General features: G+C 41.0%; 5 protein-coding genes and 1 long non-coding RNA gene across 7 annotated transcripts; 5 read left to right on the top strand and 1 right to left on the bottom strand.

Moving 5' to 3' along the window:
- Positions 1 to 257: 257 nt before the first annotated feature.
- LOC145456676 (uncharacterized) lies at positions 258 to 18,102 on the top strand. Its single transcript, XM_080334774.1, has 6 exons — positions 258 to 456; positions 6,028 to 6,275; positions 9,797 to 10,060; positions 10,125 to 10,499; positions 11,794 to 11,943; positions 17,308 to 18,102. The coding sequence occupies exons 1-6, from the start codon at positions 402 to 404 to the stop codon at positions 17,950 to 17,952; spliced, it is 1,737 nt and encodes a 578-aa protein (XP_080190900.1). The 5' UTR covers positions 258 to 401; the 3' UTR covers positions 17,953 to 18,102.
- A 12,023-nt stretch (positions 18,103 to 30,125) lies between these two features.
- LOC145457393 (uncharacterized) lies at positions 30,126 to 35,903 on the top strand. Its single transcript, XM_080335594.1, has one exon. It carries the CDS (start codon positions 31,356 to 31,358, stop codon positions 33,036 to 33,038), a length of 1,683 nt encoding a protein of 560 aa, XP_080191720.1. The 5' UTR covers positions 30,126 to 31,355; the 3' UTR covers positions 33,039 to 35,903.
- A 17,982-nt stretch (positions 35,904 to 53,885) lies between these two features.
- On the bottom strand, positions 53,886 to 55,105 carry LOC145457970 (uncharacterized). 2 transcript variants are annotated; one of them, XR_013921034.1, is made up of 2 exons: positions 54,984 to 55,105; positions 53,886 to 54,086 (listed from the first exon to the last, which is right to left on the bottom strand). It is a non-coding gene; the product is annotated as an uncharacterized LOC145457970 (long non-coding RNA). The 2 variants fall into 2 exon arrangements; XR_013921033.1 differs by having other exon boundaries at positions 54,957 to 55,037.
- Positions 55,106 to 55,215: 110 nt separating this feature from the next.
- Positions 55,216 to 81,663, top strand: LOC145457969 (protocadherin-9-like). Its single transcript, XM_080336252.1, has 12 exons — positions 55,216 to 56,187; positions 57,489 to 57,964; positions 58,609 to 58,831; positions 60,062 to 60,316; positions 64,269 to 64,518; positions 69,057 to 69,622; positions 70,462 to 70,650; positions 72,259 to 72,388; positions 72,476 to 72,570; positions 75,413 to 75,677; positions 78,049 to 78,159; positions 78,966 to 81,663. Exons 1-12 carry the CDS (start codon positions 55,360 to 55,362, stop codon positions 79,784 to 79,786), a joined length of 4,209 nt encoding a protein of 1,402 aa, XP_080192378.1. The 5' UTR covers positions 55,216 to 55,359; the 3' UTR covers positions 79,787 to 81,663.
- Positions 81,664 to 86,185: 4,522 nt separating this feature from the next.
- LOC145457131 (choline/ethanolamine transporter flvcr2a-like) lies at positions 86,186 to 116,608 on the top strand. Its single transcript, XM_080335302.1, has 4 exons — positions 86,186 to 86,536; positions 91,338 to 91,993; positions 93,242 to 93,638; positions 116,350 to 116,608. Exons 1-4 carry the CDS (start codon positions 86,211 to 86,213, stop codon positions 116,387 to 116,389), a joined length of 1,419 nt encoding a protein of 472 aa, XP_080191428.1. The 5' UTR covers positions 86,186 to 86,210; the 3' UTR covers positions 116,390 to 116,608.
- Positions 103,363 to 116,608, top strand: LOC145457132 (choline/ethanolamine transporter flvcr2a-like). The gene is made up of 4 exons (XM_080335303.1): positions 103,363 to 103,743; positions 109,909 to 110,570; positions 112,361 to 112,757; positions 116,339 to 116,608. The coding sequence occupies exons 2-4, from the start codon at positions 110,102 to 110,104 to the stop codon at positions 116,499 to 116,501; spliced, it is 1,029 nt and encodes a 342-aa protein (XP_080191429.1). The 5' UTR covers positions 103,363 to 103,743; positions 109,909 to 110,101; the 3' UTR covers positions 116,502 to 116,608.
- Positions 116,609 to 121,896: the final 5,288 nt, after the last annotated feature.

Raw genomic sequence — 121,896 nt, 5'->3', positions numbered from 1 at the left:
AGATAACTCCTCTCTCGACAACGCGAAGGTGTAATGCCGAGCGCAAAATGTAATTGACGTGATTCGATCCGTTCAAAACTCAAAGCGTAAAAACCAAAGATAAGTGGAGTCAGGAATTCGTTTTGTAGCCATATTTATGCTGCAGTTATCCATATATGCGGTGACTCCAGCAATCTCACGTTAAGCTTACATTTCGGTAGGGTATCTCAGGCCGAGTTGAGGATTTACCAGCGATGTAGCGTGATCCTGTAATATATCTTTTAATCGTCTTAGCAGGTCTTCAGCTTACCGTAAGATACATAAGACTTAATAGAGGAGGTAGCGATCAACGCGTAGTTGTGAAAGAGGGCTAAAATGCAGGCGCTGTCGATTGACATTCTCTGAATCTGGTGCTACAAACCATGTTTGTTTACATCGTTGCCATCGCAATTATCTTGCCTACGGATATAGTAGCAGGTATGGTGAGTTTTATAAACTGTGATACGCAAGAATGACTTGAAGCCTAGTAATCGATTGGCAAGCTCGCAACAGATGACATCATAATGTTTTGAATAGTTGAAAGAAATTGCTATCGCCTGTTCCCATATTGTGCAGAGTGCAGTCTGCAGTGCGTAGCATACAGATTATTTATTAGTAGGTCATTAAGCTCATGGGCGCCGACTTTTATTTTTGCATGGGGAGGCGGCAGGCGCGTAGCCAGGGGGTTGCCGAAACCCCCTCCCTTTGAAACGCTAAACCACGTCCTTTTGAAATGACCAGTCTGACGCTAATATTTAGTTGCAACTCAACAAGTCGAATTATCAGTGTTACGCGGGCCGCGACCAATTAGCGAATTTCGTCTCACGACGCGATCGCCCGGCGCCCGCTGATATGATTGCGAAATTATGTCATTTGTTGCCGCGCGCTCGGCATTCGTCGCTGTACTGAGCAGTAACGCGGTGCGACAATTCTAGAACACGAAATACAGACAAGAATTATGATTACAGACGCGCGCGGTCAATCAGTAATTAATAATTATCCCTTACCGCCAACACAATGGGTTTTTACTTAGTATTGAGTAACTCGCACCGCGACAATTGGTTGCTGTTGCTGAATAAAACATCGATTTTGACTGCATTGCTGCATTTCCCGATTTACGTTCGCAAAGCATAATTGGATTAATATTATTGGCACTGGAATAAATTCCAACTAGTAGGTACATACAATTAAACACTGTTCAACTTTGCGCTCCGAGAATATTTATCACAAAAACGGTTCACAATATACTTCAAACGCAGCTTGCGGCCCTCATCAATGCAAATGATGCACTTTAATTTGTAGAAGGTGAACTGAACGTATATTGGTCGTCGAATCGCGATAGGAGGTGGTGTTTCTCAGAGCGCGCGATGAAATCTACGTTTCTGACGATGAGGTCGAATTTGTACATCTAATGAGGATCGTTAGTTTGCTGAAACCAGCCTCAGTACCAGGGCATGGTATGGTATGGTATGGAACGAAATTTCGGTATGGAATATGGAAAAGTGCAAGTATGGTATGGTATGGAAATTTCCCAAGTATGGTATGAAACGTGTTTTCCATACTTCCATACTTTTTCCATACTTTGAGCGTTTTGCCAGAACCATGACAATTATCCTACTTTCGATTTGTGAAATTGATTGCATACCACAGAAAATCGCTCACTGTCTATGTTCATATCTCAAATTGTGATTCATGACTCACCCATCACGGTCGACATCTATTTGGAGACAATAAAGTTTCGCGACACGCATATGCATGAAAATAATATAATTGATAATTTTTCCAATTTAAATATCATAAAAATGAATAATAATCGACCGCTGTCGCGTTACAATTGCATTTCGCTTATCGTAACTTCCACTACGTAAATAACCAATAGAGTTTTAAAATCGTAGAGTCTGACAATGTAGAAGTTACATGATAATTTTTATCAATTTGTAGAACTTGGAAATAATTTTCTGTGCTTTGGGAGGATGATCACTCACGCAATATCTATTTGACAAAACCATCATTGTAATTCAAAAATATGTAGCTTGTCTTGGAGCAACGTTACGATCTGCCGGCCTACAACACACATTGTAACTTCATGAAATCTGGTTATTTCGGATATAATGAACAGCGGACACCTTGATGTTGGCTAATGAAGATAATGAATGTGACCCACAGATTAGCGGGGGAAATGGACATTTGATCAGCTGTCGCAAAATGATTGTAGTGATGTAAAATTATGTCTAAAGATATATTCTAATGCATGAGTTTCTAACCGATGGGGAATACCCCAATTGTAGGGAATTTAGGGGCTTCTGGCTGGGAATAGACTCACTTGGAAAACATATTCTTTACATTATTAACTTCGTTTATTAAACATCTGTATGAAATGCCGATCGTATATATCTCTAATATTTCTTCACTCGTTTGCAATTCAGCAATTCGTATTATTACTCATCAGTGCCTCCAATTAACGATAATCGATTGCGATCTCTCTCATATAGGTTGTTATTAGGGATGGTGTGAACGTGAGGCTCACGTTCGCGTTCAGTGTGTGTGAACCTATGATATTTAGAGGTTCACGTTCACAAACGAACATTGGTAGGTTCTGCACTGTGAACTTTTTTCATATATTACACTTTTCACTTCAATATAACATTTTTGGTTGAAATTTACTGCGTTTCAACTGCACGCCATCACTCTATGCAGGGCGCTGGCAGCATAAAAAATCAACACTAAACCAGCATGCACCTTGACATTCTCAAAATTTTTAATTGCTTTGTTATAAACGTTTGCTCGAAATATCTAGCTTTCCTATTGTGGATATGTAGTGACTCACCGATGTGAGCTTGACTCGCAATAACACAAACATCAAGAGCGAAATACACGACATGTAGTCAGCGAATGAAGCTTATTCAACCAATCATTGAGATTGATATCGCTGTCTTATGTAAAAAATCTTGCAGGCGTACGGAGTCAATCAATTGACTTCATATTTTTACTGTATCATTAAAACCAAATCCGTGCGATTGGGGTGTTAGCTACTGCTGTATAACTTGTTTTTGGGGTAATATCGGTAGCATTCTGCTCAACATCAACGTAGCAATACTCAGACGCCGAATGCACTGTCCGGTCTGGCCTATACCGTTAAGACGTCAGCCTATATATTGCCTTGCAAGTCCTCGCCAAAATTGTTGGCAAAGCGAAAGAAAATATTGAATATTATATCATTTGATTGCCCCGGTTAATACATTTGGCGACGTTTAAAACGTCAATATGTACTTCAGCATTGTGGCAATATGTGGCCCGAGTCCTCGCTATATCGTGTATAATATAAGCTATCACTTCACTGAAATTTAGGTTTGGAATTGGCAATATGACGTCACGTGACGTCATGAGGTTCACGTTCGCGTTCACACAGAACCTTTCAAAAAGGTTCGCGTTCACACGAACCTGAACCTTTCAGAGGCTCACACCATCCCTATAGTTGTTATTCATTCCTATGCGAAATGGTGTGACGGAAATCATCTGATTCGTTAAAATAATAGCATATGTATATGAATAATTGAATATGTATTCACGAGAGATTATGGAATCGTTAATTGATAGCATAGCCGGACTCGTTACTGATGAAATGACATATTTCGTTCTGCTCGAGTTATAGTAGCGTGCAACAATGTAGGTTATGGCGGCTTATATCTACCCTACGCATAAGTTCGTCAACACCAGGAAGTTCATCTGACCCATGCAATATATTCGGCATTTACACATGTAAATTGATGCTACCTTGGTACATTTGGAAAAATTTCAAACCCTTCCCATTTTCTGTCGGCGTGTACGGTTACCAGTTCACTGCTCATTAATTTTATTGCGTGCTGTTCCATTCTGGGGGTCTTAACTTCCACCAATAGCAAGTCTTTACAAAAGAAAGTCCTACCTAATTGTATTGGAGGAGCAATTTTAAAGTGTAGGCTATAAAGGTTGGGAACCTATCTTATAAGTTGACAACAACTTTGTTTTATGTAATTCTGTAGATGTGGTTACTGCTAGCAGTGCGTTGCCACACTAGATTTACATGCCGTGAGTAGGGCTGGGCAAAATCGAGTACCTGAGTGATTCGATTCTGAATCATGTATTACGCTTCGAGTCGAGTCGAGTGTTCGAGTATCACTCATTATGATGTCACAACAGAGTGCAATATGTCAAAGTTCAAATATGTACCTTTTATGCTACCACAAAGAACATATAATGCCTGTTATCCGTCATATTAAAGGTACTTTGGTATTTTTTCGACCATACCGATTTCATTGCACATCTTGACAATGTTGTGGGATGATCATGACTTCGGAAATGTGTTATTTTCAGTAACGTTCGTAGCTTTGTACTATGTCCCGTATGCTGCGACACAGCCAATCAAGGTTTCAAGGCTTCCTCAGTGGAAATAGTATCAAAACTATAATTCTCGTTAATTAATTAACTGTAAGTGGCGAGGAGCGTATAATTTCAGTACTCGAAAAAATCGTCGTTTACTACTCGACTCGAATAATTAAAATTAATACTCGATTCAGATTCGAGTACTCGATTCATTGTGCCCAGCCCTAGCCGTGAGTTTCTGCTGTGATTTCCAACTAATCCCGTATGTATAGGCGTATATTACACGTTCCTACATCACTGACGACATATGAGATAAAGAAACTGGGGATATCATAGGTGCATCCAAAATAATTAAAATAGAAACGCCGGAATATTTCCACACATAAAAAATAGAATATCACTTGAGAGATTGATCAAGTTGCGAAAGTATGGAAAAAGTATCAAATATGGTATGAGAGAATGTTGCTATGGTATAGAAAATTGTCAAGTATGGTATGGAACGATTGGGCGGGTATGGAGTATGGAAGATTACCATTCCATTCCATACCATACCATGCCCTGCTCAGTACGCTGTGCGAAATGAATAGTAGTGATTAATTTTATCGTACTCTACAATCGGCTGGCAAGGTTGCAGTGAGCTGATAACGAAATTGCAGACATGCCGCAAACCAATTGCAGGGTGTGCTAGTCATACCTAAATACCCAGATTCGGCAATGGCGATGAGCACAATTTGTTCAGACGCGGGAATAAGTTTTAATTAAAAGATACACAAACACAAACAATATTACACTCATAGATTGTTAATATTTGGCGAAAGTGTTTCTGCGGACGGTAGCAGGCCTACATGCGGACGCGCTAAATCAAACCGCCGCCGATAGTGCACAATGCACAATTGCACAATGCACATTGCACATGCACATGAGATATCGATGACCCATTTCGCACACAAATGATTCTCGCTAATTTGCAGTACGCAGCATCGATAATGCGAATTAGTGAATTGGCATTTCAAAAGGACGGGGTTTCTAGTTATAAATGAGAAACTCCCTGGCTACGCACCTCGGGTTTTAATGCCGACAACGCGCTGGTTGATATCAGCCCGGGACCTATCGCCAACGTAGGCCCCGATCAGCCAGTCAAATTTGATCGTAAAATGATGCGCTTTTAATTATCCACGTGTTATTACAGTAAGAGCATATGGGAGATTGCCGCGATCTTATCAATAGAAATACATATTCCAAAGGTTTGAAATTCGATTTGCGATATGGTTGCGCTCGATAGAGTCCGTCCAGCAATGAAGTTTATTGGAACATAGAAGGTTCCCGTTCAAACTAATTTAATAAATTCAGAATTTGCGCCACTGAGAAGCTCGTGTTGCATCAATATTTGACAACGTAATTCAACTCCGTGTACTGCACATTGCGCAGTATTATTAACAAATCAAACACTGACAAGTGACACCGAGGGAATACGAGTGTATATGAAACAGACAAGAATTAGTAGCCTATACAGATGATAGTAAACGGGAAAGCGCGGTAGGATATTAATTAATACTTTTATTGACTGAGGATGGAAACCTTACGAGTGTGAAAGCTCAACCCCATGCATTGTTAGTTAGAAAACTGAATCCGCAATCTTTGCTTCAGAAAACACGACAGCGATCTCAAATGCTACCACGGTGACAATAGCCACGAATGAAACCACCACGATTGGGGCACCGACAGCCACGACGACAGCGAACTTTTTAAACACGACAGCAGTTGCGAATATCACAGGAAATGCTACCGTGGAAGACTCCAGCAACGTTACCGAACCAACAACTACTACGTCGTCAACGGCTAGCACAGCGCTAACAACGACTGGCGGTACGACAGCCGAATCCACGACACTTGCGGTATGAAATAATTTAGCGATGAGTGGAATAAAAATTGGTAAATCCAAGTCCAAATTAAAGGCCGAGACCCAAAGTCTAATTCCTAATCCAGTTTCGCATCAATCGTAATTCAAAGTCCTAATTCTAACCAAAGTCATTTATACATACAATATATTGATCATTCCTGCGAAGCATGGGCCCCGTTACGTTACTTATAGTAACGGCAAGGTTAGTTGATATACTAGTTGTAGAGGTCGTCAGTAACGAAGTACTTCTACATCCCAGAGTACCCCAGTAGGTTTGGACTGCCTCCACCACATACTCAAGTAAAGTGGTGTACGTGTTGTTAAGACTATACTTCCACTTATATTTGAACAGTTGTTCGGGCAAAACTACATACTTATAAGTTATAAGAATGCGGATTTCGAAGAGTAGAAAGTAGTTTGGGGATAAGTTTGCTTCCTCACGAGTGAAATCGACGCAATAACCACGTGAATTAGTATCTGGATCACGGTAGACCAGTATTTTTGTCGAGGATTCTACCTATTTGGTGCGTTATTGCTCATTACCAGGGCGGTTTTTTTTTTACCTAAAAAAAAGAAAATTTTGACCTAAAAAATTAAAATTTTGACTTTTTTTGACCTAAAATAACTGAGTTTTGACCAAATTTTGACCTAACGTATGCAAATTAGGTGTTTTCCCACATAATGTTAAAATTGTACCACTTATCTTCATTTCTGGTTGGAACTGACTCTCCTAACGAAGTAGTTTGGCCTGAAAAAACGTTTTTGGCTTAGAAACAGGCAACTTTTGACATGGCAAAAACAATATTTTAACGAGATATGGCCCTATGAAGAATTCCAGTGGTTACAATATGTATTATGGTAAAAATACCTAAAATATTTTGTAGTATAACGAGAGATACTTTCCTACATTCTTGGGTAGAAAGTTCACGTCCTTACTAAGAAGCTTGTCAAGAACGCTCAACAGCAGGAGTTGTTGGCTGACAACACTCAAGTTGTGCGTACACTGCTGCTGCTGGTGACACACCGTGTTGCTTCATTCTGACAACGTTGTCTACATCACAATTTTTCATCATGCGCTTCTTAATGTAAGAATGATGCAATGCACAAGAAGTCTTTCTTCATTTAGGATATTGCGGTACGTTGACCATAACACCATGTCAACCTATTATTTGTTTTATTTGACCGTTTATGATTCACAATGGGCAGACGATTAGCCGTTTACAACGGTAGGCCTATAAAATAATCTAAAAGCGGTAAAATATCAAATTATAAGTTCACGGACAGTGCAAAATCTACAATACCAACAAAATGATGACGTCAAATTTATTTTGACTTAATGAAAAATTTGTCAAAATTTTGACCTAACGCTACAATTTTGACAAAATTTTGACAAATTTTGACATGTCAAAAAAAAACCGCCCTACTCATTACTCATTTTGCGTCAATCGGGAAGATACATCTTGTAATTTCGAAAGTAGCCACCTCCAATCAACTGCTAAAAGAATACGATCTCTGCTTTTTGAAACTACATTTTTCAGTACTTTTTATACCGCTTGCTTCCTACTTTTACATGAATAGCTTTGATATCTCTTGGAAATTGCTACATCTACTTGTACCAGAGTTTTAATTCACTGGGCTACTTCTACTTTATCAACAAAACTTTGACTCAATCTGACTAGTTGTAGAATTTGAACACGTCTTAGACGGTAAATGGGTAAAATACATTGATGCATCTAAATTGATTATTAATCTCTGGTGTACTAAGTCTAGCGCACGCTGTAGGCGTAACCGTAATAATTTTATCGTGCAACAAATTGCCAAGATCGCGACATCATGAACGCAAAGGAAGATATTGCGGCGGCTTGATAATAAGGTCTATAAATCAAGCCCTCTTCTGGACACACAATAACGACAGAACACTAGGGCTGGGCAAAATCAAGTACCTGAGTGATTCGATTCTGAATCACGTAATATGCTTCGAATCGAGTCGAGTAATCGAGTATCACTCGTTATGACGTCATAACAGAATGTAATATATCAAAGCTCAAATATGTACCTTTTATGCGATCTCAAAGAAGATAATGCCTGATATCCATCACATTAATGATACTTTGGTATTTTTTCGACCATACCGATTTCATTTCACTTAGTGACAATGTTGTGGGATGATCATGACTTTGGAAATGTGCTATTCCCAGTAACGTTCGTAGCTTTGTACTACATGTTTCGTATCGTACCATACGAAACATGTGGTACAAATCTACGAACGTTACTGGGAATAGCACATCAGTATCGAAACTATAATTCTCGTTGATAAATTAACTTTCAGTGGCGAGAAAATTATAATTTCAGTACTCGAAAAAATCGTCTCTTACTAATCGACTCGAATCATTAAAATTAATACTCGATTCAGATTCGAGTACTCGAATCATTGTGCCCAGCCCTACAGAACACACTGAAAACTATCGCTAAAAGGGGTATAGATGCTGGATGAGAATATACAGAAGTAGTAAACACATGTAAATGACGTAAAACGGAAGTATTTCTAGACGATGATCGGATTGATCACGCCTGTTCTTGTGTTTTACAACATACTGGGCAAAATACGAGGGTTTTTGATAGACTTTTCCCCCTTCATAATATATTATTCGTTAGATGGCGGTAACGATGTGCCAATAACTATATATTTTCATACCAAAGTCGGCTACGTCGTTGTTCCAAGCCTATTCTACATTATTCCTGTCAGTATGAATACTACTTACTGGCAATACAATATGTGGCCCATGATGGATTCAAGCATGTGTAACATCTGCTCTCAGCTATAATGCTACTCAACATTTTTTTGAATAAATAAAAGAATGCTGGCTGTGTTGTTGATATTAATATGCCAGACGGCAGTTATGGGTATGTCCAAGCTGTTTTGTATACGATTCCTCTGCTTATGGAATTATAACTAGGGTTGGGCAAAATCGAGTACCTGAGTGATTCGATTCTGAATCACGTATTACGCTTCGAGTCGAGCATTGAGTATCACTCATTATGACGTCACAAAAGAATGCATTATGTCAAAGTTCCAATATGAACCTTTTATGCCACCACAAAGAACACAATGCCTGTTATTCATCACATTAAAGATAGCCTACTTCGGTATTTTTTCGACCATACCGATTTCATTGCACTTCTTGACAATGTGGTGGGATGATCATGACTTCGGAAATGTGTTATTTCCAGTATCGTTCGTAGAGACGGCCAATCAATGTTCCAAGGATTCCCCAGTGGAAAATAGTATCAAAACTATAATTCTCGTCAGATTCGAGTACTCGAATCATTGTGCCTAGCCCTAATTATTACCAGATCGAATACGGAAATAGAAATGGAATCCATTAGAATTTGATAAAAGATTGGTAGTGATGGCGTGGCTAGTATATGAAGTGGTCTGCAATGTGTTGTACGTAGGCCCATTCAGATATCAACTCTTTTTCTAAATTGCACTAAGTTTTTCTAAATTACTTATAGACAACATTGCAAATCACCGAAACAACAACAACAGCAGCAACAGAAGCCTCAACAACAACAACAGACTCGACTACCGCGTCTACGACTGTAGCAGCTCCGCTATTGGTTACTGACATAGTCAAGCAAAACTGGTCTTCAATTGTGTCAGCGACAAACTTCACCAGTACTGTTTTGTCGGACGACAACGTAGCCGGGTTCAACGAGACGGATTTCCTGGAAGCAGTCATACAGTATTACATCACAACCAACGCGACAATACTCCAGGTGAACGACATCCGTTGTGCTGTCCGTGAACTTCAACATTACTAACAAATCTACATGTTGCTAGGATTTTCTCGAAGACAACCGTATCGATGTAGTAGCAAGTGCAATCTTGGACAATATCACAGACGTTTTAGACTCAAGCATACGGCAAAGGTTCACGAGCGCGCTCTCACTGCAAGGGTTTCTGGCGTCCATGTATTGGATGAAAGATTACGTATTGTCCGATAACGGAGATACTATGACTTCATACGTTGAAGCGTATAACATGAACAAGTCTGGTGACGCAGGCAACGCGTCGATGAGCGATTTCGTGGAATTTATTCTTGCAAACGCTTCGGGAAGCGAAATGTTCGATGGCGTGTGTGCTGCAGCCAGCAGTTTGGGGGTTACGGAATCAACGTGCACCGCGCAGCCTACACCAACAGTAAAAGCTATTGAGGTATGTAGATATGCGTTTACACCTACATGTCGCACATTTAAATTTGATAATATCATATTTATCTACAACGCCATATCGGGCGTAATTTTGTCGAAAACGGCACCTACCAACTGTACGGACCAGACACATCCAACATAGCCAAATCTCAAATTACTTTGATACGCATACAACCCTTAAACGAAGATTAGAAGTAAGAACTTTATCATAAGCACAGAACAGAAAAGAATAGTTTGCTAAGCAGTCGATTGTCCGCTGCTATATGCGCAACCAATTGCGTTAGAGGAGTGTTGCATTGTCTGGAAGAATTGTCTCCATGTCCAAATGCAAAATGGCTACAATTGGTGCCATAATTATGATATCAATGTATTAGGAAATTTGGTCAATTTGGGTTTACATCAAACATTTCCCCTCATGCTTATTCCAGGCTCGAAACATGATTTCCTGATGACTGCAACGGAAATATATATAGGTTACAAGACATCTCATCAAGAGAATGTACTTGTTACTGCGACAATGTTTTATTTTGGTGGTCGACAGAAGCAAGAACTAAGCATAGGCACCCATGTTTCTTTACGCGATTCTGTTCCACGTGTCACATTCTCGTTGGCTCAAACCTGTTAAAAAATAAAATGTTTTCACCAAAAAGTGTGTTACAGAACACGGAGCACATTTTCAGCGCAGAATCAATTTGGCGCGGAAACCCCTATTAACAGCATTCAAAAGCGTTGGTATCACACTATAGATTACTAACCTACAATTACTAACCTATAGTAATCTATAATCACACTATGATTATTTTTTACGAATTGACACGCTCAGCTTCACATAGTTTCGTTGAATATGCCATTGGTTCCGCAATACGTTCACTTACACATGTATCGTTTGATTTTTAGGCAAGGATATCACGATATAGGTCTACTACCACTATCAACCAGATAAATTTCGTACCGTCCACTCACAAAGCTGCGCAGTGTGTGCACCTTGTAACGTGGGCTCGGTAGCTTTTCGTTATTCCTTCCCGGTCTTGCGAGAATTCAATGAAATGAATTATTCATATATAATTCGTGGGCCTACCCTTGTTAGCGCCCGATATACGAATCCAATGATAAGTCTTTTATAACGTGTTTCAATCATTCAAAAGGAGGCACACTCTACAGTGGAACAGTGATATGCGTCGCCTACGAATCGCATCTCACATGGGCATTGGGCACCGTGCATATATAGAGATGACGTGTTTAATAAGCTTATATAATCTGTTGGCGTTAACGTACAAATTTCGGTTGAATTTCTGCAGAAATTTACGAGTTCGTGGCCGGAAATTGCGTCGTATAATTTCACGAATATCGCGGACGCCAGAAGGGCGGAGCTGGCAGCTATCACTTCTGACAACATGACCGATGCCCTGGCTACTTACGTGTCGGGTATGCCAGATGAAGATATTAGGGTAAGGCTGCGGTACTGCGGTTTTCGCTATTTAAAATGAGAATGTGGCACTGTGCGCATTAACAGACTTGGACAACAAGATAATTCTAGTTGTCTTTAGACTAATTAAAGCGAAATGGCGGTCATCTAATTCTAATTTAATTTAATAAATGTTTCTTTGCTCTAATTCTAATTCTAATCTTAGTTCTGGTTTTACTGAAAATGCTAAATGGGAACTGTAGTGTAGTACAAAAGGAGCCAAGCTTGCTGTACAGACATTGCCCATTTTCATGCTTATGAGTTGGAACTCTGATTTCATATGAACTAAACTTATTCAATTTTCAAGTTTTCGCAAATTTTGTACTTCTAATTCTAATCTAATTTGGATAAAACTATATGTGTATGGTAGTGGTTCTTAACCTTTTCTCCTGCACCGCCCGAAAATTGACTAGGTCTGGTACCCCCCCCCCCAAAAAAAAAGGAAATTAAGGGCAGTAGTAAAAACACGGGGTGAGTGTTTTCCATGTTTACCCAATTTACCTCTGCAACTGGCGATATACGGGGACGTTAATTGTATTTTGTTTTGTTTTTTTGCTTTCTATGACTATAGTAACTCAACTGAGATAGTGGTAGCGATCTTTGCTCACATCGAATGTACTGCTGCACCCAGTTAATAACTTTAACATGAATGTGTTCCAAACAAAGCAACCCATATTATATAACGTTCATGTGCGGTTACGGGTCACATCACAACACTAAACGTTATCATCCTTTATGATGCGATGACGAAATATTCCGAAGATTTAATTTTGTGTCTCTCAAATACAAATATATTTGGTTAATCACTTTGACTAATAAGCTTCAAAGCATCTTTAATGTACAAAAGGCCCTCTCACTCTCAAAAGTGGTACGGTGCATTTTTATTCGATTTCGATAACCTGTGCGCTGCGGGATAAAATACCAAGTTCGAAACATTTTGAGGAAAATAACCCAAGCTAGCGGGAGTATTTTAACGGTGAATCTAAAAGTACGCGCAATTAATTTTACATGAATATATAATAAACCACTGCATTCATGGAAACATGTTGCAAACGTTGCGGGCATATATATCGCGCACGGCGCGACGAAAAATTTCGAAGATTTGACAGATTTCATCAAATGTTAATTTGCAATGAGAACTCCGGGATATATAGCACTATTGTTCTACTACCGGTATATAATTATATGCCCTACTTCACCCTCTACTGCGACGCCATTTTTCTTCAGCGCGTCTTACCGCCCCACGAGCCTGGCGCCTTCCATATCGCCCCCTGGGCGTTTCCGCCCCCTTCAAAATCCAAATAGCCCCTTGGGGGCGCTGGCGCCCACGTGAAGAATCATCAATGGTGTATAGCTATAACTGTAATTCTAATTTAGCTAAAAAACGCTGAAAATTTTCTGGTTGCACACGAAACTCCGGCTGCTGTTTTGGCTCGCGACGCGATTTCATATTCTGCGTGCACAATGATATGCAGTGGCTAAACTTTCCAAGTCATGCGGTTGTTCGAAACCACTTCAAACCAATGGTATTTGTACGGGTTGGTTTTCGTAACTGAAGAGTAATAGGTTTCTTTCAAATATCTCGCCGTAATAACGAAACTTTCATCGAAGCGTGCAAAGTATACCTTGATTCGGAGAAGAAATATACTTCCATTTTTACTTAACTGTTTTTCTATGCAAAAATACTTACTTTATGCACTGTGGATTTTGTAAAGTGAAAAGTAGTTCGAGTTTATGTTTACATCGATTATATGAGTGAACTTGTCGTATCCCAGTAACTGAATATTATTTTACCAAAATTGCACTATCTGTTATGTCAAGTCATTATGCGGTATAGTCGCAACGACGCATCTTGCAATTCCGGAAGTAATTCTACTTTCTTAAGCTGTTGAAAAGCATATTCATATTGAAATGAACCCGGAGATTTTCGGCTGACACTCGTCAGGGTTAATCGTCAGCAACTTAGAGAATTGGAAAGAACATTGTATATCAACAATCGTGTCGCAAATATGACGTCATCAACATGAAATTTCGAATAATAGGGGCGAAGAGAGCGCTTACGCTCAATGTACCATTTTAGATGGTACAAAAACTCCTTCTGTTGGCTAAAAGTCTGGGTTTGCGTATTTTGATAACAGTCGACTCCGAGTCGTTTAGCACAAACAAAATTATCCAACAAATGTTTGCCAATGGCAGCAATTGCTGAAATTGCTTACTTCGGCATTTTTCATACCTTCATTTGCTATTTCCAATTGAGGTATAGTTTTAACATGTCAATCTCAAATGCATGTCTTGAATAGGGATACTTCTATTGGTAATTGAGTCGAAGTTTGAGACGTCACTTCTACTTGAGTGGAAACGCTGGCTACTTTGACCACGACTGCCTAGTGACTACTGGATCAATCTCAAACGCTGCACATTATACAGGAAGCAAAGAAAGAAAATACCTACAGGTCCAGATACCTGAGTCCAATTCATTCACTAACGTTCATAATAATTATTATCCAGATCGCTAGCGTGGTACCGGTGTGTGAAATTCCCCAAAAGCGATACTCAATGATCGGTCGCGTGACTGTTTATTGAAACTGTTCACAAAGGCTACACGCTACAGAATACATATTTGCCGAGTACATAATAATAACCCGCTTACGCACAACGAACGCAATCTTATCCTTTTGTCTGGCACCATCGTACCCAAGCTTTCTAAATCCGACTCTCAAAGTATTACAACACTGAACCTTTTTTCCAACCAGTGTATTCACAATCACAGGGTGAATTCCCGTGTGTATATTACTCAGTTATAAATAACAATATTCTATAATACATTTGATGGAGCGACAATAATCCAACATGAAGATATTCATTTTTGCGCCCTACAGTTTTTTAGGAAAAACTACTGACTTTTTGTACTTTTAATTCGTAAAGTATAGCAAGTAGTTTCGGGATGTGTCTGCATCGCTTTTATGACTGCAATTGTCGTAACTATACTTGACGAAATAGCCCCTATAGCACAAGTAGCTGTACATATTTAGTCATCAGAGGTGGCCAATGGTCATGTCTCCTTCAAGTATTCGACTTGGACGCCCTCACGTCATTTTGTTCTTTACGTCACGCATCACAACATTTTGTAAATTGCAATGGCCATCACAAATTTTCATCCTTTCTACACCGATGGGCCTGTGTTGGACTTCATTTAAATTTCACGATATTGATTCATGTGTTGTCAGCCTGCTGATATTCAGAGTTTGTGTACTGGCCTGCAACTCAAAATGTTGCCGGTCAATGGGTTGCATGGCTGCATGGGGAATATTAAACATACATAGCTAATAGCTTATTAGCTTGTGTTGTTGAAATTACCTGTCGTCCAGCTAAAGTGGTATTCAAATACAGCATCTATAAATATATTATTGCTTTGTGACGTTTCTGCGGTATTGACCTTTTGCATTCATATCGGAACCAAGTGGTTACTTCCTAAAGCCGGTTGCTAAATTTATGACTCATAGTTCGTTTACTTTTAACGCTCAGCATTAATAAACTTTACGAACAATATCGGTGCTGAAATTACCAACCGGATTTTCTTTGGTTCTGGAACGTGAGCCCGGAGGCGGCGCAGGGTCCGGATTACATCCGCATTTCAGGTTCAGTGAACGGAATCGCTGAAAATTGTGATCACCAATAGACACTTCTAATGCAGAACCTCTTTCATTTTCTCTCCCGATAACCTTAAATTAGCACGACCGATCCCACAAGCACGTGACGTTTACTGATAAGTGATAATAATCCATCCATGAACTACCTACCTAAACCAACGTCTGAAATCATTACTAAGAGGTGTGTTGTGAAAAGGTTTGTTTGTTCCAAGTTCAGGGCAATGAATTTACAAGAGGCATGATCTTTTCTAATAATAAACATGAATATGCGGGTAAATAAGCTGCTTATTACACCATATTATAGCCTGTTTTAATAGGTCATGAGTCATGACAATTGACCATATACATGTATTTGTACGGTGTATTTTTAATTTTTCCACTTTATTCCAACGTATGGGTCCTGGCTGAAGTATGGATATTTGTCATGCTTTCAATAAAATCCGCAACAATTTACGTTATCGCCTCGGTGACATTCGTTCCGAAATCCGTACCAAGGAAAATCATGTTTTAGTGTGGAATTGTAGAACATCAATCGACGCAGTGCCTTGTCATGACATTGAATTAAAATTGAAACGTTAACTTCATTGCATCAAAAATAACTAAAAGAAGTTAACGCTGCATATGTGTTGTCACCCATATTCCAGATTCTGTCAGAATACAAATTTATTCCAAAAACATTAATATAGTCGACTGGATAGTGTCTGACGCCATCAATCATCTGGTAAATGCGATCATAGACGTAGTCAGGCTTAAAATTTTGGAGCGGAGGCTAATTTTTAAATGATAACGTGACGTCATGAGTATCTATTGTGACGTATTAGGAAATGAATGGTGTCATCGCGCACAAATCAAAAATTTGGAGGGGCCTTCGTGCCGCTTGACCACTGGCTACGTCACTGAATGCCCTGTCACCCCAATCGATATTGATATTCATCATGTTCGGTATATTTGTCGGAGAATGAATTACCATTCCGCTTATTAGGCACGAATAGCCCGATTCAAACCCTGCATCGTATATCCATTACTTTGATGCGGATCAATAGGCATACGTTTATGTCGAAATTGATATAATGTGGGCAAACATATATTTTCCACCCGCAATAGTCATCTTTCCGCCGTACCACTGGGTCCAAAAGTGGGCGATATTGCCTATAGTGGAGCGATTTTGAGAGAAAGTGGACAAATACTGCGAGGGGGGCGATAGTGGCGAACATATTTGAACGCCCTTTAATTAACCGTTTGGATTCGTGCTAAGTTCAATTTATACACGATGAATGTTAATATGAAAGCTGCTCAATGCTTGACTAATCCTAGTCAGTAAGAGGTGAAAAGGATCAAATCCTGGAAATCTGCTTCAAATTACGCCAATTTAGCTTGTTAACGAATTCACTATCTTCGCATAGCAACGCGTCTTTGAAATGCATCCAAAACTACTTTTCACTTGACAATTAAGTGCCCAACCTGTTGAAGTAGAAGTATAGTCTAAAACAAAAATATTTGAGTAAATAAAAGTAGTACATATAAACCTTACTCTTACTTACTAAAAGTAGAAGTACGTCGTTATTGATGACCAGTGGCATTTAGGAAGGCGACAAAGATATACCGGTCTTAGCAATCAGAACCACTGATCTATACTCTGTATGCAATTATGTTTAACATCAAGTTACACGGTAAAAAGCATACATTGGTTTTCATAGACACTTCTGGCAGCTAACGCCACAGCGTACGCGTCTAATCAGCTTCGTGTCAGCGGCAACTCCATATCTGACTCACTGGGATCAAACGCCGTCACAATACTCGGAAACAACGAAACAACGCAAGACGTGTATTTCCTCTACCTGAATTTCATGGTCGGGTTAACATCGTCAACTGAACAATTTGCCACCTTGCTGGATACGTACTCGGAGAGTAATAGTACGAATGGCAGTCGCAGAAAAAGGTCTGTTACATGTGACCGTAGCAGCATCGATCCAGACGGACTGGTGTGCCATATGGTGACAGTGACGGCTCGTAACGTTACCTATCTGGCTGAGACTGTGTGCAACGAATTTGAGGACCCTGCTGCTTGTACCGCAACGTTTGTTATCGATGACACGACCGCTACCTCGTCACGTCTCTCTATCGGGGCTATTGTAGGCATAGCAATCGGCGGCTTTTTTGGGTTGGTTATTCTTATCATTTTGTGTTACGTTATATGGCGCAGATGCTGCAAGAGTCAGGCTAAAGTGAATCCGCAAAACGACAGGCATTCAAACGGAAGCGATATCGAACTGCATGAGAACAGGGATAACGGCAGACAGCCTAATGGTACAGCCACGAGAAGGATATCATCCAATTCGTGATTTGAAATTAACTCCTTGCTTTCCATATCAGGCTTGTTGAATGCTATACGGTGATAATGGTTACTGTGATGCTACCCTAGTATTCTTATGAGGTCACATTGGGTCGTGTCTTTTCTAAAATGCGTTTTAAATCAAATGTTCCAGAATGTTACCACGAAACCACATTATATGTTTGTCATTTGGATGTTTGCTTCATTTCCAAACCTATACAATGTGTTTCATAATAAGGGATGGTCGAAATCAAACACTGCCAGTTCTACATCATAAAGATTACGTGGCATTTTTCGACCTATTTCATTGTAATTTATGAAAACGCTGTGTGTCAATCACGACTTCACAGATATGTCATTTCCACTAATGTTCGTGGCCTTGTGCTATCAATTTCATATACTGCGATAAGGCGAATCGAGGTATACAGCCTTTCACATCGGTGGAAAAATTGTCGAAACTATAATTCTCGTTGATAAAGTAGCTCTTAATGGCGTGGAGCGTATAATTTCAGCACACACAAAACAATCATATGCTCCCTTTGTTGTAGTCGTGATGCGGCGTTGCCGCGGTGGCCTTGCGTGTCCGTTGTTGTATATTCTTTGACCACCTACGTCACATTGCATACAACAATTAAATGACGTTTTCGCATCTGTGAATAACTACCCTTTGTTCTATTTTTACTGAAAACGGCGTCTTCACTTTTGTACCTTCTCAGTGCCGATATCACAGTCGAATTCTTGCTAATCCATGGTCGTCGAAAGGTTGTGATGTCGCAAGTGAACATTCAACAATTGTGCGACATTTGTTGTGTTGAAGAATTGTTCACGCGGAAGTATTCACTCTCAGAAATCTGTTCATTTGATAGAAATGTGCTGGATATTACAAGCATTTTGTCATTTACTCAGCGTTGCTTCACGGGCCTTTACGTTCGATCCCTTGTACTACAACCAACCCCAACTTATACATTGTTATCAGCTTTTGTGGTTCGGTATTTTGAATATTTGGAGTGGTTTTGTTGCTGTATAATTCCAATACATAAGCATGCACGAACATACATAATGCTTAATGCTGTTTGGCCCATTGAAATGTGGATATGCCTCAAGCTACTGCCACCAACTTGCTAGCGTAATTTGGGAATCATCGAGAGGTTATTTGCATGTGGAGATGCTCTAGCATTCTATATCCCCATTCTCCTATAATACACATCCGGTGAATTTTCTTTGTCCTAGGCCTATATGTTACGCAATTGCAGTGAGAGAGAACTACCTTCTCTGCCAAGCTTTGTTTTGTTGCTATATCTTTCCTATCATCATGTTACGTTTTTGAACTGAAGGCATTGTTAATAAAACGAACTACGCAGCGGTGCTTTCGGAGTAGGTAATAAGAATCAAGGGCCGATTTAGTATTTGTACAACAAATATTATGATGATGATCTTGTCGTGATGTTAACAAACAAATCGGCTGGCAAAGAAACTTGAGACTGACATCAGCAGTGGCGAGTTGTTTTGTTCTTCAACTATTCTGTAACTTCCTTGTTACTCATAGTTCATTACTGTACAAAATATTTGTACGCAATCACATCACGGGGAGTCTACGTTTTTAATGAACATCTCACTCGTCTTTGGATTACGTTAGTAGAGCTGAAGCGTCATTCGGTCTCTGATATTTGAATACGACACCGCGCCTAATACGCAACGTAGGCTACTACGCGAGTCATTCTGATGCAGTCATTTCTGAAATTATTGGTCACAATCACAACGCACAATACTTTGTATATTTATTTAGATTATATGACTAATTGAACATAATAATGACATTCATATCTCATCAAGAGCATAGTCAACAATACAATAACACACCATAACATTGATCAAGATGCTTCACTCAAATCTGATTCGCAATATAAAGAATTTGCACTGATCTGAGACTCCCTGCTTACAGTCACTGAGTGACCAGAATACCTGCATTGAGTCTGGCATCTGATCCATGTATAAGATATATGCTCTTAGTCTATACTGGGTCGGAGATAACTTATCACCCTTTTCTGCCACAAAACCTGGTCCTATTGGCCCCGAGATTGCCATGAGCGGCCAAGGTCGGTCACATGGGATTACGAAGCAAATATAATAATTAAGAAACAGGCACATCAAGCATATAATATTTGATTTCGCGCTTTCATTTTACTACATAAAATGTACATTGGACGGCGGTATTATCCTCCTCGTACTCGTCCCACCATGTTAATAATGCTCCCGTCGACGATATTGCACCCCAAGTTCACCATGACTCCACTGGCCAGTGGCTTCCCGTTGCATATCAACTGCTGCTGCGAAGCGACTAAGCCAGTTTCTCCTTGCAGACGAGATTTGAAATTTTCGACGGTTTCCGTGTGGGAGATATCCATGGACAGGTTCTTGTGGTTAGGCGTAGTCACAGTGACTTGAACTCTCTTCATACTTAGCTTCAGCGTTGCCCCATTTTTGATGGAGTGATGCATCAGCTTCCCGCCCTGTATTTGTTTCGCGCCAAAGGACAGTTCGATCAGGTCCACCCGTAACCCAGTCTCCTTGTGTATTTTTGCTTTCAGTTGGTCGACTTGCTCATTCCAGTCGACCGAAAAAATGTTCGATTGCCCGGGCTGAATTTCAACCGTTACATTGATACGGGAGTTGTTGTCGGTGACCATATGGATAGTGTCGCCTTCTTTGACATCGTATTGGGACACTGTGTTGTCGTCGTTATCCATTGGTTTCTTTTGGAAAAGCAGCTTGATCTGGTCGCTGCCGACTTGCTGGGATATCGCTAACTTTTGTTTCACATCACCGACTTTGTCGCCTTGACGTACCTCGAATTGAAATGTTTGCCCGTTCAGGGTCTTGACGTATATCTTCATTTTGATTCGTGGCTGATGCTGTTGCTTGAATATTATTCTGTTTCTCTGTTATATTTTGCACGGTCCTCGTCGAAGAGCGGTTTCTGAAATCTGTCTGACGGCACCCGCAGAAGGGCGCTGTTTTTATACTGCGGCGAAGAAAAAAATCACACGGGAATTCACCTCGTGAATATTTTGGTGTCCTGATCCAAGCTTGGATGATGTAATGCTGCTGGCGTTAGGTTCTGAAATATTCTTTGGCTATCTAGGTTAAGATGGTGCAATGCAAGGAGAGAAGATGGTGTTGGCTATATCGACCAGCGCTAGGCAAGCTTGGTGAAATCATATTGAATTATGCACATGGCGGACATACGAGAGAGATGCCAAGATTTTCGACGTAAAAAGTGGGTGGCCCTAAGCAGAGATCTAGACACACCTCCTTTGCCATCTCTTATGAAATCATGTACCTTCGAGATGAGGCCTCACACTTTTGCATTCTATGTAAAATTCAGGATATGCTTATTAAAGGTTAGAGGCTAGGGACCAAGGTCAGAGGAAACCTCAACCGTTCTCGATGCAAATGTCCTGTGTGACCTATTTTTATACCGCCATAATGGTTTCATTTCATAACATTACACGTGAGATTCGACTAAACCTAGCGGCGCATTCGCCAATACTGAGTTCAGCAACTCTTGAATGCGGCCGAAAGCGTTCCGAAGCTTGTATGATATAATGTTAAGGGAGTTTTGTTCATTCAATCCACAACTCAAAAAGACAAGAGAGCGTTTACAACGTATAGGCGTGTGAATATTATGTTCTGTGCAATGCGTAATATTTGTTGTGTATGGTTGTATGGTATGTTTGAAAATCACACAAAAGACCAATCAATGCTGTCATTGATCAATGAGCATCACTCTTGGGGAATACCCCGTACTGGTACTATGCTACCTGTAATAGTGAATATAATTTATTCTCGACCCCCGTTGGTGAGCGAATTAATTACATGGATATTGGATATGGTAGCTAACTATACACATTCGATTTTATTGTAAAAACTCATCACTAGCATGATCCGCGGCATCCGCCTGTCATTGTGAGTCCGTTTCTGTAGATAGATATGGAATATGGATAGATTAATGATAGTGCCACCTAGCGAATACGTATGTGTAGAACCAGAACATAATCAGTAATCACTATATCCGATATAGGCTTCATAACATACTGATATCGAAATTCGGGTATGTCGGCAATTCAGGTCTGAGCGTTTTTGTACTTTCGAAATAAATAGTAGGAATATTTACATCGAAAACAATAGATATGTAGGTGCATAATGCGATGTGCGTAAACTGCGTACGCTTGATGTGTGCGTGGTTTACTAACAAAAATTGTTTCGACTCTACCTGCGTGTGACACATCTTATCAAATCTACTCTGAATATTCTATATTTATGCGGCTACGTGGCTTGAGGAGTACAAGAGCTACGTAAGAGCAGCCATGATTCATGTGACCACGTCAAGACCCAGAGTGTGATTAATACCATGAGCAATGAACATAAGCATTGGGCAGTGATAACATCAACTCATCGTGACTTGTGTTGGCAATTTCGCTGTTTTGGCCCTAGATTTAGCGACTTTTCATGCGGCTACATCAGTGGTTCTCAAACTGTGGTGCTTGTCCGCGAGACCTTTCCAAGTGGTACGCAAAAAGTTTGACATTTTATATTTTATTTGGTCTATATGATTTGTTATCCTTTGCAGTAGATATACACGATGTAACTATCGAATGCAAACATTCGAACAATGTAACAATTACTTCGGGTGTACAACAATTTTACGTTAATATACTTGCGTCACCACAAAGAAAGCCAAGCAACTTGTGAGATTCGATAGTTAGGCGGATAGCGCAAACAGACTATAATTTGTCAGCATGGTGAGGATGGGGAGAATCAGTTTTCACCATGTCGAAACGAAATCCCTGCCTCGACAGGAGAGTGTGGGCAAGGGCCCTAATCGCCGGCAATTTCCGTTCCGGGACACACAAAGACACATAGAGTAGGCTGATACACGCGACTCCGCAAAGTGCGCTTCCAAAATGATTGACGTCCAGAAAAACGACGCATGTATTCCGAAGCCTTCGATATAGATTTTCGGGTGCTTAAATGGCTGGCGCCTAATGATCTGTTCCTGTGATCAGACGCCTTCAACATAAATGTGTTCGACACAGGAAAATATCGCCACCACCACCAGTTAAAAAGTGCTGATATGAAATCGCACGAGTCTGATCAAAGAAGTTTTTTAATTTGGTTTGGTATGTATTAGCGATTCCAATCTTAATAGTAGCGTCAATCTTTACCAGAGGTTACTAAATAACCGTGCTTTAACGGAGTAATTAATAAGAATGGATACCACTTGCTCGTATACACGCACCGATATTATTGATCAAATTATTTCATTTATTCCAAAATATTTACGCTCCGCGCGACTATAGGCCCGAAATTCACACTGATTGTTCGTCAGTGTCAGCGATTTGGGCTCGTCCTTTAAACGATCGCCTAATACAAGTAATAGTTGGCAAGTGGGAGCTTCCATGGGGTATGTGTATGTGTGTGTGCGTGCGTCTAAGAATTGTATGTATAAAAGGGTAGTGATGAAAATGTGCAATGGAAGGATGTACAGTTCTGTGAGGTGCTCCCACGGGGGAGCTGCATAAACTAATTACAAACTGCCCCCCTCCCCACAAAAAAAAAAGTTTTTTCTGGCTACGTGGGTACAGCCCTGCGCGTGAGCGATGTTTTGAATTGTGGCAGCATTCTCCGCAAGTCATGGAGTGTAACAGCAATAAATGACAACTGTCCCACCCGGCCCACACCATTTAGAAATTCATAAATAGTCTTGCCGTGTGCTATGAACATATAGTTCAAGATGTATAATTAAGTGCTCCCTGAATGTTCGATGACACCACTTATATCAGTCTTACCGGTAAATCTGATGATTAAAACGTAGTTGCAGGGTTGTAACCAAGTCACAAGTCAATCTCTCTTTTATAGTTTTGACTCGAATCAAGACGAGTCATTTTCACTTCACCACCGAGTCAAGTCCGAGTCCAAGTCAGTGAGCAGAGGGTCGAGTCCAAGTCATAGTATTATGACTTGAGTCCGAGTCCAAGTCATTGCGTTGACTGCTCAGTTTTCAGTTAAAATCTTGTTCAATCCACTTTGAAGAGCTTCTTGGAGGTACAGAGCTTCAATATACAATTGAGTACTACATTCATACGGAAATAAACCCGAATATTTTCTGACACTTGACCCAATTTTTATAACTCTGTTCGGTAATATCGAACGGTTCGCATTTATAATATACATTTTTCTCTCACTTTTACCAGTTTCTATAGTCTCATTTTCAAGTACCACTACAAATGTACGAACTACCAATAGTGTGGTTACTTAACTATTCTTCGAAATTACAATGAAATGTCGGTCTTAGCCGCCTGAGTCTCGAGTCATGCGCAATGACTTGAGCCCAAGTCGATTCATTACATAGATTGACTGGAGTTGAGTCCTTTCTGTGTTTTGAGAAATTGACTCGAGTCAAGTCAAGTCATCAGAAAATCGCAACTCGAGTCATTACAATCATGCGTATTTGCAATATGCACGTAACAATAAGGAATCAATTTCATTCATTAACCATGAAAAATTTGAAAATTGTTGACGCCCGATATTTCCACAATCATATATTATCACATTACTTTATGTCTGTGAGTGGAATGCATGTACAAAAACCATAACCTAGGTAATACGGTCGCCCCAGATGTTGTGTTACTCATCCAATAAGGACCCAAGGCCATCGTTGTTACCTATTTTTACTTATCTTTAAGCGGGGTGCTCATTAACGTCATCGAGTTTTTCGCCCCTCCCAAATATTTTTTCTGGCTACGCCCTTGCAGTTGTGCTTCTGAATATATTGGTTGACGAAACACAAGGTATGGTGTTGCATTGCTTTATGTGTTAGTGTGGTCACGCAAAATGATAAAGGAGTGTTCGTTATGCGTAGGCGGGTTAGTATTGTACACTCTGCAAACATGTTTGCTGTAGCGTGTAGACTTTGTAAGCAGTTTCAATAGGAAGTCACGCGATCGATCATTGAGTATCGCTCCTGGGGAATTACATGGGTACTACGCCATCCATAAGGAGATCGATTCGTATTAAAGCGTTGTTCGTTAGTGAATTAATTACGCTTATGTATTAACTAGTCCTGCAATTTTTTTCATTGCTGCCTGAATACTGTGCAACATTGGAGAGTGGATTTACATCTCGTTAGCAGATCTGGTCAAAGTGGTCAGCATCGGTCCTCAAGTAGAAGTAGATGTCGTAAAGTTCCACTCAATTGCAAAACATGTCAACGCCACTTTAATTGGAAGTAGAAAATGAAGGTATGAAAAGTAGGCTATTCAATAAAGTATTTTCAGAAAGTAGATCTGGTCGAATCATCGCATACTTTTAGCAGCTAATCCCGGGTTGTTACTTCCGGAATTGGAGATACGTCATCGGAATATGTATATATCCTTGGTCTTCGCGACTGACGCATAATGACTAATGACATTACAAACAGCTGCAATTTTGGAACATATATTCAGTCACCGTGGTAAAGGTAGTATTTCTTCGGTTGTTATGACATATTGCACTCATAAAATTGATCTAAACCTATCCCCAAAGTCCCTTCAACGTTGCTAATACAATGAGGAAAAACCAAGCAGATTTGACTAAACCAAACAGTTAAGTAGAAGTAGAAGTTGAATTAGTCTATACTCAGCAGTACGTGGTAAGTTTAACATTCTCCCTCGATATGCGAACCGCAATTATTTAAATGTTCCCCCGTTTTTCATGCACCCGTACTGCCGATTTTTGGCTCGGCTCACCTTCACGCTGGGCTGAATAGCAGTGAGGTTAGCGATGAGGAGCCCAGATAAACCTTCGACACATAGAAGTTAGGCAGAACTGGGGTTTGAACTGGTGTCGTGGCTATGACGGCTTAACCAACAGCGTCACTCGCTTCCCGCAGTTAGATATTGTCGAATATTTCAAAATCGAAAATGTCGACGCCGACAACACAAAATGATCTCGCGCGATGCGTATTTGACACTGCTGATTTAGACCATGGGGAATTCATGATGTGGCCGGTAGACCAAATACGCCCTGCTGGGAAATATTATGCTACCCGTCAAAAATATCGTAATAGCCGATAGTATACATTAGTAAAATGGTACATTACAGTGTAATGGTCGTATATTCATTTTAGAAAGTATTGATAACAAAACAGGTTTATTTTCAAATCCACTGACGAATTCGGTATTATTCAAATGATATAATACGGACAGTAGTTTCTCACATGGAGAGCATTAATCAAAAATACAACGAAAATACCATACCATTGATAAAATCGCCCCACAAAGATCTGACTAGTAAAATAACAATACTATGAACACTTTTACGGACTTAATTAATATCAAATCCGAAATATTTCTTTGGCTTATGTCATAGTGCCAGTATATATAACAGTATCAATCCGCGGGGTTTAAGGGGCTAAGCAACCCACAGAACTGTGAAATCAGTCATACAGCCTAATGAAGCAATCTTTCTGAAATTTGGACACAAGGTTCTCTGTTGTACATTTGAGCCAAATTCCTCTGGCCAATAATTGAAACGGGTCGTGGCAGAACATAAAGGGAATGGATATCTGGAGCAGTTTTCACAAGTATTATCGTGTATGTTTAGAACACCGCACGATGTAGACCTATAGGCCTATTATATACATAAAATAATCGATTTAAAAGGGAGGAATTAGACAATATGGAGGTAATCGAAGCATATGAGAGATTTGAGAGCAGAAATTCACTTCATTACTGCAAAAGCACACATCGAATAGAGAATTTCAGGTATTATCCTCCTCTGAGTCGTGCGACCATGTAAATAGTATCTCCGTTGGTAATGTCATTGTCCGCCATCCGCTCGATGTGCACTTGCTTTCCATTACATATCAAGCGATATTGCGATGGGGTAACATGTAGGCGAGACATGAAACTTTCGATGGTTTCGGTGTGGGTGATGTCCATGGACAGGCTCTTCTGGTCAATCGTAATCACAGTGACTTGAATTCTCTTCATACTTAGCTTCGGTCTTGACCCATTTTTGACGGAGTGATGCATCAGCTTTCCGCGCTCTATCTGATTTACGCCAAGGAACAGTTCGATCAGGTCCGCACGAAACCCAGCCTCCTTGTGTATTCTTGCTTTTAGCTGGTCGATTCGCTCATTACAGTCGACTGTGAAAACTCTCGACTGTCCTCCTTGAACATCTACCATTACCTTGATTAGCGAATTGCAGTCGGTGACCATAAAAATACAGTCGCCTTCCTTGACATCGTAAGAAGACACTGTGTTGTTATCATCATCCATCGGATTGTTTTGGAACATTAGCTTGATCTGGTCGCTGCCCACATGCTGAGATATAGCTAATTTTTGCTTCATATCCCCGACCGTGTCTCCTTGACGTACCTCAAAATTAAACTCGTGATCGTTCATGGCTTGAATGTTTACCTTCATTCCGATTCCCGACTAATGCTACTGCTTGAATACGATAGCCGGTTTCTCAAATCTGTTTCATGGCACTCGCCTAAAACCGCTATTGCATTGCTACATTGTAGGGAAGCAAATGACATGGAAATCCACCTTATGATTATGTTGGTGTCATGCATACCCTCATCATATACCCTCCAGCTGGGACCTTACATGCTCTGTAAAATCCAGAATATACATATTAAAAGTTATGGGGAAGGTCTCGACAAGATAGACTTTGCGATGCGTAGGCGTGTAAATATTATGCTATGTGCAACACTCATGCATGCGTGGCGTGTTAGAAAGTCACAAGACCTATCATTGATTAATGATTAATAATGAGCATTTTGAGCATGGCTCTTGGGAATACCCGTCCTGGTGCTATGATCGCGTTTAAGTGAATATGTCCTTATTCTCGAGCCATTGACTAGGAAATTAATTACATGGATATAATAGCTAACTATACATAAATCGATTTTATTGTAAAAATCTCATTCATACCATTACGCGTCGTAATATGTACTAATTCTTTTCTTATCTTTGCGAGTCCTTTATGAGTAAATAGATCCCGTATAGTGCCAATTAGTGAATGCGTCTGGGTAGAACATGATCACCATATCGTATATACGAAATTACCGAGTAGATTGGCTGCCCAGTGCCCATGCTCGCGTTCGCGCATTTTGTTCTGTACTTCCGAAATGCGATAGCAGCGAATATTTTGGTACCCGAAAACAGTGGCTATGTGGTTGCATAATGTGATGTGTGCACTGTGCATGCTTGATGTCTGATGTGTGCTTTATTTTTACGAAAGTTGTTTCGACTGTACTTGTTTCCCACATATACCATCAAATCTAATCTGAATATTGTATATTCTTGCGACGTGATATGTGACTTGAGGAGACCGAGAGCGATGTAGGAGAAGTCATGATCCGTATAACCAAGTTGAGATCCGAGGGTTATGAAAATAACAGGAGCAATGAGCATAAGCAATGGTTAGTAAGAGCATCAACTCACGGTGACCTGTGTTGGCAATGTAGCAATTTTATCCCTATATTTAGCGGCTTTTCATGCGGCTACATGAATGGAAAGTTCAAACTGGCGATGAGTGACTAAGGATAGGTGTAGCAACTACTGAAAAACATTTAGAGATTTAGGCGGCCTTTACCAACTATGCTCGGCTATGCGCGGGAAACAGCATGGGTGGTGATGACTGCGATATACAGCGAAATAATGTCACTGGTTGTATCGAGTACCGAATACCGAATAATTTAACAACGGCGCTGGCTCCCAAAGCTGGCGCCAGCGCCCCCTGGGGGCGTTCGCTAGCGTGAAGGGGCCGCTGGCCATGCAATGGGCGATTGGGGTGCTGGCTATAAAATTGCTCGGTGCGAGCATATGGGAGCGGTTTAGGTTTAGAAGGCAACTCCTGCGTAGTGTTGAAACGATTGATGCATTACGTAGCCAACTGTACGCAGTATTCAGGCTATATTCCAATTAGAAATTCCTTACCGAATAATCAATCCATTCCTATCACGAAATGATTGCGTAGCTCAGGGGTGGCCAACCTTTTTGGTATTCACGGCCGCATTTCGATTAGTCATGTAGTCTACGACCGCATTCCAGGGCAACGTTCGTACTGAACAAATAGGACGCGAAATACTCACTTTAAGCTGTCGATGTCGATTTTTGGTGAGGTCCGGACGAATCCATTTCTTTATATCGGCTTACTATACGCACCGAAATCGCGACTGGTCAGCTCATGATATGAATATATTATTGGATCAGACATATTCACATATTCTCATCAAACATGTATCCTGTCTCGGCCCATGTGATCAGATTTTCCGGTACAGTTGATGGAGGGTGTGTTTTCGAAAATTTGGGGCAAGTTATAAATGATGATGTATCTTCGGATGGGCCAATTGTAATTAGTCACTTTTTTGCCTGCTGTTATTTCTTGACCTCCCATCAGGATTGTCGGTATAGTGGAAAGATATTGAAATTGCCCAAACGCACCAGAAACAAATTTCTTTCGTGAGGAAGACACGATTCCAAGTTGATACTTCTATATGGAGCGCAACATTTTTTGATTAAAATCTCTTAAACATTTAGGAGTCAATTCGTATATTAAATTTTCATGTGCACGGCCGTCAACACATACTATTAGAATTACGTGTCCATGACCGCAGGTTGGTCACCCCTGGCGTAGCTGATTGCATTGTAGAACATTTTTGAGTTTAATGGCTCTGGGTGTACAACTAAATCAAACAAAAATACTCTCATTGGAGTCGGGTTGCATTTTTCCTCGTTGTCCTTCAGTTTACTGCTAGTTTCGGATTCGCGCACACGTATCATTGAACCCAGCCCTATGCATCTAACAGGAAATGATTTTAACCTTCTTTCACGCAATGAAAACCATGACTGTAGTAGCTTGTATCACGTGACCAAGTGTGTGTCTTCGTTATTACTGACAGAACGAATTTGTCACTGTCACCTTGACGTACCCCGAATGTCAAATTCTGTCCGTTCAGCCGTTTAGCGGAACAATACATATCTTCATGCTGAAATACCATTTTCGCTATATCCAAGTTTTCAAACATATTCTATCATTTCTATGGTAGATCGTGAGGTCATCAGATCGTATAATATTTATTTATAGCGGTGTAATAAATATAATCATGTAATGTACCTTGTGGTTCTGACTATTGGCTGACAAAACTCAAGGTTTGGTGTTGTATTGCTTTATGTGTTGGTGTGACCATGCAAAATAATGAAAGGGGTTCGTTGTGCGTAGGCGGGTTAGTATCGTACACTCTGCAAACATATGCTGTAGCTTGTAGCGTATAGCCTTTTTGAACAGTTTCAATAGAAAGTCACACGATCGATCATAGAGTATCTCTCTTGGGGCATTACATGGGTACTACGCTAGCCATATAGGGATATCGATTCTTATTAAAGAGCTGTTCGTTAGTGAATTAATAACGCTTATGTATTAACTAGCCTGCGACTTTTTTCATTGCCACCTATATATTGTGCAACATTTGAGAAAAAATTTGTATCTATAGTTAGTAGACGTGACCAATATAGTCAGCATTGTTACTCATCTAGAAGTGTATATTGTCGTAAAGCTCTACTCAATTACAAGACACGAGAAAACCACTTCAATTGTAAGTAGAAAATTAAGGTATGAAAAGTAGGTTACTCAAGTAAGTAGTTTCAGAAAGTATACCTGGTCGAAGACTCACATCATACTTTTAGCAGTTCATCGGGGGTGGCTACTTCCGGAATTGGAGATACGTCTTTGCAATGTATATATATCATTGGTCTTCGCGACAACGCATAATGACTAAGGACATTTCGAACAGCAGCAATTATGGAAATATATTCAGTAACCGTGATAGAGGAGGTATTGCACCGGTTGTTATGACATATTACAGCAGGGTTGGCAAACCTGCGGCCGTAGAAGGAATTCTATGCGGCCGTCGACACGTAATTCAATTAGTATGTGTTGGCGGCGGTCGACATGCAAATTGAATTTGCGAATTGACTTCCGAATGTTTGAGAGATTTTAATAAATCGGGAAATTTTCTTCGCGCTACGTGCGATTCAATGCGTCTTCATTTTCCATTTCAGTATTGCGTCTTTTGCAATCAGAGCACCACAGTACAGATGCGAACAGCGGAGAAAAATGACGCGCCCCATATAGAAATACAAACTCGGAATCGTGTGCTCCGCATGAAATAATTTTTTCTGGTATGTTTTGGTGATTCCGATATGGGGTCAAATCCACCATGCCCCTCCCCACCTTAGAATTCGAAATTGGTCATTTTATATATATACGTTGATGAATTCGTCTAAAATCATTATAAAATGATTCTGTTGTGGGGTTTTGATATCATCAACCGATAGAGCAGTACAAGGAACATTTTATATGTATGAGTTGGTTGTTAGGCACCCTGTAAAAGGGAAATCTCCAATTGCTCTTGCCTCTCTTTTGAGTAATCGACACAACATAGCCACGGTCAGCAACTTCCTTTTTCAATTTCGCTGTGACGAAAAGGACGTGTTTCGTGGCCCTACCGCTGCGCGGCTTTTCATCTGCGATGGAAGCGTAGTATTGATAACCTCGATTTTGGGCAATTTCATGGAAGAGTCCGTTGAGTTCTATCTTCAGCGCTGCTATAGGGTTATATCCGGGACAGCCACTGGGAATGATTTGAAAAAAACATTTCTCAAATTGTGTGCAAGTCACGTAATCAAAAATTTCAAGACCTTATGCTCAAACAATAAATGCAGGTTTCAGGAGATGATGTATATTTTTGGATTGCTCGTTGAATCTTCTGATTGGAACTTCATATTGCTTCATATACATCATCTCACTATCTTATTGAACACCAATAACGAGACTGCTGCGGACAAATCTTTGCATTTTTTTCTCGGTAAAATAACACGCGAAGATAACAAATTTTGCTCTACTGAAAATGCCGATGATATGTTTGACGAAGCTGGCGATGAGTCGACCGGAGTCAATCTCTTCGTGGGAGTTTTGGAAACTGTAATTTCACGGGCTATGGCTGAGGTGGAATCTCTAGTACCCGCTGGCAAAAATAGGTACTGCATGCCTGAAATGGTTGCTTCTTTCAAGAAGAATTTTCTTCCAAGGATTCCGTACATAACGAGCTTACTCACTGGGAATCTGGGCCGTTTTGGGAGTAACCTCACCTACGCAGCATATGACACCTTTTTCAAATCTTTGGAATCCAGCCCATATCAGAATTTAACGCGCGATTGCCGAACGTCTGGTAGCATGGAAAAATCCAATCAGGAACTCAAGCGTTCGCGCCTGGACGGCCGTCGATACGAAAAGCTGGATCAAGTTGCAATGGTCTATGACGAATTGCACACCGCCTTGATTCGAGAATTTTACGATAATTTGAACAGATTTGCTAATCATCCCATGAAGGGCAAGTTGCCAGAATCAATTAATACCCCCCCAGAAGAAGTGGAAGTGTGGAAAAATTCCTTTAGAAATGATCCTCCGAATCGACACATCGGCAAATACTTTCAGGCTCCAAAAAAAGCACTACGCGGTGTCGATAAGAACAAGCCCGGTCTTTCTGTTCGATCTGTTGTATCGCATAACTGTCGGCCTCTTTCTCATCGCTTTGTTGCTAAAAGAACTGTCTCTCCTCATTTAGCGACTATTGGCTCGCGAAACAAGCGAATTCTAGAATCGGATCTATGGCTAAACAGCGATATAATCGATCATTGTATGTGGAGGTTGTCTTTGGATTTTCCGACTGTGGACGGTCTGGTCAGCAGCAGCTGCTACATTCCTGGAAACGCGCCGTCATACACTCCCAAATCGAAATTCGTTCAAATACTGAACATCAACAATAACCATTGGGTAACAGTTTCGAATGTTCTGTCTTCTGACTGCAATTCTGTAAATGTATATGACTCTTCGTACTTCCGCAAAGCTTACATTGGAACGTCAGCATTATATTCAATCGCCAAACTCTGCCGTCCCGATTCAAGCATCTTATCAATCGTTTTCCAAGGGCGTGTTCGGCCATTCAAACATGGTGTCTGGGTTGTGTTCGGACTGAGTTGACACTCGGATATCGTGTCTGGGGCGTGTTCGGTCTGTAATGTTATTCGGACATAGTGTCTAGGGCGGCTTCGGCCTGTGTTGATACTCGGACATCGTGTCTGGGGCGTGTTTGGACATCATGTCTGGGGTGTGTTCGGCCTGTGCTGCCAATCGGACATCGTGTCTGGCGCGTGTTCGGACATCATGTCTGGGGTGTGTTCGGCCATTCAAACATGGTGTCTGGTTTGTGTTCAGACTGAGATGACACTCGGACACCGTATCTGGGGCGTGTTCGGTCTGTGTTGCCATTCAGCATGGTGTCTTGGGCGTGTTCGGCCTGTGTTGACACTCGGACATTGTGTCTGAGGCGTGTTCGGACATCATGTCTGGGGTGTGTTCGGCCTGTGTTGACACTGGGAATCGTGTCTGGGGCGTGTTCGAACATCATGTTTGAGGTGTGTTCGGCATGTGCTGCCATCCGGACATGGTGTCTTGGGCGTGTTCGGCCTGCGTTGATACCCGGACATCGTGTCTGGCGCGTGTTTGAACATCATGTCTGGGGTGTGTTCGGCCTGTGCTGCCAATCGGACATCGTGTCTGGGGCGTGTTTGGACATCATGTCTGGGGTGTGTTCGGCCTGTGCTGCCAATCGGACATCGTGTCTGGGGCGTGTTCGGACATCATGTCTGGGATGTATTCGGACTGGGTTACCACTGGGAAGTCGTGCCTGGTACTGCAACTGACTTTATAGTGAATATAGCGACTATCCTTATTTCAAACATGACTATCCTTATTTCTGACATGACTATCCTCATTTCAAACATGAGACTCTCCTCATTTCAAACAAATCTGTCCTTATTTCAAACCAATCGAACCAACCCTGTAGAAATCAATAGCCGCTTCAAACAAAATCAGCGATAATACCCTCAAATTCGAGTTTTTGAACGTAGTCTCTTTCTGTAGACAGAATGGATAGAGCTGATAGCCGATCATCATTCATGGTAGAACGTAAATAAGACTTAATCAGTTTGAGCTCTGAGAAGCTCCTCACGCAGCTCGCAATTGAAACACCAACGGTCAGATAAAGTTTCAGACACGAGCACGAGCCTAAATATCGTGTCGAATCAAGTAGCTTTGCATTAACTAACCGCGGTAAAACATCAAACGCTGTTGCACTATGATCATACGTGGTTTCACTGCTCCGCACCAGCCTCTTGACCCATTTAAAATCTCAAGTTGAACAACTTCATATGATCATAACTTAATTTGTGTACGTCCTAGAGGCCTCATATTGGTTTGTACGAAAAGCTAGAAATCTTCTGATAGATATGATCCCTAATTTGTAGGTATAAGACAGCCATAAGGCGTGACAATATTCGCAGCTAACTCCAAGAATTGCTTCTAAAAGCGATGGTGAATAAATTGTCAATTTCGCTTTGCAGCAGCGCGTGGGAATTCAAAAATCCAAACATATCTCTTAAGTCATGGGCGGGCAACATACGGCCCGCGAAGGGATTTTGTCCGGCCCGCGGACTGTTTTCCGTCTTACAAGATAATGTGGCCCGCGGCCCTAGTCTGTCGAGATTCCCCACTACTTGCTTACTAGGTCCATGGCCTACTAGTAGGCCATGCTAGGTCCAATTTTAGTGAGTGTATGTTATTATATACGTGTAGTGTTTGCGCAATTGCGCATGCGCAGCGTGCGATAGTGGAGCTTACGCGTAAGTTCGTACAATCATCATCATCATTGGTTTATTAGCAATTTTATCAGTTCAATACACCACAAAAATGCGATACAATGAAAAGACAGGAAGATGTCGAAGCGACAAGAAGTAGTCTATGGAATCTGACACCCACCTTGGCCTAGGCGATGTAAAGAGGAGGCATGCACACTGAATGAAAGTAAAGAAGATAGTATAGAAAAAAAGAATGCGACAAGAAATAGGGCGGCATGTCATGGGAAGCGAGATCGATAGGTCAGTCGTGGTCCGGTAATCTTGAGGATGGACTGTATTTATTTAGTAGTAATTGCTTGTATTTCGACTTAAATGTGGACATGCTCGTCGACTGTCGGATGGCCGGCGGGATACTGTTCCACACATCAGGTCCGGCATATTTGATGGAGCGATGATCTTTTCGGTCGATCATATGATATTTGGACGACGTGGACGCGCGTGTGTTGTACTTGTGCGCTTTTGATTCAGAGGTAAAGAAGTCATTGAAATATTCGGGGCAACGACCGCAGTGAAACTGATACGTAAACTTGGCGATTTCTAGTTTCCGCATATCTTCTATGTTTAGGACGCCGAATCTCTTCAGCAGCGACTTATTGGATGGGCAGCCAGGCCCCTTTGGGGCCCTAGCTATGATTCGGAGTACTTTATGCTGTAGTTTCTGCAGTGGCTTGAGTGCAGTTTTACTGGCAGCCCCCCAACAGAGGATGCCATAATGTAACTTCGATTGGATTAAGGATTTAAAGAGTATCAGAAGAACCCATGCAGGCATGAAGCGTCCAAGGCTGTAGAACAGGCCGCACTTCGGTGATAATTTAGTTTCTAGGGACTGAATATGACTCTTCCAGGACATGTTCGAGTCCAGTAAAACTCCGAGATATTTGGCATTATCTGTGTCGGAAACGGGCTGACCAGCGATATTAACGGTTAGGTTATTTTTTGAATTTACTGTCAGCAATTGCGATTTCGAGGCGTTTATGCAAAGGTTGTTCTGGGCCGTCCACTCATGGACTTTTGGGCATTTGGTCACCAGTCAGGGCATCCAGCTCTGCCGTCGAAGATGCGGAAGAGAGGAGGTGAGTATCATCAGCGAACAGTGTGGTGTTCAATGAGGAGGTTTCAAAAATGTCGTTGACATATAAGGTGAAAAGGACCGGTCCAAGCGAGAAGCGAGAAGACTCGCATTATCCGCATTTACCATGTAGCCTACTCAACCCTAATGTCGTTTGTGGTAATCATAGTGTTTGTCGACTACAATGGTCATTTACACCAGGCTGATATTTCTTATTTGTGATTCCGTAACTACCGACATGTAGCACGGCACAATTCCAGGCTTGTAAGACACCGCTTATGCCAGTGGTTGCCAACTCAAAACGGGTCTCGAGTACAATCGAACGATCGGCCTTGGCGGCTATTTCGGAGTGGTTCCATTGCCATGTCAACATATTAATTCGTGTTTTCGGAATCAGCGCGACGATTGAGACCTGCTTGATTAAATTTTAGCTCACGGGACGCCAGCTATAGGACTACCAATTACGTTTCTTTTAGCCGGCTGTGTACACTGTGCGGAGCGAGATAGTGTAATCGTGATGCGTACGGCTTCTTGATCGGTAGGTCGTGGGTTCGGTCCCCGGCCTGGTCAGGCCAATGACTCGAAAACTGGTATCGGCGGTTATCCCGCTAGGCGGTCAGCAATGACGGAGGAGGAAAAAACGGGGGTTCCGACTAGTTGATCTTACTATGAAGTCCGTATCGCATCTCCGTCGCCTAAACATCTCGGTTGTGCAGGCGAAAAAGAAAATAATCTCTCTCACTGTGCAGCTTCATTTTGCCGCCCCCTTGGAGCCTGCCGCCCCTGGCGCAGAGCCAGAACCGCCAGGTGGCTGCTACGCCACTGGACTGAAGAGGTATAGTGGTTATGCGTTTCTTTTCGCGGTATCGACACACATTTCGTTGGATGACCTTGGACGACTTTCACAATCCATTGCCATACATATAGGCTTGTGCGTTGTCTTTCTCGTTACCTTATTTCGCTCACGAGTCATTGCGAATCATTCTAGCGCTGAAATAACTTGATATAACTGCCGTAAATATAATGCGATAGCGTAAACGAAATAAATGTATTATAACTGATGCGAACAGTCACCAGATAATTTTACACGCAAAGAAAGATGGCAATACAAATAACGTAGTGGAAAAAATTAACGTAGATCTGTGTACGGTATTCATCGGCAGTTATATTATCCTCCCCTGAGGCGCCCCACCATGTTAATAATGCTCCCGGTGCGAATGTCATAGTCCACCATGAGTCCTGTGTTGAACTGGTGCCCGTTGCATATCAAGCGTTGCTGCGAAACCGGTACCCTAGTCTCCTGATACAGACGGGATTTGAAATCATCGACAGTTTCCGTGTGGGAGATTTCCATGTTCAGTTTCTTCTGATCAAGCGTAGTCACAGTGACCTGAATTTTCTTTAACTTCATCTGCAGTGTTGACCCATCTCTTATGGAGTGATGAGTGAGCTTTCCGCATGAAATTGGTTTTCCTTCAAAGAACAGATCGATCACATCTACAGGAATCCGTGTATGGTCTTTTATTTTCGACTTCAACGTTTGGACCTGTCCGTTACAGTCGATTGTGAAGACTTGCCGGACCCCGTCGAGGAGATCCACCGTAATCTTGATGGTCGAGCTCTGATCAATACCCATCTGAATCTCACTGCCCTCCACGAGACCGTAACTTGACATTGTGTTTTCGTCGTCTGTCATTGCTACGTCATTGAATATCAGCTTGATTTGGTCGATGCCAACATTCTGAGATAGAGCTAATCTTTTTTTCAAATCTACAACTTTGTCACCTTGGTGTACATCGAGTTGTATTCTTTGGCCAGTCAGAGATATGATAGTAATCTTCATGTTGCTTTCTTGCATATGACAAATAGACAAATGAATGCTCTATCAGTAACCTGCTGAATATATATAAACCAGGTGAAAAAATCGGGAATCCCCATGTACCAACAAAATAGTAATCAAACGGAGGGCTGAGATTATGGCATTGTGTTCGTTAGGTTCTGGAAGCCTCGACAGTGCATAATAACAAAAGAGCGTTCGTCATGATATGCTTATAGCTCATTTGTATGACGACGTGGCCAATTCTCGTTGAGAGAGAGATCTTTGACTATCACTGTTTGGGAATTCCCGCTCCCGACAGAGCATTACCGAGACATTGCGCAACAGTGTATGTATATTCTGTATAATTGTTGATATGTACGTCAATTATGCAATTGCGATCAAGCGCTCTTACATTTTGCATTGGGACTGTAATGAAACAAATTTAGTATGTGCCATTAACGCCACGAACATCATAAAATATTGACACGCACCAAAGGCCTGGCTCGGTGACAATTTCTGGACATTGAGCAACAATAGATCCAATAGGTGACGAGATTGCGCGGTGGTATAGTGCTATAATCCACAGCTACAACACCAATGAGTTGTGGGTTCGAGTCCCACCGATAGCAACAATAGAATTCCTACCTAACTGTTGGAGGTTTATCTAGGCGCCTACTCGCCATCACAACCGCATGAGCGGAGTCTTAAAAAGCATAGAAGTGGGCCGTGCTACAAGTCGTCATGCTACGGAATCCAAAATAAGAAATATCAGCCTGGTGTAAATGACCACTGTAGTCTACAAACAGCATGAATATCACCAACAAACAAACGAACAAACAAACAATATATTTAGGGTTGCATTTAAAACAAATATGACCTTGAAATAAAAAGGTTTTTTTTTATTGTATAATTATGCCATAATTGTGTAAATACTTTCCAAAAACCATGTTGTATAAGCCTACAGACGATTGCCACCAGATATAGCGGACGTATACGATATGGGATCTGGGATGGTTGGATCGCTCAAAATATTCGGTTCAACAGCTATAGTACGTAGATATTTCGTCAACGGAGCTATATTTACCCTACATTTTCAACTGTCAATATCAATCACTATGACGTCATTATTGAATAAATATATCCACTATATCTAGACGAGTTAGGGACTTAGGGAGACAATCCATCCCGCATTTTAGTGTTTCGACCGCCGTTCACTGCGTTTTTGGTCATACTTTCTTTGGTCATGGCGAAAGTATAAGCCCATATTGACACATTATTGGTAAAACTGAAGTCATAATTGAGGTAGAGAGAAAGTGTTGACCTTATTTCGAGTTAACAGGTTAACAAAGGAGAAATTGTCCCTACCCTAGCGTATAGATGACCTGGCGCTTCTCCGCCCCCATTCGTCAAGTCATGTCCAAACAATCAGGTAAGATTACCATTACAGCCCGACCTATATTGGATTTTTGGGCCGATACCGACAAAACTGATATCTAACACCTTCACCGATAATACCAATATTGAAATAAAGTGGAATCTACCTCGAAAGGTGCATTTTCAAAACTTCAGAGTATTTATTTCAACAGCTTCTAAGCCATTGTAATTCTCGAACATGAAATAAACCACGTAAGGCGGCATCAGGACACCTTGAAAATGTAAGATATGCGAAATACAGCAATATTCCCAGTCTAGCGGTCAAGGATTATAGTTTTTTGACTTGCTACCACCATGTTGTGACGTCACAAAATTGCATCCAATAGCCGATACCGATATTTCTTTCAAAGTGTGATATCGACTTGATATTATCGGCGAATCGATATAATCGGTCGCGCTCTAATTACCATTGTGTAGGGATAGCCAGTGATCGGATTGAATTTTTTTGTATGCCAGCTCTATCACGAATGCCATATTTTCAGCCGGTACTATTACAAAATGTCATTGATAGTAACCAGTAATGATAACCGGTTCGCGGATCTCATAAAATGTTATGAAACGGCTCTATGGAACCGGTGCGTGCCGGCTGGATCCTACTACTGGCTTGACCATTCTATTATTATGAGGGTGCACCGTGAGAATTCGTCATTAACGTTACGTAATAAAAATATTAGTCGAACATAATAGCTGTGTATTGAAATAACACATAGAATGAACACAATGATACACATAACATTACGCATAACATAGCTTGGGTTTGACTGGGCTGGACGGATTGTAATTTAATATTTGAAGTCAGCACGTCTCGTCTAAACGCTGGCGTGTGCTGTTTAGAGAAAGACGTGATCTTGTCGCGACGCGGCGGTCGAGGGTCGCTGAGCTAAGAACTGACAAGATCTATTCTGTGAAGTGTGACGACTCCATTGGTACGACTACGGTACATAGTAAAGGTGCGTTTCAGGTTAAAGGGTTTCCAAAGTGGACGCCAGCGTCCCACTGGGGGCGCTCGCGAGCCATGAAATGGGCGATTGGGGGCGCTGGGTATAAAATTGGGCGGTAGGGGCACACTGAGAGCAAATGGGGGCGGTGTAGGTTTAGCAGGCAACTGCTGCGTATTGTTCAAACGATTGACAAATAAAGCAGCTAAATTCGCAGTAAAAAGGCAGAATCAATTCGGTCAGGTCAATTTAGGGTCGTCCGTGTATTTATTCAGTTGTACCAGAGAAGTCCATTGTTACTTGACAATGTTGATGAATGAACTAATTAAGCAGTCGCCAGTATCCCTGAAAAGCATTGTCCATTTGTGTTCTGTGAGAACTACGAAGTATTTAATATTGCTCACTGCGAGGTGTTATGGCTTATTACGAGAAACTGCCTTGCGTAATTCTATTCTCTGTTTCAAACCATCGTGGATTTTCCACAGTGCTGCGTCCGTGGCCTTCGACACGGCGTTCTGGTTGCAAGAAACGATATCGCTTGTACTTACGGGCATACTTTCGAAAATTTATGAGTAGCATGTACCCGTTATTAGTAATGATGAAACCTGATAAAGGTGAAAAAGGCACTGTCCAGATTCTGTGATAAGCCCATGATAGTTCGCTGAAATTTTGCGACACGTGAACTGTTCATATTCTCAAGCTTGCATGAGCTACCGGTCCAGCTCGAATACCCGATTTTGATGAAGAAACATGAATCAATCGTTTCAGAAAAATGCACGAGGATATGGTGATTTGGTTCCTGGATATATTCCAATCAGAAATTCCTCACTGGATAATCCATCCATTCTGTGAAGTTCCCGAGCATGAAATGATTGAGGAGCCAATCACATTGTAGTGTAGGACAATTTTGAGTTCAACCCAAAGTTTTATACCTCCAATCATTCGTTCTGGATTCACAATGGAATCAAATAAAAATACTCTCATTGGAGTCGGGTTGACTCTTTCGTCGTTGCCGTTCCCCGCTCATATTTGGATAGAACGTGTTGGCAGTCCCGTGACAAAATTTCTGACTCACAGCAGAAACCGACTTGAAAATACGGGACGTGTACTCTGGATATTTTAGAATGGGATTGTTCTTATCAAAACTCAAGCCTAATATGACGAGGATGATGATAATAATACACCATCTTCATACCTCTGGTTATTTGCTGTAATAAATGCAGAAAAACTTTCTGTTTATGATTTAGACTTGTCGAGGGGGTGCCGGGGGATGCTGGCACCTTATTGGTCGTCCAGGGGGCGGTATCTGGAATAAGTTTGGAAAAAAACTGAGTTAAACTATCGCTATCAGAGACTAAATTCAATTTTCAGATATAATATGGTCACGTCTAATATTGTGCACAGATCGAATCGCTATATGTTCCATTATTAGATAACGAAAAAAAGACTATACAGTCATAGTTTCATGCGATTGCTGAGCATCTAAAAAGCGTAGAAGGGCAAAACCACAACTTCCCACTTGTCAGTTCCCAAACCCTTTATTCTCTAACCTGGCCATCGTGAATACTATTTTATTCAAATACAAATTTTTCTACAGTTATAACTCCGCTTCCACTGGTTGGAATTGAGCCAAATGTGGTGGGCATCGTTTCTATAGACAACCTCACAATTTCACGGGTTGAACAGAAATTTAAAAAAACATTGTTTATTTTTATATAATAAATCCAAAACTTTCTTCTCTTGTAGCGATGGGACTATTGTTTTTTTAGCCAACCTTACAATTTTATCATGTAGCGAGTGAAATTTTTAAAAAAAGTTATTTTTGAAAACTCCGAATATTTATTTTCAACGAAACAAGATCCAAGGCCGACACGTATAATTTCATTGCGTATAATCACTGACCAGCGATTATCCTATATACATATAGTACTAGCTAATGTGGGGATTTAATTTTCAAACACAACGATATTGGATATCCAGATATAGAAAATCATCATGTTCGTAAAAGTAGCTTATTGGTTGATTCCACAGGAGTAAATAAATTTGAATTCTGAAACTGGAACACGTTCCTCCTGCACTTAATTTTACTCACTTGTCGGTATAATTATTATATATCGACACACTCTACACATTAACAGGACTGCTCAGTCTGCTGTGATCAGACTTGGACAACTAGAACATTTTCAGCTTTTCCAAATTAGATTAGAATTAGAAGAATTAGAGCTACATAGTTTTTTCTAAATTAGATTATACTTGGAATTGGAACTACACATTTTTTTTCCAAATTAGATTAGAATTAGAATTAGAGCTACACAATTTTTCCAAATTAGATTAGAATTAGAAGTAGAGCTACACAATTTTTCCAAATTATATTAGAATTAGAATTACTGAATTCGCAAAAAACTTGGAAATTGAATGAAAATGTGAATGAGAACCACATGCGGACCACATGCGGCCGGTGATCTGATTTGTGATTTTGCAAGAACGCGAAGTAAATCATTTCGAAATGCTGTAATTGATTTCAGTTTGAAATTATTATTGTTGTTGTTTCGAAATATGTTATTCGCCTGTGCCCAACAGCACTATTCCGCACTAGCTGAAACGGATTCGGCGTTGTACTAACGCATGGCTATTATTCGTCACAATTACTACTTTGATTGTCAGTACGGTGTAAGTAAGTAATGCGTCGGTGGCTTGGTACTGGATTTCCCTGCAAAATGTCGCGGACAGCGAGGTATTTTCAGGAAAACAATAAATTAGATTAGAATTAGAATTAGAATTAGAACATAGGACCATTTCACGAATTAGATTAGAATTAGAATTAGAGCATAGAAACATTTCACAGATTAAATTAGAATTGCGGGGATGAGAGCATAGAAACGTTCACAAATTAGATTAGAATTAGATTACTTGCATTTCACTCTACGTTAGTGAAATTAGACAACTAGAATTATCTAGTTGTCTGGCTGTGATGTCTTATTTTATTGGGGTGAGCAGATCAGCAGGCCTATTGCGCGGGGATATAGCGTACAGTGCTACAAGCAATTACTATTAAATAAATACAGTCCATCCTCAAGATTACCGGACCACGACTGACCTATCGATCTCGCTTCCCATGAAATGCCGCCCTATTCTTGTCGCTTTCTTTTTCTATACTGTCTTCTTTACTTTCATTAAGTGTGCATGCATCCTCTTGACATCGCCTCGGCCAAGGTGGGTGTCTGATTCCATAGACAAATCCAAGTCGCTTCGACATCTTCCTGTCTATTCATTGTATCGCATTTTTTGTGGTGTATTGAACTGATAAAATTGCTAATAAACCAATGATGATGATGATGATGATGATGCTATTTTCCACAGCTATACAGCAGCGACGGGTTACGAATGCGAGTCCGACCGAGATATACACCAGAATTCCTACCAAAGTGTTGAAGGTTTATGTATTAGGGTCCTCCTCACCGTGGCTTAAAAAGTCTAGAAGTAGATTGCACTACAAGTCGGCATGATAATAAAGAATATCGACCACTAGAGTCGACGCACCATGAGCACCAAAACAACAACAGTGCGCATATTTATCTGCCATAATCGTCGGCGATCGTCCACCTGCAAGGCAAAGGGTTCGAGACGTTGATATCGCTATCAAATTCACAAAAACGAAATATAATAGGCATTTGGTATTTGCAGTCTTGGAGGTCATCCTCCAAGTATGTTTAATGTGTTTACTATTCACCGATGCGTAATTTCCAGACTGAGTATCTATTTTGGTAACACGCCCCAGTTCTAGTATCTCACCCGGCACCACTTCCACAAAATTCATGATTTCTGTTGCCTGGTGCTCTAACCGGGCACTATAATCAATACGTAAAAGTAACCATATTTCAACGGGCATGTGATCGACATTATTAAGATCTGAAACGGCGCGGTATTTTATCAAGCTTGCGTGTGACTTGGTGATCACGTTTCACGGCTGAAATACTCGCTGCTCATTATTATTTTCATCCGCTCTGAACATCGGCGACCTGCGGCGCATAGGTCGTTTCGTGAAATTTGAAGAACTAAATTGACGAGTTGCCGGCGTTAGTGATGAGTTCGTAACACGCTTTTCCGCCAAAAAGCTTGATATCAAGTCTCGCTTTCGTATGTCGCGTTCTTGTTGTTGTGAATGAATTTCCCGAAAGTGCTTGTCAACGCGGTAAACTTGTATCAGTGCGACACTGTTTGTTCATTTTAGACACAATAGCAAATCGTGATTCTGATATTACACCAAGCCGCGTACTGTACGAGGTGAACGGACGACATGTAATTTAATGACATTGTATCCCGTAACTTCATCGGTTCAAAGTAACCGAGTCAGGGTCAAAACTGTGAAGTTTAGCTGCGAATCCAAACAGATGAGACACAAACCCTACCCACAGACGAATGTAGCCAATGATCTGTGTGCAGTAATTGCGTCCGGCAAAAGCAGTCGTTGGTACGCTTCAAAATTGCAGTCAACAGTAGAAGATTGTCAATATTTCTCTTGTATAGTGACTGCATTTCACGTGCCAAAATGTATCTTTGTGGTGAAATTATACTATATTTTGTTTATATTCTACGTCTACGTCTACACCTGAACCCTACTAAACGAGAATCAGAAATGCCGTTGATAATAGTTCGGTTTATTAGCATTAGCATTATTAGTACTAAAAGTCACAGGTCAAACTTCATGATATCACATATTTTGAAATCGATTGTAAGCGATTCCTCTCCACTGAAAACATTTATACCTCTAGAACAGTGGTTCTCAACCTTTTTGTCTTCGCGGACCTCTTTCGCACCGTCACGGACCCCCGCGGAGCCCCACGACGTTTTAGCTCAAATTTAGCTCAATTATCGCGCAATCGTCATCTGTCTTGTGCAAATGATAACTGTAGGCTTAGCGATAAACAGCAACAAATATACTTTTCTTGAATAGCTTCTTTGAGGTACAGAACTTCAACATACAATTGAATATAATATCATACTATTCATGTAAAAAGTAGGTTGACCTCTGTTATTTCGAAGCAAATTCTGCAACTGCATTTCTTGAAATACGTGGTCGTGTCTTGAAAATTCACGCCTTCAATTTGATATGAACGAGTGCCGAAAATCTATTTCCACAAATAGGTGGTGGCGAATAACAGGTAACGCTTCCGGCGTCATGTTCAGGTATGATCGCAACAAATAGCGCACCAAAATTGACAAACAATTTTTTTAATGAACATATAACGTCAAGCCTGTTCATTTCATCTAGCTCGAGCAGCTTATCATGAAGTTATTATGGAAAATGGTTGTGAATATCACAGGAGAGAATGGATTTTTGTAAACATTTCGAAGTCACCGTGATTGACCTTACTCATCCAAACATTTTTTCGACAATCCCCAACAAAACATCTCTAAACAGCAAAATGTTTGTATCAGTAGGCTATATTGGTAATTTCACAATTAATATGAGTCTGCACGGTAGGATATTTCATTTCAGATGGCCATTCTGTTGATGTGAGCTCTGGAGTTGTACTAGTAATGAAGCGAACCTGCGTCGTGATTTTTCGAATTAATGTAATACAAATTAGGTTATCAACTATTTTGAGGCTTCGCGGACCCCCTGAAAATGATTCCCGGGCCCCCGGTTGAGAACCGCTGCTCTAGAATATTTAGTGTATATCAACAGTTCCCTTCCCAAACTATTATTGCCCTTCGAAAACTTGTCAAAACTCGATGCGCGCCAGTGCATTCAAATTTTGCGTGTCTTTCAAGATTAACCTATACTGTAGAATTGAAATTACAAAGCCGTTTCGTTAAAAATGCATAATACTGGATTCATTTAATACGAACAACGTGCCTGTTGATTTTGCACATTTATTAAAACGCAGTACTATGTTTGTTTGCAATAGGCTACGTATCTAACGATGTCATTTCAGCCTGATTACTGTTAATGTGTAAAATAATCGGCTTCGTGCAAAAAGGATGTAAGAACACAAAAACACGGAGATAGTAACATCCTGCAGGTTGGAATTTGGATCGAGTTTACCCGAATCGGAATAAGTGCCTTTCAAAGTAAGCTATAAAGATCACGAAGGTTAGGGTTGATTTAACCTCGCTAATTTTGTTAAAATCTTGCGGAGATAAGACGTCTTGGTTGAATAACGTACTACAGAATGCGGTATTTTATACATGCGCGTGTATTTCGTCCGATTCAAGCGGCTTTGTGGCATTTCCGAGGTTCTATTACTCAATGAAAACGAAACATAACATCTTGGACGCGACAGAGGGGCATGGACTTTAAACTTCGTCGCACGATTAGGATAATCTGCTATGTTTGCTTCCTCCATATCTAAGAAATGAGAGGAGTGGAAATTAAATAACTATCAAATGTCTACATGCTGCACTTGACAAAGTCTCCGGGGTATACCGCTCTACCATTACGCCTTGGTACCCAGCTTGAGTCCCACCACGGTTAAATTTATTGAACATAGGCTATATCGCTTAGAACAGGGCGTTACGCCTTTCCTATATAATTCATAGGTTGATGGCGAACCTGAGTATGTCGTGACTCGCGTGACATTACCAATTCGATGACAACGAGCTGGTTTGAATTTTGCACTAGATCTTATTGTACCACCCATTTACCAGCAGACTTCTATATATCATAATTGAAAATCATCCTTGGGAATCAGAAAATACGCAAATGGAACGGCAGGAATATGCCAAAATGCCGAGTCTATATGAAGTCTATTATACAAACAACAACCTCGTCTTGTGATATCACTACATCAATACGGAGTTAAGGGACCAGTTGACCGGGGCCTACGATAAAGGCCCCGCGTGGACCTTAAAATACAAAATGATACCATGGCGCCCAAGCCTTCAACATTGCTCTAAGCGCTACCAACATTCAGGGAATCTCTGCGTACTCAGAAAATACTCAAAACTATTAAAAATTGCTGTACAAAGAAATCTTTCGTTCCCACCCAGTGGGTTCAAAGGAGCATACGCCGGGCTGGTAAAACATGCACTCAAATTAAAAATATTCCGGTATTGCCTGTCGTATATTATAATCAAAGATGCAGCTTGTTTGGTAGGTTACTTTAATAGATGTAATTAATTTAAATTAACTTAAGCTTTGGCCTAAAATCACATTTTGATTTAAAGTCGCAATTACAACATTTGAGGATTGTCCATAAATCAACAGAAGACGTCATTCGTTTGCGAATAGGGACCTATAGCACACGGAAAAAGCTTCCTCGCGTCAGAAATCTATCAGGGCATAGAAACGAAGCAAAATTTACCTATAACTGATAAATTAGGATATTAAAAAGCAGCATATCCATCTATACTTCTGCCAACAGAGTGCAAAATGTAATTTTCCAATGGTAAGTTCTAGCGATAACATATCGCATGTATGAATATGATAAACAACTTCCCATGTCTTCATATTATACTCCGTTTACATAATTAGTTGGTTAAAATCCCTTGTTTGATCTCACCTTAGTGTCATGTCATATTGAAAGTGAAAAAAGTCTGGTCATTGGTCAAGCATAATCGAATAAAAATGATTTGCCATCATATAGCATGATACAAGCCTTGCACTTCGCATTAGAAATGATTTTATCAGTTTCTTCGGGTTGAAGATCGGACAACATGTTTACGTCAACCAAAATCTACTTTTCCCCACAAAACCGGAAAATTCCTGCCACAGGCAGCATAACCAGCACAAGCAGGAGTTATTGTATTTTTGGAAAACGAAAGCTAGTATCATGCAATTAAAACCAAATTATACCATAGTGGAACGATTGGATTGGATTATCATACAGGACCGTTTAACTATATTTCATCCCACCGTGCTATCGGAACCACACCACATCTCCCCTATTACAGTTATGCTTCAAAAGAGGCATAAGATGCATGTTTGTTGGGGAGAAATATATCAGGGATAAGCTATGCGTCTCATGCACCATGTGTGAGTCATCAATGGTTACGCACTAACTAAAGAATGATATGAACTCCAGACTCCCCTCACGATAGTACCCTGCGGAGTTCATCGCTCCGAATCATTTCAAAACATAACAAAATTTCTAGAAGTATTACACCATCTCAAAACCATTGGCGTTTTGGCAACTTTGAAACAAAATTCGCAAACGTACCGAAACAAACCCCCGTCCTCTTCGCGGTCAAATTTAAACAAAGCATGATCAGTATCAGTATAATTTCTTCATTTCATAATTTCAAAACAACACAAGACTGTGATACAACGATAAGATAGGAGCGTGCTTGGACTAGCCTTTGAAATCGGATACTCAGCTGGGCCTAGACGATGTAAAGAGGAGGCATGTCCATTGTCCATTGTCCACTGAATGAGAAGTAAAAGAGGATCGTATTCACATGGATCACGGTTTCGATTCGAATAGTTTTTGAATAAAGTGTTTCGAATATCGAATCAAGTGATTCGAAGCGAAGCAAGCAAGCGAAGCCTTTGAAATCAGATACTGAGCTGGGCCTAGGCGACGTAAAGAGGATGCTTGTCCACTGAATGAGAAGTAAAAGAAGATGATACAATAATCACGTGAAACTGTATCGTATTCACATGGATCACGGTTTCGATTCGAATATTTTTTGAATAGACTGTTTCAAATATTGAATCAGGTGATTCGAACCGAAGCAACAGAAATAATCATATTACAGGTACTTTGCGCTTTCCCATTCGGCAAAGCAGTTTTGATTGACAGCGCCTAATAAGCATGTGCGAACTGACGAACCGATTACGCGCTTTAAGATCCTTGAAGCAATAGTGCATGAAAGGATATATAGGCCTACATTGCTATTATGTGTGTACTGCATATACTCTCTTAGTTTTATTTCTGTGAATAAAAACTTCAAAGAAAGAGATTTTATTATATTCTGGCTTGGATTTAGGAGAGGAGTAGGCCTACGATTAGAATTGACTGTGATTCGACATTTGACCAATTACCAACCTTAATATGGACAGTGGACACTGGACAGTCGCTAAAGGTACCATATAGCTGCATTAAGAAAATACGTGCCTGCGACCTGGTCAATCCTACATAGGACACACGACACACCGTAATGACACTGCAACCCGACTGACCTGCTTGTGTATGTGTAATGTGTATCTATAACCGTATAACAGGTGAGAGGCTAAGTTGCTTTGTATTCAGACATCGCGGTTTCATCATTATTTATTTCCCCAAATCGTACTGTAAAACGTTATTACATTTTTGGCCGCCCCAGTACATGGAGATTTTATACCTACCAATTTTCACAATGCATGCCATTTGTTAACGTCATTAGTAATTATATTACTATTGTAGGCGGAGGTGGGGATTTTGGTGGTTAATAAACTCCGCGATGCTGTTGCGATTTGTTACAGCCATTTAAAATGTTGCAATCTTGTCATGCTTTGAATCGATGAAATTAATAACAAAAGGACGGAGATATTTGGCACATATTTTGAATTCGCGGTGTGATAGTTTCTCGTTCAGGTTCACGACAAGCTTTCTTTACGCGTTCTAGTTCAGAGAAATTCGAATATTTCATATTAGTTCGCAGCTCACACCGTCGCTAATTTGGACAATATAGCTAACACCACTACCTTTGTGTCAGAACACAGCGTTGTACATTATACGGTGTCGATCCCGGGCACCGTAATATAGATGTAACATTTGATTCTGTCGTACTGGTGAATTCCACGTTCAATGTTATTTACAGTTTCAACGCAATGTATGTAACCGATATCTACAATGTCAAAACCTCGAGTCGACAAATTCACTAGAACACCTAGAAGAATTTCAAGATTTCAGTGAACCGTGCTCTTCATCTACTGTATTACTCATGCATTGTTTATGGCGATGGGTGATGATATACCTTTAAACCGCGTCGGGCAAATACGCCCACAGCATAGGACAGGTATAGCGCCAAATGTCCGATGATTTTATCTCATAGTCGCATTTGAGATAGCCTACACTTAACAGCGGTCGCATGCATGCTTTATTGATGCGCGCCGTCTTTTCTCCCGCCCGTCCAGTACAACCGCAAAGAAGAACGGAATAGTGTAAAGATAGTTGTAATTTTTCTTATTACCTCGCGGTATTTACGTATAAGCCTCGGGCGATTGGCAGCTCGCGTCGTATCGCGAAGCGTAAAATCAGTCAGGCGAGTTGTGGAAAACTCAAACCATCGCTTTTTCTTTCCTAAACTTTTTGACTGCGCGCCCCGTCGCGAAATATACGCCTTCGCGGACATGGAGCGCGTAATTGGATAGCTGACCGTTCCAGTTAGTTGGAATCTATGGCAGCGCAGATGGGCGACGCGGTAGCAAAGAGGAGCGTGAAAAATAATTTCATTTTATCTACAAAAGGCGCTGCGAAGATAATAGTCAGTAAATCGTTCCCTATCATCGAGATTTTGCCAAATAACAGGTTTAATGGAGGGATAAGCGGTCACGCTAAGGTAGACAAGGATGAGTGTTACGCTTTTCATGAGTCGCGTTTTGTTGGTGTAAGGCGCGATCTTATTCTCCTGAATTGAATCGTGGATGCTCCATGTATATGTGTAGGGATTACACATTCATAGTGCCTCTAGTAACGTATTAGCGCGTCACGTTTTCATAGCATCATCGCTAATCTATTTTCCAAACAGGATCGCTACAATTAGAAGTGCGCGTCTTTGCATCATGGTAGTTAAATCCCGGACGGCCAATTGTCTTGGAGACTACGAGCAGTGTGCTATCCATGTAATTGGATATGATACCGAGAAATTCTTGGCTTGTCGTGTAATAGTTTTCGACGCCATGCAAATAATAAGGAGATATCCGAATCCGATATCGTTTAAGTGGTATCAAAACAAGTATCATTTTAAGATAAGAATCTTGTCCGTAGACATGAAAATATTACCGAGAATAGGTGTGAATAGTGGCTTAAACACGGGCGGAGTTTTGACGAGACGTATATACGGCGGTTAAAACTTATCAGATGAATTAGGCAATTTCAGATTAACACGGTGAGTGATCACTGCAACGCGCAGAGCAGCAAATTAGGTATTATATATGGAAAGCGTGAAACATCGGGATCGCCGAGATCAAGATTAATCGATCTTCACTGTGCGGCTAATTCGGATTCCAAGGGATTTGCGACCGCCCACAATGCTCCCTGGCTGGATATTGTACGGATGGTTTATTCTTTTCACAGGATTTGGAAAATCGTACTATGGAGTGTTCAAGTATTAGCGTAAGTTAGGGCGACGTATAGTCGAACTTTCGGTGGAGTAATAACCGAAGTATCGGTCTGGGTTGCGTCGTACTGGCTTCTGCGCCCTGTGTATCTGGAGAAATGACGGGAAAGGTCCAAACGGTAGTTTTATTCGATCATTTTTATGGTGGATTTTGACTGGATAATCTCTATCGATTAAGCACTGTTAAGTGTTCATTGTTCAGTTGTTCAGGTTCACATACGCATTCAGTTCAGGATCACGGATCGCTTGATTTGCGCTCTTTCGACTGGTTTAGTTATAACCTTTTGAAATATATTGTAGCAATGCGTGTGTAACAGGGTACTGTTTTCGTGGATTGACTCGATATGTAAGTAGCCTGTAATTGATGTTACAGGAAATGTAACATATAGGTTTCTTTGATGACTCTATCACACAGTACACAGAATTACATAACAGGAAATCATTAAATGTACCGTTCAGTTCATAATCGATGCACATCTCATATCAATAGGATATATGCTGCTAGTAACAGTCGGTTTTGAAGCTGTCACTCGGACACAATAGCTTATCTAATAAAGTCATCAGAAGCGCAGTCTAGAGAGGAAATGGGAAGCGTGTAGGACTGTAGATTTTCCGCAACAACTTAATTCTAGCTCTAGTCTGGATCGTTATCAACACTTTGGTCTATCATATGTACAGTTTACACTCTACACTCACTCGTTATCAATTCTAGTAAAACTATTAATGACCTGTAAATACCAGGTGGCAAATTAGCTGACAACGATAATGCAACGAATATATTTTAGATGAATACATTTATATCGCCCGCATACAGGAGTGTTTATGATAAAATGGTCTGACAGCGAGCCGAAGATAGGACACAATGGGAGTTGTATATGTGCTAATTGTCGGTTATACACTATTATCTCCGAACATTACAGATGCATATTTATCATAATAGCTTTATTACTCGGTATTACCGGGTCACGTGTGGTGTAACTTGAATCCGAAAACACACGAGAGCTTGTTATGTCGTATCGGGCTCGTAAGTTAGTTTTTCAAGAAAACTGAACGCAACGCCGTTGTGAGCAACATTCATCGATCTACTCATTTCATTATCGGGTCTTCATTACAGCGAGTCCTCAAAGTGCATCTGTTGTCATTTACACTCGCATAATATCAATAAATTTGGCTTCTTTGACATCAATATTCTTCACCATACCGCAGTTGCTCTGTCGTATTGCATAATAGCTAATCCGAATAATCTTTCACAGTTAAGCCAGACCCAAATTATTGCGTTGCTGGCATGTTGCTTCGAAGTACAACAGTTACCACAATTACGATTTCTGTAAAGTATACGTAGTAGTCTTCTGCAGCATTCGAACAAATGTTTTTTTTTCAGTCTGTTAGCGATGTTGAATTTTTTGTCTCGTGTTACAGGTTTTTATCAACCGGATACTTGTGTAAACTGATACCGCTGGCCATTCCTCCTTTTTAGTTCAACGGCTCGAGTTCACCTTAAGATTGTTTTGATATATATACTTCTACTCTATTATGTGTTGGAATTGTGTGTTAAATGACTACTACACGTAGTGGTCGAGGCATATAATAGGTCAATGCAGCTCATGTCAAACAGTTCTATAGGAATCCTACTAAAATATCCAGACAACGACATGTTATGATCTTATAAATAAAATTACACCCATTGTGAGCTTATTTAACTACGATACTCGACCACAGGAGTTAACTTCAGAGGCGGGAGGTTTGCGTTAATGTCAAGTATAAAAGTGATCAGCTTCGCGTTGATTTACAGTTGTTCCGTCAGTTCGCATGTAAGGCAACCAGCATAATTTATGCTCCTACACTTTTTTGCTTATTTGGGCTTCTCAAATTGCGACCCTATTTGGGACGCTCAACAGTCGCGATCGCGATACATTATCTTTGAATTACAAAGTAGTACTACTTTTTTGTCATCACTGTCGCTGTATGAACGCAGCGCTAGTGCGTTCATCGCGATGACGCGTACCTTCGCCATGTTCAAATTCGGTACTACTTGAAGTTATATATAGGCTCATTAATGATAATGAACGAGAACCTTCGTCTTAAAATGTGCAATTCCAGGTACTTCGATCGTACATGTCACACTAGAAAGGAGTAACGATTGTAGGAAGTTTAGAATTGTCCCCCTACATAATTTGTATGAATGTTACCGAATTTCCTGCTGTTGAGAATTTACAACTTCAAAAAATCTCTTCATGTCTCGCCCGGGCTCTGGTCTGCTAATTGCTGGCCTGGTAATTGCGGATACTGCAACCAATTAGCCTACCTCAGTTTCACTGCGCAGGAAATGCATAGTAACTGGTTTTAATTGACTCTTGTACGACAGAAAGTTTGCAAAGTTTGATAAAACCTGCGTTACGTAACTCGGTTTGATGTCCCAATGCGAAAGCCCGAGCCCCAGCTTGCATTTGTAATAGGCCTCGAAGAGAGAGAGAGAGAGAGAGAGAGAGAGAGAGAGAGAGAGAGAGAGAGAGAAGAGAGAGCGATAGAGCCAGACCTAGACCTGGTATGTACTACTTGTACTAATCTGTCGGCTATACCTCACAACTCACAAGTCATCAGTCAGTCTTAGGTCCCGTACAAATTTATTTAGAAATGGATGGGTTGGGATATGGAAAATGAATGAGGTTGCAGACTCGCGGATCATGAAAGTTCGAGAAGCCGTCTCTGTACTCTGTAGTAAACAAACGCATTGGGTCGTTGCATTGTGATTAGGTCCAATAGTACCCATTGTATAGTCCAGTCCCCCGTAAACTTGTTCATCAAGTGCTGGAATGTATGAAGACTAGGGTTATCACATAACGACTTAATAGTATGTTGTAGTAGAGGCTTAATGATATGAATTTTCAGTTTATTTCAATGTAGAGCACTCGCCAATCTGCGTCTATCAATGCTAAAATATCCGATATAGATAGAATCTACAGAAGTCTATGTACAATGTGCATGCTTTTGAATTAGCTGAATGGTGGGATCCAGAAATAGGATAGCTACCTGTAAATTTTTGTTACAAGTAGCCTACTCGAATGTTTTAATGCTGCTCCATACGTACTCTGAAGTTTGAAATGTGGCTCCGACATCCAAAAAGGCTGGAAACAACTGCTATATGTCCTTGAATTAAGTGATTTCATTTTAGCTAGTAGTCACCGGAGTAGTTTGCGAAAAGCTGCGCGGGCTATAGCAGGGATACTATTTTAGCTCATAAGGTTCATTTTCAGAAGTCTGAATCTCCCGCCTGCCAAATACACAATACACATAATGTAGTCGTGGATACTGGGAGACTACCCAACTTTTCCCCGCAGGTATAGCCTACTTGTAAAATTAAAATGGCCTACTCTCCCGCCTGTGCACCAGATCAGCATATTCTAGTTGCGGATACGCAAACAGCAGTATTACGCACTAATCATAAGGCAGTCACGTACCGTACATGCGCTATAGTAGCCTAGCCGTGCGTTAGTAGAACCAACAAGGTCATTTTATAGCTAGGACTGTGATTTTTCTTGTGTTTTTCCGTTTCAATTTTAGAGCTTATCCCTGTGACATGCAGCCTATCGCGCGCTGGGGAATCGGATTGCCAAATGTAAACCTCCTCTAAATCCCGATCTGACTCGTAATGAAGTTGGGTCGAGTATATGCTGGTACCTATTGATGATGAATCGCAGCATCTACCTTAAACCTTGGTGAATTTTCTCGGCCCTGTAAGCCGATGGTTCTCCGCCCTCTCGAACCAGACAAGTAATATCAGCTATCGAGTATTATCGACTCTCTCACCTCGCCAGTCTCACGTTGCTCGCGAAGGCGGAACAGTCTTCTCTTCGCCTCGGTGTGGTTTAGCGATCGCATTATTTGCAGGTTTTTGTTAGAGTAGCAGGGTCTTCAGGTAACAAAGGGGTCGTTTGCGAAGTAATTATCGTTAAGTGTTGTTGTATTGAAAGTTTTTCCTTAGATTGATCTCATGTCGTAACTTGACGAGCGTTTGCCGTTCCATTTAGCAGACCTTTGGCATAGAATGCTCTACATCTAGCATCGAGGCAGTATCATTTAAATGACACAAACCTTCAGAAATGCCGTGATGAAGCAATGCATTTGCCTCATCGCGGCATCTTGGCTGCTATGCAATGTCCAGCTTTGCGCAGCAGAAGACATAATCAAACTGAACGTTGCCGAAATGTCAGACAAAGGCTCGGTGCTCATCAACATCCCGCAAAAGCTGAAATGGCCTAGTACTCAGCGGATGGAATATAAGGTACTGACGGGACAGGAATATACGGAAGTAACAAAATATTCTGGGATTCTGAAAGTGAGGAAACAAATGGACCGCGAAGTACTATGTATCAACAACAGACCACACTGCACTGTGGAGGTACAAGTCGCAGCGTTGCCTCTCGGTCAATTCCGGGAAGTGAAAATGGTTAACATCATCATTGAAGTCACCGACATAAACGATAATGCTCCTGCATTTGAGAATACTGTCATACGTAAAAGCATTTCAGAAGCGGTCGGCGTGGGCACGACCATTCGCCTGGATAGTGCAGTAGACCCCGACTATGGAGCTAACTCAATTCAGGATTATAGACTTGTTTCAAAAGGCGGCTCTAATTCGATTGATGATTATTTTGAACTCGGAACAATAATCAATGTCGATGGTTCAAAGATTCCGAAATTGACGCTGACACGAAAACTTGACAGAGAAAATAAGGGGGTGCATGAATTGATTCTTGAAGCATATGACGGGGGCAAGCCTCCTTCGACTGGGACAGCTACTGTCCTCATCAATGTTACCGATTCAAATGACAATATTCCAAAGTTTGAAAAGGAGATATTCGTTGTTGATGTTAATGAACATGAGAAAGAAGGAACAATTGTAAAGCAGGTATGTACAAATTTTATTATACTGTTACTTTATGGGGCATTGTAAGTATATTTAAAGGCATATGGTGCCATGTCTTGTAATCGACTGTAAAATCAGACTACGCAAAAAGGTTCTGTGATGACATGGTAAGAGAAAGTGGGGATCTAGGCTAGTGGAGAAATTCTCTAGCCTAGTCTAGCCTAGACTGATTTTTAAACTAAAATAATTTCAATGCAATAGCCGTACCTTCTAATAGTATTTGTGTGCTGCCAATAAAGTTGGAAGACCAGCCTATGCTCATTGCTCATCTAATATCCATTTGACTTAGATATGATATTACATCCCTATTTTGATTGCTTTATGACATACTGACTTTCGTTGATCTGTTATTGAACTTCAACGGTGCATGGGTGTTCATATCGCCCAGAGTCTGTACTGGAACGTATTAATTTCTGCTATTGATTTTTCTCGGACAATTGATTATTCCAGGCAGTGTTCATACTGGTCCCCGGGGATGCTCAATATTGATAGGTGAACTGTGCAGGCTTGTATATCAAGAAGTTCCAGACCTATTCTACTCTAAAATGATTTGTTTCCAAGCTTCCCTAAATGGAATTGTGTGATGCAAAATGCCTAATAAGATTAAAATTGTTTTGAGAATGAGTTTATTTAGAAAATGTTCCCTAATAAACCCATTTTATATATTATAATTAGCTTAATTTAGCTTAATCCAGCACAATAGACATGGAGAGAACAAACAATCAAAAGATTATTGTAAAACGACCAAGTGAAATGAACAAAAAAGTTTGGAACATTTTGCAATGATGTAATTACATGGTGTGTTGGGCCCTTATATATAACGGGCTTAGTTAAACTAATCCATGGCAAGTGTGTATTATAATGATATGGTGCCGTGGGAAACAGAATATGGCTATCAAGCATTCCAAGTATGTTGTATCGTAATCATTGAAACAAGAGAAAGTTCACATAGTAGGAAATCTGATCATCAACTCAGTGGGATAAAATCTTCTCACAATTGTTGGTAATATCGTAATGAATAGTTTCCTGTATCACTGTGCTTAATAGGCCATTGATGTTTTGAAAGCCGCAATAGGGACATGTTACTAATAGCCTATTTAATGGAGGTTAATTCTTGTATCACAATATTATTGTTGACATCACCATGATACCAAATCCAATGCAGCAACAATTTTTAAGTGCATTTACCCTTTAAGACATAGAAGTAGGTAGCAGCTTTTAGCTTATAAATATATATATTTAATGAGTTGTCACGTCACATTGGCATACAATTTAATATACAGGTTCATGCTACTGATGAAGACACTGGGGCTAATGGAAGGATAGTCTATTCGTTTCCCAGCATAGTCGGAGAACGTGAAAGAAAGATTTTTGATCTGAATCGGGATACTGGTGTCATATCTGTTAAAAACAGCACCCTGTTGGATTACGAGACAAGGAAAATTCATCATTTAACTGTCGAAGCTACAGACCTTGGTCCTAACGCCGTACCGGCGTACGCTACTGTGACCGTGCATGTGCAGGATGTAAATGATAACAAACCAGAATTCAAGGTTTCGTTCATGCAAAATGCATTTGTGAAAAAACCTCCGAAAGGCGCCGAATACGATGAAATAATCATGGAAAATACCACCCCTGGAGAATATATTGCATTTGTCACCGTAAGTGACAATGACGCTGGTGCTAATGGCACTGTGACTTGTGAATTGCAAGACAATGGGGTGTTCATTCTAGAGGAAATCCCAGGAGCTAACTCCAGGTAAGGATTACATTTTCGTCTCGCCATGCAAAACGATTCCTGACGCTTGAAGGCTTGAATTTAAATCTTATATATTTCATTACGGTAGTGCAAATCCGTGAATGACGTCAGGTTATTAAATCGGTGTGATGATATCCTTTTGGGAAGGCTTCTTGCTTGTTAGTAATCATCCTCATTCCTCTAGCATTGACAATATGTCACTAGTTTAAGTAATTAGTCTTGTCTTTGGTATTTTTACTGAAGTATTCATGTAGTTATCGACCCTTGGTTGTCCATAAAGCTTATTAGTTTTTTTTCGTGGGCGAGTAGGCTGTTGACTTTGATAAAGGGTTTCAAATTTGCATTTTCTGTTTGGCTGGTGTTTTCGGCTTTTTCCCACAGTGTATATATCAGTACGAGTCTGCCCTGAGAAAATCTTTTGTTTCGTTACCACAGAACAGAACTGATAAAGTCTTGCATAATGCGATGCCACTGTGGCTTTGCGAGCCCGTTTAAAATTATGAGTTCCCACACTTTAATTTCATCTTGTATGCCAATCAAGTCTACATTGTACTCTGACAATGGATTAATTAAAAGAGGATTCTGCTCAATTTAAGCTGTACTATTTGACTGTCATTGTATTGAGATTCACAATATGCGTTCAGATTCGTCCTCAAAACTTCCGATAACCTGGATCGCGAAATGGAAGATTCGTACACACTGAAGATAAAAGCATCGGATAAAGGCGTTCCAGCGCAAACCAGCTCAAAGACGCTGTTCCTCCGCGTCGGCGATATTAACGACAACGCACCGGAATTTTCGTACGACAGACTCGCCGTGAAGGTCAGCGAGACTGCGAGAAGAGGAACTGTTGTCATGACTTTGAAGGTATAAATTTTCGGTGAAATCACGCCCAGATCTACTATTGAATCTCTGGTGTATAGCAGTGGTTCTCAACAATCTCAACCTGTTCAACTTGCGGCTCGGTAAAATTTCATATGAAATTTTGTGGATCGGTGAATTTTCAAAAATCAAAATCAACCCAGAATGTAGTTGCGACATAATTATGGTCAAAACAAAGAATTGAAACTTTAATGAAATGAGAAGTTTACCGCTATCTTTTTGATATTAAACTGGTTATGCGTGGCTTTAATAAAGTTTCTGAGAGGCTAAGTCCTGGCTGTTGAGTTTATTTTGCAAGAAATGCGACTTCACCGTTTGCTAGATTGTCGCCAAATTGTGGCAATTGTTGAGTTTTGTTCAAAAAGTCTTGTTATGTTTCACATATTACTAGTAATAAACAGTTCAGTATATTATTGTGACGTATGATTAACTGTATATCACAGCAGAGAGCATTCTAAATTATGCTCTGATTTCTGAATTATTTTAAAATTTGATATTTGATTTCTCTAATAAATGGACCAGCCTTCAACCTCTTACGTTTGGCCAATTGATAATAAAATTGAAATATATTTGGCAGTTGAGGCAGACCAGCGGTTCATTGCATTTTAGATTTTCATCATTGGGCAGTGTGCACGATTCTGGCAAGTTATGAGTAGTTGATTTTCCTATAGGCTATCACAATGATTAATTCCAGGGATTTTATTGGTACTTGCGTTTGAAGTGTTTAACAACAATACTTGACGACCATACGCGAGGGCACTTACCATTTGTCTGTAAGCACCATTGTGCATAACTGCCGGCAACCTTATGACTTTTGTCACCCTCGAGAAGCGCACTCTGTAGTAGTGTATTTGAAATTCTGCATACTATTGTGTGTTTTTTGTAATCCCAACCCGCCCTCATATTGTCTGCTGTTTAGAAACAAACTATTGGGTATTTTTATTATTCTTTAGAAGTTGAGGCGCATGTAAATATTTTTCATTAGATTTAGGCTTTTCCATTGTTGAGACTCCAATACTTAGTATCGATAGGATAGGATAGGATAGTAGTTTTGTTTACGTTATGTGTAGGCCTATGTTTGGGTTCATTTCATTATGAATATACTATTTAACAAATTTTGTACTGAAGTACGTTGACATGAATTTGGCGGATATCAGCCCTGGCTGCTCTTTACCATGATCTCTTGCATTAGTGTTATCGCCTTCCCTTTTACAGGCCACGGACAAAGACGAAAAGCATGGGCCGAATTCCAATATAACATACTCGTTCCTACCGAGCAGCGACCACATCGTCAAAGACGGCCGAAGGATCCTGCTGACCAATATATTCCAAGTCAACCCAAGTTCTGGGGCATTGATCCTCGCTATTCCCGACGTGCTGGACGCGGAGGTAGAACGAACGCCGGGCGATCTCAAGGTGTTAGCGAAAGACAACGGAATCCCGCCTTTAAACACAACGACCACGCTGCAGGTTTGATTATTCGTGTCCGTTATATACTGGTATATTTATATCAGGGTTGTAACGAAGTCAAAAGGTTCCGAGTCGCGAGTTAATTTGAATTTTATAGTTTTGACTCGGGTCGAGTTGATTTCAATTCACCGCCGAGTCGATTTCAATTCACCGCCGAGTCAAAGTCGGGGAGCAACAGTTCGAGTCTTGAGTCATAGTGTTGACTCGAGTCCGAGTCATATTGTTACTGTTCAGTATCGAGTTCAAGTTATGTTCAACTCACTTAGCTGTGAAACTTTTGGGCCATATCGAAAGCCGGATTTATAATATATTTACTCATTTTTCTCACTCCAAACATGTTTATTCAAACAGACAAAAGTCATTATCTGGGCAGTGGGCATACTTTTCAATTATCGGTCCTGAGATACAAGACTTAGATAAGTCATATAAAATATGTCATATGAGTTGACTCGAGTCGTTAAAACACTGATTTGGATGATTTGGCTCGCACTAATGTGGATTACAGCCACTAATGTTAAGGAAAAGTTGTTTTATTAAAAATTAACCCGTGACGACCTCGATGGTGATGATTCGTGGGCGTGTGTGTGATTTAAGCTTGTTGGATTGCTCCACCACTTAAAAGAGAGACGGCTGTTTTGCTTCAAAAATCAACAGTTCATGCTTCGATGGAAAGACGTTTTTTGGTCGAGTTGGCTCGGATTTTCCAGTGGCTGCGTTTAGTGATGAAATCTGATCTGGACTCGCTACGCTATAATCTATCATCAGCAATGTTTGGGGCTCATTGTCTTTCTGGTCGTTGGCCTAGAAAAAACTCTCTTGGTTTGTCTGTGATTTTTTTTGGAGAATCGGGTTACTGACAGTCAATATTTCCTGGTATTTATACTGTTAACATTTGGTTTTCTATCCTAGCACTAGTGGGAGCATGTGAATTCGAAATTAGACCCTCAAGTGCAAACTGTTTCCCATTCGCTCAGGTTTACACGTCTCTATTGACTGGTTAGGCTATTTCCGACCTTAAATAATGCAGGTCAAATAATATCGTACAGTGTGGACTCCGGTGTAGATAAAGTTTTTGAATATTAATCCTACTTGAAATGGTTCAAAAAGTCATTTCACCCGTGTTTTCTTAATCTTTTGAATGGGTTTATTGGTCCCAGTGCATCTATGACGTCTATGATATCAATTAATGCCATTATTGTACTTGATAATTGTACGATATTCGTTATAACTACATCTCCACATCCATGGTTTGACACGTTCTTGGTGATACCAAAACTGTTCTTTTTCTTGATAGTACTTGATTTGTGACACTAGCCAATGCCAGTAAAAGTAATGCAGCTTTCCCTCTGCCCGTGTTAATGGGACGAGGTTACCGGGTTATCTTTTCAGTTTCAGCGTCAGAACAAACTAATTGTTTCAAGTTCTCGCCGTCGAAAACTTCATGAATTCTTCACTTTCATCTTTCCGGGGTCTGTCGTCTACTGTTGTAATGTATCGACACTGCATCAAATATTGATGTATTCATTCCGTATTGTTTACACGGATCGCTTTGGGATTTTGTAGGAATCCCTGAGATCTCCTGAGCAATTACAGGTCATGAATAATTTGGGATCGGTGTCAGTGCACTTATTGATTTCATTCTCCCTGGTTGCGATAATCTAATCCAATTCAAATACCTGTAGTAAAAATATAATATGTGTTTTGTGGGGTTGCATTATTTTGTCTTTGCATTTTTTCAAGTCTCAAACAGTACTATTAGTAGTAGGTCTATGTGTACCCTGTATTCCTACATCATAGCGGCTATAATTTTTGATAGCAATGTTTAATCAAGACGACTTACAAGGTGGTTTAGCTTGCCTTCCCTATGTTACCTTATGTTTGACTAGTTCAACCTGGGTAAATATATGGCAATGCGCATGGTACCATTCCATTGTATCCCATTCTGGAAAACGGCCACGTTACCAGGTGTGTGCTGCTGAAGGCTTTTCACTACGGTGCTGTTTTATGATGGACTCGTTTCAAATCGTGAATTTTGATTTGCGATGGCGTGCCTTCAAATATTGACCGTGAATTTAGATTTGTTCCTTACAAATCTCCACTTTGTCATGGTCTGATACTTGTAAATCGGCAGATTCTATTGTGCAGTCTTGGTCTAATAGGCCCGAAAGCATTTTTCAAATTATCAAAAGTGTTATGTGCTAATTACGGATATCGATATAGATATCTCTGTTTACATATTATATTATAATCAAGTTTAGATTATTTGTCATGCTTTCAAACTCTCAGCTTGAAATTGTTGCAGGCAATGCTTTTCATGCGGCTATATGAAATGACGGGCTCTGGTAGACAATGTGTACTTGACCTTGGTGCGATATTGCAGTCCTATATTTTCACCAATATTGAAGCCATCAATTATTAATGCCGTGGATTGCTATTCTGGACAGGAAATTTATTTGAGCCACGCCGGCCTGTATTGATTTTGTCAATTCCCGCCAACATACGCTGTTTATGAAAAAATGGGGGGAATTGAATTAGGAGTCAGCCGTATCCCGAAATCGAGAATTTGATTATTTTTATTGGTGCCCCGATACAGCTAGATGCGAAGACTTTCCTTCCTTCTCACCTTTTTGTACTTATAAGACTGTGGCACAGTCGCTACTCGCTAGGTGTGGGATATGCATTATTTAAATGCGGCAAGTTGGCAATCAATTCGTAAATATTTCATCACTTCCCGTAAAAGCCAAGCGAATATCTCGGTGTCGGTGTAATTCAATAAGAACTAAGAGATGATATTTTTTCTTGCTGGTAAACTACACCGTTTGTGGTCTGCTGGAACTAATCGTTTGTGTTGTGTTTTGATCACTCAAATTAATATTCCACAAGTGTGTAGTAGATGTAGGTTTCGACCATAAAATGCTACACTGTGTGACTGTAGAAAACAAGATTAGTATTTCAATGTCAAAATGACATCATCGCCTGGTTATAGATATAGAGTCATTTTATGTCGTGGTGTGGTGATAACACAGTACATTGATTCCTTATCTGAAATGGATCCGTCAACTCCTTACTGTATAGATCGGTGTTGGGAACTGTCTGTATTTTGAGATGAATTGAATTTAGATGGCCACTTACAGTATATTCTGCCATGATTTCTGCTGGATAAGACACACCCTTGCCGCAGATGCATGTTAAATTTGCCAACGAATCTTGGAAAAAAATAAGATTCTTTGAATTTATACAACACAATTAAAAGCGTTCGTGGTGAACCGAAACAGAAAATGTTTCCTTCATTACCGCATAATAAGCCGCGTTCCTTCCACGGCAGTTGAGTTGGCTCGAAAAGGACCTGAAATACAAGGACAGATGTTGTTGAGTCAGCGACTTGCGTTCATCCGGATTTTGTCATCTGAGTTTTTGGCTTTTCATGATAGCACCTAACAGTCGTTAGTCTGTGTGGACTGCTGAAATGTCATTTTGCACCTTTCGATTCTTTTGCTGATAAGTCATGCTTTGTATTTTGTAGTACTCCTTTAATATACTCTTGTGAGTAGGACTTCATCGCATTGAGATGCATGCTTTTTAGCCAGTCGTATTTTGACATGTGCGTTAAAGGTTGGGCTAAACTTAGATTTAGGGTTGGGGTTAGTGGGGGTTCATTTTCGGGCTGGGTTCGGGTTAGTTTTGACTTCTTACTTCAACTGCTACCTCAGTAGTACCAACGAAACGATGACTGCTTCAACGCCCTGTGAACAAGTCACATGTCCTGCCGTTGTTGTATGCTAGTTAGGTTAGCGTTTCACGGCATTGATTTTGAATAGTAGGCTATATTCATATTCATAAACCCAAATATTTTCGGCTGACACTTGTCAGAAACTAGTAGAGAATTGATTGTTGGCTTTGTAATTTAAATTTCGTGACATTTTCAATTCAATTTTTTCCATTCAAACTTCAGATTACTGTCATCGACGAAAACGACAACGCTCCCAAATTCCGCAATCAGTCCTACGTGTTCCGCGTGGACGAGCACGCCTCCGAAGGCATATTCGTGGGTCAGGTCGAGGCCACCGACGATGACTTTTCGGAAGACACCAACGGGAAAGTGACGTACAGCATGGAAGAGTTCAGGCCGGCTTCTGGCAGCTTGCCGCCGACGGCGGACCGAGAACTGTGGTTGAAGATGTTTCAAGTCGGGGCTACGTCAGGTAATACGGGCTTGTATTGAAGTTTCTGCAAGGCGAAATCCTGTTACAAACGACTTACCATATTTGTATTTTGGTTTCTTTTGAAAGATCTGCGACTTTGTTGCTGCTAGCCTTTACCATACTGCCAAATGTCGGTTAATTGTACAGTCAAAACTCAACAAATTTTGTAGGAAAAGTCTTTTTAGCTTTTCCATATAATCGGTCTTGAACGAGTTGGAAATTTTGGAACACGCCTTGCAGCATTATGACGTACGCTAATTCCTAGGTAAACCGTGAACTTTATAACAACAAGATTCAGAAATATACGTTTCAAGTTTCTAAATCAATTTAAAATTTGGTGTTTATTTCTTCACAAATACACAAGCGTCCTTCTTGCATTTTGCAATTGAGATATGAAATTGTAATTGTATTTGGTAATATCGGCAATTGAGAGACTGATCTACTGAGATTACTGATGGATAAATAACAAAATTTGAGCAGATGGCCTATCTTTCGTGGTAAGTGGTGGCGTGAAAGGTATATTCTAAGGTTCAACTTTACTGTGCAAGGATATGCAATGCTGCTGCAGATGACCAAGGTGTGCTGGATGTACTGTTGCAGTGTTACATACAAGTCTTGAATCACTCAAACTGTGTCGACCCAAATTCGTTTTTCTGCCAGTAAAATATATGCTACCCTACGACCCATCTTCAAAACCAGCAATAAAATACTACTTGTTATGTTCAAAACGCCTTCAATCTCGCAAAATTCCTGTCCAAGTCAGCATTTCGTGACAAAAGGGTTGTTCGTAGCAAAAAAATGATAATAACCCTTGAAGTTAATAAGCCAACTTATTTAATTACTGTCAGAAGATCTGTGATCACCGATCATACGTACATGTATATTTCAAACATATAACATTGAACGTTGATGTGCCCTTGTACAGTACACAGTATTTGTACAGTGCGCGCTGTAATTGTACAATGGTAATTGTGTGAAATACAATGACTTAATTTTATCATACAAACTCAGAGTTTCTGAGTTTCTAATCACTGAACAAATGTGAATGTTTTAGGTTAGCTTCCATGATTCCTATTTGCTTACCTACCATATCGGAAGAGAGGTTACTTGCCTGTGTGTATACCAGTGGTTCTTAACCTTGCCCCCAGCGCCCCCCAGGGGGCGCTGGCGATTTTGAAGGGGGGCGGAAACGCTCAGGGGGCGATATGGGGGGCGCTGGGCTCAGGGGGGCGGTATGGGGGGCGCTGGAGAAAAATGACTTCGCAGTAGATGATTTGGTGATAGCACATATCTTTAATGAGTATTCAGAGCAAATTAACACCGAAAACTTCGTTACATATAGCCTTCAAAATACATATAGGTTTAATTGTCCATGGGCGCCTATATAAATGACTGAAACCGAATGTTCCTGTCTTGGCAATCCGAACCCCAGAAGACGTATGTCAGTGAAGAAATACCAATCTGAAATCGTGTGCGTCTTTTAGTTTAGTACGATTGGGCGACAGGGATATTCCTGTTGGGCGATATCCCCGTTGAGCGATTCTATATTTTTTGATATTGCAGACAGGGGGTCACGAAATAACATCATACAACGAAGTCATACCAACGGGTTCGCCCGCCCGAATATGTTTAATTATTAGTAACGGGCCCTACAGTTTCCAAGAAACCTCACAATGTTCGCTTCAAGTTTTGATGAGTCTGCGCACACTCATCAACTCACTGCGCTGACCCCTGGACAACAGTGCGTATCGACTAAAAAAAAAGGTAATAACTTCGGATTTGTTGTGCGCAATGTAGATTTTCTGTGCGCAGAGACCGTGTCAGCACTACGCACGTGCGCAGCTTAGAGGGAACATTGCACCTCACTCAGCTCTACCGGTAAATGTGTTTACGTGAGCAGAGAGAGGATAAAAATTAATCTCAATTTACATGCAATTCCCGATGATATTGACCAATTCAATCATTAATTAGTGAAATTTTTCGCGCTTCGCGCGACTAGGCGAGAATAGCTGCCTCAGTAAATGGACACACAATGTAGATACCTAATAGGCTTTCAGCAAATAGAGGACAGACTAATGGGGGTCTGGGAGTGAAGTCCCCCGGAAGCTTGGTTTATCACCCGATGGGGGCCCAGGACCAACGTTTGCTCACTCAGTTTATCGCGACTTATATATGTAATTACCACCTATTCATTCATGCATTATAGAAAATTTTGGTACTTAGAGCGACCAGGCCACACAAACTTTGCTGACCATCGAAATCACGATAGGGGGTTCGTGGGGGCGAAGCCCTCAGAAGTTCGGTTTATCACGCTATGGGTGCGCAAGGCACTCGTTTTTAGGGGGTTGACGAAGTCCTGTTACGGCCCTCCATCTTACTCATTGTCTTTATTACATTCCTTACATTATGAAGTTGGGGGGGGGGGCGCTGGAGCACGATAATTTTTTAAAGGGGGCGCTGGAGGAAAAAAGGTTAAGAACCACTGGTGTATACTGTATAGTCTTGAAAACTTTTCTTACACGAGAATCTGATGAGATAGTGTGATTGGGTTTTCTTGCACGGACGAACGCACATCTAAGAGGGGTTGCGTGACTTATTTTTTCAGGTCAGATATCCATAAACATATGAGAGAGCCTTTCTTTGAGGAATTTGCTTGGCTCCCTTGTGTCGGTAATATGATAGCGTGATATGCATTATGACCAGGCTTTGTGATAAAATAAATTGTCTCCAGAGACGCCTATTCCAATCTTGGAGATATTAGTAATGTCTTTTCGCGCCTCGTTTAACTCCTGGGGATTACCGCCTAGCTGTTCTGCTGTCCCAACTGCACAGATGTCTCTTTAAGCATTTGGTGTAATAATGGAATATGACTGGAGTCATAAGTTCTATATGACAATAATTTTCATTGTTATAATAATATTATCAAGGTATTGTGACCTACTTTGAAAGATATAAAATATGAAATGGGAGATATTGCCTGGTGTGAGCAACACCACGGAAAAGGTGATCATATTATAAAATTACTCATCTAGCCAACGTCTGGACGGCTGGAATTAAACTAATCTTTTCCTGCCGGGTTGAATCATTCTTAAAGATATGATGGTTTGAAATTTTAGCTTCACAAATGGAACTTCAGATACATTATAGCTTGTGACGTCTAGCTATTTTCTCAGAATCTCAGTTTATATTTTGCTTACCATGGTTCAACTACGGCGTAACGAAAACATGGTTTCAAATGTTGTAAATTCCTCTCAAAAGACCAGGTTCAACACTCGCGAGACATAGCGAATCTTCCATGTCTTATGTCTGAAACAATACTTTTGGTTTTGCCTAGATGCAGACCTTGGTGCACCTGTTCCACACCACATAATTGATGTCTGTGTAGTGGTGAGGATAATATTGAAACTCTTCCGGCTTCACGCACCTTGAAGTGGTACTTTTGCCATTAGTCGACAAAACTTGATGTATTCGCCCAATTTCAATTTGGCTCAACACTATCACCAGTTACAGTTATCACCGTAATACCTACGTTCGATACTGGTAGAAGTCAATATACAATTGAATAATATTTTCATATCGAAATGAACCCGAATATTTTCGGCTGACACTCGTAAGGGGTAATCGTCAACAACGAGGAGAGAATTAGAAAGAACATCGTATATCAAAAATTCTCTACTGGTTGCTGACGATTACCCCAATGAGGAGTGTCAGCCGTCAATTTTTGGGTTTACTTCAAGATGTTTAGATAATTCAATTGTATATAGAAGTTCGGTCTCCAAGAAACTTCAGTTGGGAAGCTTTTCGCAGGGTTGTAACCAAGTCACAACGCTCCGAGTCACAAATCAATCTCACTTTTATAGTATTGACTCGAGTCAAGTCGAATCATGTTCAATTTACCTCCGAGTCAAGTCCAAGTTAGCGAGCAGAGGGCCGAGTCTGAGTCATGGTATTCTGACTCGTGTCCAAGTCATTGTGTTGACTGCTCAAGTGCTCAGTTACCAGTTAAAGTTTGTTAAACACACTTTTTCTAACTCTGTTTGGTGATATCAAATGGTTCGCATTTATAATATACTAATTTTCCTCACTTTTAGCAGAGTTTCTGGTCGCATTTTCAAGTACCAGTACCAACAGACGAAATCCCTATAGTGTGGTTACTTCCCTATTCGGAATTACAATGAAATGTCGGTCTTGGCCGTCTGAGTATCGAGTCATATGACTTGGTTCGAGTCGTGCGCAATAACTCGAGTCCAAGTCGAGTCAATACACAGATTGACTCAAGTCTTTTCCGTATTTTGATAAAATGACTCGAGTCTAGTCATGACTCGAGTCATTTCAACCCTGGCTTTTCAGGAATACATTAATAATATGAAATTATTGTTTCGTATTACATATGATATTGAAGGCATAGCATTAGTACATGACAGCAGTCTTAATATGACAACAGGTAATTCAGTACATCTTTTTAAACCTATCGAAATTGAATCCATTGAAGCCGATCGTGCTGTTGTGATCTCACAGTCACGCGCGTTTTTTTTCAGGCTACGTACACTTCTACGGTAACTCAACCAAGCTGGATCGCGAAATCTACGGAGACACTCCCATCGTGCTAACGGTCGTAGCTACCGACAATGGATTCAACAGGCAACGTGCCGAGGCTAAAGTCGAGATATATCTCGACGATGTGAACGATAATGACCCGACAGTGCTGCGTCCAGATGGACGAAAGGACGTGGGTTTCGTGCAAATTATAACCAAAGAATCGAACAAAGACCGTAACGCATCACCGCAACCGTTTAAGTCGCGATCCGCGCAAAAATGGATCTCCGTGGTCACCGTGAAGGAAGTAGAGAACGCGACTGACGGTGGTGTCAGTGCCGTGATGCTGTCCAAAGTCAAGGCCGTCGATAAGGACTTGGGGATGAACTCGTTGCTTAGCTACGCCATCGTCGACGGAAACCAGGAAGGTTACTTTGACGTGGACGCGAAAAACGGCAACGTGACCTTTGCGGACAGGGTCGATCTGGACACGGTCAAGCTTGGGTGTCGTATTTTGAAGATAAGGGTCAGCGATTTTGGAACGCCGAAGCGCCACTCGGACGCATATGTGAGTAAATCTCCGGCCCGGTGCCTTATTTGCTTGGTATGCTCCAGACATGGACAAATAGTTAATTCTAGTTGTCTAATTATAGTAATTCTAATCTAATTTGTCAAATGTTTCTATGCTCTAATTTTATTTATAATCTAATTTTTGGTTTGCCTGTAAATGCTACAGCAGAACTCTATATAGTGCGGAACGAACCAAGCTTTGGCCAGTTTGACTAAGTACGAAGTAACACAGTATTTAAACGAATCTCCAGACAAAGTCATCTGTAGCGTTTTCAAATTATGTTGTTAGGTCATACCTTGCCCAATTGGTTTTCATTCGGTTTTCATTTGATTGTTGATATACAATGTTCTTTCAAATTCTCTACTAGTTGCTGACGATTACCCCTGACGAGTGTCAGCCGAAAATATTCGGGTTCATTTCAATATGAATATACTATTCAATATGAATCTCTGTATATGATTGTGTTTATGTGCCGTTGCCTCTTGATACATAGCGCACGAAAAGTCTTATAGCAGTATACAAGTTTAGTGCCTTCAATCCTCTTTAATTTCGTGTAGAGTCTCAATGAACCGTGTGCTGTTCTGATAACGAGACATGATGTTTGATTACTGAGCATGAGCATGTTTGCCGATTAAACATTGGCACGACTCTCAACAAGTCCCTAGATTTTTCAGTGGGCACACAATTTCGTCTCTCAGAACTGATAGACGAAATACCAATAATGTAGTAACTTTACTGTTCTTCGAAGCTACAATGAAATGTCTGTCTTCTAATTTCACCGGGCAGTAACAGTGTTTTATATTCTTAACTGTATCTCATGCTGATATATATTTCAGGTGAATTTGTTCCTTTCCAAGTCGGAATCCACGGCGGTGAACGCCACCAAGGCAATGCAAGAGTGCAAGAGCAATCCGCTGTTTCCAAAACTGGCGGTCCCGAGCCCCCCTCTGAAAATGGGCTCCACGGAAATGTACCTGATTATTGGCGCCGCCGCTCTTATCGTGATTCTTATCATCGTAATTGTGGTAAGTGACATTTCGTTGATTCTAGCTTTGTGTGTGTCGATGTTTAAACCTCACTGTTTAAGAATTTGTACTTGTCCAATATTAGGAATGCGTGGCTTATTTGAGGTATAATTGCTGCGAGGCGAATATAATTGTATCGTTCCTTAAAATTTGCAACTTTTAGCTTTGTAATTATTCGTGTGCCGGGCGTGTCATGGAAAGTAAACCCGTGCCTAATTTGAGGCAGTCGTGTTTGAAATAATATATCATTCAATGTCTCATTACACCCTGGATGGTTTTAGGCGTCTTTTGAGAGACATTTGGTGTTTTATTACCTGTGTGCTTAATGGCTTTCCACGCCTTGAAGGAATCTCGCCCCGAGGCTGTATTACGTAGAGTGATAAGTTCTAATGCGGAACGGAGCAGGTATGCTGGCCAGTTTCGATTATCTGAATATGAGATCTGTTCTTCGTGATACGCTTGATAATTTCGTGAAAATAAGCCCGGGATTATGCGGTCGAGTGTAAATATCGCGAGATCGATTTGGAAAAAGGCGTTTCGCAGTCTTGTTTTTTTGAGATTTAAATCGGTGCCCTGCTGCAGATCAAATGGAACTTTTGAAACTGCGCTTGTCAAACAATAGACACGTGGGAATGAAGTTAACGATATTTCTGTGTTGCGGTGTTGTTTAGAAATGAAGCGAAACTGTCGTTGGATTGATAAGGTTTCGACGTGCGAATTCGCGACACGATGCTAAACATTCTGTCCAATCCCGGTGTTTGCTGATAAACGTTGTAGGTTTATTCCGATAAATCATGTAGATTTGTATTTTAAGGAAATTATTTGCTGATATATTTTTACGTATTTTTGTAGTGATTTTGTTTATGATAAACAACACTAGCCTACTGACAGAGCCTTAGAAATATAGAAGAAATAGATAGCCTTGGCCACTCAACGTAATAACATACAATACCGTGATGCAAAGTATTCCATGGAAACTACTCAACTAGACCTTTACGGTCAAAAGTTGACTTTTGTCAGCTTATGTAATGATTTAATGATGAGCTTGCCTGACGAAGCGATCTCTTTTGTATTATTGACTGTCGTTTTGAGATTTTGGCAGCAATTCTCTTGAAATACTGGTATTTTAATCAGTGCAAAACAAAAAAATTCCGATATAATGAAAAGGTAAGACGGTGTTCAAGCGACTTGGAATAGTCTTTTATAAACATCCACCTTCGCCTGCAGATAATAATGAAGACCTAACTTACGGAATACTATGTACTCGCACTGAACACAAAAATAACATACCATAGCATAAAATGAACATGTGATGAAAATATGCTGTGTCAGTAGGAGAAATCGCGATGTCAGATTGTGGTCCAGTAATCGTGGCCCGATCTCTTGTTGCTGATCAGCTTATCCTGCGTGCTGTTAGGTGAAAGTAATTTTTAGTACACTTGATATGTATGTACAATGATTATTTCCACAATGTCACTATTTACGAGAGAGTATGTCTGCCAGACTTTTTGTCGATGAAGCAAGACTTCGCTTTTTTGATATTTCCATAATCGGGATTTGTGTGGGTTTTGTTTTCGACCACCAATAAAACAAGGACTTCGCTTTCAGATTGTGCTGATCAAGTGCTGCTGTTGCGCCAAGCGCAAGAAGAGCAGGAGCTACAATTGCCAGGAAGGCGGCACCTGGAACACGTCCTCGGGCGGGGATATCGATAGTAAGAAGAATGTACGCAAGCGAGGTAAGGAAGTGTTTTAGTCATCATCGTTGTGTTTACGGGCCGGTGGGATTAGGAGATGGGCGGAGATAAGGGTAGTTGTTTTTTCAGGTTCGAGCAAGAGAGCTTACAACGGCCACGGAACGGTGGACAGCAGATCGTCTTTCCATTCCGAATGGACCCAGTCTCAGAGCCAACTTCCTCCGGTATGTTATATAACGGTTCTCAATAGTGGTTGAGCGGTGTATATTTTCGGCTTAGTTTCGGATTCTGTGTCCTGGTTTGATGCTGTCGACTGTGTCAAAACTACGTTGATCACAATATTTCGGGAAATTAAATTCTCGAAATCGGGATTTGCACCATGCCTAAGTGGTATCGATTAGGGCTGAATTCAAATCAAGTAATAATCGTAATGAATTGATTTGAGGTCACTAGTGAGAGACAATTTTTCAAATAACCTACTAAAATGATGATCCCTGCTCCATTTCTACTAAAGAGTTCTTTTTTTATCAACGAGAATTGTAGTGTCGATACTTTTTTCCCACCGTGGAAGCCTTGGAAACCTCGATTGGTGGTATCACTGACATCCAAAACTGGTAATGCAAAGCTACTCGTGTCAATGGGAAGGACACTTCCGTGAGGTCATGGTCAACCATCAGCATTGTAACTAAGTGCAATGAAATAAACTTGGTCGAAAAGATGCCAAATTGTCTTTACTTTGTGTAGAAATAGGATTTTGTCCTTCATGGTGGCTGGTAGTGGTACCCAGCTAGCCTAAATGTATAGGCTTATGCGTCTGCAATAATTGTTCATGAAACTGATTTCAAAATATGACTTGGATGGCTAACCAACAACGATTGAGTGCTTTATATGGAAAACTGGAAATGATTTTGTAGCGATATTTTGAGGTTTTAGCCTTCTCGGAACGTCACTTTCAATCGAAGCTAGATTTTGAACATGATAATTACCAAGGAAGTTGTTCAAATTATTCAGAGTGATCCGAATATCCTGTTGATCACCAGCAATAATTTCGTGTTTCGGGAAATAGGCCTCGGAGCTAATACCTTTGAGGCGCATCATTTGGCCTTTTCGGGCCTTTAACTTCTTTTTAATACCCCGCTCATAACGCCAGTCATTTTGGCATTGTTGTTCAACGATGTGTGGTATTTATCAACCAGAATGACGTGTTGCTTCAGATTTGCTCTAGTGGCGATGATAGGAATGCTTTGGTGTGAGCTATTTGCCTCCTACATTCTTTTGCGCTGATAAGCATTCGAATAGAGAAGGCTTCCCTTATGTGCGTATCAAGTATTTTTCTGACCAATTAGTTCCGTATATTTCTACTTGAGCTGGGTTCATTTTGAAACGATTTGACGTGCAATATGGCCACTCGCGCTAGTCTCTGGAACAATGATGTCATGTTCGTTTGATGGAATTAATGTAATCAGCGGATGCTCACAATCCAGCTATTAACTTTAATCCTGGCAATGGATCGGATTGTGTTATGATTTACGATCCTGCCATTGTTACTGATCTATCTTGGATCCTGTAAGGACGGACTTCATTTCTCTTCCTATGCTGTGTTTGGGCAGTGTCGCTTTTCGTATGTGAATTATTATGGATGTTTTCAGTGGTAGTGACTTATCGGCGTTTGTGAATAGAATCGTGCGATCCATCTTTCAAAGTGAGACGTAGTCAAAGTTTGGTGGCCGAGTGGCTGGCAGCTCGGCTACGCTAATACATTAGCTCTCTTTGAAAATATTACTGTTGGAATCCCGTGCAGACTGTGTCAACATCGTAAACTTACGGTGTTAATTCCATGCAAATTATTGTTCGATACTGGCCCTTAAAAGTTACCGCCACATTGATTAAGCCCTCGCTTCATCAGTCTCTGGAAAACTGTCATGGTATCTTACTGATCACTGGATAATCTGTTGTTACATGCATATTGTAGATGATTGTGATTTTGAGCACTGACCACACTCACTAGAATGACAAAAAAGGTTTTCTCGAAAGTAAATTGTTGATAATTTCTCTATTTTTTGATGGCCTTAGTGACCCTGGTAAATTTGTGGATAATAAGTGTGTGTTCAACTATGAAATTGTGTGTACAGATTGTATTTGATCAGTGGTTGGAATTTATGTAGATCTTTGTTATTTAGTACACAAACAAATTCATGGCGGCAAGGCCTACCCGACTATCCTGTCATGAATGTGTGTGTCTCGCTAAGAGTCCACTTTTGCTAGTAACCTACTGCCTTGGCACTATCAAAATACCGAAATCGCCAACTTACAGCCATGATCAAGAGGTGTCATTGTACCGTGACTTCTCAAACACACACAGAGGTGATCAGTAACAAAGTGCTTGTTTCTGATTAACGTACTCAAGTGATTTCTGCCTATTTGCACTACTTATACTCCAGAGGCTATGTTTGCAAATGACTTCAACTCTTACCGAACAGTTTTTTAGACAAAACTACTCACTTTTTACAAAGCTGGATGGGTTTTTGAAAATTGCGCCAATTTTTAACGTCATTGGTAATATTTAATGATATATTCCTATTGAAATGAACCCGAATATTTTCGGTTGACACTCGTCAGGGGTAATCGTCACTAACTAGCAGAGAATTCAAAAGAATATATATTGTATACCAGCAGTAGTATCATCAAATGTAACATCACAGGCTATCCTTCAGTTGAGTAGAAATTTACAACGTTTTTTCTACTTCTTATTGAGTATCATCACCCTCCCTGGTGCAAGTATCATCAACAAACTGTGCTTCTCACCCCGTGAAATTGTTAGACTGTCTACAAAAACGACGAATAACAAATTTCGCTCAATTCCAATCTGTAGAAGCCAAGTTATTAGAATATAATAGTTGGGATTTGAAAACTCCTATACAGTGTATAGTGGCTAATTCCATAATAGTAACGAAAGAATTTCGCACCGTAGGCTAAATACTATTTTTTCAAGTCAAATCAAAATCAAGCTTTTTTAGGCTACTAAACAATTTTATGATAAAACCCTAATCGACGGCTCCATTTCAGGACAAGGCCGACAAAGTGCGAGTGCTTCCCGACTTGCAATCGATGGGAAGCGCCGAGTCTCCCAACGCCCACGACTCCGGCACCGGGGACAGCGTGTCCGGCGAGGCCTATCACCACACTCACTACAACGACATGACCGACGGGCAGAACTTCATGCCGGAGCACGACGGGCAGTACATGCAGCAACCGCACAGGACCATGTCGCCGATGAAGTATTCGGCGCAGATCGTGGATTTGCCGCCGCAACACATGCATCCATACGGGGGTGAGTTGGGTCTTCTTCGTATTGTGCGTATATCTTGGGTGTGGGTCAATGTAATTCTCGAAAACTTGGAAATTGAACCAAGTTCAGCTCATATCAAATCATATAGCCCATTCTCGTGACCAAACAAATGTCCGTACAGCAAGCTTGGTTCGTTTCGTACTATACAGTTCACCTATAGCAGGGCCGGCCAACCCGTGGCCCGCGGGCCACATGTGGCCCGCGAGAAGGTTTTGAGTGGCCCGCGAGGTAATTTTAGAAATTAGTAATATTACCAAAGATGGATTGCCCAGATTGTGAACTTGCATGGCCAACCAAAAATTTGATTAGTCTAGCCGCAACACTTGGGATGTGACGACTAAAATATCAGTTCCGACGCATTGGCAGATCCATGGTCCAGTCAAATTTTGGTAGATCTTCGCACATTACAATAAAGCAGAATATTCAGCGTTTGATTTATCTAAAGTAATTTTTTTCACGCTTTCCGCAATATGTTGTCGCTCGATTTCTTGCTTTTAATATTGTTACCCCCTCCTAAAAATGAAAGGACGCCTAATGTAATACATTAATTCTAATTATGATCGCGTTTACAAGAGAAAGTGTCGTCCGACATGTGACCTTGCGTTTGCGCTCGCAGAAAGACCGTCGACGATGAAACATAGGCATAAAATGATTGGCGCATGTTGGCCGAAGCTTTCGATATCTATAGATGTCCCGGCGCCGAATAGTCCAGTTCTTGCAAACTGAGCCCAGCAATATACAGCAGACCCGCAATATACTGAAGTAACAATAATATGGACATAAAAATTTTCGCGCGTGGCGCGGCTAGTGGCCCGCGCGATCGTTCGTCAATGAAATGTGGCCCTTTTGCCAAAAAGGTTGGCCACCCCTGACCTATAGCATGTAGGAGAGAGGAGGCCAAGATGAGACACTTTTCTGATATTTCAATGCCACTCGAAGAGTATCGCCTTCTGAGGATTGATTTTGGTACCAATGGAAAGCCTGTTATCTGTACTATTCATGTTTACCGTATGTCTTGAGTTATATCGAACAACATGCTTATGGATTTCTTGGCCCTCAAAAATCCTTGCTAAAATGTCTCAACTTTTCCCCAAGTGAGGGTAAGATGAGACACACTGTGTTCAAGATGAGAAACCAAGCAATTCTTGCTCATTACACCACCAATCCATCCCAAATGATGAATCGACTAGCAACATCATGAATAAAATATAATAAGCATGAAATAATTCATTTTTAAAAAGAATTTGTACATCATATACGAATTTAAAAGACATCGCAAACCAATTATCCATGGGATCCAGCTACAATAAGACTTTAGTTATTATTTTGTCTTGCAATGCCTTTTGCCTTTAACAGTAAATTTTGAATATTAAAAGGCTTTCAATGGAAAAGCCCTCCGATACCCACGTCTCAACTTACCCCCACACCTCAATTATTGTATAAACGTCAATAAAAAATTTTTTGTCTACTACTTTTTACAGGTAAGTGCATGATTACAATGCTACTAAAATAATGTTGTTCTACGTTATGAAGTACTACGATAGGGATGCCCTTACAAACATGAATTCACATAACTGACCCATGAAAATATAGTTTTGGGCATTTTTCTGCCCAACGTCAAATCTGTTTGCCTTGTTAATATGGTAGGACTATAGAATGACATTATGTAAACAACATAGTTGAAGGAATCTGTCCATTAGAAAATTTTTCTATGAAAAAATTGCATGTCTCATCTTGACCCGTGTCTCATCTTGGCCTCCGCTCCCCCTACAAGAAAACCAGACATTACATTATAATTAAATCTAGAGCAAAGAAACATTTCACAAATTAGATTAGAATTAGAGCAATTAGTCTAATTAGACAGCTAGAATTATCCATGTCTGTATTTGAAAGTACTGTGTTAGTTGTCAGAAAGGCAAAGAGCGGCTGAATTGTGATTTTTGGCTGTTTATTCGTTCGAGTGAGAAATTGCTCGAGCGGCAGAATCGTGAATTTGTTGAGTAGCACATTCACAAAAGGTGCTATTATATTCGTTTTAGTGATGATTGTGATTTTTTGAGCGACACATTCGGAAAGCTCCATTTCAATAGTTGAGTTGACATCTCATTTCATTAACGGGAATGAAGTTGTTTCCATTAATTCAACGTCAGCTTCTATCTGAATCAATCGAATCTAGCTCCTAACCCTAACACAATCCGTCGCTAACATCAACCACTAACCCGCACTTAATCCAACCCTTGTCCATCTCCATACCTAAGCTTGAACCCATCATCAAACTTTAACATCACCGGATTTGAAGTATTTGTCACTCATATCAAATGAGACACATATTAATGAGCAATGATTCTTTCAGATCCATACGGCAGGCCGGTGATATCTCCGAAATGCACGGAAGACTGCCGGCTGTATGGTCATGGTGATCATTGTTGGATGCCCGATTCGTTGCTGCGGAATCAAGGCCAAGGTAGGGTGTTCAATTTACTGCGACTGAATTATGTCTTTTTTTCATCAAATGGTAACTTTGTTGTGCGAATCGCTGTGCTGTGCGCATCCCTAGTACTGAGAAAGTCTGATGACGTAACCAGAGGATGTAAAAGCTGTAATTTTTGGTACTCCAGTAGAGTGGAGTAAACCGTGTCAGTAAGCGGAACCCACTCGAGTAATACAATTTTAAAAATCAGATGTGTGTTACTCCCTTTCCGGGCACCCTTTGCTGACCTTAAGGCACAGAGGTTCTTTAGTAGGAGTCTGCGGACTAGTTCAGAGGGTTCCGGTAAAGGCCAATTTTGAAACTGCAACTATAAACTATTGAACTACATTGGCGTCTATACTACCCTATCATTCTACTTTTCCGTAGTTTTCAAGTAGGTTGTATCCACTTGCTCAAGTAGTTTTACCATACTTCTACTTGAACAATTTTTTTTGCCCCCGTCTCTCAAAATTGGCCCCCTCAGGGGACATATCGACCACTTTTGATAACAACTGGTATAGTCCATGTGTCAATGAGGCGCCATTGGCGAAAGTGATCTTCTTGCAGTCACGAACTCTTTATTCAGGATACTGAATAAGTACAGTAAATATTAGGATGTTTACGCTGCCATTTTGGGGCTTGTGCTAAAAAGTTGAAAAAATTGTTATGGCATATTAGCTGTGATAAATTTTTGAGTTATTTCAAGACTGGCATGCGATAAAAATTTGGTTTCTGAATCAGCCTGCAGAGCATGGTAGGTTGTCGACCCTAGCTTTAACGTTGAACTTCTCATATTTCAGGCCAAATCGACGTGATGGCCGGCGGCAATCCCAACCGGGTCGTCTACCAAAACCACCCGGACGCGCACGGGCTCAGGTACCACGGTGACCCGAGCACCCCGTATTACTATGACCCGGGCAAGAAATTCTCCCACCTTAGCAGCACGGAGGGCAGCGACCAGATGTCCTACGGCAAGGGCCTCGAGGAAGGCTACCGCCACCCCATGGACGCCATGTCCCACCAGGTCTACCCGGTCATGCTCGCGCCATCGCCACGTCCCATGCAGCAGAGAATGTACCAAAACGAGATGGACAGAGAGCGGGCCTACATTAACTTACAGGGATACGACCAGGCCCCGGGACAGCCTGACGAAATGCACAGTAATTTGTCAAGCACGAGTAGCAATACTAACGCCTACGGGGCTGGGCTGCCCCAAAATCACCCACGTGCTCAGGGTCACCCGCAACAAGTTTTTTATCAGGTTCCAAACCCTCAAGGCCCCAGGTACGAGACTGTATACCCAGGACCACCGGTCCGGTATGATGAAGATTTCTCTGCCTCAAATCTATTACCGGCTATGAACGGGACACATCCAGATTACGACCGGGGCTGGGATCGTGGTGCAGAGCAACGGCCTTTAATTGACAGGTCTGAGTATATGCCAAGCCGGTCCGGTCGGACCAGCGCGCCGGTGTTGGACGATAGGATGAAATCAATGCCCCGGCAAGGTGATGATGATATGGATGATGGTGACGGGCGGCAGAGGTTGATACAGGACCAGGAAAGCTTGATGGCGATACATGAGGGGGAAGCTGCAATGAGGCAGGGGATGCCACTGTAAGGGATGGCTTTGGGGCCAGGGTCTGTTTTGAGTCCTGGACTATATGATCAAATGCCGAAGGTGGTTGTCCGGAGCGTGGTTTTCGATGTGTGGCGTGTCTGGGACTTGGGATTTGGTGTTTTTATCTTGGGCTACTCAAATCTCGCCACTGTCTCTTCCCCCTATACAATGGTGTACCATCAAACGACTGATTGACGGCGTGTTATTAACTGTAATCTACCCTAGATTTCAATGGTCAAACTCGAATTAGCAAAATGTGGGTTCCGTTACGCCAGGGGTGCCTAAATTTTTCTAAGGTCACTACTTAAGCCCGGCTCGGTCATGGCCTCATTACCATTTGTGGTGTAATTATTAGTGCTGGTATCGTCCGTGTGGCTATTGTGCCTTGAGAATATGGACAGATCTTATAGATTAGGACAATTTAGTGTCGTAGGTGAACTTCAGTTCTTTCAGGGACTCCTTGGAACTAGTTTAAGAACCACTACATTTTGTTATTTGGGGTGTTGAACGTATCGCTCGAAATCCACGTTCCGGCTTCCGCGTTGAGATTCATCGTGAATAATGACCACCGTGCCAAATTTACAGGTCTGGTAGGTAAAATCTGTCGGCAACACCTCACAAAGGTAGTCATGTCTCACCGAGACGCCCGCATGCAAAGCGTTTCGATGATACGCCGTATTCGACTCTGCATTTTTTTATAACTCGCGTTTGTATTCCGTTTCGTTCTCCGATCAAATACCAACTTCCGGGCGCAATAGGGCCCGTTTTTCTTGTTGCTATTTTGTACTTGATAATTCATATTGTGTGCGCGTGTGTACACCTGTACAAACGTTATTTCTACCGCGGTACTTTGCGTATTACTACTCCTTTTTCTGGTTTGTCGCCTAAAGTTTTTGGTCGAGTATTATTTGCTTAATGGTTACGGTACTACCACATTTAATGAGATTGAGTGTACCTTGTACCTACCTACTACCTTCTAGTGCTCGGATGTTATTTTTACGGATTCGTTGTCAATTGCAATGTGCTTATTGACGCCGGGCATGATTTGGTATTGCGTTTCTGACGCTGTCGGATTTGGTCTGCTTTCGGTAATACCATGCGCGGTGTTTATTCGTGTTTAATTTGCTTGCTTGTTTTACATTGTTAACACGGTATATTACCGATATTTTTATACTTTCTTATGGGTGACTTTGAGCCGATGTCTTACTCTTTGTAATTCGACACTGGAACTGATTCGGTTCTCGCGTGCCGAGTATTTTCAGTCCGTCCTGTCAGTACGGCTGGTATTCTCGGCCTTTGGCAGTTCACGGTTCTCTATTCTGGTTGCGGTGCGAAAATCTGACTAAATTTTGCCCTTACTAACGCATGTGGTTTGGAATATAGAAAATCGATTGAAAATTCGTCTCCCGATGTGACAACTAAACGCTGTGTGCAACCAGTTGTATATGTCGTGCGCCGATGCCAGCGATTGGTGTGCAGAATTGAGCAAATTCCTTTGGAACTGCGTTGTATGAAGATTGTTTCAATTATCTTTCGGGGATGAGGTTTGGTTTTTTAATCAGTTTTCTAACGGTGCCGTATTGTGCAGCGAGCATTTTATTTCTAGTTCTTACGTAGAGTGCGAGTGGTTGAAATTTGTGCGTTCTTTTTTTTTGAATCGTTCTATATACTCTCTCGAATGCGTCGCAGTTCTCCGACAGTTTGTTACACCAGTTTCGTCGTGCTTTTGTCGCTTCGTGATATTTTGCCTAAAATCATATTCGCGAGTATTGCCATCTCCTTGCTGCTTCTGCCCCGTTCGGGGCGGCGCTTGGCTTTTATTATTTTTCTTGTTAATTTCACTAATGCTGCGATTAAAAATTATGTTATTTCTCAGAGCGGGTGGTTATGGTTAGAGTTAGTTATTTCCGAATCGGATTAGGATTAGAAGTACTGAATTCGCGAATAAGCATGAGAGAGAGAGATTTATTTCTTGGTCAACCGCAATAAACAGTAAGTATACAAAAAAATACTCAAAACAAAAAAAAAACACACACAATAACAGTAGCGTGTAACTGGCTCTATAACGGTATAGCAATTGTCTGGACAGCAATGTTGACTCGGCTCGCACGATACAGCTCTCCTTAGATTAGAATTAAAATTCGAGCATAAAAACATTTCACAGATTAGAAATAGAGCAATAAAATATTTTATGAATTAGATCGTGGTGTATTACCAGCATATCACTCCAATTAGTCTAAATTTGTCAAGAATTATCTGGTTGTCCACGTCTGTAACGGTTGCACGGGCGCGGCGTGGTTGTTGAGAAGCTTCAGGTATGAGTCGTCGAGAGTAACACCATACTATTCAGTGTAGCGATGAAAACTATCGTTTTCAAAACGGGTCGTAACTTCCAAATGTCGACAGCAGAGATTGTTGATTCTAGATGCTCACTTTGAGCTTTATCAATGCGGTAATATCCTAATGCGGTAATATCCTATAATGTGGTAATTTCCTGATACTACCAATAATTATATTTAATGAAATTCACGGAAAAAAGTGTCAGCATATTCGATATTACACGGGTAGATGAGATTGTTGAACAGAACGTTTGGTGCCTATAGAAAGTTTTTTTGAGGAGACTGTGAGGCAGATGGATTTGAAAATGGCCTTTTTGCGATTCGGTGCGAAGTTTTGAGATATTTCAGTTTTTATGCAAATTTAGGCGTTCTCGTTTTGCGTGGGTATGTCCAAAGCAGGGGTCGCCAACTCAAAACGGTCCGCGGGCCACATTTCAAATTTCGTAGAGTCGCGGGCTGCATGAATTCGATATCGAGATAAAAACAGGCCACACAGTGGAACACCACGTTTTTAAAACTGTGCGTCAGTGCAACGCTGTGCTTTCTGACATGGACGACGGGCATATAGTTACCTCGAAATAAATAATATTTCATTATTAAAGAAATACAACAAAACTATCACGATCATTACTTTCATTCAATTTTAAACTACGAGCGGCGTGCGATACCTGACAATACTTCGCAGCGACTGAAGAATCGATATTGGGGTTAGCTAGCCACAGTATTGGCTGGAAAACTATGTCCTCGTAAAGCTTGATATCTTCCAAGCGTCTATCGGTTGTGGCAGTGTCTTGGCCATTGCACCGCAAGGCAATATGCCCATTCATATCTTCCATGTAATATGCTGTTTCCATCAGAGGTGGTCAAAGTAGTCAAGAAAGCTACTCAAGTAGATGTAGAAGTAGCGACGAAAGAATCTACTCAAGTACGAGTAGAAGTACTTCTTCATCAAGCCACCTAAATCTACTTGAAGTAGAAGTAGAACTGACTGACTTAAAATCTACTGAAGTAAGTAAGTGGTTTTGGAAAACAGTCTCAATTCGTTCGCATGGACTGTAAAAAGCCGCGAATTGAGCTATATGCGAAGGTGCAAAGAGCTTGATTCGTATTGATGCATCCCAGGAGGTATCAATTTTTGACAGAATTAGTATTCTTTCGCATCAGAGGATGCAAATTATAGTATTGATATGAAAATGCGATACTAACCCATGGTTTACTAGAAGACCCCGTATTTGAGAATATCATGGCATATGGCGCCCTACCCCATATTATAAGGCGAAGAGAAATACGTAGAAGTTGTATCGGATACGGTTTCATCACTCTGCGCGATTAGCATACATTAATAACAAATATTGTGGATCGTAAAAGTTATATTTAGTGCAGGCCTAGCTATATTTCAGGAAAATAGAGGCATTACTACACTTGCTTTTATGCTTCAACGTGTATGTTCTGCAGACAAAAGAACTGAAAGTAATTAGAACTCAAAGTATGATACTCGCAATTGAAAGTGAAATACAAATACCACTTCTAAAAAGCGGAAATATATTTCATGTCTTTTGTCCATAAAGCTTCAAAGGTAATCTGCTAAAACAGGTGTAACGTTAAAAAATGCTGGATTATTCAGATTAGCCAGACACGTAATGGGCTGCTAGATTACGATGTGATAGGTAATTGCTATAGATTGCAAAACGGTAGTTTGCAACGTTATGGTGGGCCATATTTACTGTGATAAAATATTCGATATGGGCGACAACGCGGTGTGAGCTGATACTTTCGTGAAAACATATTTGTCAGTCCATACCTACTGTGCGCGAAACGCAAAATTTCTGGGCTTTTTACTTGACTTTTATGAATATTAAACGCTTAGTAAGGACATTGGTCGTTCGATCACTTCTACAGGATAGAGCACTGTGACTAATTGCGTTATAGACAGGTGCAATTACAAATCTGTATACTTCGTGAACGTGATTCGTGCAGAGGCACCGCTTCTCAAGATCAAGATTTGTTGAGGTCGAGAATTTGTGTTAATGCTGACAATTGGCATAAATTACCCAAGCTAGTCTATAGTTGTTGTTCGCTGTTAGATGCGTAGTTTTGCGAAGCTATTAGGCTAGTTTTGTTCAGTAGCAGCGCAGTTAAACAAATTCAAAGTAAGTTCCTTCATCAAATAAACTTAGTGTTCACATGCCGACTACCGTTTATATAGGCCTACGTCTGGCGTAAAACCCTCGGTGAATTATTAGCTTCCGCTTCCGTGCCGCCGGGTTTTCGAAGAAGGCTCTGCATTATTCTGTGTTCATTTATTTCCGCTCTTAGCAATTACGTGTCGGCGTCACTGAGAGCTATATATAGTTAGTCATTATGACAAGGGCGAAGACGCAGGATGTTACTGCCGAAAAGTTGGCATGTGCATGAATGCATGAATATGTGGGAGGAATATTTCAAAATTTGGATAAGTATGTTAGGATTATTCAACAATGACGCGATTTCACGGGTCTATTATGACTTGTAGTGAAACCAAGGCGCTCACCATGACTCGTGGCTGCTCTTGCAATATGCAATGGTTATATACCATATGAGTATATTCGATAATTTCTGTCTTCTAGCGACACGAGTTAATATTTACTTCAGCGCATATCTCGTTTATTCCGCAACGTCTCATGGGCCGCAGGCTGTAAGCTTGACATAGGCTACCTGGTCTACTGTCAGGACGTAAGTCCAATCGCGTTTTCTACAATGTACCAATACCTTTAAAGGAGGGTCTCCAACATGTGGCCCGAGAGGTCGTGTTGTGCGGCCCGCGAAGGAGGACGAATTAGCGGATATGTATTGGCATGTTGCTATCACGTGCAATGGCCAAGACACGACCAAGACAAAGACGCTTAGAAAATGACTTAGGGCTTCCCCACACGAGCAAGCATTAAGAAGATTTCGTTTTCCTGCAAATACTGTATATAGCTAACCCTGATAGGGATTCTTTAGTCGCTTAAAAGTGTTTTTAGGTGCTCAGCTCATACAGTTCAAAATATAATGAAAGTGATGATTATGTTTTTTTGTATTTGTATTTTTTTGAAAATATATTATTTATTTTGTGGTAACTATGCCAGTCGTCCAAGTTAGAGAGCACAATATTATATTGACGTAAAGTTTTAAAAACGTGGTGTGGCGTATTTGAACGCGATATTGAATTCATGCGGCTCGCGGCCACTACGAAATTTGAAAAGTGGCCCGCTACCCGTTTTGAGTTGGCGACCCCTGTTTTAAAGGATCAGAAATATGTCACACTGGTGATAGACCCATCGCCATATACAAAATTTACACTACGATACAAAGCCTGCAGAATAAACTCATTCTAGGATTGTCAGATGCGTCCAGCTAGAAGACGTTCGAGATGTGAATTGATTTCAGACGATACCAGTGGTGGGAGCAGATTCGGATTAGGTCCGGAATAATCGCCTCGCTCTGTTTGAATACGGACTGAATCCGTACTGTATTACGCTTTGATAATTAATATGATTTGCTTGAAAGCCAATATCGTGAAGGGGTGAGTGATTGTGTCATATTCATGCAGAGACTTGAAATCTGGTATTAAACTGAATCTAAGCCATGTTTAATTGCCTATTATAACGCGCTTGACTGAATCATAGTATTATTGCCGCGTCACATTGTGAATCTTAACGCTGGAACCAGCAAAGGATTTTTGTCGCAAAACGTATGTTAAAGCACACAGAAAGCTTGTTGCTTGCTTGAAAAGGGCAGCACTAGCCAGCTACAGCCACAGGGCATACAAGCCGAAGAATGGCTAGGTGGATTTGAGTTGCGTATATCATATTACATGATTGCTGATAATTATCTACCATCCAAGATGCTGCTCAGAGCTCACGATTTATGCTACGTTTCCGCTGACGCGACTTGAAGCGTGTGTAGGCGAGCAACTTGCATAAATGATTGTCAGCCGAGTACTTTGTTTGCCCAGCGGAAAGGTACTAGAGCGGAACAACACTAAACAACGGGCTTTCATCTAGATTTGCTTGTTGTTTGAGATAGGCTACCCATCATGTAATCTACAGGAATAGCTGCAGTCAATGATAGTTTGTCAGCGAAATATGGAGAGCACAATCCAAACGTACAAGATCAGATGGCTGTTACTGCTGGGCATATTCATCGCTGGATTGAATCGACAGTTCACCTCGACAGCTTTTGCCGTTGAGAACAACGCGATAGCTCATTATTTCAACGTCACCAACTACGAAGTGGATCTACTATCGATCGGAGATTCGTTCATAGCTACAATCGTTTGCTTGTTACTTTCCGTCTTCGGGAAACTCTTTCGTCTGCGGGCACAGTGTTTGACTCTAGTGTCGTTCTTGACCGCTGGAAATCTTCTGACTGCCATCGCGTTCACTAGCAGGTTGGTCATGGTCACTGCATTACTTTGTCAACTATCAATAGCGATGTCCGTAAGTTATGATGTGATGCAGGGCAGTCACCCGGGTAGTGCTTAATTCGCAGGATATCAATAACAGTCAATTGAGGATCATATTACCTGATTAATTTCGATGGATTATGCTGGTAAGTGGTAAGCAAAGTCGCCAACTTGCACTACTTACACTTAGGGCTGGGCACAATGATTCGAGTACTCGAATCTGAATCGAGTATTAATTTTAATGATTCGAGTCGAGTAGTAAAAGACGATTTTTTCGAGTACTGCAATTATACGCTTCTCGCCACCGAAAGTTAATTTATCAACGAGAATTATAGTTTGGATACTGTTAAAGACCTGAAACCTTGATTGGCGGCATCGTAGCATACGAAACATATAGTACAAAGCTAGGAAGGTTAGGAAAGTTACTGGACGTAGCACATTTCCGGAATCATGATTATCCCACAACATTGTCACCAAGTGCTCTGAAATTGGTATGGTCGGAAAAATATCAAAGTATATTTTATGAGATGGATAACAGGCATTGTATTATTTGTGGTCGCATAAACGGTACATATTTGAACTTTGAGTATTACATTCTGTTATGACGTCATAATGAGTGATACTCGATTACTCGACTCGACTCGAAGCATATTGAGTGATTCAGAATCGAATCACTCAGGTACTCGATTTTGCCCAGCCCTACTTACACTCAAGCGGTTATGGGTGATACGTGGCGAGATAGCGTAGTGGTATAATTAACAGCTGCAACATCAATGGATTGCGGGTTCGAGTCCGACTGAGGTCGACTCCAGAATTACTACCCAAGTGTCGGAGCTTTATCTAGGCTCCTCCTCGTCATCATTCGATTGAGCAAACGACGAATGCCGTGCGTTAGGACCAGTTAGGACCTCTTGTAAATTTTGTCGGTCAGTGCGATCCTACGTGCATTCTCCGTTTGTTTGAATCTTTTTCAGTGTTGGGAGATAGTATGAATCTTTTTCAGTGTTGGGAGATAGTATAACAAATAATAAATGTCACGTAATTCTATTTCACTGCGTGGTCGAGGCATCAGCGATCCAGCATTCATGAGAAATTTACCCGTTTCCGTGAATTTCAATCCTGACGCAGCAGCTCAATTCGATGCAGACATACGGTTTGTCATGTCACCTCGAAACTGGATCCTATACACTCAACTGCTGACCGCAGTATTTTACTCTCAGTGAGTCAATGGATTGATTACACCTTGCAATGTAGGTGTAACTCACTTCCTTGTTCGTCTGAAACTCCAGCGATGGATCTATCTCGCATCACTATACCTGTAGCGATTATTGTACATGGTTTCGTTCAGTTGCATAATCATCGCAAGTAGGCTAAGCATTGGACGCGTAGCTAGGATTGTCATGATGTGCTCTCGGACCTGACCTTCACAATTTTGAATTGAAGACATTGCCGTATCATTTTTTGTTATAGCACAATTTGTATACACAATTGGTATAGGGCTGTAGTTTTGAGAACACGAACTTTCAGTATTTGAAAACCAATGTAACCCCTCTATACCCAGTGTGTGGCATCTTTATGAGGTTTCTTTAGATTCGCTTCAGAGCGGCTCTCTTTCAAAATCAGGAGCTATCCTGTAGTTCATAATTGACTATGTGGCGATTTTGCAAACATGACGTCAACATTTTCGTGCTTCAATGCTCGATTCGATCGCTAATACTCGACTGGTAATCGACTACGCTGTGCGCTTTATTTTCCCCAGTCCTGTAGATTTGGCATTATTAGTATGGATTACAGCACGGGTCCTCAAGCCCCGGCACGCGTGCCACTTGTGGTGTATTGATTTGATAAAAACTTTAATAAAATGATGATGATGATTTACTGGAACCTAATTTATTTATTATAATGTGGGAACCCCCAAAACATAAATATATATATATATATAAAATATTTTAAAAAACGTGCTTGATGTACAGAAATGAGTCCAGCCGTATCAGCAATTATGAAATAACTGCAACCTGATATCGTATGAAACCGTTTGGATGCCTGAGACCAGCAGTTTACACTGTGCAGCCTGCGGGAGCGCGATATTTTATGAACCAGCATTCGGGGTTGGGCATGTTCACGCCATACGAGACGCGATGTATAGACATAACGTTTCGGGCAACTTGCGACCAAACGACTCTGTGCGATGTGTGCGCTGCCAAAATGATTGGCGGCGATAAAACCTTGAAATAAAATAACCGTCGCTTGTTGGCTAAAACGTTCGACATTGATATGCCCCCTTTCCAGCCGCGAAAATGGTCAGCGCCGAATAGTCAAGCGCCCACAGCTTGAGCCGCACGTATCATATGAAACCAACCGAGGAAAATAATGAGCCCCGTATCGAAATGCGAATTTGGAATCGTGTTCGCCCCACGAAAAAAATATAATCTTTTAGTTTCGTCTGCTACGTGTAAGCGATTCCGATATATATGGAGCAACGATATACCTAATCGATTTACCGCGACCTTTGGACCTTTGCAGACAAATCTAGTGCCAGTACAACCCTAATGTGACATCAAACCGACTTGTATGTTACAGGGGTGGGCACATTTTCATCATCCGGCCATATCATCGTAACAACATTGATATTCCTGACACTTATTGCCTATGGTACCGAATACAGCGGACTTGGAAGCGACCAAAGCAACCACAGAATATCGATCATAGCGCGACTAAAAATAAATGATGCAAATATTACGTACATTAAGCGTCTAGCAGGAGCGACCAAACTTTACGTACATTAAGCGTCTAGCAGGAGCGACCAAATTTTATACCCTTCGCTACAAATACTCTAAGATTCACTGTCGTTAACCGATGCCGTTGCCAGCTGCAATTAATCGGTTGGTGGGATTCCTAGCTTGAAACGCTAAATGTGACAAAATAAAAAATGTTTGGCACGCGAGTTGGTAATATGTTGACATTTTAGCACGCTGCATGCGAAAGGTTGCCGAGCCCTGAACTAGGAGTCATAATTTCTCGCGTATTGCGATAAAATCGTCCAAAGATCACTCCTCACCTCACGTCTAATTGACTCATATTGAAATGATTCACACGTTAATATGCTCGATTGACAGTTACTCGATGCTCGTGCAATCTACCAACTTGTTCAGAGTTTGCATGTCTTGGTTTTTGCTGAAGTACGTTTTGGCCATTGAGATTCATACGTGTCCACTCTGATAGGCTACTCACGGAAGGGTCTTATGGTGTGGTGGCTATTCATTGAAAACAATCAATTCATAGTTGCACGGCTGTGATTGCCATGTCATCAGCTTTGTGATTGATAATAATCTATGCATGAAGTCAATACGTTGGTGACATATTTTATCGGTCATACCTTTCATTACCAAAATCCTTCATTTCGGAGTTTGGCGCGCCGATCTAAGACAGCACTTGGTTCTTAACCTTTTTTCCCCCAGCGCCCCTTTTCAAAAATTGCCCAGGTCTGCCGCCGCCCCCCCCCCATATTTTATGGACAGTAGTAAAGACCAATGGGGAATAGGTCAATCTCTGGTCGGTATTTTCGGGTCGGAACTTTGCTATTGGGAATGTTTCGTGCTTAAAACGCGTGCGAGGACCACTCGACTAATTAACGATAGAGTATTTGTATGTGCTGTATTCTGGATGGAATCAAGGTTGTTATACCAACCATCGGTTATGGACTCGTACCATCTGGTTCGAGCCCGATGTACACATCCTGAATCCTGCATTGTAGGGGTGTCAAACTCAAATTGTATCGCGGGCCGGATTCAAGTCTTCAAATCGCCTGCGGGCCGGACCAGCCAACTGATTCCAAAATGCCACCTCGTCCCCTTGCTTTTCACTTGAATACTTAATTATCAAGCATATATAGATAATACTCGGATCATAGGGGTCTTATTTTATCAAGTCGCAACACCTTTATTCGTGAACAATGGAATATGCAAAAATACGATGGTTGTCCTGCTGAATACAGTTAATAACTGATAAAACAATGGCGCTGACCACGATATAAGTTGGCATAGCCTATTTCTGCGCTCCTTTTACCGTAGTCGTAAACTGGCGTTAGGCCTGCGTATATGCGCTGTGGGGAATACAAGATATTGAACTGTAAACGCGGACGTTGAAATTTGGGTTATTATTGTTCAATCACAAGTCGGGTTTCTCTCGAGTCCGGGGTCCTATTGGTTTGGAAGTGAAACAGCAGTGCGATCATATATATTTGTGTAACTAATATATTTTCCATTTAAACTGCACATAACGGTTCCGCATTGGCGTTTTCGCTTCTGTGAATAGCTACTTTTTGGTTCCATTTTTCCATAAAACTCTGAACTCCGTGTGCACTTTTTTCCTTCTCAACTTAGAGAGTGAAACCACAGCACCGTAGTCGGATGGTTATACTGTGGCCTATGAACAGGCCCAACATTTGATGTCTTGAGGGAATATTTAATGAAAGTATTTCCTACGAAAAATCTCAACATTTGTTACTAACGTACCGCATAATATAATAATTTTTCAATCTACTCATAATTTCTTCGCGGGCCGGATGGAATCGTCTGGCGGGCTGGATGCGGCCCGCGAGCCGTATGTTTGACACCCCAACTGTAGTGCAACAGTGCATGTATAGCAAGCGTGGTTGAGTTATCCGAAAAAGTAGAACTACTCGCTACCGATCAGTTCCGCGGATCTACCGCGTCCTCATACGTTTCAACTATTTCGCCTAAGCACCACCAACTATATCGAGATCACTATGTAATATGTTTTACAGGACGCTGTACCCGTGCGTCGTGCTGGGAAGACTGCTAACCGGACTCGCGACCGGTGTATTCTACATACTGCCGGCAACCTTCGCCAATAAATGGTTCCCAGCCCACCAAATCGCGACCGCTTTTTGCGTGCCTTTCGTCGGATTCAGCACGGGCGGTGTGTTCTGCTCCCTTCTGATACCGCACCTGATGCCACACGAAATAAGTAATCAATCCGAGGCCGAAATTGAAGCCGTGCGAACTGTTTACACCGCGATATTCGGAGTAGGAGCCGGATTGTTCATGGGGATCACTGTGTTTTTCGGGATATACGCGAAAGACGGTCCTCCGACGCCGCCTAGCGAGGCGGAAGTGTTTATTATGAACATCAAGTCACGCAGCAAGGATTTTCAGTTGAAAACCAGCCTTATGACATCGCTGAGACTTCTGAAAGTCCGCGGATTCGTGCTGTTAACGGCGGCTAACTTTTTGAGCACTTCAGCGCTTGTGCTGTTCATAGTACTGATGCCTTCTATGGTGGCCGACACGTTTCCAGAGATTGACGCGGCCGCGATAGGTTACCTTAATACGGCGGCATTTTCATGTTCGATCGTGTCGACACTGCTGTGCGGTAGGATTCTGGACCGATTCGGGTCGTATAAAGTCTTCAGTTGCGTTGGTGAGTATAGTTTTGTACATAATCGTATACGTGTCATGCCTTGCGTTTCCGGGGCATCTTTCAACGTGTCTGCCAGCGGAGGTGGTCGAGATAGGGCTAGCCATATTTGATACTAGTGCGGAAAAAGTAAAAGTAACGCTGTTAATTTATACTTGAGTACAAGTAGAGTGAACAGTTTCAAGACATATCAAAACTACTTGAAACGGAAGCAGAAAATGAAGGTCTTGGAATGGACCCAGGTGAGTAGTTTCAAAAAGTTGATTTGGTCGAGGGGTCACGAACTTATTATCTATGACACTAAGAATAGGTTTTCGAAAATGAATTTAGTTACCGTGGTGCAGGGGCCAAGTTGCCCAGTTGATGTCACAATTCCACTCATGAAGATGATGCAAACACAGCCCAATAATATTTTCTCAGTGGGTAGTTTCGGCTGTAAACTTACCTAGAAGTGGAAGCTAGTTAGCCCTCCAGTTTGCCGGACCACGACCTGACATCGATCTCGCCTTCCTACACGTGCCACCTTTTTTGTCAACTGTCATTTTATATTATCTTATTTTACTTTTCATTCAGTGTGCATGCCTCCTTTTTTTACATCGCTTAGGCCAGGTGGGTGGGTGATTTCGAAGACTACTCCAAGCCGTTTCGACACCTTCCTATCTTTCATTGTATCGCAGTCTTGCGCTGCATTGAAATGATGAAATTTTTAGCAATAAATTGAATTGAATTGAAGTCTGAAACATAACCAGTATCTGAGTGAATAGTAAAAGTAGGGAGTACCCCTCCGCAACCACCTCTCGTCACAATGAATCTGTGACGTCACTTCATTGCCATAATAATTCCCGCATACCCACACAATTTTTAATCGCACTTCACAAATGTAGTGTAACATCAAAGCACCTTGAGTGATGGTTACGCTTTAATGAAATGATATGCTCCTTGCTACTAAGAATTAATTTACAAAAGAAAGCTATAGTTTTAGCCTTGCGAAAGATATAGCACAAAGCCATTCACACCTTAATGAAAATGAAATATCTGTGAAGTCGTGATTAACCCACAGCATTGACACGAGGTGCAATGAAATACGCGTGGTCAAAATAATGCCAAATTATCTTTAATGTGATGTAGAACTGACGTTATATTGTTTGTGGTCGCATAAAAGGTACATATTTGAACTTTTCATGAGTAGGCGTACTTCGAAAAAGCAAATTTTAATTTGCCTTTATGAAATGTAAATGCCTACGGTTCCAGGTACAGGTTTGGTGGCGCTCTTCAGCACCGGACTCTACCTTGGCCACCTCAATGAATATTTCCCTCTCGTCTGCATTCTTTACCCACTCATGTTCCTGTCGCGTACATTCACGGTGACTACCTTCGTCGAATTCCTGGTCGAAGTCACGTACCCAATGAACAAAACTGTCGTGACTTCCCTCCACTTTACGTTCTACAACTTGGCATTCTTCGTCACTGCCAGCCTGGAACGGCTCGCGTTCAGGAACTGCGGCTCTAGCTGCGCGCTGCTAGTCCCTATCATCGGTAACGTTCTCTCTCTGGGCTGTCTCCTGATGGTGAAGCCGGACTACAAGAGAAGCGAAGTGAACGAGAGCTCGCGACGTGTAAACGGCGGAGAGTTGTTGCCCGCGAAAAGGTGACACCTGCGCTTTGTAGGTATTGTGGTTGCCAGACCGAAGAGTGGAGAAAGCAGGGCCGCGGAGTTGAAGAGATTTTGCAACACTCTTTGGAGTCCCAAGTCTGAGTTTTGACATGGGTGGACCTTCACAAACCTAATTTCTTTCGGCGAGTACATTTTGTTAATTAAGAAATAGGTTGATTCACTTGGCAATCGGAGTTATGTGAAGAAAATATTAGGAGTCGGTACATTGAATATTTATGGAGTTGGAGTCGGTGTTAGAGTGAACCAGTCCTGGTAGAAGGTCCTTCTAATGTCTACATTCTTTGGCCTGAGTCAGACACAAGATGCCAATATACCAGAATCTGCCGGAAGCAAGCACTGACCGATGTTGATAACGATTAACGATGATAAGGGCGAAATGTGTAATTGAATAAATGAATGTGACATGAAGTAGCGACGTAGATCGGTTGGAATTTGAACGAACCTAGAGGACATGACGTCAAAACTCATACAGCCAGTCATTGGAGGGACAAGAGTGACTTTTTCTCTCTACTGGTCACTTTGTGCAGTCCTCGTGTCGTGTCTGTCTTGTTTCTATATATAGCCTACTTTGTAATCCATTTACAACAAGAAAGCCACTGTTCACCCTTGTTTCGAGTGCAATTTATAGTTGAACTTGCATTTCGTCCGAATATATATATATATAACATGTATTTCTACAGCTTCTTGGAGGTACATATGTATTTCTGTCTTCAAGAGATATGTGAATTGATTTAAGGTCGTAACTTGCTAGTATATTTCAAGTGAATATATTGTGAGCTTGCGAATAATGCATTCATTGTTATTGTGTTCGTGAAATTTCAGTAATGTTGTTTTATATCACACTGCAGTTGCTCCAAGTCTTGATCTGGCTGGTGGCGTTATAAAGTCGTGTGTCGGACAGACATGGGGTAATCGCGATTAGTAATCGTAATCGATTACGACGATTACAGCATTTTCAAGTAATCGTTATCGCAATCGATTACATTCGAAAAAAATCCGAAATAATCGTAATCGTAATCGACTACTTCCCATATCTACTCAATTTATTTGTGAAAGAACGATTACTTTTTATTTATGCAAGGACTATGACATAAACTGAACATTCGTGAACAAGGAAAATGTATTATACCAGGTTCAGACGTCTGATTTTTAAATGCCATTGCTCATTATTACGTCAGAAGTATCCTATTTGCTTTGCTAGTCATTGCGTAAGAAGTATCCACAGTCAATAGATATTCGATGTACATCACGTACATTCGTGTGATTGTAAGAACACCCGCCGTGCTGTATATCAGGTTATCAACACGTTCCACCCGCCAGTACCCCGCAGCAGGATAGTTAATCACCACTCTACCTGGTAACTTGTGTATTGATGTTTGGTTATGCAAACGCAGTTTGACCGTTGCTGCTTGGCGAGCAGTAGGCTTATGTAGTACGTACGTAGTCGTACACTGGACATAGATTTGAAATTTAGTACTCGACAGATAAAGCATTACGATTTCCACAACGAAGCAATAAAAATCAACAGCTGCTGATATATATCATAACCGAGTCGTTTTTGCCGTTTCTCGTAGCGGCAGCTTGCAGTACATTATCCGTATTAGGCTTAAGTTGTAGGCAGAATTTTATGTTCTGCTCATATCACTCTACTTGAAACATGCGTCAATCGTTATTTCATAAGTCTTTACTCAACATTGGGACCTGCCCCCATAGCCATGGGCTTATATATCATGTTAGCGTGGGTTGTAGCTAGAATCAGGACCAAAACAGCTATTCGTCCCCCAGTCCAAACGTTGGTCTTTGGCCCCATAGGGTGATAATTTCAAGTTGAAGACTGAATTTCGTCAATAATATTGGTAATCGCATTACATTATTATTAATTTTTAATCCTCTCTCTCTCTGCCCCCGATGGTCAGATTTACCTGTAGAGCTGGGGCACGTAAATCATAATTATAACGTCTGTTATCTTTTTATAATTACTTTGGTGTATGTTGTTAATTCGTGACTTCCGGTCTGTTATATAATCAAAAGATATTGTTTTATCCCTTATGTAGCAGACTAAAAGAAAAACTTTCGTGAGACGCACACACAAGTTGTCATGTCTTTAATGCTCTGTGGGTGTCCGGGTGGCATGTGCATTGTGGGCTCGGATTGGAAGAACCGGACCATTAGTCACGCCCACCCAGCGCGGCTATTGACAATGGACTGGACACATACCCTAAGTTTCCACAAAGGTTTTTCTTTAGTAGCACACTTCGTGAAGTCGCGTGTTGGTCGAAATTGCATGTCTTTTGGTGTGTCGTGGCACGGTATTGACTGGAATCTAAATGCCTATTGCTATAAATTAGGGTTGCATTTAAAGCAAAAATATATTTAAAGCGACCATGTTTACAACAAGGCCCTTGTTTAAAACATGTTCGGCTAAATCGGGTGGTGATTGTGATAAGCATTTACACAATTATAACATAATTTTACAACTTAAAAAAACACAGCATAGTTTTTTTTTTAAAAAGCCATTGTTTAAACCAGACGTCTCAAACTAAAATGTGCTCGCGGGCCAATTTCCTACTTTTTGATGGCGCCGCGGGCCGCAGCACCAATAATAGGGGAATTCAATGTATTTCAAAGTAGAGGCCTTATTTCCGGGCTTCGAGCATAGGCCCACTCCTGATAACTATAGGCTATAATGATCATGTCATTACACAAGTCAAATAAAATCAGCGTTTGATTTTACCTTCGGATGTTGGAACAGATCAATAACAACTTGAACATAATGGATAACATAATGCCATAACAATATAAATGTGCAATCGCCGAAGAATCCATTGGTGTTACAGCTGTGGAGCGTAGGCTACGACTAGTTGATACTCGCCACATTAAATTGGCGATAATAATATTTGTCAAGATACCAAAGTGCCAAGATCACACAGGATGTAACCAACTATACATCAAAGGGGCAACATAATGCCAATGGCGGTTGCCACACCTACCTGCTTAGATATCTAAATAAGCTACGCAACGCAAGCTACGACCTTTTGATATTTTGCTATTTCTCCTACCAGTTTGATAGTTTGTTCATAGTGTCCTATAGGGTGTGGAAACAAGCAAATCTAACGGCTCAGTGAAATTGGTCTACGTCACCCTTTCCATTTGGTCAAAGGTTATTTGACGGTAATTTTTGACCGGCTTGCCCAGCATTAAATTTGATAACACTGGTATCAATGGAAAGTCGTCTGAGCAGCTCAGGAGCGAATGCGCACGAGAGTGAGAGTGTGAATGCTCAATCGCTTGCGCAACAATGGCCAATGCGCTTGCAGCTTGCGGTTCTCCTCACCTGCTCCCAGATCGTCATTGCTGCATCACAATACCAAACTCACTTACAATGCAACATTCGAGGCATATTTTGGGGAGTTCCAGGACCACGAGCAGACTAAATTTATATTTTCGCAATCGGTACGGCGGTAGCTTTCGATTGATACCCGTTTTATCGAATTTCATGCTCGGCAAGCCGGTCAAAAATTACCGTCAAATTGCCTTTGACCAAATGGAAAATGTGACGTAGACCAATTTCACCGAGCCGTGAGATTTGCTTGTGTCAAAATCATATAGGACACCATGGCTTGTTGCGTGCGTGGTTGTACCAAGTCACGGCATTCCGAGTCACAAAAGTCCTTCTCTGATTGTAACGTTTGACGCGACGAGTATACGAGTACGAGTAATTCTACAGAAGGTCGCGCCCAAGTCCAAATCACAATTTTCAGTCACGAATCATCAACGGGTCATGTTTTACCATCATAAACAAGTAATGTCACGTAATAGTTGATCTTCCACTGCGTGGTAACTTTTGAAAGTAATGTATTAGTGAAGTTTGATGAGTAGTTTCAGGCTTCTGGAGAAGTTTTAGAGCTAATTATAAGTTCTCAAATTAAAACAAAAATGGTAGGTAAATATTGTCGAATACTTCGAAATCCAAAATATCGTCGCGGGCCGCACAAAATGGTCTCGCGGGCCGCGTGTTTGAGATCTCTGGTTTAAACACTGTTTAAAACATGTTTTAAACAATGTGTTTTAAACAACCATTTGTTTTAAATACAAGCCTACTAAAAATTATGTATGCCTTTTTTGTTGAGGGAGAGACGTATGCATTCCAAAATCAAGCTTATCTAGAGAGAATTTTCAAGTTAATTGAATCTCTCGAGAATACTCTATAATTTATGTTGGTTTATGAAATACTCTTGAGTCCCCTTCGAGCTCGCTCCCTACCCTATTGGTAAATTTGGGGTGCGGCAGTCATGGACCTGGCGCGATAAATCGTCCTGTATAAAAATGGGCAATGGGTACATTATGACGTAACAAGCAAATGACGCATCTTTTTATAGGAAGTTTGATATCTCATTAGGCCTTTTCAGCGCAATCCACATATTGTCTTCCAATATAACTTCTAAAATGCAAAATAAATGTAATCGTGAGTAATCGTAACTACTTTTCCAATCTAATCGTAATCGTAATCGACTACTTCCTGATTTTGCTTTAATCGTAATCGCAATCGATTACATTCATGAAGTAATCACCCCATGTCTGCTGTCGGAACTAGGAACACTCGAATTTCCCCGCTCAATAATTATTCCACCATTATTAGCAGAGGTGGTCAGTAACGAAGTACTCAAGTAGCTTTCCTCTACTTCTGCTACTTACTCAAGTAGATCTGATTTTCTCTACTTCGTAATATTTTGTGATCTACTTACTTACTTTTCGCTATTTTCAGTTTGTCAAGTAGAAGTAGTTTAATCTCCCAATACGAAAGATAGTCTGAGGAATTTCGGGCTGTTTTCACCGAGTACCAACATTTAATATTCATAAAAGTCAAGTAAAGCCCAGAAATTTTGTTGCACTTCGCGCACAGTAGTTATGGAGTGCCAAATATGTTTTCACTAAAGTATCAGTGAATATAATTTAGGTACCGGATTGCTTGGTTCCGCTCACACCGCATTGTCGCCCATATCAATTATTTCATCACAGTAAATATGGCCCACCATAACGTTTGAAACTACCGTTTCGCAATCTAGCAATCACCTATCATATCGTAATCTAGCAGCCCATTATGTGTCTTGCTAATCTGGAAAATCCAACTTTTTTGAACGTTACACCTGTTTTATCAGATCACCTTTGAAGCTTTATGGACAAAAGACATGAAATATATTTTCCGCTTTTAAGAAGTGGTATTTGTATTTCACTTTCAATTGCGATACCAGTATCATACTTTGGGTTCGAATTAATTTCAGTTCGTTTGGCTGCAGAACATACATGTTGAAGCATAAATGCGAGTGTAGTAATGCCTCTATTTTCCGGAAATATAACTACACTAAATATAACTTTTACGATACACAATATTTGTTAATAACGTATACTAATCGCTCAACGTGATGAAACCGTATCCTATACAACTTCTACGTATTGCTCTTTGCCTAAACATGGGGCCTTATAATATGGGGTAGGGCGCCATGCCATGATATTCTCTAAAACGGGGTCTTCTAGTAAACAATGGGTTAGTATCGCATTTTCATATCAATACTATAATTTGCATCCCATGATGCGAAATAATGCTTATTCTGTCGAATATTGATACCTTCTGGGATGCATCAATACGAATCAAGCTTTCTGCACCTTTCGCATAGCTCAATTCGCAGCTTTTGACAGTCCATGCGAACGAATTAAGACTGCTTTCAAAACTACTTACTTACTTACTTGAGTAGATTTAAAGTCAGTCAAATCTACTTCTACTTCAAGTAGTTTGAGGTGGATAATCGAAGAGTACTTCTACTCGTACTTGAGTATATTTTTTCTTCGCTACTTCTACTTCTAATTGAGTAGCTTTCTGGACTACTTTGACCACCTCTGAATTTATTAGTGTCCTACAGTGGCATGGACACAAGCATACCTCACGGCTGACTCTGAATGGGTTACGTCATTATTTTCATTTGACCTAAGGCAATTTACGGCACTATTTAGACTGGCTTACCGAGCGCGAAATTTGATACAACTGGTATCAATCGAAAGCTACCGCGGCACTGATTATGGAAATATAAATTGTATTCTGCCCGGGGTCCTGGAACCCATAAAATCAACCTTGAATCTTGCGTTGAATATAAGAATATATATGAACAGCTTCTTGGAAGTACTTAACTTCAATATACAATTGAATAGTATATTCATATTGAAATGAACCCGAATATTTTCGGCATAGAGAGGAAAGTAACGCAATTCTCTACTAGTTGCTGACGATTACCCCTGGCGAGTGTCAGCCGAAAATAGTCGGGTTCATTTCAATATAAATATACCATTCAAGAATATTTATGAAAGACGTGGCCCGGAGTTGTCAAGAAAGAATACCAGGACAGTATAGTCTAATTAATGTACATAAATAAAGCGGTTTCCATTTTACTCATGACAACATCTAATGAGCCAGATATATTCAGATAAGAGCTATAAGATTGTTAACAGATTGACATTTGAACGAGGAAAGGTTCTATCGATGTTTTGACTCTTGCGGCTGACAACAGTTTCTGCGAATATGGATTCGCACCAGAGTTCGCGATAATAAGCTGGTGTGTTTGGCTCAGAAGTTCTAGATATCCCTGGTTTGTCTCTATAAATTTGTAGACAAAAAACGTCTCTATTATGATTTATATTCTACAGCAGTGGTTCTTAACACTTGGGGTCCGCTGAAGGTTACGACACGCATTCAACTCATGCGATGAGACGTCCGTCTTGGGATATAAAAATTGGGTCATATGATGGACAACAACAAATCGAAATTAAATCACTCCTAGAACGCGAATGCAGATCATGACAAGTAGGCCTGCATCGGCAATATGGAACTTCGCGGTTCCTGTTTTATTCGTTTTCAAATGGTGGTCACGTGATGTGGTCCAAGCGTGATTGACACTAGGCCTATATAGAATACCTTCGTGGGTGTTGTAGTTCTATACAAGCTACCCTTTACCACCCGACCTACGACACGAGTGCCGTGTCAAAAGTATATACAGGAGTGAATGGGAACCGCGTTAAGTCGACAGAAATGGATTCAGTTATAAATAGAATTAAAGAGTATATTCATATTGAAATGAACCCAAATATTTTCGGCTGGTGACGTCATATTTTGTGATACGATTGTTGATATACAATGTTCTTTCCAATTCTCTACTAGTTGCTGACGATTACCCCTGACGAGTGTCAGCCGAAAATATTCGGGTTCATTTCAATATGAATATACTATTTAATTGTATATTGAAGTTCTGTACCTCCAAGAAACTCTTCAGTTATAAATAGGGGTACCATATTTTGAGAATTCGAAAAGAGGACATTTTGTCAAAATTTTCAGACTTACAATACCGGCGTAATATCAGGAAAAATCTGTAAATTTATTTCTAGTTTGTAGTTGACTGACTAAAAAAAAAAGGTCAACCCTTCAATTCGACTACCGAATTACCCAATTATACCCTCCCACTTTTCTCGTTAATGTGATGGCGTTGACTGAAAAAAGTCGTCTTCCTGGCTCAACTTCCGAAAGACCCGCCTGACCGTTACTTGAGTTCTAATTTCCTATATCTCAGTTTAAAGTTCACATATATTTAACCGAAATTTTCAAAAAGCAGACATTTGGGCGTCCTCCGACGACCACGCCGCGCTGCTCAAGACCACGATTTGTTGGGGTTGATATATTCATGTTAGGACTGACAATTGGCATAAAATAGCCTACATAGCCTGTAGTTGGTGTTCGCTGTTTGATGCGTAGTTTTTGCCAAGTTACTAATCAAGGTTAGTAGCGGCATGGGCTAAACAAATTCAAATCAATTTCATTCATCAATGACTGCCGAGTATATAGGTCTGGCGTATGAACCTCTGTGAATTAGCTTCCGTGCCGCAGGGTTTTCCAAGAAGACTCTGCATTATTCGGTGTTCATTTGTTTCCGCTTTTAGCAATTATGTGTCGGCGTCACTGGGAGCTACAGTTAGCCATTATGACCAGAGTGAAGACGCAGGCTGTCGCCGCGGGGAAGTTAGCATATGCCAATAGGCGCAGCCGGGATGAATATTTAGATGACTAGTTTAAAATTCGATAAGTGCGGCAGAATTAATTAACAATGATGCGATTTTACGAATCTATTCTGACATAGTCAAACCATAAAGACCGCAGTTTTTGTCATTATAGTGAACCAGATGACGTCAAAATTTATTTGTCAAAATTTGGGTTGGCGTGAAGGCGACTACCGTGACTCGTGGCTGCTCTTTTGCAATCTATAATGCATATATCATATGAATATATTCGATAATTTCTGTCTTGTAGCAATAATAGTAATATTTACTTGAGCGCATATCTCATTTATTTCACAATATCTCATGGGCCGGATTTGACATAGCCTACCTGACATATGGTGACCCTGACTCTAATTAAACATTATTTGCTTGAACGCCAATATATACGTGTCGTATCCATCCAGAGACAACTTCAAATCCGCTATTAAACGACTGAATATAAGCAATGTCTATTTGCGTATTATAATAAGACACTGACTGAATCATCGTATTATTGCCGCGTCACATTGTAAATCTTAACGCTGGAACCAGCAAAGGTTTTTGATGCAAAACGCATGCTAAAACAATCAGAAACCCTGTTGCTTGCTTGAAAAAGTGCAGCATGAGCCGGCTACAGCTACAGGGCAGTATCAGTATCAGTTTATTAATATTTCATAATTTCAAAACATTACAAAAATGCGAAACAATGAAAAGGTAGGAAGGTGTCGAAACGACTTGGAGTAGTCTTTGAAATTAGACACTCACCTTGGCCTAGTGCCTAGGGCCTAGGCGAAATAGAGTAGTGGCATGCACATTGCACACCGAATGAAATGTAAAGCAGAGAATATAAAAGGCAAGCGACAACATGAGGTGACATGTGGCGGAAGGCGAGATCGATATGTTAGGTCGTGGTCCGGTAATCCTGCAGATAGTATTCATTTAGAATAAATTGCTTGTATTTGGACTTGAATGCGGACATGCTCGACGACAATCGGATAGCCCGCGAGATGTTTTTCCACAATTGAGATCCGGCACACTTGATAGAGCAATGCGTTTTCTTGCATTCCGTCCTGATCATATGGTAGTTGTTTTTCGTTGACGCGCATGTGCTGTATTTGTGCGGAAGTGCGCTTTTGACTCCGAGGTGAAGTAGACGTTGAAATTTGACTTTTGAGGGACAGTGACCGAAATGGAACTGATTCATAAACTTGGCTATTTCTAGCTTCCTCATATCTTCCATGTTTAGAGCACAAAATCTTTTGAGTAGCGATTTATCAGTTGCACACCCAAAATCCGAGGGGCTTTGGCAATGGTACGGATGATACGGCATACCAGTAGGCTTATATTCCAGTCGAACAATGACTAGGTGAATTAATTTTGGTTGTGTGTATCATATTCCATGGTTGCTGATGATTATCTACCATCCAAGATGCTGATCAGTGCTCACGATTTATGCTACGTTTCCGCTGACGCGACTTCTATCGAGCGTAGGCTGTAGGGGAGCAACTTGCATTAATGATTGTCAGCTGAGTATGTTGTTTGCCATGCCATCATACATTAGCAGAAAAGTAATAGAGCGGAGCGGAACGACACTAAACAATGGGTTTTCATCTAGATTTGCTTGTTGTTTGAGGTAGGCTACCTATCATGTAATTTACAGGAATAGCTGCTGTCGATGATAGTTTTGTCAGCACAACATGGAGAGCACAATCAAAACGTACAAGATTAGATGGCCGCTACTGCTGGGCATATTTATCGCGGGATTGAATCGACAGTTCACCTCAACAGCTTTTGCCGTTGAGAACAACGCGATAGCGCATTATTTCAACGTCACCAACTATGAAGTGGATCTACTATCGATTGGAGATTCGTTCATAGCCACAATAGTGTGCCTATTACTTTCGGTCTTCGGCAAACTGTTTCGTTTACGGGCGCAGTGCTTGACTCTTGTGTCGTTCTTGACCGCTGGAAATCTGCTGACTGCTATCGCCTTTACTCGCAGGTAGCACTCCGTTGCTTTGTCAATGATCAGTTAGCAATGATTGTAAGTTCTGATGCGGCATAGCGCGGGGCATAACATGCGTGTATTGACTGTATTCGTATAGTAACAACTTTCTGCAACCTAGAGTAAGACGCGAGTGTGACATCATCAGCACCACGATCAGGCAATGTCAAGAATTGGTATTGATTGGCCGCAATCACCTGGGTAGCGACTGATTCGCAGGATATCAATATCAATCAATTGATAATCGTAGTAGGCTACCTGACCAATTTCGACGGGTTATGCTAGCAATAAAAGTCGGTCGGTAACGAAGCACTTCAGTTTTCCTGACTACTCAAGTAGGTTTTACCCGCCTACTTGCACTACTTGCTCAATTGGTTATGTTTTCAGACTACTTGTATCTATTCTGAACAAGTTTTATATTTTTGTATACAAAACTGGGCCTACTTTTACTGAGTAGAAATTTCCAATTTTACTTCCTCTTGAGCACCACGGTGACTACTTTGACGACGTCTGGTGGTATAAGAAGATGCCCCTGTCCTTTCGATTAGTCTCGTCAATGGAGCAAACGAGGAATGACTTGTACGAGAACTATAGGACCCCTTGCAAAATTGCCAGTCAATGCGATGATACGCGCATTCTCTTTACCGGTATGTAGAATCTTTTTCAGAGTTGAGAGATAGTGTAGGAATTTATAAATGCTATGTAGTTTTATTTAACTGCGTGGTCGAGGCACCAGCAATATTAGCATTCATGCGAATTTTACCCGTTTGCTTGAATTTATATTTTGACGCAGTACCTAAATTCGATGCAGACATACAGTTAGTTGTCAAGTCCCCTCGAAGCTCAATTTCACGCATTCAACTGTTGACTATAGTATTTTACGCTCAGTGAACGGTGAGTCAATTGATTACACCTGCGACAATGTAGGTGTAACGCACTTCCTCGTTCGTCCCAAACTCCAACGATGGATCTATCCCGCCATACCTGTAGCAATTGTATTGTATATCGTTTTGTTCAGTTGCACCATCGTTGTGAGTACACGATGAGGTGCTCTTGGCCTTTCACAAGTTTGCATTTCCAACATTGGCGCATCTCTTGATTCGTTAGAGCGGCGAGCGCAATTCGTTAACATCGCATCTAAATTTTCGTTTTATCGAAAGCCAAGGCCGTTGTTTAGAGAGCATCAACTGTCAGTGTTTGGAAACCAACGTAAACTATTCTATACCCAGGATGCGGCACTAGGTTTACCCAGATGCTTTGTATTCATGCTTAGTGCGCATCTTTTTGAAAATCAGATGTCTAATGGCCAATAGCTCAAAATCGAATGCGCCGCTTTTTACCGAATATGGCATTATTATTGTGTTGTGTTCGAATGCTCGATTCGATCGCTAATAGGCACATTAATAACAAACAGATGTAGTATGTAAAAAATACCCAAAAACAAAAATACATGCATACTAATATTTGTACAGAACGGTGCCGGCGATATGATCTTCAAGATCTGGGGTGGCCAACCTTTTTGCTATTCACGGCCGCATTTCGAGTAGGCAGGTAGCCTACGGCCGCATTCCAGGACATGGTTCGTAATGAACAAACTGGACGCCAAAGGCCCAATTTAAACTGTCCATGTCCTTTTTCGGTGAGCTCCAGACTAACCTATTTATTCATATCGGCTTACTATATAGCAGTGGTCGGGAACCTATGGCTCGCAAGTCATATATGGCTCTTTTGGGTGAAATGTATGGCTCTTTGCCAAATTTTGAAATTTGTACGTAATTTATCAATATTGCAGCAACTGCTAATTTTTATCAGGGCAAGAACAATTGTTGTCATGGCTGTATAAACATGACAAAACAGTGTCGTATTAAGGGATAGAGCAGCACCGTAACTGCCGCACCCCAAACCCCCCAATTGGGGGGGGGGGGCGAGCTCGAAATAACGTCATGTAACGAAGTCATATCAACGGTTCCGCCCGCCCGAAGATGTTTAATCATTATTTACGGGCCCTCCCGTTTTCAAGACACTTCACTCAGCTCTACCGGTAAATCTAATTACGTGAGTAGAGAAGACAATAAATTGATAGCATATTATATATGCAGTCGCCGATCTGATTTACCGATTTTATCATAAATTATCGAAAATTTTCGCGCTTCGCGCTGGCTCACAATACAGTACGGGTAATTCCGTGACAAACGCGAACAACGTGATGGGGGGGGGGGGGCGTTTTATCACCCTATGGGAGCCCAAGACCCACGTTTTTGGGGGCCTGACGAGGTGCTGTTTTGTTCCTGCCAACGGGTATACGCCCGAAGATGTTTAATTATTATTGAGTGGTCCTACTTTTTCAAACACACCTCACTCAGCTCTACCGGCAAATCTGATTACGTGAGCAGAGAGAAGATAAAAATTGATAACAATGTATGCAATTCCCGATCATACTGACCGATGAAATCATGAATACTAGAAATTTTGCGCGCTTCGCGCGCTTAGGCGACTAAAGCTGATTCACTAAAGAAACTCCCAATGAAAATGATGAATAGTGGTAAACAGTGTATCGCCGGAGGATGGTCTGGGGGGCGAAGCCCCCCAGACGTTCGGTCTATAACACTATGGGGGGCCCAAGACCAAAGTTTTTGGGGGGGCTGACGAAGTGCTGTTACGGCCCTGGGATAGAGGCTCGGGGCCCCTTTTCGAAATCCTCAAATTCAACTTGCTTTCGCGCCAGCGACCAATACCACTCGCGAGTTCGATGCACCCGACATCGCGCGCCCCGAACTTTCGGATTGCACGATACGTTGATTGATCAAATGATCAAAGATAATAGCAGACATCGCGACGCCTGTATGACAATGCAGGTTGCAAATACATATTGTCTTCCTGATCTACGACGAGAAATGTGCTGCCCTAAAGGTGACATATTTACTGTTCATTAGGGGTCTTCAAAAATGACTTTTTTTCTCAAATCGTACTGGCTACCTGATAAATTTGTTAGGTTACCTAATTTAAGCCTACACACCAAATTTGGTTCAATTCCAACCAGTAGCCGCATTGCTACAGGAGAAGAATGTTTCTAATTATTATACAAAAATAAATAACAAAAAAATGTAAAGATTTTCTGTTCACCCCATGAAAGTGTTAGGTTGTCTATAGAAACGATATCCACCAAATTTGGTTCAATTCCAACCAGTGGAAGCGGAGTTATTGCCGTCGAAAAATTTGGATTTGAATAAAATAGTATTTACGGTGGGCATCACTATAATAAATAATTGCAAGGTTGATCAAAATCTCATAAAAATTTGGGAGTAAATCCGCAAATTCAATTTTCCTGTCGACGGCCGCCAACACATACTATGAAATACGTGTCCATGGCCGCATGCGGCCGTACGGCCGCAGGTTGGCCATACCCCTGCTCAAGATCTTTGGTTTTTGTTGAAGTAAGTTGTGGCTATTTTGGTTTGTACAGTCGACTCTTATATTCATGGAAACATGTCTTCTGGCGAGGTGGCTATCAAGAGCAATCAATTCATAATTGCGCGGCTGTGATCGCTATATGTTTATCAGTTTTGTTTTGTGTGCAATACATCGGTGACATATCTTATTGGGTACACCAGTGAATCCCAACCGCGGCCCCAAGGCAGGCTTCTTGCGGCTCTGATTGACCTCTAAACATGCCACAAAAACATAATAGACGACAGTTTTTGTCTCTTTCTATGAATAGTTGTAGTCAATTTCTGTATATGATTGCTAAAATGAGAGATATTCGTTATGTCTAAAGCCGTCCAAGGCAGCTTCTGAAAACCGGGAAAGAGAATTCTTGCAGACTAGCGTCAAACGCATGGATGAATTGAATACCCGTTAGACAAGGAGATATTTTGAATTCTGCTGGTCATAGACCTTTATATATCGTCTCTGTGAATAGTTAATTTTGACATAATTTTACTAACATCAAAATAACGTCTCATAGTCAAGTATAAATTGCAATAAGTCCAACATTAGTCAACGTATAATCCACCGCAAACTTGTGTACTAAGTACAGGAATGCTGAAGAGCTATCACATAACGACAAAATAGTATGCTGTAGTAATGATATGCATTTTCAGTTTATTTCAATGCATAGCACTCGTCAATCTGCGTCTATCAATGCTAAAACAACCGATATAGAATCTATAGAAGTCTATGTGTCTGTTTTCGAATTGGCTGGATGGTGAGATCCAGAGGTAGGCTAGCTATCTATAAATTTACGGTATAAGTAGCCTACTCGAGTTTTTTCATGCGGCTCCATACGTACTCTGAAGCTTGAAATGCGGCCCCGACATTCAAAAAGGTTGGAAACCACTGGACTACACCTTTCATTATTCATTATCCAAAATCTTCTACTTCGCGATTTGGCGCGACGATCTAAGACCTGTCGAAACTACCTCAAGTGGAAATAGAAAATAAATGGTTCAAAATGAATCAGTTGAGTAGATTCTATCGAGGGGTAGCATACTTCCAGTGGCCAATCGAAGGAGGGTCAAAGATGACTTCCAAAAATGCAAGATACATCTTCACGAAAAACGCAAACGACTAATGACACTAGATCAGTGGTTCTCAACCTTTTTGTCCTCGCGGACCCCTTTTGGACCCCCCCCCCCCGAAGTTTTGATTCAATTTTAGCTAAATTATCGTGCACTCGTCATCTGTCTTGTGCAAATGATAACTTTAGGCTAGTGATAAACAACAACAAAATGACTTTTCTTGAAAATAACATCATACTATTTATGTTGAAATTGGGATGACTTTTATTATTTCAAAGCGAATTCTGCAACTGCATTTCTTGAAATACGTGGTCGTGTCTTGAAAATCCGCGCCTTCGATTTGATATGAACGAGTGCCGAAAATTCATTAACACAAATAGAGATGGTGGCGAATGTACTAATACCTTGTAACGCTTCCGGCGACACATTTGGGTATGATCGCAACCAATTTGGCGCCAAAATTGACAAACAATTTCTTAATGAACATATAACGTCAAGCCTGGTCAATGGTCCTTTCTATCTAGCAGCTCATCTTGAAGTTATTATGGAAAAAGGTTATGTATTTCACCGGACAAAATAGATTTTTGTAAACATTTCGAAGTCACCGTGATTGACCTTGCTGATCCAACATTTTGTTTTTTCCACTATTCCCAACAAAACATCCTAAACAGCACAATATTTGTATCAGTAGGCTATTGGCAATTTAGCAATTAAAATGAGTATGCACAGCAGAATATTTCATCTCAGACGGCCATTCTGTTGATGTGAGTTATGGAGTTTTACTAGTAATGAAGCGAAACTGCCTCGTGATTCTCCAAATTAAAAAGAAAATACAATTTACGTAATCAACTATATGTTGTAAATTTAGACGCTTCGCGGACCCCCGGTTGAGAACCACTGCACTTAGGGTTGCATTTAAAACAAACGTTTTTTTTAAACACTTTGTTTAAAACATGTTTTAAACAGTGTTTTAAAAAATGGCGTTTTTAAAATAAACAAAAGTATGTATTTTTTAAGTTGTAAAATTATCTCATAAGTGTGTAAATATTTTACAAAAAACATGTTGTATGAGCCCACGGACAATTACCACCCGATGTAGCCGACGTATATCGATATGGGATGGTTGGAACCATCAAAATAGTCCGTTCAAGAGCAATAGTACATATATTTCGTCAAAGGAGCTATTTTACCCTATATTTTCAATTGTCAATGTCAATCCACTATGACGTCAAAACTGAATATTGGTGACGTCATGGCTTAAAAAAAAAAAAAAACATTTTTTAAATTAGGGCCTTGTTTTAAATATGTTTGTTTTAAATTGATTTTTCTTTAAAATGCAACCCTACTGCACTAGATAGTGACTATAACATTTATGCAGATTTTCGAAGAAAATTCAGTGATATCGCGACGCTTTTGCGGCAATTTTACTCATTACAGTGGTGCAAACCTGTTTTTATTTAAAATCTGTCAAGTTGAAGTAGTCTAGATACATAAGCACTCGAGTATATAGTGCAACAGCGCTTGTTTAGCAAACGTACATGAGTTCTTTGACCACTTCCGCGAACCTACCGTCCTTATACATTCTAACTATTACGCCTAAACACCACCAAACTCTATGGAAATCACTATATAATATCTTTTAAAGGACGCTGTACCCGTGCGTCGTGCTGGGAAGACTACTAACTGGACTCGCGACCGGCGTGTAGGCCTACTACATACTACCCGCGACCTTCGCCAACAAATGGTTTCCAGCCCACCAGATCGCGACCGCTTTTTGCGTGCCTTTCGTGGGATTAGGCATTGGCGGTGTGTTCTGCTCCCTGCTGATATCGCACCTGATGCCGCAGGAAATATTTGGTCAATCCGAGGTGGAAATCGAAGCTGTACGAATCGTTTACACGGCCATATTCGGAGTAGGAGCCGGATTGTTAATGGGGATCACTGTGTTATTCTGGATATACGCGAAAGACGGTCCCCCTACGCCACCTAGCGGGGCGGAAGTGTATATTACGCAAAACCGGTCACATAACAAGGATTTTCAGTTGCAATCGAGCCTCATGGCATCGCTGAGGCTGCTGAATGTCCCCGAATTTGTGCTGTTAACGGCGGCCAACTTTTTGAGCACTTCAGCGCTTGTGCTGTTTATCGTGCTGATGCCTTCTATGGTGGCCGACACGTTTCCAGAGATTGACGCAGCCGCGATAGGCTACCTTAATACGGCGGCGTATGCGTGTTCGATCGTGTCGACTCTGCTTTGCGGTAGGATTCTCGACAAATTCGGGGCATATAAGGTCTTCAGCAGCGTCGGTGAGTGGTTTTGTACTTAATATTATACGGTTCAATGGTGTCGTGCGTTTCCGAAGTATCTTACAACGAGTCTATCTCATCATAGGTGATCAATGATCATGACCACAGTATAGGCCAAGTCACATTTGATGCTTAAGTAGAAGGAAGTCAAATTGACGTTGTGAGTTTAAACTCAAGTAAAGTAGCTTTCCAAGACATGTCGAAACTACTGCAAGTGGAAATACAAAATGAAGGCGCGAACTTTAAAAAGTTAATCAAAGGCGAATAAACGAATAATGACATAACAAATAGGTGCAATTTCCGAAAATAAATTCAGTTACCGTGGCCAGGGGCCCAGTTGCCCAGTTGGTATGACAATTTCACTCATAAAAAGGTGGTGCGAACATACCCCAAGACGACTTTCTCACAAGTGAGGAGTTTTGGCTGAAAAACTCAACTGGAAGAGGAATCCGTCTAGAACAGTGGTTCCCAAACGGTGGGGAATTCCCCACTGGTGGGGAATTCAATGCTTTCTGGTGGGGAATAGACGCATTTGTTCCAAATTATGTATAGGACAGTCTACATATTCACGGAGACACATGCGCAAATACCGTTACCAGTGAACTGCTCTGGAATGTATGTAACGAAAATTATATTTAGTGTTGTTCACAAAAACTCATTTTAACTCTGGATGGCCAATGATGGCGTCACAAACGCATCCAGCACGACTAGTTTGCCGTGAAATAACGTTTTCGCGAAATTTTCAGCGTTACTGGTATCGGCTCACAATACGTTTGAGGTTGCAGTTATAGGCGATTGTCTTGCGTACTGGTGTGGTTGGGTGTCTTGTGTAGTTAAACCAGCAAATAGCTGCTCTGTGATGACAAAAGTGCTGGGTACCCTGGGTAGTGGGGAACAGGACTGTAACTGCCGCACCCCAAACCCCCCAACTGGGGGGGGGGGGGCGAGCTCGAAGAGCCCAAATTTATTTCGTCAATTAACATAAATTAAAGTATCTTTTAAAATTTATGCCACTTTTTCAAATAAATTAGAATTTATAGAAATGGAGACTTCGGCTTCGGCTATTACTGCGCCACGACGCACCAAGGCATATGAAGTTATAGGCAATGTAACCTGCAACTCCGAGAAGTGTGCCAGAACGATCAGCAGCGAGAAGAACTTAGCCGAGAAGGAATGCCCTTGTCGTGACCCACAACTTCGATATATATACAATATACATATATGTTTAATTGGCTAAATTCCCGATCATATTGGCCGATTCAAATACGAATTATATAAAATTTTCGCGCTTCGCGCGTTTAGTCGAAATAGGGCGACGCACTAAACAGTAGAACAATGAAGCTGATAAGTTGTAGGGGAAGGCGTACAGGCTCAGCGGGGCTGAGGGGGTTCTAGGGGCCCAATACCAACGTTTTTTTTTTGACGGGGTTAACAAAGTGCTGTTACGGTCCTGGTGGGGAATGAAGGCTCGGAATAAATCTGAAGTGGGGAATGAAGACAAAAAGGTTGGGAACCACTGGTCTAGAAACATGACCATCTGAGGGAATAGCAAGAATAGGGAGTACTTCGCCATTACCACATCTGGCCACAATGAATCTGTGATCTTACGTCATTGTCAATATGATTCGCCCCTAATTGGCCCGTCTCGAATGTTGTCTAAAATCATAACACCTTGAATCGTGGTCTTGTTTTAATTGACCATGTGTGAATACAGTGCAAGTAGGTGTACTGTACTCCATAAAAGCAAATTTGAAATCGCCTTTTTGACATGTCAACGCCTACGGTCCCAGGTACAGGTTTAGTGGCGCTCTTCAGCATCGGACTCTACGTTGGCCACCTCAAAGAATATTTTCCTCTCATCTGCATTCTTTACCCACTGATGTTCCTGTCTCGTACATTCACGGTGTCCACCTTCGTCGAATTCCTGGTCGAAGTCACTTATCCGATGAACAAAACCGTCGTGACTTCTCTCCACTTTGCGTTCTACAACCTGGCTTTTTTCGTCATGGCCAGCCTGGAACGTCTCGCGTTCAGGAACTGCGGCTCTAGCTGCGCGTTGCTGGTACCTATCATCGGTAACGCTCTCTCTCTGGGTTGTCTTCTGATGGTGAAGCCGGATTATAAGAGAAGCAAAGTGAACGCGAGCGCGGGGCGTGTAAAGGACGGAGAGTTGTTGCCCGCGAAAAGGTGAGCTGCGCTATGTAGGTATTGCGGTTGCCAGATCGAAGAGCGGGCCGTGGAGTCGATGTTTCGCCACATTTTCTCCTGATGGAGTCGGAGTCTCAGATTTTGTACCACTCTTTGGTGTCCGACAGTGAGTTTCGCGCCGGCGACCAACATCACTCGCGAATTCGATGCTCCCGCCCCGAAATCTTGGATTGCACGATACAATGATTGATCAGATAGAATGGCAGCCATGACGACGCCTGTATGACATTGACAATCCAGTTTTCGAATACACATTTTCTTTCCGATCTACGGCGAGAAATGAACTGCCGTGGAAGTGACAGTCATAATTACAAATTCAAATACAAACAACGCCGTAGCTATATACACGTCCTTGATTGGTAAGTAGGCCTAGTGGTAAGTACTAATACCGTTAAAACGTATAGGCGTGTAGCGCAACGCTATGTTACCGCCAAATACTTTAAGAATTAAGACGTCGATCAATATTTTCATTTTCGGAATTAGTGCTACAATTATACATTCGATTAACAGCAGTTATTGTAATTTCTAAGCTATTTACGATGAATTGCGCTACCACAGGTGATGTTGGGTCAGTCAGTGCCTCACCTCAACCGATCTCTCGCGCTTTATTTCCGAACAATAGATACGCAAATAGAGTGATTTTGGAAGTAAAAATGTTCAAAATCTAGTCATTAACGAACATCGATAGTAAATACCAATAAATAATCATTGAAGGTTTCACAATTTTCGTTCACTAGTTCTGACGACAGGTGCGGCACTGCATTTCGACCCCACGTCACTGGCGTACCACACCTTACAGTGGGTATGTACACTATTGTACAGTTGTAGTGACCATATTTGGCTCCACCTACGCGTGCGATCATGGGTCCTCGCATTTAAAAGGAGCATCAAGATGAACCTGCGATCTCGTGTAACTGACGAAAGATCTAAGCAACTCAAGCTTCGCACGCTCAAATAAGGCAACCGGCATTATTACTAACGTACAAGTTTTTACATAGTAAATTTGGTCCACAACGAATCCGATGTAGTGAATTCAAATAAATGCTACCATGACGCCACGGATTTTTTCATTGTGACGTAACAATTGATCGAAATGCATGGCTCTTTGGGAGTTAAAATCAAAAATATAGGGCCAATATGGCTCTTCGGACGAAAGAGGTTCCCGGCCCCTGTTCTATATTCTTTGAGCGGAGTCAGCATAAGATGCCACTACCACAATCTGTCAAACGTAAGCACTGTGACCGATGCTGATAACGATAAGGACGAAATATGTAATTGTACAAATGAATTTGTCGCGGTTTGAAATTTCTGAATGAAGCACGCATTGTTATACGCATAGAGAGGAAATAGCGTCGTAAGCATAAAGCAGTAATTGGAGAGGCAATAGTGCCTCTTGCTTTACTCTGGTCGAGCCACCTTGTGCAATCATCTTGTCGTGTCTGTCTCAGATCATGTTTCTATATCTACTTTGCCATCCATTTACAATAACGAAATCACTGTTTCACCCTCTTTCGAATGCAATTTACTTGCATTTCATCCGGATTTATATGTACTTCTGTCTTCTGTCTTCAATAGTGATATGTGAATTGATTAGAGGCCGTTACTTGCTAGTACATGTCATTTTAATATCTTTATTGTGAGCTTGTGAATAATGCATTCATTGTTCTCGTGTTTGTGAAATTTCAGTGATGTTGCATACTGTCGCTCCAAGCCTTGATGGAGTATCATAGAGCCACACTTGAATGGTGCGAAAGTGATGGTCCCAGTCCCGATAAGGCTGTCTCGTATTCAAACAAGTCCCTTAGCTTGGCTGAGTATAACAATATGTACCGTATAAAAGACGTGGTTCAGAGTTGCTGAAAAGTATGATGTACTCTAGTCAGAATGCACATATAAATAAAACGGTGTTGAGTTTATGCTTTAGAACAGTGGTTCCCAACCTTTTTACACTCACGTACCATTTCGAGGTTTTATGCAGTGCTCGCGTACCACCTACATATGTTACGTGCGCCGAAGGCGGTCAAAGAGGGTGCAACCTTGTTGAGCTGCCGAAGGCAGCGAAACAGAAAATAAACTGCCTATTTTAAGGCGCAGTATATAATTTCTGTAGTGGATCCGTTTGAAATTTTTTGTGGTCAAATATATTAAAACGGAATTTGGTTTGGTATGAATTCCAATGTCTTACTAGATCTCTTCCCCGTAGGTCAGCGGTCTCAAACTCAAATGTGCTCGCGAGCCAATTTCCTACTTTTGATGGCGCCGCGGGTCGCAGGCCAATAATAGGGAAATTAAATGTATTTCCAAGTTTGCCTTATTTGACGGGAGCTTGCAATCTGACATTCCACACGCATCGTAAAAATGTGATCGTAAATAATATTTTTAGATATTTGCATAAAGTTGTTGCTGTACTTGGCATGGTTTCTCAAAATGATTAGTTGTAGACACCATGCGAGATTACAAATACATCATGACGTCGTAAAAGCTATCGCGTTATGATTTTGCAGCTAGCGGACATTTGACGTGCTGCAATTATAGATAGAATTGTAGAATTTTACAGAGATTGGTCTGATATCAGAGCAATGGAGCAGTACAGCCTAATCCGGGTTTCGGGTATACTCCTGATAACTATAGGATATTGATCATGTCATTACCAAAGTCAAATTGAATCAGCGTTAGATTGACCTTCGAACAGATAAATAATAACTTGAAAATAATGATTACTGTGCCATAGCAATAGAAACGTCCAATCGCCGAAGAATCCATTTGTGGTACAACTGTGAAGCGTAGAGCCACACGACTACTTTATTCTCGATACATTTAATTGGCGATAATAACATGGATAAAGATACCCAAGATGACACAGGATGTAACCAACTATACATAAAGAGGGCAACATAATGCCAATGGTTGCCATACCGACCTGCTTATATATCTAAATAAGCTACGGAACTCAAGCTACGACCTTTTGATATTTTACTATTTTCCATATCAGTTTGATAGTTTGTGTTCGAGTAATTCTACAAATGGTCGCGCCCAAGTCCAAATCACAATTTTCAGTACGAATCATCAACGGGTCAAGTTTAACCATTATAAACAAGTAATGTCACGTAATAGGTAATCTTCCACTGCGTCGTAACTTTTGAAAGTGATGTAATAGTGAAGTTGATGAGTAGTTTCAGGCTTTTGGAGTAGTTTTAGAGCGAATTTGAGTTCTCGAACTTGAAAAAAAAATTGGTATGTAAATATTGTCGAATACTTCGAATACTCCAAAATGCCGTCGCGGGCCGCACACAATGGACTCGTGGGCATGTGGCCTGCGTGTTTGAGACCTCTGCCGTAGTTCTTCATTGGTGGGATTGCCCCTACCCACGACGACTTCAAAAAACTAAAAATCAACCCCTACCTGAATTAATAACTCCCGTCGGTCGAAAAAACAGAATCTACCCGTGTACCACCTGGAAGGAAGACCTTCGCGTACCACTAGTGGTACGCGTACCACAGGTTGGAAACCACTGCTTTAGAACATCTAGTGAGTCAGATAATCTGATAAACTATATAAGTTTGTTCACAGGTCGGCAGCCGAAGAAGGGAAGATTCAGTCAATGTTTTGACTCTTGCGACTGGCAAAAGTTTCTTCGAGCATTGATCGTCACGGCAACTCACGATAATACGCTGGTGCATTTTCTTCCACAAATTCGCAGTCCTAAATTGTTTGTATCCTGATATCTATTTTATAGAAGCCGAACCGATCTAAGAATGACAACATATCGAAATTAGATCACTGCCAGAAAGAGAATGCAGATCATGACAATCCATCTGGCAATAAGGATCTTTACAGTTATATTTTATTCGTTTTTACACGGTGGTCACGTAATCGTGTACGAGCGTAATGGACACCAGGTTCGAATAGAATGTAGTGTTGGGATCAAGTCACTACCTTCGAGTCATTGCATTTGTCTCGAATCAAATCAAGTCACTCGATTTTCAGAGGTGACTCGAGTCAAGTCAAGTTACGAGGTCATGTGGAATTTTCGAAGTTCGAGGCATGATTCAGGCCATTGCATTTTGCAGGTTGATTGTAGTACATATTGATTTACCATTAATTATATGAATCGAATATAGCCTAACGAATATCGAGATAATTACACCGTCTAGTGAGGATTGTAATGCTTACACATACGTAGAACTTATAGGCCCCATCGATAACTATACGCCAAATAGACGTTAGAATATGACGCCTCAGAAAGTTGAAACAAGTTGATATGATATAATTATGCAATACGCAATACACCTACACATCCATACGATGCAATTTAAGCCTGAAACTATTTTTGACGAGTGATAGAATGTATAAACCAGGGGCGATTTGGACATTGAAAGGCACAAACGCTTAGGGGGCGGTATGGAGGCGCTGAAGAAAAAATGGCGTTGCTGTAGATGGTGTACTCGGGACCAGGGCCGAAACAGTACTTCGTCAGGCTACCCCAAACGTTGGTCTCGGGCCCGCCACAGGGTGATGAAGCTTCGCCCCGAGACCCCACATTATGCTATACGTTTTGGTCGCTATCAGTGAGATCTGCCGTACTCTTAATCACGGCATGGTATGGTATGGAATGGAATGAGAATCTTCCATACTCCATACCCGCCCAATCGTTCCATACCATACTTGACAATTTTCCATACCATAGCAACATTCTTCCATACCATATTTGATACTTTTTCCATACTTTCGCAACTTGACCAACCTCTCAAGGGATATTCTATTTTTGCCGTGTGGAAATGTTGCAGTGTATATATTCTAATTATTTTGGATGAGATTATCCATTTAAACAGCCCCGATGCTCCAATGATATCCCCAGTTTCTTTATATCATATGTAGGGCTGGGCAAAATCGAGTACCTGAGTGATTCGATTCAGAATCACGTAATATGCTTCGAGTCGAGTCGAGTAATCGAGTATCGCACATTATGACGTCATAGCGGAACGTGATATGTTAAAGTTCAAATATGTACCATTTATGCCACGACAAAGAATAAAATGCTTGTTGTCCATCATATTAAAGATACTTTGGTATTTTTTCGACCATACCGATTTTATTGGACTTGGTGACAATGTTGTGGGACGATCATGACTTCGAAAATGTGCTAGTTCCAGTAACGTTTGTAGCTTTGTACTAAATGTTTCGTATGCTACGATACGGCCAATCAAGGTTTCAAGGCTTCAACAGTGAAATTACTGTCGAAACTATTATTCTCATTGAAAAATTAACTTCAAGTGCCGAGGAGCGTAAAAATTTCACTACTCGAAAAAATCGTCTTTTACTACTCGACTCGAATCATTAAAATGAATACTCGATTCAGATTCGAGTACTCGAATCATTGTGCCCAGCCCTAATCATATGTCGACAACGGTGTAAAAACGTATATAGGCCTATACACACGGGATTATTTGGAAATCACAACGGAGTCTCATGACATGTAAATCTAGTGTGGTAACGTGCTAGCAGTAACCTCATCTACAGAATTGCATAACACGAAGGTATTGTCAAATTATAAGATAGGTTCCCAACCTTTATACACTTTAGAATTGAATTTCTTTTGTAAAGACTTGCTATTGGCGAAAGTTAAGACCCCAAAAATGGAACAGCACGCAATAAGATTAATGAGCAGTGAACTGGTAACCGTACACGCAATGTTGCGTCTCCGTAAATGGATATGTGAGGTAAGCTGACAGAAAAATATAGGAAGGGTTTGAATTTTTTTCAAATGTGCCAAGGTAGCATCACTTTACATGTGTAAATGCCGAATATATTGCATAGGTCTGATAAACTTCCTGGTGTTGACGAACTTTTATGCGTATGGTAGATATAAGCCACCATAACCTACACTGTCGCACGCTACTATTACTCGAGCAGTAAGAAATATGTCATTTCCTCAGTAACGAGTCCGGCTATGCTATCAATTAGCGATTCCACGATCTCCCGTGAGTACATATTCATATACATATAAACTTTTATTTTAACGAATCAGGTGATTTCAATCACACCATTTCGTATACGAATGAATAACAAAATATATGAGGGAGATCGCGTGCCGCTGTCCACTCGATTCTCGCTAATTGGAGGCAGTGATAATACGAATTGCTGAATTGCAAATGAGCGAAGAAATATTAGAGATATATACGATCGGCATTTCATATAGACGTTTAATAAACGAAGTTAATAATGTAAACTGTAAAGAATATGTTTTCCAAGTGAGTCTTTTCCCAACCAGAAGGCCCTAAATTCCCCACAATTGGGGTATTCTCCACCGGTTGGAGACACCTGCATTAGAATATTTCTTTAAATATAATTTTACACCACTACAATCATTTTGCGACAGCTAATCAAATGTCTATTTTCTCCGTTAATCTGTGGGTCACACTCGTTAGCTTTATTAGCCATATCAAGGTGTCCTCTGTCCATTATATCAGAAATAACAAGATTTCATGAAATTACAATGCGTGTTGCAGGCCTATGGTAACGTCGCTACAAGACGAGCTACATATTTTTGAATCACAGTGATGGTTATGTCAAATAGATATTGCGTGATGATCATCCTCCCCACACGCAGAAAATTATTTCCAAGTTCAACAAATTGATGAAAATATTCATGTAACTTCTACATTCTCAGAGTCTACGATTTTAAAACTACATTGGTTATTTACGTAGTGGGAGTTACGATAAGCGAACTGCACTTGTAACGCGCTCGCGGTCAAATATCATTCATTTTTATGATATTTAAATCGGAATAATTATCATTAATATTATTTTCATTCATATGTGCTTCGCGAAACTTTGCTGTCTTCAACTAAATGTCGACCGGGAAGGGTGAGTCGTGAATCACAATTTGAGATATGAACAATGAACATAGACAGTGAGCGATTTTCTGTGGTATGCAATCAATTTGACAAATCGAAAGTAGGATTATTGTCATGGTTCTGGCAAAAACTGTCAAAGTATGGAAAAAGTATGGAAGTATGGAAAACACCTTCCGTACCATACTTGGGAAATTTCCATACCATACCATACTTGCACTCTTCCATATTCCATACCAAAATTTCGTTCCATGCCATACCCTACTTCCATACCATACCATGCCCTGCTCTTGATGAGTCAGCATACATCGCCTAAACGCGCAAGGCGCGACAATTTTGTATAATTAATGATTGAATCGATCAATATGTCCGGGAATTGCATATATATTGCTATCAATTTGGTTTTTAAATCACTCTCCGCTCACGTAATTAGCTTTACCGGTAGAGATGAGTGACGTGACTTGGAAAAAGTAGGGCCCGTAAATAATAATCAAACAGCTGCGCGCGGACCCCAAAATCGCCCAAACGTACTAAACTAAAAGATGCACACGATTTAAAAACGGTATTTATTGACTGGCAAATAATTTTACCCTGCGGGATGGCATCTGTCTTGTTGGGTTCAGATTGCCAGGACAGGAACATTCGGCGCCAGCCATTTAGCGCCCATGGACAATTTAACATATGTATATAACGTCTCGGAGTCGCATGTAGCATGGCCTAAAACTTCATATGTTTTGGTGCGTCGTGGCGCGGTAATGGCCGACGCCGAAATGCCCATTTTTATAAATCATGGGCATTTTTTCTCGGGTAAGGGACCCTATAGTGAAGATACTTGGCAACATGAAATTTTGAAAAAGTTGATCAAATTTCCGAAAAAACACTCAATAATTTATGTTAATTCACGAAATAATTTTGGGCCCCTTCGAGCTCGCCCCAGTTACCGCCCGGTAGGGACATAGGATTAGTGATTATATAGTACAGTGATTCTTAATCTAGTCGCAAGACCCCCCCATGGGGCGATTTGGATTTAGAAGGGGTGGAAACGCTCAGGGAGCGTCGTGGAGGCGCTGGGATCAGGGTGCGGTATGGGGGCGCTGAGGAAAAATGGCGTCGCAGTAGAGGGTGCAGTATGGACAGATGAATATACAGTAGAACAACAGTTCTATAAATCCCTGAGTTTTTATTGCAAATTAACATTCGACAAAATCTGTCAAATCTCGAAATTTTTCGCCGCGTAGCGCGCGAAATATATGCCGGCAATATTTGCAACATGTTTCCATAAAAGCAGTGGTTTATTATAATTCATGTAAAATTAATCACGCGTACTTTTAGACCGCCAATTCCCCGTTAAAATACTCCCGTAACGCTAGCTCGGGTTATTTTCGACAAAATGTTTCGAACTAGATATTTTATCTCGGAGCGCACAGCGTGTCGAAATGGAAAAAAGAGGCACTGTACCACTTTTGAGAGTGAGAGCCCTTTGTACATTAAAGATTCTTTGAAGATTTTTGGGTAAAATGATTACCTAAATATATTGGTGTTTGAGAGCTACAAAATTAAATTTTCAGAATATTTCTTCATCGTATCATGGAGGATGATACTGTTTAGTGTTGTGACCCGCAACATCCCTTGAACGTTGTATAATATGGTTTGCTTTGTTTGGAATACAATAAAGGAAATAACTGAGTGCAGTACTAAACTCAATGTGGTCAAAGATATCTATCACTATCTCAGATGATTTAATACCCAAAGAAGGCAATAAAACAAAACCCAATACAATTAACGTCCCCATATTGCCAGTCGCAGCGGTGAATTTGGGATGTATACATCGGGCTCGAACCGGATGGTTAAATGAAACAAATAAGTTGACATGGTGATATGCTCAGCGTAACGCAATATCCAAACTATAAATCAAGACCGTCTCGAAATTGGTTCTTATATCAAGAAGCGCATGATGAAAAATGATGATGTAGTCAACATTGTCAGAATGAAGCAACACGGTGTGCCACCAGCAGTGTGCGCATAACTTCAGTGTTGCCTGCCAATAACTGCTGCTGTTGAACGTTTTTTCGCCATTCTTGGCAAGCTACTTAGTAAAGACATACACTTCCAGCCGAGAATGTATCCTTTGTTGTACTACAACAAATTTTAAATATTTCTACCATAATGCATGATGTAAGTAGGCTACTGGAATTCTTCATAGGACCAGATTTTGTAAAAATAAAGTTTTTTCATGTAAAAAATTTGTCAGTTTTTAAGTCCA

Source organism: Botryllus schlosseri, chromosome 15 (assembly GCF_051294905.1).
Source record: "Botryllus schlosseri isolate E-star chromosome 15, Bs_hap1, whole genome shotgun sequence".
In the NCBI taxonomy this organism is placed as follows: domain Eukaryota; kingdom Metazoa; phylum Chordata; class Ascidiacea; order Stolidobranchia; family Styelidae; genus Botryllus; species Botryllus schlosseri.
Note: the sequence above shows the minus strand (reverse complement) of the source record. Positions and strands in the feature narration are given on the sequence as shown.

Bases quoted from the DNA above. Each gene is read 5' to 3' on its own strand.
- LOC145457969 (XM_080336252.1), top strand. From the start codon at position 55,360: ATGACACAAACCTTCAGAAATGCCGTGATGAAGCAATGCATTTGCCTC. The intron at 57,965-58,608 runs GTAAGGATTACA...ATATGCGTTCAG, and splicing joins ATCCCAGGAGCTAACTCCAG to ATTCGTCCTCAAAACTTCCG. The intron at 64,519-69,056 runs GTAATACGGGCT...GTTTTTTTTCAG, and splicing joins TCAAGTCGGGGCTACGTCAG to GCTACGTACACTTCTACGGT.
- LOC145457132 (XM_080335303.1), top strand. From the start codon at position 110,102: ATGCCGCAGGAAATATTTGGTCAATCCGAGGTGGAAATCGAAGCTGTA. The intron at 110,571-112,360 runs GTGAGTGGTTTT...CTACGGTCCCAG, and splicing joins TAAGGTCTTCAGCAGCGTCG to GTACAGGTTTAGTGGCGCTC. The intron at 112,758-116,338 runs GTGAGCTGCGCT...AAACTATATAAG, and splicing joins GAGTTGTTGCCCGCGAAAAG to TTTGTTCACAGGTCGGCAGC.
- LOC145456676 (XM_080334774.1), top strand. From the start codon at position 402: ATGTTTGTTTACATCGTTGCCATCGCAATTATCTTGCCTACGGATATA. The intron at 6,276-9,796 runs GTATGAAATAAT...AATTACTTATAG, and splicing joins CCGAATCCACGACACTTGCG to ACAACATTGCAAATCACCGA. The intron at 11,944-17,307 runs GTAAGGCTGCGG...TGGTTTTCATAG, and splicing joins TGCCAGATGAAGATATTAGG to ACACTTCTGGCAGCTAACGC.
- LOC145457131 (XM_080335302.1), top strand. From the start codon at position 86,211: ATGATAGTTTGTCAGCGAAATATGGAGAGCACAATCCAAACGTACAAG. The intron at 86,537-91,337 runs GTTGGTCATGGT...TATGTTTTACAG, and splicing joins GCCATCGCGTTCACTAGCAG to GACGCTGTACCCGTGCGTCG. The intron at 93,639-116,349 runs GTGACACCTGCG...GTTTGTTCACAG, and splicing joins GAGTTGTTGCCCGCGAAAAG to GTCGGCAGCCGAAGAAGGGA.
- LOC145457393 (XM_080335594.1), top strand. From the start codon at position 31,356: ATGTATGAGTTGGTTGTTAGGCACCCTGTAAAAGGGAAATCTCCAATT.